General features: G+C 41.0%; 1 protein-coding gene across 10 annotated transcripts; it reads left to right on the top strand.

The window, feature by feature from the left end:
• Window positions 1–9,465: 9,465 nt before the first annotated feature.
• On the top strand, window positions 9,466–85,457 carry DPY19L3 (dpy-19 like C-mannosyltransferase 3). 10 transcript variants are annotated; one of them, XR_006520627.2, is made up of 20 exons: window positions 9,466–9,749; window positions 11,329–11,470; window positions 13,703–13,836; window positions 32,668–32,758; window positions 37,000–37,121; window positions 37,698–37,843; window positions 39,518–39,641; window positions 40,183–40,317; window positions 53,996–54,127; window positions 55,671–55,772; window positions 57,371–57,444; window positions 57,616–57,774; window positions 60,908–61,030; window positions 61,411–61,522; window positions 62,146–62,202; window positions 66,117–66,199; window positions 77,414–77,546; window positions 79,811–79,969; window positions 81,120–81,335; window positions 81,703–82,805. XR_006520627.2 is itself a non-coding variant. In XM_044759957.2 (19 exons), exons 2-19 carry the CDS (start codon window positions 11,368–11,370, stop codon window positions 81,726–81,728), a joined length of 2,070 nt encoding a protein of 689 aa, XP_044615892.2. In that variant the 5' UTR covers window positions 9,466–9,749; window positions 11,329–11,367; the 3' UTR covers window positions 81,729–85,457. The 10 variants fall into 10 exon arrangements, 6 of the variants coding, with proteins under 6 accessions (XP_044615892.2, XP_044615889.2, XP_070354456.1 ...); XM_044759957.2 differs by lacking the exon at window positions 81,120–81,335 and having other exon boundaries at window positions 79,811–80,024; window positions 81,703–85,457; XM_044759954.2 differs by lacking the exon at window positions 81,120–81,335 and having other exon boundaries at window positions 81,703–85,457.
• Window positions 85,458–110,609: the final 25,152 nt, after the last annotated feature.

Consider the following 110,609-nt stretch of genomic DNA (forward strand, 5'->3'; position numbering starts at 1 on the left):
TTTTTTAATGTTAGCTACTAGAAAATTTTAAACTGCCTCGTGGCTCACATTTTGTTTCTGTTGGACAGTGCTGGGAGAGAAGAGGGATCAGTAAACTGCCGCTCTTGCTTCACATCTCGCCTGCCACTCGTCTTTGTAAAGTTGCGGTTGGAACACAGGCACGCCCATTTGTTTACATACTGTGTGTGGGTATTTTCAAGTTACAACAGCGGCACTGAGTAGTTGTGACAGGGACCGTCTGGCCCACAGAGCCCAAATCTGTTTGCTGACCTCTGAACTAGAATAATGGTATGATCTGTGCTTTAAAGCTACTGGAAAGGAAAAAAAAAAAAAACCTTTTCTTAAAGAAAGCTTTTTTATAGCACTGTTTTATAATTAAATTATATTATTTATCCCTCTGCGATTTTTATAGTCTTCCTGTTCTGCAGCCCTTATCCATAATTTATGATTTTAACCTACCTCACCATTTCACCATCTCTGCTATTTTAAAGCCAGGCACAATTTGTTTAAAATAACGACGCACAATTAAATAATAAATAATGCTTCTATAAAAAGTATTCTGTTGACAACCTAAGAGCGTTGCTGGTCCCCTCCCTGCTTTATCCCTTCAGTGCTGTGGGCATTAAAACTGATGATGTGGCCACATCCCCTGCATCTCTAACTGTGGTGCAAGGTAACTGTGGTACTAATCCACTCAACTGGGGTGACAACTGACTGGAATAGTCTAGGATATAAAGAAGAAAGTCTTAGATGCACCTTGTTATCATGAATGAATAGCTTGTCTGAGTCTAAAGCCAAATTCATGGGTTGGGTGGAGGTTGTGGTTGGCTTTGGTGTAGACCTGAGCTAAGAAAAAGTCACAGTACTCTCCTGCATAGATTTCTTCCAAATCAATCAGCAACGATGTAAAATGAACATTTTTGACCCTACAAATTCTTAGAGAAGTTTTCTGTTTTTAATTGTTGCCATAGGATAGGCTTACTTAGGTAAGTATATCTATCTCAGAATCCAAATGACCTTTATATCTCAGTTTTGGTTTATATGGCAGAATCCAAATGACTGGAAGATGCTTGACCCATTTCCAGAGTCCTACCCGTGCAGCACAGTCCAGTTTGTATACTGTGAGGGGGGCTGCAGACCTCGTTATTCTGGTGGTACATTAATAAATATACTGTATTTAGTTAACCACAAAATGTAAGATTATAACATATTTGGGTTTTTTATGTACTGACTTTTAATAATGGGTAATCACTGTTTAAATTGTTTACCTTACAAAAATCTTCCTTTGAATAGAAAAGTTTAATTTTAGGCATCATTAGATAAATTCTTACCATTATATTACAAAATCATCAAATGTTGGTGTCCTTTTGTCTCCTTACTCAACCACATTTACACCAGTTGTGTCGTTTTTCCGGATGGGGAGGGCACCATTCAGTAACAATGTGATTTGTACTCCATGGTAGTCCTGAGGCACAAGGGGCCTTTGTTTGAAAAGGACATTACATGGTAGGTAGATGGAGTTTTATCTACACAAGTCAGAAAATAATGAACCCTTAACCATGAGCTCAGACCCAACTATTTCATCTTTCTGATTTCTCAGCTTTAGCCTTTGTTAAAAAGAATACTTATAATTATCCATGTCATTGCCACTGATATCAGTAATAAAAAAGTTTTTTTAATTATTAATAAAGCATGTCATCTTGAATGTGTACACAATGGGAAATTGTGACCTGAAGAGACCCTTGACAGAATAAAACGAGTGATTCGTTTTTCAGGTTTTTATTAGTACCTAACAGCGGTATTTAAAGGCTAATTGTCATTACAGTGCACATCTCCAGATTTTTGTTTTTTCTACTTGTCATTTTATTAATTTTAGTCTCCATATTTCAGAAATAACATAGCTGCATTTTACTGAAATAGGCACGTCAATCCACATTTTGCTCTTTTTGTTTATATCTGCAGTCCTATTTAAATTCAGTATTTCCAACCACAAAAGGTGTTAGAAAATTCTATTTCAGGCTTATGAGAAAAAGTACAGCAGGATGTGGTTCAAATCTTAAGCTGTATTTATTTCTGATCCTGTACAGCTAACATTCTACAAGAGTGTTAGGCTGAAACAGTTAAATAACCGTAGGGAACCGGTGGTTTCAAGGTTGTCTTCACTTTCTAAGCCCTTCTCCATATGGAGCCTGAACACAGTTGGTGAGGTCATGCCTGTCTGTGGCGATGCTACTGGAGTTCGTGCAAAGTATCACCATATAGGTTAAAACTCTCCAATAAGGCTCTTCACAATCTGCCCAGCTGGAGCAACCCTGTGCTCTCTGTGCACGTGCTGGAAAAGAGGCTCCAGTGTATCGTGGGACAGTGTTTACAACTGACTTTGTAATAGCAGGGGAAAAAATGCATGACTTTTCCTAATGGAGAGCAGTCACAGTCCCATCCGAAGGAGGGAGGATGAGTCTGGTGCACAGCCCGCCACCCACGGAGTGGGTATTGCCTCCTCAGCTGGTTTGGATGGTTTGGCTTAAGTTTTTTAACTTCTTAATAAGTTCAGTTATTTTTTCTATTTTCTTAAATGCAAAATTGACAGTATAACACCTACCTCATAGGGTTACGTGGATTAAATGCCTCGTCGAGTTCTGACACGGTTCTGGAGGGTACCTGGTTCCAAGCCCTGTAACTTGGAGTAAGGCATTCGGTCTGTTTTGAGCCTCAGTTTCTTCATCAGCAAGACAGATGGTAAGACTTAAACTTTACAGGACTGCTATGAAGACTAGCAACCACGTCTACGAGGGGCCTGGCCATCCAGGAGCTCAAACACTGGTTGCTGTTACAGTTTGAGCATTAACTGTGAGGGGGGTAGAATGAAGCTGCCTTTATAAATAATGATATCAGCACTTCTTGTTACCACCTTGGAAAGGAACCTAGAAACCAAGCTGATGTGTATTTTGAGGAAGGATACTCAAAACAAAATATCCTATCCCTTAAAACAACAAAAAAAGACAAACCTGGTTTATCAGTACCTACACTATAGTATATAATCCATGTCACACCTAAAAAGGTAAGAGTCCAGGAGAAAGTGTTAGAACATTACCCTGTTACCATCATGTTAAGTTCATAGAATCATTCTCTTACACCTATAAACTACCATTAAGGACTATTTGAGAATGGCCCTTTCCCTAAATAAGCTGATGAGCTGGCTGCATTGGCAAAACTTAGGCCCAAAGAGAGAATCGTACTTAGGATTGCATGTACTCTGTAATCAGCCGCTAACTATATGGGAGTGAGTGCAATGCACTGGACTATTTGGGAAAGGTGGAAGTTCTCAGAGACACTGAGAAATGGCCTGTCTCAGACTGCAAGGCTCGCACTTGTTAAGGCAGGCTTTTAACCATCACACAAGGACAGTTTGATCTGCAGGACTCTGGTGCAGAGCAGTCCTAATTCTGAAATGTACCTGCAGGCCAGTCACGATGCTCGCCTCCCCAGGTGGGGTGCTCTCCTATGGGCCTGGGATGTAGCTTTCCTAGTTCCTCCACGTGGACTTGTGATCAGGTAGGAAAACGGCAGAAGTGGCATTGGATAAAACCATATCAGCATTTGTGTTTAACCGTATCCACTGATGTCACTTACTCCTAAAAGGTGAAATGGAGCAAGAGAGCTTAGTAGCCATATTTCCAGCTATAAGTTATACCTTACAAAACAAAAATGGATATGCACAGAAGTGAGATGGAAAACAAAACCTTCCCACAGTAAGGCTCCTTTTGTGTAATAGCTGCACCTTGTAATACCTTGTATTAGATAGCCTATGGGTTTGTTTTTGAATTCCAGAAAACACTACATCTTACCTGCATAATAATTTCCATTTATATAGCACCTTTCAGACAATTTACTCAAACATTTAGCAAACATTTACTAATCGAGTTTCTAAATGCCCCCAACCAAGCTCTTCTGGTAAAACCTATCCAGTAAAATTAAATTTCCAGTTTTAAAAAAATCTATATTTTTGGGGCTGGCCCTGTGGCTGAGTGGTTAAGTTCGCGTGCTCCGCTGCAGGCGGCCCAGTGTTTCGTTGGTTCGAATCCTGGGCACAGACATGGCACTGCTCATCGAACCACGCTGAGGCAGCATCCCACATGCCACAACTAGAAGGACCCACAACAAAGAATATACAACTATGTACTGGGGGGCTTTGGGGAGAAAAAGGAAAAAAATAAAATCTTTAAAAAAAAATCTATATTTTGCCATAAAGGTGGCAGTGGTCCTTAAAACTAGGAAATCTGCATTTAGTAGCCAATCAGCTACCTTTTAGATTGATTTTGGACCCTTTACTAATAACTAAATTACTCCAGTTCTGCTTCTCAGTCATAAGGCATTCCCACACACTAGCTTTATATAAGAATTCTTAACATTGCTTGTGCTTACAGAGTTTGTGATCATCAAAGAAACAAGACTAATGGTGTGCATGAAATACACATTCAACCTTAACCCTGAAAAGAAAGCACTTTTCCCATGAGTTGCAACAGACACTGCTAGTTGTCCCCCAACATCTAGTCTTCTCTTCTGTGGTGGTAGAATTTTTAGCTGGGCACCTAAAAGCCAGGCTATTTCCCAGTGTCCCTTAGAGCTGGGCAAGGCCATGTGACCAAATTACGGCTCACGGCATAGGAGTAGAAGTGACATATGAAACTTCTAGGTTGTGCCCTTAAAATTAAGAGGGCTTCCATCCCCTTCCCTTCGTTCTCTTTTCTGCTGTTACATGAATGTGGTGATGAGCCATCACTACAAGAGCCAGTGTGACACCCTGATGACAGCAGAGCAATGAGACAGAAAGACTCTGGGGTCCCTGACACTGGAACTGGACTGCTCACATGGGAGAAAGAAATGTCTGGTTTAAACCAGTTTGGTGAGGTATTGTTTCAGCAGCCCAACCTGTATCTTAATTAATACAGAATCCTCAGCCATTATTTCTAGTCTGCCTCTCCCCTCCTCCATCTTTAGATAGTGAAAATCCATTAAAAGGAAAAGTATATCTCCAGGATTTGGGCAGGGCTCCAACCACCAAAACTTTAATCTAATCAGTGTTTCAACTCTTTTTTCATTATCACCCACCTAAGGAGCATTTTTTAGACCTTTTTTCCCCTAATCAGCCCCTCCCCATGAAATTTGCATACCTTAGATATACTGTATATCTGTGCTTTACATACATAAAAAGAGTAAGATTTTTTCTTCAATCCCCAATTTTCTCCCTCTTGGGGATATCACCATGGAGAATGCATGCTCTTATATAGATGAACTGATTAATGATAGTTGTGGGGAGAGAGAGATACTCTGAACTTCATTTCCTGGTATCTTAACTGAAAATTCAAAGGGTCATCAAGAGATTGTGATTACAAACTTCTCAGAGGTGGCTGCATTTGTTCCTCTGTCATGTGGGGATCACTAAACTATGGAATCCACCCAGTACAGTCCACACAGAGTTGGTGGGGTCTTTTGAGTCCTAGCAGCTTTCAGGCCTGGAGAGTTGCGATCAAACCCCTGAATTCTTATGCATAAGGAGGCCCTCAGGCTAGCTTATCAATATTCAGGGTGGACTCAGGAAGCTTTGGGGGGAGGGGGGAGCACTTCACAAGTGTTCGTGAAAATGCAGCCCAGTGCTAGATTACCCATAATTTGAGGCATGATAAAATATCTGGATTTGAGAGTGTTAGAAACACATACATTTCTGGCTGAAAGGCCTACTTCTTCCTACAGGAAAAAAAAAAAAAAAAAAAAAATCCCAAGCCAGACAATATGCTTTGGCATCTGTTGATAGGAAAAGGCTACTTCTAGGATTTTTAGACACCTGTTGTGTAAATGCCTGTTTTGCAGAGAATGACATCACAGCAGTCCAAAGGAACAAACTGGAAAGACCAGCCAAGGCCACTGGATCATGGACTAGAACAACCAACATCTAGGAATCATCACATTCGGCAAAGAGCTTATGTGATAAAGGATCATCATCTGATTTAATTGAATAACCTGACTCTTCCATGTCGTCATTCAAAAATATACAACAGTTGTTCTAACCATGGAAATGAAAAAGCAAGGTGTAGGTGGGGTGAGCAGCCAAGTAGAGGCAAGAAGACTAGCAGGTGTTAAGGAGGAAAATGAAACAAAGTTGATAATGTTTAAATACTTTGTTAACTTTATTTAATACAGTCCTTGACTAATTGTGTGCCAATGCTAATATGCCTGTAAATTTCACTATTCTAAAACACTACAAATCTAGTTAATAAAAAGTTGATCAAAGGAAGAGAAAAAATACAGTATTTCATAATGCCTTTTGTTAAGAATCTCACCGGGAAGGAGCCATATGTTGACAAATATTTTTAAAGAGGGAAAGAGGACCCCAGTGTAATGTCAGTCCCTGTGCAACTCTGGAGTGACCTGTGAGCACTGAGGAAGCTGATCCCTAGGACTCGACATGGGTTCCTTGAGACCAACCATGCCAACCCAGGTTTGGAAGAAGGCCATATACACACCCTATGTCTGTGGTCTCTGACATGGGTCATACACGGGAGTGCATAAAACAAGCCAGTGGGATGCAGGCAGAACATATTAGGATTTCCATTTGTATTTACTTTACCTAAATATATGTATGTGTATGGTCAAAAAGTTTGGAGACCACTGCTCTGACTTTCATCAAGACATTTGAAAAGACAACCCTTGTGGACAAGGTGGCAAGTACTGTTGGAAAAATATACATAGTGGGCCAAACTGTCTTCAACTGAATATATGTTCCTGTAAGAGAATCCTCAGCATTGTAAAGATCTCATTTCCCCCAAAGATTTCTATACACTTTATACAATTGTAGTAAAAAAGTCTCCATGGATTCTTTTTTGGAAACTGGCAAATGATTATAAAGTTTATCTGAGCAAATAAAGATGAGAAACCTGCCAAGACGTGTTTAAAAGAAGTATAATGAAGGGGCAATTGCTCTCCCAAATATCAAAGCATTCTAGAAAGAAACATTAATTAAAAATATGTCAAAGTGTTGCATACTATTCTTTTTTAAAATCATTTAAACATAATAGTGAGTTTACAAATAGGCCATATACATACAGGAATTAGTATGTGATACAGGTAATTCAAATCAGTAGGGTAAGAATGATCGTGAAAAAACTGTCCAATAGAAAAAAATTAATTATGTCAGAACTCTATCTCATCCCATATTAAAAAGATGCAATATTTTTAAAAACTGGAGGAAAGTATTTTAAAATTTTTACAATCTTGGCATGGGAAAAGTTTTCCTAAGTGATAGAAAAACCCAGAAGCTACAAAGGAATGATAATGTAAGAATGGAAAATCGCTGCATAGCGAAAGCCACCATATGAGGTACACAATAATGAGAAAATATCTGCAAGGTATATGACAAAAAGTTAAATCCGTAATCTATAAATAATCTCTTCACATCAAGATTAAATCAATGACTGGCCAAAGAACACAAAAATAAACCATAGAAAAAGAAATACGAACAGCCAATAACCCCTGATATAACTGCCTCCACCTCACTAATATGTTTAAAATAATCTGTCACTTGTCACCTGACTGGCCAAGATTAAAAATATCCATTGTTGGCAAGGACATGCAGATATAAGCACCATGATACATGTTGGTGGAAGTGTAAAGTAATAGATTTTTAACCTTTTTGGAATGGAGTTTGCCATTGTTTATCATAAATTAAAATATGAGTTCTAGCAATTCTATTTCTAGAAATATATCCTAAAGAATTGCATGAATATAAGGATATTCTCTACAGCATTGCTTTCAATAGGATAAAACTAGAAACAACCTAAATGTCCAATTAGAGGGGAATAGTTAAATAAATTATGATACATGCATACAGAGGGTTATTACTGTATTGATTACCTATCATTGTATAACAAAATTACCCCAAAACTGAGTGGCTTAAAACAACCATAAACATTTATTATCCTTATTCTTTCTGTGTGTCACACAGTCGGGAGTGCAGATGGGCAGTTCTGACTCAGGATCTCTCCTGAGGTTGCAGTCATCTGAAGGCAGACTTAGAGTTGGCAGATCTTCCTCCGAAGTGGCTCACCCACATGGCTGGCAAGGTAGTGCTGGTTGTAAGAGTGTTCATACCACTAAGCCAAGCAATTTAAAACTGAACAAACATTGTACATCAGATAGGCAAAAGCCAACAGAATAGGAAAGCCCTCTCCTCCCTTGGTCCCAAGGCAAGATACTTTCATGGGAAGGATGCAAACAGCGTTAATGACTTCTGTGTAGTGCTTCTCAAAGTGCGATGTGCACACAGATAACCTGGACATCTGCATTAAAGTTCTATCTTGCCTAGTAAAGCCACTTTATGATAAAACAAACAAGCAGCTGCTAATGAGTACCATTTCCTTTACTCAAGGGATGCACGTCTCACAACCGACACATTTTCCCCCAGAGTGAGACAATTTAAGAAAAAAACCCTATACAATAAAAGGGGAGAAGTTCTATTTCAGGAAGAATAAATTCACATATGTATTTACTAAGCACACAGATGTATTTTATGTAAGGCATCTTCACATGAAAGAGAGATTATATACAGTCTCTGCTCTCAGGTCTGTAACATAGAAAGAAGACACCAACAGTCATGCCGAAACACGACAAATGCTATCTGAAAAAGCAGCTAACATTTATTTTTATTAAAGTCACCCAGCAGATACCTCAATCCATTGGCACAAAATATGTGCTTGTTCCTAATAGCAACAGACACCCAGAGGAGAAGAAATATATCCAACAGGAGCGACTAGGAAAGGCTTCCTGGAATTAGACGGAGGGGCAGTCTTTCCACAGGTGCAGGGCCCAGAAGACCCTTCCTGAAGAGAAATCAGTTCACACGTGGTTTGTGTATCTGCTGACAAAAGGCTTTATCTACTGCTCTTGGCAGTGTGCTTTATATCCAGGTATACCTGCCCTCAAAAAAGGCCTCGCCCTAGTTGGGAGGAGACTAAGACGAAACAGGAGCATATTCTTTAAGACAAAACTGGGAAGAAAACAGAGCCCCCCAGGCCAACGCTAGAGGGGTCTGCAGATGCCGAAGTACCTCGTGGGTACTCCCCGGGCATGAGGAAGAGTCCGAGCGCAGACAAGCGGAACTGGAGCCCACGCATGCCCAGACCGAGCGGGGCGCGCCAGGCCTGGCCACGCGGGAGGCTGGGAGACGTCCAGCGGCCGGACCGCTTCCGTCCGTCTTGCCCTTAGGGCCCCCGCACCCACCAGCCCTGGGGGCTGCTGCTCCCGCCGCCCCTCTCTGGGCTGGGCCCCCGCCCCGGGGCCGCACCTCTCGCTCTGGCCGGGCCGAAGCCGCTGTCAGCGCCCAGGAGCTCCACTCTCGGGCACTGAGCGGCAGGGCGCGGGGGCGGGGCCGGGGCCGGCCCGACGAGCGGAAGTGCGCCGCTTCCTTCCGGCCGGCGCCGCACGAGACGGGGCGGGGGCTCGCGCTGACGGACGGCTCTCGGGACCTATGGGCGCGGCCGCCGCGGCCCGGCCTCCCCGGCGCGCCCCTTCCCGGGGGCCGCTGACGCCCCCAACCCCCCATTTCCAGGGTGTCGCCCGCAGCCCTGCGCGGTCGGGCCTGGCTGTCTCAGCGGCTGGTTGCGGGCGGGAGCGCGGCCGCGGCCCTCGGCGACCCTGCGCGGCCGGCCTCCGTCCGCGCCCGGAACCGCGCTCGAGGACGGCTGAGGCCGCAGGTCTGTGGCTGCGTGTCGGGCCCCGGCGGGCGGCGCGGGCGCCGGGCTTCGGCGGCGGCCTCCGAGTGGGCGCCTGCCGCGGAGTCCGCCGCGACCCCTGAAAGCCCGCGGCGGGGGCGCTGCTCCTGCGGCGCCTCGGGGGCCCGGGGTGGGACGGGGCGCACGCCCGTCGGCCCGAAATGCGGCGTCCGGGGCGGCGAGGCGGGAGCGAGCCAGCTTGCGGCGGGCGCGCGGGCAGGGCCTGGCTGCTCTCGGCCTCCGCGGCCGCGCGGCCCGCTGTGCAGGCGGCGCCGGCTCCGAACTTCCCGGGCCGTCGGCGTCTGCGGGGCCAGCGGCGGGGGCGCGGGGTGCGGGGACGTGCCGGCCCCCAGTCATGGAGAAGAAAGTGTCGCGTTCGTCGTCCTCGACAAACGTTTAAGGCGGCCTTCCTTTTAATGTGTGGGGAAACTTTGTTTCGTGGTTTGTGCGGTGATCACAGTGCCTGACGCGTAGTTGGCGCTTAAATTTGCTGCCCTGTGTCTTGCCGCGTTCGCGTTTCCCGTGGCGGGCTTTTTACAGCTCCTCTCCGAGCCCTTAGAGAGCTTGCCTCGAGGATGAGGTAATCTGGGGATAAACCGTCTCTGGCGGTACGGCTTCGCCGACTCTCCTCTCTCTCGCTGCTCCACATTCTGCATTTTCGGTGCTGGTGCTTGTCTGTTGTGCTTTTCACGTTTTTTTGGAATGAATGAATGAATGAATGAATGGACTGTATAATGTTGGTCGGTCGGTGGGTTGGTTCTTTTCTATAGAGCAAGTTGTTTACCTTTAGGAATTAATAAACTGCCCAAACAGGTGCCCTGCAACTGGTCATATTTAAGAAAGAGTTAGTAAGACCTGTTCGTTGTTCAGAGGAGCGAAGCAAGATGTTCCAGGGGACCGGAGCCAGCTTGCTCAGCGCCGCCGCTCCCCCGCCTCCCACTTGCTGCTTCCAAACCCGGCTCCCGCTCCCCGCCGCTCCTCCCACTGCTGCTCCCGGAGAGCAGCTGCCACCCTCGCCGCCGCCGAGGCATGGGCCCGGAGCTGCCAGTGTGAACTGTTTTAAAAGAGCACAGGTATTAAAATTCAGATACCTGAGCCAAAACGGTATTTCAGTTTTTCAAAATCAGGCTATCAACAGATTTATTACTGAATACCTCTCACATGGTAGGAAAATAATAGAAAGCTGTGTAATCGTGTGACAGGTTGCATGGCACCTGCTATGGGTCAGGAAGGGGAAGGAACAGCAGGGGCTGGTGCGTCACGGAAAGAAGGCCTGGGAGAAGGGCAGGGGCTTGTCTGGGATGCTCACCTGTATCCCTGACTCCTGGCAGTGCTGGCCATAGAGCAGGCACTTCACAGACGTGATTGTGTTACGTAAGTGTTTGTGCTGTGTCTTGAGAGTAACTTTGGAGGCTGGTTTAGAGTTGATGGGGAAATGGGAGGGCATGTTCTGCAACGGAGGAAGGCTCAAGTCAAGTCACCTAACGCAGATGAGCACGGGGTGTGTTGGGGACAGGGTCCTGGCACGTGGATGGGCACTTTACTTCTGTGTTGTTTGTAGGAGTGGTTGGAAGGACAATGCGTGTAAGTCTTTGACACCATGATATCCATCAGACAAAGAAAAGGAATAAAAACCACAGAAGTTTCTGAGGATTATGCAGCACAAGAGGAAAATGTGAAATTGGAAAATAAATTGCCATCTGGTAGGTGCTTTAAATTTAAGCAGCGTTTTGGGTTGCTTTGTATTAATGTGTCATTGTCTAATAGGATAAAAATTCCATGAGACCTAGCACTTGCGGAAATTTGTTCTGATAGCCTCATGTTTTAGTTGTACGTGACTTGATTGCACTGGTTTTGCAGTCATGATCATGTAGAAGGTGCGAGAGCTCTGATTAGAACCCTTGCTTCTCAGCTGCGTGTACAGTAGCTTACGGTTATGCCCGGCTGGTCCTTTGACTTTCTAGAGTAATGCTTCCCCCACCATTCAGATTTCAGTCTGTTTCTAATTTTTCTGGTTTGCGTATGCTGTTCACACTAGACAGCTTTACCTTGGGTGAGTGTCCCATTTCATTAAAGTACTGAAAGATGAATCAAACTTTTTTTAGTTCTTTATTTTCAGTCAAATTCCTGAAATTTTCTCCTTTGTTTTTTTTTGGTGGGAAAAGTGATCCCATTCGGTAAGTTGTTTATTTAATGCTGAAGACTCTTGCTAAGCCTTACGACAAATGGCATTAATTACCAGCTTCTTGCCTGCAGAGTGCCTTCTTAACCTGGCTTGGTCAAGATTTTTAAAAGTAAGCGTGAAAAATTCCATGTTCAGCAGCCATTTGGGATATCTGACAGAATTTATGTGGATTGAAGCCATGTTAATTCTTATCAGCCAGAGCTAGTAAAGGAATTTTGGGAAACAGTTCTATAAAATAAAAGTAATCCATATTGGGAAGTCATGCCATCCAGCTCATCTACGTATTAGCAATTTTGGACGAGACAGTACTTTCTGAAAACCTTATACTGTGCAAATTCAAGTTTGTTTTTTTAAATTAAGACAACTTTGAGGATTATTCATTTTACCAAAATACTGTTCAGTATTTATTTGTGTCAGAAAAAAACTTGAAAACTAGAGAAAAGCAAAAAAGAAGGAAAAGATATTCCTACATAGCCACCCATTCTGAGGCAATACCCTGGCACTTCATCTTGCTGTCTGAGTGGTGTGCTCTGCATGTGTTTACCTACAGGCATTCATACGTGGTTTTACGAAAGTGGAATCCTACGTGCCCTTTTGTAGCTAACTATATTTCTCTTATTTTGTTATGACCATATCATAAGTCAGTCAATATATTTTAAAAATATTGTCAGTGTATAGTCATTGTGTGGCTATAGCATAGTTTATTTAATTCCTTATTGAATGTTTAGGTAGTTTTTAACCTTTTATCTATATAGAGAGAACTGTGCTAAATATCCTTGTGGTCAAATATTTATTTAAAACGTTAATTATTTCCTTGGAGTATGTGCCTAGAGTTAGAATTGCTAGTCAGATGGTATGCTCATTTTAGTGTCTTTTTCTACCTATTGCCGTGTTGTGTTCCGTGGAGGTACCAGGTTCTTCTTCTGCCGGCAATGTTTGGAAAATGTCTGTTTTTTGTACCTTTACCAAAACAGTATTACCATTTTTAAGCTATCAAATTGGCCAACATTTAAAAAGTTACAGCTCATTGTTTTGATTTGCATTTCTTTAATCCTAATGAATTTGAACATTTTTTCTGTCTATTTAGTTTATTGACCGTTTTTTCTTCTGTGCATTGCCAATCATTTCCTTAGTCCCTGCTGGAATAGTCATCGTTTTTTTGTTATCCTGAAAGTATTTATCCTATATGAAGAATATTTAAGCTTTTTTATTTGTGCTATAAATATTTTTCCTAATTTATATGACCTTTAGCTTGAGTTATGATGGATTTTTTTCCTGTGGATTTTTAAATGTTAAGTTATCAAGTTTTTAGTAGCTATTAGTGAATAAAGTTATAAGTAGATCACACATTGAAAGTAGATCATCTGAAAGACTGTTTATATTCTAGACAGGTAACCCATTTATTCCTCCACTTAACAAACCTCATGGTTAAACTGTAGTTATTAAACTGTGCCAAACACAGCCCTAGATACTAAGATGAACGAGGCAATGTGCTTGTCCTCAGGAAGCTCGCATTCTAGTTGGCAAAACAGACAAGTGAACAGTTAGATAGAGTGGGGTGAAAACTGCAATGAAAGTACGAAAACGGATCTGTGGCATCACAGAAATGAGCCCTCACTGTCTGCTGGGACGGGGAACACTTCACCAGTGACGGCAGCTGGAGCTTAGCATACGTGATAGTCTGCAGTAGAACTATTGAATTCTAAATTCTTTTCTGACTTAGTTATTTGTGTGTTTCATTTTTCTAAAGGTTGTACCAGTGGAAGATTATGGAAGATTCTGTCATTTACAATTGGTGGAACAGTTGCCCTGTGCATTGGACTTCTTACGTCTGTCTACCTGGCCACTTTACATGAAAATGATTTATGGTTTTCTAATATTAAGGTATGGGGTTTCTATCGCCATTGTATGATGTGCTCATTGTGCCTCTAGTAGTTAGCCATATAGATGAATGACCAAGACAACACAGTTTTGCCATAAAGAGTCCAGTCTCTTAAAAGGTTTGGCTATGGAGTAAAGGGACTTTGGGGCTGGCCTGGTTGTGTAGTGGTTAAGTTTGCTTTGGTGGCCTGGGGTTTGCAGGTTCAGATCCTGGGTGCGACCCTACACACCACTCATCAAGCCATGCTGTGGTGGCATCCCACATACAAAATAGAGGAAGATTGGCACAGATGTTAGTTCAGGAACAATCTTCTTCGAGCAAAAAGAAGAAGACTGGCAACAGATGTTAGTTCAGGGCCAATCTTCCTCACCAAAAGAGAGAGAGAGAGAGAGTAAATGGACTTTCGGTTTGTTAGTTAAAACTAACATCAGAATTTTTATAATAAAGTGAGTTCCCCCATTTTCATTAATTTCAATTATGTAGCAGTTACTCTAAACCAGTATTTTTCGAACTGTGGATTGTGAAATTGGTGCAGTAGGTCATGAGTAACATTTTTCTTTGTGAAATCAGATACAAGAGACTACTGTCCCATATACTAGGGTTGAGAATGATTTGTGAAACTTTAATTATGTGTGTGGTATATTCAAACTGGGTCACAATATACATTTCTTTTTCTGTTGGGTACAGTTTAAAAAAAAAAAGAAGGAAAATAGAAAGCCGCTGCTCTAAATCCTGGAGTCTTAATCTGGCTCCATAGAGGACCTCAATGTGTTTATCCCTTTCTAACAGTATATGCAGATGGTTGGGGGCAGCCAGAATTTTTCTGGGGAAAGGAGCCATAAGTTTTATCACATTCTCAAGAGGGTCTGTGACTTTTTAAATACCAGTTTCCTTGTTGTGTTTTTTCTGTCTCTCTTTTTCTCTCGCTCTCTTTTTAAACATTTTTAGTTGTCTTTTAATTAGGCATTCTTTTCAGAACAAGTATATCACACAAGGAAACTTAGACGTTGCGAGTGTTTTTCATCCAAAATGCTGTAGGTTGCAAGTGTTTTTCATCCAAATATCCTTTGGTTTGGTTCCAAAATGTTATGATCTCTGACCTTATTTACTACTGTGGCTTCTAATGACTAGTTGCTTACAAAGGTAAAATTTACCTTGTAAGGTCAAAGATTTATCTATGAGAATATTCAAAAGAATCAATGCAGAATCTAGAGACAGTTTCCAGAGAGAGAGCGTCCCAAAATATTTTGAGCTTTGGTTCCGTTATTGGAATGCATCTCTAAAGGAGACTACTTTGAATGACAAGATTAATTTATATGAATAAGTTCTAGTATGTTTATTTTAAAAACCTGTCATATTGCTTTATAGGTACAGCATGTATCTCTCTCTCTCTCTCTCTCTCTGTGTCTCTCTCTCTCTCTCTCTCTCTCTGTCTCTCTCTCTCTGTCTGTCTCTCTCTCTCTATATGTTACAGAAACTATCATGGCACCAAATAATAATTCTGATCCTTCAGTGACAGTTGTAGTTTTTCCAGTCAAGAAAAATTTTACTCACCTGTATCTCTTTAAAATGGAGTGCTTATAAACAGATTCTCTAGAATTAGGCAATTTAATGCTTGTTGATTAACAGAAGTATCTTGAATAAAGGCTGAAATATCCCTGTGTGGGCAGACAGCCAACGTTAAATGCTGGTACCTGTACAGGAGATGTGATGACAAAGGTCTCATAACTTCATTTTAAGCTATAAGTATAGTTCTTTAATTTCAAGCGGCCTTGCTAGTATCCTTAAATACACGCCATCATCAAGAAACCTGAGCGTCCTTCATTTTTCTCTCTACTCTCACCAGGTTAAATGAGTTGTTATACTTTTACCTAGTATTTACTGAGCACCTGTTCTGTGAGTAGCATTGATTTAAACACTGTGGGGAACATGTAAGGAATGACAGAGACTTCTGAATTTGCCAGCAGATTTTCCAGTATAATAAATCAATGCAGTAAATATAGAACATACTTCTACAGTATCCCAGCAGGCACTGTGCAGTGCCACCAATAAGACGAGGCTCCTGCCTACAAGGAGGCAGACAGTTACAGCGCATCCAAACTCAGCACTTTGATGAGGACAGACGGAGTATTGTGGGAGCACATAGAGGGAGCCTAACCCAGTTTTGGAAGATCAGAGAAGGCTTTCTAGAGGAAGTGATGGTTAAGGAGACCTGAAGGATGAGAAGGGTTAACCATGCAAACTGGGGAGGAAAGGTGAGTGTCGTAGGGAATGGCCACGTACAGGAAATTCGAGAGGCGAGAGTCCAGAGTGTTCCAGGTGTCGGCAGCCATTCAGCCTGGCTGGGGATAGAGGGGGGAGAGGGGATATACTGGGAATGGTAAACAGAGGCCAGATCACGCAGCGACCTGTGAGACGTGGCAGAGCTTTCTCTGAACGTAGGAGTGAGCCCTGTTTTTGATGAGGCAGTGATGTGGTCATACTGGTGTTTTAGAAAGGTGGTTTGGGCTACAGTGTGGAGAATTTGAGGAAGGCTGAAGTGAGGGGAAACCACTGAGATCACTCAATTCGGTGGGTTCAGTAATAGCTGAATATCCAGTTAAGACTTGGAGTAAATGAATATCTTCTGTGTGTGAGACACTGGTCTAGCCCTGAGAATACAACATTTGAATATGACATGGAACCAAATTCTAGTGAGAAGAACTAGGCGCTAACAAGGAATAAGTACTCTAGTGAGAATCAAACAGCGTGATGAGACAGTTATTGGGAGGCTACTTGAGACTGGGAGATAAAGCAGACCGTTTGAGGACAAGGCATCTACCAAGACTTAAATGATGAGACGGGGCAGCCAAGCTGAGGTCTGTGAGAGCATTGTAAGCAGAGAGAACAGGTGAAAAGGCTCCTAGGAAGGAATAAAGGAAAAATCCTTGTCGAGTTGAGGATCAGAGAGAAATCACACGTGTCCGGAATTTTATGAGCACTGAGGAGAATGGTACAAGAGAGGAAAAAGCCAGACCATGTAGGGCTTTGCAGGCTGGACGGGAGTCAGAAGCGGACCGAGTGGAGCTTTCCAGGAGGCAGACTGTGAGGGACATATTGATTCACTGTGTGTGTGGAGGGCGGTTGAGAGGGAAGATTCATCAGTGATGACCTGCTTTCTCCCATTAGCAGGTAAATGGGGGGATAGGCCATTCGTGGTGATAGTGAACCCTGTGGGAGGGAGCATTTCTGGAGAGTACAGTGACTTCTGACACCAACCACCCAGAGGTGAGCCCACTTCACAGGTTAAGGGCACAGACCTCCACAAAATAGCCCCTACTTCAGACACCAGTTGCAAGTTTGGGGTTCCCCAAGCTACCTCACTTCTGACCAACTGGCTACAAATTTGGGGGTATCCACTATCTCCTCATGTTCAGTAATCAACTAGAACACATCACAGAACTCGGCAAAGCGTTGTACTTATGATTCTAGTTTTCTTAATGGCAAAAGAACCAGCCAAAGGCAGAGATGCATCAGGCCAAGTCCTGGGGAGGGTCCCATTGTCCTTTCCCTGTGGCCTCAGGACTCCTTACTGTCCTGGCTCGTTGATGTGCTACAATGTGTAGAGTATTGCCAACCAGGGAAGCTCACCTGAGCTCTGGTGTCCAGAGTTGTTCCGGGGGTTTCATTATGTAGGCACGATTGATTGAGTTGTTGGCCACAAGATTGAACTCAGTCTCCAGTCGCCTGCCGGTGCCCAGAGGTAGCACTGATATCAGCTGGCTCAGAGCCCCAACCCTCTCATCACATGTTGGTCTTTCTGGCTGGGCCAGCCCATGTCCTGAGTCATCCCCTTAGCACAGACTATCAGATGTGGTCCTGAGGAACCCACCATGAGTAACAGAGACACTTACCACTCGGGAAATTCGAGGATTTTATTGTCTACCTCCCAGGAACTGGGGTGAAGGCCGCTAAATGGTTTATTTCACTGGGGGCAGCAAGGCAGGAAATGATCTGTTCAGGTTTGGATACATTGTGAGTCACTTTCAAAACAGTCCAAGTAGAGATATGGAGTAAAGGAAGCTAGATTTATGCATCTGAAGGCAGGGCTTCCATCTGTGTTGGAAATGGACATTTTCATATTACCAGCTTGCAGATGTGTGGGCAGGAGTGTTTGAGGCATGTGTAGAGTGGGAAAGAGACCCTAGGCTAGATTCTGTTTGTGCCTCAGATACCATCTGGGAGAAGCTATAGAACAGGCACGTCCTCCAACAGGTTTCTCCCACCACCACCCCCATCCCCTGAGCTTACATTGAGCTCAGTCTAACTGCAGTTTCTCTCTATTCAAGCAGCAGTTTATAGCACCGACTTTTCTTTTTTCCTTTTGTGTCGCAAGAGGAATGCTCGGATGTTGTAACTATTTCTCAAACCTGATGATACCCCTGCATAAGCATTTGGTTTTTTTTTCATCTTAGGTTATGTAGACCCAGTGCTCTGCAGCGGAACTCTCTGCACTGACGTTGGCGCTGTGCAATCTGGTAGCCACCAGCCTAGTCTCACGATTAAACGCCTGAAACGTGGCCAGTGCAACTGAGCAACTAAATTTTAAATTTTTTAAAATTTTAAGACGTATATACATTTTCTGTGAATATGTGAAAGAAAATTATAGCCATTATTGATCAAAGACATTACTTAGCCGAAGAAAAAGTTCATTTTCAGAGTTTACATGCCTTCATAAATTTACTCTTGTCATTTATACCGTTTTCCTATTGGGGGCTATGGGAGTATTTGAGAAATGTAAATCTGTTTTCCTTCTGTATTTGTTGGTTATAACTTAAACCCCTAGTTTAGGCTAGTTTTTTATGAAAATACTTTGAATTAGTTATAATTATCCAGAGAGTAAAAATATTGCTTATAAAATAGACAAATGATACATTGAGTTTATGCATTCAGAATGATTTTTTAAATGTTCATAGCAGTGTTAGTATTTGAAATGTGGAAACCCTCCAACAGAGCAACTTGAAAGTTGGAGGAGATGTTGCTGTTAACTGGTCGTAGAAAATGTGTATGTAGGAGCCTTTCTCTTAAATTAAAAAACTCTTCTCTTACTGTCTTAGCTGTTGTATTTCCCTTGCTGGTAAATTGAAAGTATAAGAGGTTTTTTTTAATATCCTTTATTGAATGTCTGCTGTGTGCTTGGCAGTGTTCTAGATGCTTTTTACACCTGTTGTATTTATTCTGTCTTCAAAGCCCAAACATTTTAACTCTAACTTGTCCTTTAAATGCAGCCTGCTCTTTTGCTGCCCTTTATGATAAACTAAATGCTCTTCCCTGCTGTGCCCCCCTACCGCTGCCTGGCCCCTCAGCAGCGCTGAGTAAATAGTGGTCTGTTTGGTGCAGAGGTAAGCTCTGGGGCTGAGGGAACTGGTGTAGGCAGGGAGACTGGGAGACAGGGAGGCGACTGGCTGCTATAAAAGATCCGCGCTGGAACCGGAGCAGAAGGACGCAGCTTCAGAGCTCGCTTCCCGGCACAGGACATCGTCAGGCGAGGGGGCAGCCAGTCAGTGCCGCTTTAATGATTTTTGCTTAGTAGATGCTAGGGGAAAAATCTGCATGGTCTTGATTCTTTTTATGTTTTTCAACGTGTATTGTGTTTTTATTGTACAGACTATACTGTGGCAACAACAAACATTTTTAAATGAAAAACATTATTCAGTATTCATTACCCTTAACAAAGACGTTTTAATTTTTCCCTTCCATTCTTCATCCTGTATGTGTATATATTTTACCTATTTATGACTTCAATTTTTTAATAATCAGATAGCTATATCTGGTGTTATATCATATGCTTTTTTCATATATAGTTAAGTATCTTCACAAGCTTTCACAGCTATTATGTAAATAATTATGGTTATATAATTTATATTTTAAAAATTTTTATGCTCTTAGTTATTTCACTGTTTCCATACTTTCCAATTTTGAGTAAGACCCCTAAAATTGCTTGCTTTAACTTCTTGTTTTGAAGTGGCAGGGTAAAGATGTCAGTTCCTTCTTTTTTTAGAATTACCTCAGACCCTTAAGGAAAATGAAAAACAGTCAAATTCCACCTTGGATGAAACTAAGAGAGGTCTGTAATCTGGAACCTCAGTGTACGAGGAAGGGCTGCCAGATCCAGCACGACTCAGAGGAGTGCAGAGAGCTGCTGAGCAAGGACTCTCACGGCTGCACACTTCCGATGGAGCTGCCAAAGCTCACTTCTCCAAAGTCATGGGCATATCCTAAGGAATAAAACTGACAGTCCCCTACATAGGACCATGGACTAGATGGGAGGAGTAATGACAGAAGCATTCCTGGAGACACTTTGGTGTGAAAGAGAAGCAAGCTAGGCAGACTGAAAGGGGTAATCACAGAGACAAGCCATTTTTGTAAAAGTAGAATTTAAGGTGACCAGGATGAAGAGTGAAAACTTGCATTTGAATAGCCCTGAGAGGCTGCCAGTCTCTATTGACTAAAATGAGGAAACAACTAAGGAGCTCAGTCACGTAAACCACCCCATGTCACAAGGAAGATTCCTGCTGGCCTGAGTTACAGCCCTGGCCTCTCCCCCACGTGAACTCCCTGTGAGGAGCTGGTTTGCTAACAACCTACCATATTCACAAATGACTAATAGCCAGAAAGGAACTAGCACGAGATCTGTGCAATGATACTGCAAGAAAAAAGGGAAGAGAAAAACAAGCACAGATGACAGATGAAGAACAGTCACCAGAAAAATTTTACAGCAGAGGCACAAAGATTGTGACTGAACAAACCACATTAAAAAACAAACCAACATAATAGAGCAGTTGCCATTGTAGCAGATGAATTCAGCGCAGGGGTGTAAGAAGGTGCATACCGTCTTCAGGGAGATATAGGAAGATGACAAAGGGAAGTGAAACGTGAACTGGCAGAACTTAGGCAAGAAATAGAATTAAAAGATATGACCATAATAGAAATCATAACCACGTTGGAATCAACTCACAGGAGACCAGAATCTGCAGAAAGCACAGAAATAAAAATGTTGGACAGGGGTGGTGAAAGTAAACAAAATGAAATGAAATTAGTAGAGTATTAGAAAGTGACAGCTAAGGAAGACAACAGCAAACATGCATCATTTTTGTCCCAAAAGAAGAGAACCAAAACAATGAAATAGGAAAAAATGTTTAAAGATACAGTTCAAGAAAACTTTGCAAAAATAAGAGAAGACTTGAATTTACAAGTTGAGAGGGCACAATGGGTCCCAGGAAATTTGACATAGAAAAATCATGAACAGAATATAGTTCTACAAAATTGCTGGACTTAAATAGTAGGAAACCGTTTGACATGGAGACAGAGAGATCAAGGTGCCTATATGAGGGGAGATGAAGGTTAATCTGGCTTCCAGCTTTTCCAGAGTAACATTTAACACTCAAAGACCTTGAATGAGGCCTACAAAGAACTCACATAAGAGAATGTAATTTACATATTTTAGTGCAGTCATTCTATCTTGTATAAAGCACCATACAAACTTTTTGGATTCTGAGAAATATATATTTTTAAGAACACCTGAAGAAATTGGTAGAGGAAAAACTTTATCCAGCCAAGAGATAAAAGGCAAAACAATGACAGAAAAACGTCAGTGACGTTCAAATTTATAGAACTGTAGGACTAAGACTAAATAGTTACAGAACAAAATATGATATAAACAATGTAATAATGTTATAATTATTATGTAATAGCATAATAACAATGTAACAATATAATGACACAGGTTAGAAGAGGAAGAGAAAGAAGGTAAAACATGGAGGGCTCCTGATTTCTGTATCTTTTATAGCTAGAAGTCAAAAGGTTTCATTTAAAAATGATATGTCAAGAAATGAGCATAAAATGTATATATAATATAAATAAAATATAATATATATAATATATAAAAGAATTCCAAGAAAAATAATATCAAGTAAAATTGGGCAGGGGAAAAGTATGAATTTCTTAAGATTGTCATTACTCGTTATGGGAAGTCAGTAGAAACTATCCCGAGAAATAAGAATTTTGAAGTTAAAGATATCAAGGTAATCCCTTGAACAAAAACATAAACCTCCCAAATTAGAAGACACGCATACACAGAAACAAGCAGAGACAGATCCTATAGTAAAGGATTTGTTCTAAAGAGCAGTAAAAAGCATGACACAAAACATATTAACAAACACAGATATGTCCAAATATTTTTGTATAAATAAATGGACTTTACTCATGTAATCAAAACTCTGGATCACAAAGCAAAATCCAGATCACATGCTATGTGCATGATATCCTCCTAGAACAAAGTTCCTTAGAAGGATGAGACCAAAGGTGTGGATAAGGACTTACTGAATAAATGCATAAAGGAAAAAGAAAGTCTCAGACAGAAAATGTTAAATGAGGCAAAGAAGGGCAGGTTTTCAGTGATAAAGGTGCAGACCACAGATTTGACTATCCATGCGTCAAATAACTTAGCATTAATATTCATAGAGCAAAAACCACAGGAAATACAGAAGAAATTCAGGAATACGTTTGTATTGAGTTCTGATTCCTTCTCAGTTCATAAAAAAAGCAGGTGGGCAAAAATAAGTAAGAATATAGAAGACCTGGGGAAAATAATGAATATGATAAATCTGTAAATATCTAAAGACAGAATATATGTTCTCAAAAATCCATAGAACATTCACTAAAACATTGTTAAGCCATAAAGAAAATCTCAGATCCAAAAATATAGGAATTATACGGACCATACTCTAATCAGAATGTGATAGTGCTTTGTCTTGGTTTGTTCTTAACTTTGGGGATAATGGTCATAGACTCAGAGTATCCTCTTTGGTTAATTTACTCGATAATTTAAATAAAAGTTGGAGATAACTAGTTAAAAAGAAAAATCACTTCCTGGAAATTTAAAAATACTTTTTAGATAACTTTTGGGTCACAGGAAATTAAAACTGAATTTATATAATATAAATGAAATCTAGAAAATGATGAAAACCACGTTTCAGGATTATGGAATAATCCCTAAAGAAGTACTCAGAAGAAAACTTGTAGCTTTAAATACTGTATTATGAAAGAACAATGAATAAACATAAATGAATTCATTATTCCACTTACGAAGTCAGAAAGTAAATAAAAATTTAGTGACAGAGCAATAACGATAAAAGGAGAAAGTGATCAACTGGAAAGTAGGAAAACAATTCATAAATGAATGGTGAGTTGGAGGTGAAACTAAAGAAAGATAAAGATGGGGTAGGAAGTACAAATATCCAAAATAAGAAATAACAAATAATTACAGACATTATGAAATACAGTAACAGAGAAATAACTATAGAGACCATGAAATAAGAAAGAGCCACACAGGACTCTTTCATTTGACTCTATGCAAATTAGATGAATGGGTGATATTTTAGAAGAATACAAATTAACCAAAAATGGCCCCAGAAAACAGTTATCTCTGCAGATGTGATAGGGAAAACTTGATAAAAGTTTTCTTTCTACCCATCACATGCCCCCAAAAATACCAGACCCCATTGATTTTATGGAGGAACTTTATCAAACCCTCAAGGAACCAAAATATTCCAATACTATTTGAGCCATTCCAGAACACCGAAGAGGAAGAAAACTTCCAAATTATTTTTATAGATCAGGCATAAGACACCAAACCCAAGGATCAGAATACAAGTATAGTCAGTTTTCCTTATTCCCAGCAGTGATGTTCTATGAAGTCCCTAAGAACACTGAAGGACAGAATACTGAACCATTGCTCCTGCGGAAATACCTACATGTATACAGACACACATGTCACACATAGGTTATAATCTTAAATCCTAAAAACTCCTCCTGGTGAATTCTATTTTATAAATGAGGTTCAGAGGTATAAAGTGACTGGCCTGAGGCCACCCCACTAACAGGTGCCAGAGTTGGGATTCACACACCTGGCCCCCAGCTGGGCTTCTTTCACTGTGCTGCACTCGCCTTAGTGTCCTCATCCTCTGGGACAAACAGGTGGCAGCCCAGCTGGGAACCGTGCGCATTAGGCGACTCAAATTTTTCACTGTTCTGCACATGATTGCAAAAGTGCAGCAAGTATTGATTTTGTCAGTACTGTCGTTACAAGTAAATTTTAGCTAGTAAGCAAATTTGTAAATCCATAAATAATGAGAATCGACTATATAATCTAGATAATACAAAAAAACAAAACTCAAACTAATCCCACTTAAGCATATTGAACCAAAAATCCTAATTAATACTAGCAAAGAGAATCTAGTATCACATTGAAAACATGACACACCATGAAAGAGTCAATTTTATGTCGGGAACGCAAAGGAAATTGTTGGAAAATCTATTAATATACTGGTTCACTACATTAGTACTTCAGAAGATGGAAAGCATTTGGAAAAATTCAACATTTCCTTCTAACATATGTAACTCAAAATAAAAATAGACCAGATGAGCCCACCACATCAATCGAATAAAAGGTACAAATCAGGTGATTATCTCAAAAGACACAGAGAAAGCGTATAACAAAGTTCAACAACCATCCGTGATAAAAAAACACTCAACAAACTAGGAATAGAAGAGAACTTTAGCTTCATAAAGGGCACCTGCCAAAAACCCATAGCTAGACTGAAAGCTTTCCCCCAAGAGCAGGAACACAACAAGGATGTCTGTTCTAGCCACTTGTATTCAACATTGTACTGGAGGTTCTAATCAGGGTAATTAGGCAAGAAAATGAAATGAAAGGCATCCAGATTGAAAGGGAAGAAGTAAAACTCTATTTGTAGACAGTGTGATTTTATATAGAATCCATTTAAAGAAAACTATTAGGACTAATAAATGAGTGTATCAGGGTTGCAGGATACAAGATCAGAATACAAGAACTAATTGTATTTTAATACAGTAGCAGTGAGCAAACCAAAAATGAAATGAAATAACTCCATTTACAATAGCAAGAAAGAATAAAATAGTAATAAATTTAACAAAAAAAAGTATAAAACTTAAACCATGTTCATGATTGAAAGACAATATATTAAGATGGCAGTACTTTCCAAGTTGATCTACAGGTTCAGCATGATGCCTTTCAGAAACCCAAGTGGGTTTTTTTGGCAGAAATTGATTGGATGACCCTAAAATTTATATGGAAACTCAAGAGACTCAGCCAAAATGATTTCGAAAAAGAAGAACAAAGTTGGAAGACTCATACTCCCTGATTTCAAAACTTACTCTAAGGATATAATAATCAGGACAGTGTGGTACTGGCATTAGGATAGATGTATAGATCACTGGGATGGATTTGAGAGTCCAGAAATAAACCCTTAGATTTATGGTCAGTTGATTTTCAACAAAGGTACCAAGACAATTAAATGGAGAAAGAATAATCTTTTCAACAAATGATTTGGGGACAACTGGATATTCATATGCAGAAGAATGAATATGGACCCCTTTCTCATACCATATGCAAAAATTAACTCAAAATGGATCATAGGCCTAAGTGTGAGATTAGCTAAAACTAGGAAAGTTTTAGAAGAAAACATATGAATAAATCTTCATGGCCTTGAGTTAGGCCAAGCCTTCTTAGATAGAATGCCAAAAGTGTGAGTGACTAAAGGGAAAATAGTTAAATTGGACTTCGTCAAAATTAGAAATTTTTGTGCTCCAAAGTACACCATCAAGAAAATGAAAAGATGACACTTAGAATGGGAGAAAATATTTATAAATCTTCTGTCTGATAAGAGACTTGTATCTGGAATATATAAATAACTGTTACTTATATAAGGACAAGCCAATTTTAAAAATGAGCAAAAGACTTGAAAGGCATTTCTCCAAAGATAATGGTACAGATGGCCAAGAAGCACATGAAAAGGAGCTCAACATCAGTAGTTATAACGGAAGTTCAAATCAAAGGCACAGTGAGATAACACTTCACACCCACTAGCAGAGCCATGATTAAAAAAACAGATAATAACAAGTGTCAACAAGGATGTAGAGAAATTGGAACCCTTCTACACCACTGGTAGGAATGTAAAATGATGTGACTGCTTTGAAAACAATCCAGCAGGTTCTCAAACAGTCAAACATGGAGTTATTCTATGATCTTAGCAGTTCTAAATATATGCCCAAGAAAAACGAAAGGATATCCATACAAAAACTTGTACACAAATGTTCATAGCAGCATTTTTCATAATAGCCAAAAAAGAGAAACAACCCAAATGTCTATCATGGATAAATAGATAAATAAAATGTGATATATCCATACAATGGAATATTTTGGCAATTTTGAAATAAATTAATGATAACATGCTGCAACGTGGATGAACCTTGAAAACATGCTAAATGAAAGAAACCTGGCACAAAGGACCAGGTATTGTATTGCATTTACATGAAATGTCCAGGATAGACCAATCTAAAGAGACAGAAAGTAGGTTAATAATTGCCTTGGGGTGGAGGGCATGAGGGATTTTCAGGGTGACAGCTCAGGGGTGCTGTGTTTTTTGGAAGGGATAATGAAAATGTTCTAAAATTGATTGTAGTAATGCATGCGTAACTGTGACTATAGTAAAAGCCGTTGAATTGTACACTCAAATGAGTGAATTGTATGGTATGTGAATTCTGTCTCAGTAAAACTTAAAAGAATAGATACATACTTTTTAAAAAAAAATATAGCCTGCATACATCTCAGACCAAACGGTAAGACCTTCCCCATTAGGGAGACTAGGAGAGTGCTGTCCGGTGGAACTTTCTGTGATGATGCGAAGTTCTTCGTGTGGTACACACACTCTTCCCATTAGCCAAATGTGCTCAGAAGCACATCTTAAGCCAAAGCTATCCGTTACCACTACTATTACTTAACAGTGCTTTGGAGGTACCATCAACATAAACATGTAAAGAAGTAAAAAGTATAAAAATTGGGAAGGAGGAGGTAAAATTTTTTGCAGATGATGTGATTCTATACCTGGAAACCCCAAGAGAATAATCTGAAACATTACAAGCAATAAGAAAATTCAGAAAGTTGCAGAGATTAAAGACGAAATTAAATATACAGAAACCAAAGTATTTTATTTTAAAGTTTGTCAAATTTAAATTGATAGGGAAGGAAGACCCAAATGTGCCCTTTTAAAAAGCACTGCCTGGCAGTGCTATTACCCTTCCTTGTGTCCCCAGCTCCCCTGCGTGACTCTTAACCTTTTATTCCCCAGACCATCCCCCAGTCTTCACTGTCAGCTGATGGCCTTGCTTCCTGTTCACCTCGTTGGGGAGGAAAAAATTCTTTTTTCCTGGTACCTTCCTAAGTTCTCTGGCTGGAATCCTGTAAATTGAACTTACAAAAGACAGATTAACAAGAGAAAAGCATACAAATTTAATTAATATAAGTTTTACATGACACAAGAACCTTCATAAGGAAATGAAGACCTGAAGAAATGGTTAAAGCTGAGCGATTTGATACTAGAGTGGATCAAGAGTGGAAAGTCATGGAAAACAGTAAGACAAAGGGTGTGAGCTGGGGCCCTCGGCAAGGCCTGTCTGTGCGGACTCCTCTCAGCCTCCCTGCATCTTCGAGATAGCGGTGGCCTTTTCCTCCAGGTGTGGGGAAGGCCCTCTCCCCAGAGTCTTAGGACCTGCCTCAGGGCAGAGGGAGAGGTCAGAGTCCGCCCTGCACCTGCCATTTCTCAGCTTCCTTCAGCTTAAAATACTCAGGATGCCAAGGTGCCGTATTTTGGGGTGGTGTATTCTGAACTCTGTCACCTGAGAAAGTAGAAGCAAACTGGAGAGACCTTCCAGATGCCTCCACACCATACCTGCCTGGACCTGCGCCCACAGACGCTGACTTTCCTTCTTGTCACCTGTGCGAGGTCCTATCGCCTCTTCTCCTGAATCTCATCACTCTAGTAGTTGATTCCCTTTTGCTCTTTCTCCCTTCTGGGGGGAGGTCTCTTCGATCCCCACTTTCTCTTCCAGCCAGTGTCCCATTTTTCTGCTCACCTTAGCACCAAAACTCCTTCCAAAGTTTGTCAACCTGTAGTCTCTGTTCCTCTCTCCCTTTGCTCTCTCGCGCTCTCTTGCGCGCCTGCTCCAGTCAGGCTTCAGTCATGGCCCTGCTCTTAAAAAGGTCTGGTTAGACTCACTGATGACCTCCAAGTTGCTGAATTTCGTGGTCATTTCTCCGTCCCTATTTTACTTGACCTGTCAGCATTTTTTCTTGGCTCCTGGACACACATTCTCCTGGATTGACTCCTCCCTCTCTGGCTGAGCCTGTGGCTCCTCCACCGGCTCCTCCTCGGCCTCCTGGCTTCTTACTGGCAGAGAACCCCAGGACTCAGCTCCTGTTTTTTGCTGTCCACCCTCATTTCTGAGAACAGTCGTGTCTATAGCTTTAAATTCCGTCTATATGCTGATGGCCCCCAGATGCCTTTCCCTTGCTCAGACCTCTCCGCTGCACTCCAGACTTGCATGTCCAGCTACCTGCCTGTCTTCTCGACCACCTGCATTCGGATGTCCAATGGGTAGTTCAGAGTTCACAGGGCCAAAATCTAACAGCTGAGCCTCCCTGGCCTCAGGTGTTTCTCCTTAAACCTCCATCAGTGTACATGCACCTTCATCCTTCAGTGGCTCCGTCCTTGAAGAGTCTTGGTTCTCTCAAACCCATATTGAATCCCTCAGGAAGCCCTGTCAGTTGTACTTTGACAGTGTCTGGACTCTGCTCCAGCTCACGCCCTCCGCCCTTCTCTCCTCCTGCATTCTCACAGCAGCCCGCACAGAGGTCCCTGCTCTGCCCTAGCCCCTCTAGTCTAGGCTCAACACGGCAGCTGGGTGAGGCTTTTAAATGTAAAGCAGCTGTGTGTCTGCTCCAAACCCTTTGCATTCAAACTCGGCATGCCTGAAACCAAGCTCCTCACCTCCCCACCTCCCTGCACACACACCCGGCTCACAGCACGAGCCCAGAGTCCTTGTCCTCACCAGGACCAGGTGGTCCCACCACACTACCTCAGGCTCTACTTCTGCTCCTGCCGCCTCCCTGACCTTATTAGCTGACCCTTCCGTGTCCCCTCCACTCAGCCGCGCTGCCTTCCTCACTCTGCTTCAGAGTGTGTGTGGCCTGTCCTGTCTGACCAGCAGCTCTTTTCCACATGGCTCACTGCCTCACCTCTTCAGGTCTCGTTCAGTTGTTACTTCATCCTGAGGCCTTCCCTGCCCACCTTCAGGATCACAGCACCGCCCCCTTCCCCCCTATCACCTTCTCTGCTTTACTTTTTATATTTTAACTGGCTCATTTGTGCTCTTCTCCCTCTACTCCAGATGATAAATTCCATGATGGCAGAGGTTTGTGTCTCTTGTTTTCCACTGAATCTCCCAGTGGAAGAATGCTTCTCACTTTTTATTCAGCGGGTATTTGTTGAATGAATGAATGAATGAGGAAGATAGACTGGAGGAAGAAGAGACCAAGTAGAAGCACAGAATCCACGTGGAGGGACGAGTTTAATAGTTGGAGTAAAAGACTCATTCATTCCTTGTAATTTATACCAGTCTTTCTTTGAACAGTCATTTTCCTTTTTTAAAATGCATTATTCTTTCTCATTGACACGTAAACCCCTTGGGATCAACAACTAAATTCTTATACTTCTTTGTTTCCCCAGCAAATAAGGAATAGGAAAGGTATTTCTCATTTGGCCAAAAGCTCTCAAGTCACTCAGTTTATTTTTTAGTCTTTTTTCCTTGTACTAACAATTTGCACTATTACTCTCTTATTTGTTTTTACATAGTTTGCATATCTTCCCATTGAGTACTCTTGCAAAGCAGCTAGTCTTTAGAATAAATAGAGTTAATCTGCAAAGTGGTGACTACAGTAGTACCAAGATTAATGATTGCTTCAGAGTGAGCCCAGTGAAAGTACTGTCACGCCAGCTGTGGCCTGACCTCCTCACAAACACTGCTTGGCAACTATCAATGTCACAACTTTAATCAACTCCAGGGCAAGAATCGTAAGAATCATTCCACTCTGACAGATGGACATGAATTTAACCAGACAGTAAACCATGTATGTGCCATAAATATTCTTGCCGAGGGCATGATTCCCAGCACAGAACTTTAAGAACAGCTGTCTCATCCTGAGCTACTATTTCTTGGTGAGATAATTTGTTAACCTAATTCTGAAACAGATTACATTTATAAAGTTAATCTTTCAATAGCTTCCCCACTACCAGCAGCCTTGTTATTTTGGGGGCAATCTTTACATGAGATTTTTAAAGACTAATGACATGTTTCCTCTGCAGAGATGATGTCATTTGTCTAAAAGGGCTTGTTATCTTTTGCGTTTTGCCAGGGGGCACAAACATTAACTCTGAGCAGTCATTGGTTTTTTCTTGATGCTTTTTCCTTTTAGTTCTTCTGTTAAATTACTATATAAACTACTACTTAAATGCTTTCAGCTGTACCTTTCTTTAAAAAATACAATTCTTTTGTCCTTCCACTTCTTTCTGTCCTTATCTTCAGAGATGTTTTCATTCTCTCAGCATTGCTTTCCCTGTGGAACCTCTGCAAATTAAAATATGAAGTATTTGTTCGTTTTGCATTCTTCGGAGGGTAACTTCTACTGGTGTACATTTTCATTGGCACAATCCACCAGACAAAGTGTAAGTTGCTGTAAAACTGGAAAAGTGTTTGAATGAGTAAAGCAGATGTTCTCTTCACATGAAGCAGATGTAAAACTTGCAAGTGTCTGTCTAATAAAGTATAGCATTTGGTTCTCTACAGCTGGTGCTGAGATTACCAATTAATCATGTTTGAATGCATTTTTACTAATTAGGTCCCCCTCTGTTCTTTACACATTCTGAGTATATTAAAGAGAAGGATGAGGCACAAAAGCTTTCTACTTTTAGTACTTTGAGTAGTGCTTTTTTTTCTTTTTCCCCATCTTTATGAAATCAGTCTTCTTTTATTCTTAGAACTGTGTCTGTTACGAAGGCCCCACATGCACATGACTGATTTGCCTCTCCAGTTTGATGTGGGGATGCAGGCTTGACGTTAGAATTTTCCATTGAAGGCAGACGTACTTTGAACACTTTAAGGCAGCTGGAGAGAAGAAAAGGAATGTAATTAAACTTATTGGGTTTTTTTTTTTCTTATTTGTGTGGACAAAAGCTAGTATTTGCTCAGTTAACATCAATTTATAGCCTCCGTGGTTACTTGACCAAGGAGGAGCTTGAACATTCTAGAAATGAGTGATACCAGTTTAGTTTCGTTATCGAAAGCAATACAGCAGTTTTTCTGAAAGATGAAAGATGAATAGATTAACATGACTGCTAGGAAGAGTTGCCTTTACTGCTGTGAAAGATACAACACAAATCAGTAGCAAATGGAAAAACTGAAAAGAGCTACATCATTTTCTATGGTCCTTTTTATAAGGCAGGTGTGCTGATGAAGTGAAATTCCAGAATGGAGCCTTCTTTTCCTGTTTGATTTCCTCAGAATAAATTTGTTTTCTATGAAAGGAAGCTCATTTTTAAGAAGGTTTGCTACCTTATCCCTCTTCCCTTTTTTTTTAAAAAAAGAACTAACGATAATAAAACATAATAGTTTGTGTTTCAAGGTCAATAATTGGATCTTTATGCTCTTAGATAATTGAGTATTTCTTCAATGCTTTGTTCATGAATTGATTCATCATATATTTTTTTAAAGGATAGGGGAAATATTTAAAGAAAAATTTAGCGGGCGTAGAAATACATTAAATAATTTACAGGTCTGAAGATAAATGGCATGAGTGGTTGGTTTAATGAAATGTTTATTAGTATTTGAAAAATAGCTGGAGCCAGGGGGAAACAAAGATGTGCTAAAAGCAGCTTATTGGCCAGAAAGCTTAGCAGTCGCTATCTTCCCCCTGGAAAGCTGCATTTGTGGAATATGGATCTGCTGGAATAGGCGCAAATACATTTTAGACAACATATCGCAGATTCTAGAACCTGTTTTTTGAACACTGGTGTAAAAGAATCTATAATGACATAGATTATAATTTTTTGTTCATTTATACTGTTTTATATATGTGTGAAATACAGAATTTAAGAGTATTGTTCCAGAAAGTCTTCCCCATCCTCCTTACTAGTTGCCTCCATATTTTATGTTAATGATTTAAATTTTAAATTTCATGAAAGCATCTTATAACCAAATTGACTAATAGCTATTAATTTAAATTTTTGGTTCTTCTAAAATTTAATACTTAGGTGAAAGCAATTTAATGTTTCTTGTATCCATTTTCCTACATGAACATCTTTCCACCAAGATTACACGTGACAAAGTGAAATTCACGTGGAAAAGTTCTGCCCCATTTCACTAAGAATACCTTATAGTCTTAGAATTAAAGGAAGGTTACTAGTCTTATATAATGTTGTTAGCTTTTAGGCAGGTGTCTAATGCAATTATATCTCTTTTCATTTGGGAGATATTTTATACTGTCTTTTTTTTCTAATTGCATAAGAATGGTGGTGTTTTTTTTTTAAAGTTTTAATTTGTGTGAAATAAAAGAAAAACATTAACTCTGAAACGTCAACTTAAGTGAAACTAGTTGTCTCCATTTTTTAAAATTGCTTGTTATGGAAAATGTTAAACATCCGCAAAAGTAAGGAGAATAGTATAATAAACCCCTATAACATACACCCAGCTTCAACAATCATCAGTCTTCTGTTTTTGTTTGCCAAGATTTCTTAAGACAGTATTTTCAAAGGTTTTTTTTTTCCTTTTAAGTTGTAGTTCTGTATCCTGTTTCTACAGTGACAATAGATATTTAAATAAAACTAGGTCATGTAAACACAGTAGACCTAACTTCATTTCAGGAAGTGGAGCGAGAAATCTCCTTCAGAACAGAATGCGGACTGTATTACTCCTACTACAAGCAAATGCTGCAGGCTCCAACCCTCATGCAAGGTAATTACAACTAATAGTTTTATTTGGGGTCTACTGCACTCGTCTCAAAATTTCAGCCAAAACATACTGTTGCACTAAAGCATTTTAAATGCTTTATAGAACTTGTATTGTTTTTCTTTGAACTTGTGTAGTTTTTCTTTGTTAACATAATCAATCCGTGAAAATGTTTTGCTCTGCAAGAAGTTAAATAATACTTTATGTAACTCTCCTCTCCTTGCTTCTCACCTCTCCTCCATCCCAAAATTAATGTTTGTGATTTCTTGGTTTTGATGCTGATTTTCCTTGTGATCATTTTGGAAAAGGTCTTTGCAGGTGAAAAGCATATTTTCTAAAAACAGGAGGCATTTTAGTAATACAAATAAAAATGACAGTTGTCCCTCTTGTCCCTAATGCCCCTATTCATTCCTTTATTTTGCAATTGCCATTTTCCCCATTTTCCTTGTTTCTAAGTGCTTTAGAGCCCATACTCTTTATTTGTAATGGAAGCCCCAAAAAGGATCTGTCGTGCTCAGTGTATGCTTGACATGCTTAACATGGGTACACGTGACAGAAAATTGCCCTTTTCTAAGCTTTGCTTGGATTCAGATATATCTTTGGCAAGAATTCTTTGTGGTGATGTTTTGTACTTCTAATTTTATCACAATAGGAGACGTGAAATTTTAGTCATCTTTCTTTTTGTGCCATAAAAATGAGTCTGTTGGTTCCTATGTAGGTAGCCAGATTCACCCATAATACGGTTAATTACCCATCAGCCTTTCACTTGATGGTTTTAGGAGCCATTGGTGATAATTGCCTACATCCATTAGTTCAGTGGAGTTACAAAAGTGACCTTCTAATTCTATCATTCCTCCTGTGTTTATTAGCTGGGACTTTGTTATATAGAAAACCTTTTTATCATCAACTATTTGATTACCCTCAGGTACACTTTATATAAGAAAGGCAGAATAAGTGTTGTGTGTTTTCCCTATTCAGCCAATAATCATTATTCTTGGATTCCGTATTTGCAAATTCTCCTACTCACTAGAACCTATTTGTAACCCCAGAGTCAATATTGGTGGCACTTTTGCAGTCGTTCCCGGGCTTGTGCAGGGCAGTGAAAGGTTCTGGTCACCCGACATGCATGTTCCCAGCTGGGGTCAGGCAGGGCAGAGCGCTGCCTTCTTGTTTCAGCTCGCACACTGCAGGGTCCTCACAGTCCATTGAGTGCTGTGTTTTTTGCATTTTTGTGCTTTTTGTTGGGATTTTTCAGTTTAAAATGGCCCCCGAGCATAGTGCTAATGTGCTGTCTGGTGTTCCTGTTGTCTCTGAAGGCAGTGATGAAGGCATGCAGAGACGGTACATGCACTAGATAAGCCTTGTTTAGGCCTGGGTCAGACTGCTGTTGGCCATGAGGTAAATGTTGATGAGTCAACAATATGTACTACAGAAGGTGTCTTTAGACAGAAACACACATAAATCAAGGTCGTGTGTTGATCAGTTGATGAAAATGCCTGACCAGAGGCTCGTAGGAACCTGACCCTGTATTTCCCACTACTTCATGTTTGCAGCTTCGGTCTTCATTGCAACTTGGTAGACTATAACCACTATGAATAATGAGAATCAGCTGTACTCCGCTTCCCAAAACTGAGCTGCTTCTCTAGCATCCTCTAAAGCAGTGGTTCTCACTGAGGGGCATTTGTGTCCCTGGGGGACATCTGGAATGTCCGGAGACATTTTTGATTGTCACAACTGGGGGTGGGGAAAGTGTGCTACGAGGATTTAGTGAGTAGAGGACAGAGATGCTGCTAAGTATCCTACAGTGCACAGAACAGTCCCCACAGCAAAGAATGGTTTACTCCAAATGACAAAATACCAGAAGTGTTGAAGGTGAGAAACTGCCTTAAAGGTGGATAGTGAGCATTTCCTTTTTAAGTATCACTGCCTACTCGGTGGGATTCACAGTCATGTTCCTTTGTTCGCAAGTCAGTGGAAAGGGTTCTCTCTGTCTGACCAAGCCACCAACTTAATAGGTTTATTTTTCTTTGTCTTGCTTTTGGTTTTCAGGGATTGCTGTGTACAAAATTTTATTTAATTATTTTCTACTTATAAAAAAAGTTACATGGTTCCAAAGTCAAACTATAAAACAGGGAGCATTTGGGGAAGTCTGCTTCCATCCCTGTCCCCTCCACCCTCTTTCCTTCCTCACCCTTTATGTAACCATTTTTATTCAGTTTTGGTTTATTCTTTTAATATTTTTAATATGAGCAAATAGTTTATGTATTCATATTTCCCCTTTTATTTCCCAAAAAACCTGCTTCATACACTGTTCTGTATTTTGCTTTTTTTCACTTAACAAAAATCTTGACCACTCTATAGTAGAATATAAAGATATTCCTTATTCCTTTCTGCAGTTGCATAGTACTCCTTTGTATGAATAACCATAGTTTATTCAAGTAGCCTTCTTGACTTCTGTTCGGGCTGCCATAGCAAAATGCCGTGGATTGGATGGCTTAACCAAGAGAAGTTAGTTTTCTCACAGTCTGGAGGCTGGCCGGCTGAGATCAGGGTACCGGCATGGTCGAGTTCTGGTGAGGACTCTGCTTGGCGTGCAGATGGCCCCTCTCTTTGCATCGTCATGTGGAGACAGAGACAGAGCAGGCTCTGTGGTGTCTCTTCTGATAACCCATCATGAGGGCCCCACCTGTGACCTTGTCTCACCCTGATTACTTCCCACAGACCTCATCTCCAAGTACCATCACGTGGGGGTTAGGGCTTCAACACAGGACTTTGGGTGACACGGTCAGTCCATAACACTCCTGTGTTAGCCTGGTAAGACTGCCACAGCCTCAGATACCACGGACTGGGTGACTTAAACAACACAAATTTATTTACTCTCAGTTCTGGAAGCCAGAAGTCCACGATCAAGGTTCCTTCAGGATTGGTTTCTGGTGAATCCTCCCTTCCTGGCCTGTAGGTGGCCAGCTTCTTGCTGTGTTCGCACTAGGCCTCTCTTGTGTGTGTGCAGAGAGAGTGGGAGAGCTCTCGTGTCTGTTCCACTTCTTGTGAGGACACTAGTCCTAGCAGATTAAGGCCGCACCCTTCTGACCTCACTTAACCTTTAGTGCCTCCTTATAGAGCCTATCCAAATACAGCACCTTGGGTTACGGCTTCAGCGTAGGAATGTGGGGGGACAGAATTCAGTCCAAAACACTCCTGCTGACGGACATGTGGGTTGCTTCTGATCTTTTGCTTTTGCAGATGGCACTGCATGAATGACCTCATGCCTAGTTTGTCATTTTGTGTCATTTTGTCTTTTTGCCAGTCTGTCTGTGGAATCAATTCTAGACATGGGCTTCCCGGATCAAAGGGAAAATGCACATGTACTTTTGCTGGGTGTTGCCAAACTCTCCCCCATAGGCATTATGTCCCAACTTTTTTCCCAACTGCGAAAGTTGCACAGTTCCCAAATGCGGTGTGTGAGAGAGCCTACCTCCTTACAGCCTCGCCAGCAGAGCATATTGTCAGACGTCTTGATTTCTTCCAAGGGGGCAAGTGAGAAATGATCTCTCAGTGTAGTTTTAATTTGCGCTTCTAGTAGGAGTAAGGTTGAGCATTTTTTCATATGTGTAAGGACTGTGTGCATGTTTTATTCATACCTTCTATTAATTAGTCAGCTTGGTTACAGTAGCAAATGACCTCAATATAGCAATGGAATTAATTCTGTAACAACAGGGTTGTTTCTCACTCATTATGCAGCCCCTATTTAGAACATGCTGTCACCATGGCAGAGGGAAAGAGCAAGATTGCATTGTCTCTTAAGGATTCTGCTCAGACATGACATGTGTTACATCCACTCACATGCCATTGGTCAGAGCAAGTAACTGGCCAAACCCATCCTGGGGGAGTCAGGGAAGCTGCGTTTACTCTTCCAAAGGAGGTGCTGCAGGTCTCATGACAGCAGGGCAGTGCAGGGGCGTGTCAGATCCTCTCTGTTTCTGTTTCTGTAGAAGAGCCACATGGTTTTCTTTTCATTGTACTCACAAAAGTTATAATTTACCTATGTTTGTGTAAACATTTAAGTAATGTCCCTCTAATATACGGTAAGCTCTTTGAGAGTAGGACTGTGTTTTTTGCTTGCTGTTATAACTCCAATCCCTAGCACATCCTCTGGCACATACTAAAGAATCTATGAGTAGTTTTGAATGAATGAATAATTGTAATTGTAATTATTTTTTCCTGATTTTTTCAAATATCAACCTTAGGTTTTCATGGCTTAATGTATGATAACAAAACCGAATCTATGAGGACAATTAACCTCCTTCAACGAATGAATATTTACCAAGAGGTCTTTCTCAGTATTTTATATAGAGCTCTACCCATACAGGTATGTCGTGTTCCGTGACACTTAATAGTTAATATCAGAGGACAGTCACAATCTGCCATTCCTAAATTGAAAGTTTCACCTGTTATTCTGATTTTCAACTGGCCTGGTATAAAAATAACAGTATCCTAATTTTCTCCATACATAATTGCGACCTTTTTATTTATATTTGATAAGATTTTTTACATAGAGATGCTTCCTGGACAGGGAAGCTAATAAATATTTTTATTTGGAAATATGTAATCTTTCCTCATTTATCTTCGAAGTAAAAAAGAATTGGAAAATTCGCAAATCGCAGTGACTACTTCCCATGTGCATATGATAAAGTGGATGCAGTTAGGTGTGAAACTTTCCTGAAGAATGCAGCCAGAGTCCTCCAGGACTCCCTCCCTCTTCTGCTCTTGGTGGTGAGAAGAAAGGCTGCTGCACACTTTTACTTGGAAAGGGCTGGTGTGGGCTTTTTGCCTAGAATTAGTACTAAGCTTCTGAATATTAAATTTCCACTCTCATATTTTTTAAATGGCAATGAGAAGGATTAGGGCTTCCCTAACAAACATTTTTTATTGTTCCCTTTTACAGAAATATTTAGAGCCAGTTTATTTTTATATTTACACTTTATTTGGACTCCAAGCAATCTATGTCACAGCGCTTTACATAACCAGCTGGCTTCTTAGTGGTACATGGCTGTCAGGACTATTGGCAGCTTTCTGGTATGTCACCAATAGGTGAGTCGGAGTCAGTATCCCTTTCTCCCTTTCTAAAATGTAAGTTAAAGTGAAGTTACTTCATTTCCAGTTCAAAAAAAGTTGTTCTGCCCCATTTGTTTGTCTGGGAGTATTTTCTCTTTGGTTTACGTAGTGGTATTTATTTCTTATTTAGTTAGGTACAAATTCCTAGTTACCTATATTTCCAACTGAGGAACAGAGCGTTGAATTGCAAGTCAAGAAAATCATCCCTAATGATCCTTATTCTTTTACCAGTTTGCTGTGTGATCAATATTTCTCCAGCCACAAATCTCATCTCTTAAAGAGGTTTAATAATATTTTTACTGTCAACCTTAAAAAGGTTGTGTGTGGCACATAATTAGCCAAGTGTAAAGCACTGTATAAATACAAGGAAGTTCTTATGTTATTTAATTAATATCAGTAATTTCTACATACTGGAGCATTATGAAATAGCATTTTTTAAATGTATTGAAGGTATATTGAATTATTGCCTTGATCTACAGTAGCAACACCAATATTCAGTAGGAGTCTTAAAACTTGAAAATGAGTTTTATTTTGATTTTATTTTGAAACCTTAAGCAAATTCCTTTTTTATTTTAACCTTATCAAGTGCTTACTATATGCCAAGCACTTTACAAAATGCTTTCTGTGTATTCTTTTAACAGCCCTGTATTGTAAGGACTATTATTATCATCATTCTAGGGATGAGGAAATTGAAGCTTAAGTTATATATATGTGTGTGTGTATGAGAATATATATATATACAGGCATATATATGTGTATTTAAAGACATATGCACGTGCACACACACACAGAGCTAAGTCTTGGTGAGAATTTAAATGAAGGGTGTAAGACCACTATATTATGCTGCCTCTTTAACTTTTTAATATAACATATTATTCCTGCTAAGAGTAAGTGAAAGTCAAATTTATTGTCTCTATTAATAATAGAGTAAATAAAAGACATTTATGAAATGCCTCGTATGTGTAGGGATGGTTCTTGGTACTGGGTGTACAAAGATGAAAACTTAACAAGACTTGCCCTCTGGAGGTTCACATTTCTAGGTGAGCAAGAAGCTTTTTAAAATTATTACCGAAGACAAATTTAAGACCCAAGTGTAAATCACTAAAGGAATAGGGAGGGGCCAGCCCAGTGGCATAGCTGTTGAGTTCACACACTCCGCTTTGGCGGCCCAGCATTCGTAGGTTCAGATCCTGGGCGCGGATGTAGCACTGCTCCTCAAGCCATGCTGTGGAGCCATCCCACATAAAATAGAGGAAGATTGGCACAGGTGTTAGCTGAGCAACAATCTTCATCACAAAAAAAAAAGACGGAGTGGAAAAATGGAAAACATTGCTGGTGGACACTGATGAAGTTATAGAAATAGAAGTACCAGGCAGTTTGGCATGAACGTTCGTGGGCTTAGGAGTCACTCCAGCATGGGTTTGAACCCCAGTTCTACCACTTAACTAACTGCGTCCCTGTGGACAGGCACTTAAAGTTTCTCAGTGCCAATTTTATGTTACAGGGATGATGACAAGGACAAATTATTATTATTGAGAACCAGTAACCAGGATCTAAGTATACTTAATGTGATAGATCTTTCACTTTGGGAATCTTTGAGGTAATTATAGTAAAATCACCACTTTGGCCATTTGTGTTTTCTTTGTGCAGAATAGACACTACGAGGGTTGAGTTCACCATCCCGTTGAGGGAGAACTGGGCGCTGCCGTTCTTTGCGATTCAGATAGCAGCAATTACGTATTTCCTGAGGCCAAACTTGCAGCCTCTTTCTGAAGTAAGTTTTTATACTGCTTTGTATGTTTTTTAATTCCCCTATTTTATCTAAGAAGCTTAAGAAAATTTGATGTGCATAGTGTCCCAATGCATGTGAATAGTTGTTATTCTGTGACCAACTTTTTTACTTGAGTTAAATTGTTTTCTTTTTCTGAGCCTTTTCCTACTTTGCAAAGAAAATGTTTTCATTTTTGATGTTAAAAATGTGCTCTACATAATCTGCCCTTAAATAGTTGCAGCAAACCCACACACAATTTCTGCAAAGCTGTCAGAATTTTTCAGCCATTGCTCTTGAGATGTGATTTGGTGCATTATCGCCTCCATAATAGCGTGGAGTACACATACCGTATGTGAATATTTACATGCAGAGTGTCACTTTAGGATATTTAGAGCTTAAATAAAAAATGCAAGGGTTTTCAGAGCAACGGTTTATGGTTTTTCTGTTTGGTTTATAGAGATATTGGCTGCTCTTGAGAAAACTTGTCTGCAAGGCTTTTTCTTGCTAGAGACATGTAAATTATACAAAGGTTTTCTTTTCACAGAGGCTGACACTTCTTGCCATTTTCATATCAACTTTTCTCTTTAGTCTGACATGGCAATTTAATCAGTTCATGATGCTGATGCAAGCGTTAGTGCTGTTCATCCTGGACTCCTTGGACATGCTGCCAGCGGTGAAGGTGAGCTTGGCTTTCTCTGCTCACTGGAGATGGTCGTTGTTTAGTGTTTTATATCATACAATGAGCTCAAAATAAGCACACGCTTAACAATAAAGTTGAAGCTGCTTCTAAGCTGTAATAGAAATATGCTGTGGTCAATTGAAGGTGAATAATTCATGCAGCCTCGTTTGCCCATCGTAACTTTTATTCTGTTTACTTTACATTAAAAGATAGATTTGGAGCACAAATGTCTAGATCAATTGCCTTTTATAGAGATGACTTAAATTTTAAAATATAAGATAGCTCTTTTAAAATGTGTTACTGTGTATTACCTTTTCCTTTTCAAGGAAATCAATGGGTATATAACACATTTTCTGTGATAGTTTATAAAATTTTCATAGTGGCATTTAACCAGTATAAGACATAAATCCCTATTGACTGACCAGAGGTCACATATGAAGTATGGCAATTATAAGGAAACCCTTGTTTGTTTCCCAGTGTGTACTACTGTCACTTAATTGCATGGTTTTTTTCATGTGCAGAAATATGTTTTAACGTATCGTTACTATTCATAGTTACTAAAGTAGCAGTAACTTAAGTATTTTCCAGGTATATTAAAATATTATCTCTAGATCTAAGGCAGCAATATAGTCTAATACAGAAGAGTTGCACTTGTTTATTCCATGTCAAAAGAGATGCAACAATCTTTGGAAACTGACTGAATCTGAATTAGGAAACGTTAAAGTCGACCAACACGTGTACACCATCTGTCTACTGAGTTACTGTAATAGGACAGGCGCTACTGAAAAGCCCAGCCTGCGTAAGACACTGTCCTGTCCATAGGGAGTTTGCCGTCTAGCTTGGGAATAAAGATATGGACAACTAGAACAATTAGAGAGGTGTCTGTATTTCTATAGATGTCAATTTTCAGTAAGGATAAGTGCTAGAAGTCTAGAAGAAAGTTCTTTTTAGGCTGGAAAGGTCTCAAAGAAGTGGGAGGCTAGATAGAGCAGGGCCACAAGTGAGGAGACTAGAGTTCGGATAGAGTGTTGGGGGCAGGATGTGAAGGTAAAATACAGTAAAGAAAGCAAGTAGATAAGGCAAAGTTAAAATATGTGTGTGTGTTTATATATATGTATGAATGATAGCAGATGATGATAATAGAGCTCCAGATGCCTCTAAAAGCCATATGTACAAATGAAGCTGAGTCTATTCCTGTCTGTTCATATTTGCTTTTCCTGTCCATGGTGACTTGTAAGCTGAAGGGAAGGAGTGCCTGGTTGCCTTTGTATTTCTCCATGTCATGTGCTCCCAGGCCAGCTGGTCCCCCTTCCTCTCTTTGTACGTAATATCACTTTTTTCTACCTTTCTGTCAAGTACTTTGAAAAGAACTCTGTACATTTTTTTTTTTTTTTTGGAGGAAGATTAGCCCTGAGCTAACTGCTGCCAATCCTCTTCTTTTTGCTGACGAAGGCTGGCCCTGAGCTAACATCCATGCCCATCTTCCTCTACTTAATATGTGGGATGCCTGCCACAGCATGGCATGCCAAGAGGTGCCAGGTCCACACCTGGGATCCGAACCAGCAAACCCTGGGCTGCCAAAGCAGAACGTGCACACTTACTGCTGTGTCACTGAGCCAGCCCCGAACTCTGTACATTTTAAGATAAAAAATGTTATATTGAGCCATTTTGAAAAAATACATAAAATTTTTCTGTAGTGTATAATTTTTCTAAAGTGTAATTTCACAGTATGTGTCAAAAGCCTAAAAATGTGTTTGCGCAAGGAGCCAGCCCTGTGGCTGAGTGGTTAAAGTTCTGCAGACTCCGCCTTGGTAGCCTGGGTTCATGGGTTTAGATCCCAGGTGCAGACCTCCTCCACTCATCAGCCATGCTGTAGAGGCATCCCATGTGCAAAAAATAGAGGAAGATTGGCACAGATGTTAGCTCAGGGCTGATCTTCCTCAAGTGAAAAAAGAGAAGGATTGGCAACAGATGTTAGCTCAGGGCAAATCTTCCTCACCAAAAAACAAAAGTGTTTGCCCTTTCACCAACCCTTCCACCTCTAGAAATTTATCCTAAGGAAATAATCAAATATGTTCATTTTCGCAGTACTGTAATGCTGTAATAATAAACTGAAAACAATAGCAATAGGATATTGTTAGATAAATGTGGCATATCTATATTATAGAGTAGTATATAACCTTTAGTTTCCCCTCTCCCTTTTGAAAAAATAAAACAGAGAGAGAGAATGAGACTTAGGTTCTGGAGAGATAGATGTTAAAGTATTAGCAGTCAGGTATGTGATTGATGTTCTTATATTCTTTTTGTTATAGATCTTTTGAATTTTTCTATAATGGACGTGCATTTCTTTTTTTTCTTTTAAATTAGGAAACAGAATGAAAGGTACTGTTTTGGCACACACACAAAACTAAAGAATAATATAGTTAGTTTATTTCATATTCACTTCTAAACTTCGTTGAATTTTTATATTTGAAACTAGGTTGTTGTTAGAAGAAGTTATAAACATCAGAGTTTAAGAGGGAGTGGTATTATAATGAAAGGAGCCTGAGTTGTAAAATCAAGTTGCTACTATCAGCTCTGACAATAACTGGCTCTTTAAACTTTGGCAAGCAATTTAACTTCTTGAAGCCTTAATTTCTTCACAAATTGGAATCACTGATCTCTAATCATGTCAAGTGGGAAAACATCAGAATCATCGATACAGAAAAAGGTAATAGAAATTCAGAGCTGATAGCATGACAAGAAGCACTATCTTCTTCAGTTGGTGTCATCTTGCCACGTGTGATGGAAAATCTGACCATCAAAAGCTCAAGTTTTCAGGCAGAAATGTGTGCAGGTTCTTACATATAAAGCAGAACAGTAAATGGTATTATTAAGCATATACTTTTGCACCAATAAGACTAAGAATATGGAGGTTAATAAACTTTTATTAGCCCAATGTGAAAACAACGAGACACATTAATGATCCATGCCTAAGAGGTAATTTTAAAGTACTCCATATGGTCCAGACAAGATGGAGTAAGTGCACTTTGCCCTGTTCCTTCCAGTAAGTACCACTGAAAGCACTGGACAGTGTATATAAATCAAATATAAAAAGATTTTGAGAGGTGGAGAGAAAGCAGACTGCCTAGAGACCTAGAGACCAGAGGAAGAACATGGCAGTGAGTTCCTTGGGTTTTCTTTCTGCCTCATATGTCTCAGACTTGTTGCTGGAAAAGTCAGCAACCGGGAAATACCAGTGGACTCAGAAAAAGCCAAAAGGATCAGAAAAGGGGAAGCTTAGCAAGATAGAAAACTTTTGGACGTTAACTACCCTGTTTCAGCCAAACACCACAGAAAAAAACTGCAGCCCCACTCCCATCTCCACAATAAAAGTTCATTGAGTAGTCTCGATCTGCCATCAGCCAGCTGTAACGAGGTGTTCTCCACTTCCTGCCAGGGCTGTCAGAAGAAGTCTAGTGGGGGCCCAAGCTTTCACCATCTCCCACAGGCATCAGTGAAGGCCACGTGAGGAGCAGTAATGAGGTATCCCCTTCCCCTCCCAGTGAAGATAGTGTCAGCAGAAACCTCGTAAGGAGCCTAAACTTTCACCTTCACCCAGCAGGAATGAGACACCTCCTTCCCCTGCCCCACAAAAGTCATTGGTGGTCAGGGGAGCACCCTGGACATCCATCCCCATCTGGAACTAGTGAGGCAGCATCCTTCCCCTACCGACATGGCATGGCCTGGTGTCAGGGGAGGCCTGCTGCCCTGGGAGACTTCAGTAACATCCAGGGTCCCATAGCATAATACAGCACAATCGAAGGTTAGTTATTATACTAAGAACCAGGAAAATCTCTCACATGAAAAGAGACAATGAACAGGTGCCAACATGAAGACACAAGTTGAATTTCTGACAAGGAATTTAAAGCAGCCATCATAAAAAATTTTTATTGAGCAATTACAGACACACTTGAAACAAATGAAAAATAGAAACTCTCTGACTTGGGATCAAGATGGCAAGTTAGGAAGATCCTGGGCTTGCCCTCTCTTATGGACACACCAAAAGTACAACTACATAGGGAGCAGCTATCTCTGAGAGCAACTAAAGACAAGCCGAAAAGATTTTCCACAACTAAGGATGTAAAGGAAAAGCTACATCAAGGTGGGTAGGAGGGGTGGAGATGTGGTCTGGTAGGGACCCACACCCCCAGTGTGGCAACCCACAGGCGGGAGGAATATCACAGCCACAGAGGTCCTTTCTGAGGAGCAAGGGGTCCAAACCCTAAATCAGGCTCCCCAACCATGGAGATCTGCACCAGGAAGATGAACCACCATAACGTCTGCCTTTGAAAACCAGTGAAGCTGACACCTGGAGAGCTGGAGGGCTGTAGGAAACCAAGACTCCACTATTAAAGGGCGCACACAAAAATTTGCTCACTGTGAGTCCTGGCACAGAGGTAGCAGTTTGAAAAGCACCTGGGTCATATGTGAATGAGATTCACTGACCAGGTTTGGGGCATGTGCCAGAGGGGTAGGGATCTGCTGGAACTTTCTCCACAGATAGAGGCACTGGTGGGCACCATTTTGGTTTTTTGCTCACCTTCTACTTAGTTGGCCCGGCACTGGCATGCAGCATTTCTGACTCTCCTCATCTACCTTACTGGCACCACTCACCCCAGCCCAGCATTGTCCTGCTGACCCCCTAGCTGGTGCTCCTCCAGAGCGGCTCCACCCCAGAGGGCCAGCCCAGCACATCAGAGTGCTCACAACAGTTGCGGCCAGCTACACTGGAGGCCTGCCCTACCCACCAGTGTGCCACAGCAATTGCAGTCCAACCACAACAGGAGGGCACATGCCACCCACACAGGGGACACTCCTGGAGCACCTGGCCCTGATGACCAGGGGGACCATGCTGCTGGGTCCCACAAGACATAAGGCCGCTCTTTCAAGACCAGGACATGTAGCTGCACTACCTAATACATAGAAACAAACACAGAGAGTTGGGCAAAAGGAGGAGACAAAGGAGTATGTTCCAAATGAAACAATAAGGCAAAATCTCAGGAAAAGAACTAAACAAAACGGAGATAAGCAATCTGCTAGATAAGTAATGGTCATAAAGATAGTCACTGAACTTGGGAGAAGAATGGATGAAAACAGTGACAATTTCAAAAAAAGGATACAAAATATAAAAAAGAACCAATCAAAGCTGAAGAATACAATAACTGAAATGAAAAATACACTAGAGAGAATCAACAGCAGATTAGATGATGTAGAAGAACAGATGAGTGATCTGGAAGTCAGGGTAGTGGAAATCACCCAATAGGAACAGCAGAAAAAAAAAAGAATTTTAGAAAATGAGGATAGTTTAAGGGACCTCTGGGACAGGATCAGGCATACTAACATTCACATTATAGGGGTCTCAGAACGAAAAAGAGAGAAAGGGACAGAAAACCTATTTGAAGAAATAATGGCTGAAAACTTCTCTAACCTGGTGAAGGAAACAGACATCCAATTTCAGGAAGCACAGAGACTTCCAAATAAGATGAACCCAGAGAAACCCACATCAAGACACATTATGATTAAAATATCAAAAGTTAAATAGAGAAAAACTAGTTACATACAACGGAGCCCGCAAAAGACTTTTCAGCAGAATTTTTACAGGCCAGAAGGGAGTGCCACAGCATATTCAAAGTGGTGAAAGGAGAAAACCTACAACCAGTAATACTCTATCTAGCAAAGTTATCACTTAGAATTAAAGAGTTTCCCAGATAAGCAAAAGCTAAAGGAGTTCATCACCACTAAACCATCCTTACAAGAAATGTTAAAGGGACTTCTCTAACTGAAACAGAAAAGGCCATAGGTAGAAATACAGAAATTAAGAAAGAAAACAATCTCATTGGTAAAGGCCAACATATGTAAAGGTAGTGGATCAGCCACCTAGATAGCTAGAACAAAGGTTAGAGGACAAAAGTAGTAAAGTCATCTATATCTACAAGTAGTTAAGGGATACACACAATAAAAAGATGTGAAATGTGACATCAAGAACAAAATGGGGGGAGGGGAGTAAAATGTAATGCTTTTAGAATGCACCCAAATTTAAGCAACCATCAACTTAAAATAGATTTCTGTGTACATAGGTTTTTATATAAGAACCTCATGGTAACCACAAACCAAACACCAATAATAGATACACAAAAAATAGAGAAAGAAATACAAACTAACACTGAAGGAAGTAATCAAATCACAATGAGAAGAAAGTAAGAGCAGGAGAAAGAAACAGAGAAGAACTGCAAAAACAACCAGAAAACAATTAACAAAATGGCAGTCAGTACATATCCATCAATAATTACTTTAAATGTAAATGCACTAAATGCTCCATCAAAAGACATAGGGTGACTAAATAGATTAAAAAATAAGACCCATATATATGCTGAAGCTGTTGTGTATACACACACACACATGCACGCACACAATGGACTATTACTCAGCCATAAAAAAGAATGAAATCTTGCCGTTTGTGACAACATGGATGGACCTAGAGGGTTTTATGCTAAGTGAAATAAGTCAGACAGAGAAAACAAATACCATATGATTTCACTTATATGTGAACAAACAAAAGAGAAACAGACTCATAGATACAGAGAACAAACTTGTGGTTGCCACAGGGGGCAGGAATAGAGGGTTCTTGTAAAATAGGTGAAGGGGATTAAGAGGTACAAACTTCCAGTTGTAAAATAAATAGTTCACGGGGGTGTAATATACAGCATGGGGAATATAGTCAATAATATTGTAATAGCTTTGTATGGTCACAGATGGTTACTAGATCATGGTGATTATTTTGCAATGTGTAGGAATGTCGAATCACTGTGGTGTACACCTGAAACTAACAATATTACATGTCAACTATACTTCAATAAAAAAGGAAGTAAAAGAAAAATAGAAACTTCTAAGAAAGATATAGAAGATAAAAAGAAGCAGCAAATGGAAATTTTAGAACTGAGAAATTCCAATAATGACAATTTTAAAACTCGATAGATGGGCTCAACAGCAGAATGGAGTGAAGCAGAAGGAAGAATTGGTGAACTTGAAAATAGAACAATTTAGAAATTACCTAATTTGAACAAGAGAAAATAGACTGGAAAAACATGAGCAGAGCCTAGGGACCTGTGGGACTATAATGAAAGATCTAACCTTCATGTAATCAGAATCCCAAAATGAGAGGAAGAGTGTGAGGCTGAAAAAAAGTATTCAAAAAAATGTTTTGAAGGAATAGTTGAAAATTTCCCAGTTGGCAAAAGATGGAAACCTACAGTATCAAGAAGCTAAGCTGATGTCAAATAGGATAAACCCAAATAAATCCATGCCACGATACATCATAATCATACTTCTAAAGATAATGAAAAAAATCTTGAAAGCAGCAGAGAAAAATGATATTTAACCTATAGGGGAGAATCACTTGGAATGACAGTGGGTTTCTCATCAGAAACCATAGTCCTGAAAGTACAGAATGGTAAACCTAGAGTCATATACTCAGCAAAAATATCCTTCAGGAAAGAAGGTGAAATCAAAACATTCTTGGATCAAGGAAGACTAATAGAATTTGTTCCAAACAGACCTACCCTTAAAAAATGGCTAAAGGAAGTTCTTGAAAAAGAAAGGAAATGATAGAAGAAATCTGGGAACATCAGGAAGAAAGAAAAGGCAATGAAAAGAGTAAAAATATGAATAAATATAATAGACTTCTCCTCTTGAGTTTTGTAAATTATGTTTGATGGCTAAAGCAAAAATTATAATATGTGGTTTTTAATGTACACAGAAGAAATATTTAAGACAGTTAAATTGTAAATGAGAAGAGTAAAGGGACTGGGAGGTGAATTTTCTACACTTGGCTCAAACTGCTACATCCACACCAGTAGATTGTAATAAGTTATAAACATATAATGTGATAACCCAGAATAACCACTAAAAAATCTATGCAAAGAGGTACATTCTAAAATACTGTAAATAAATAAGATGGAATTCTAAGAATGTTCAGGTAACCCACAGGAAGGCAGGAAAAAGAAAGCATAAATGAAAAACAGTGAACAAACAGGAAACAATAAAATGGTGTATTTAAGACCTAACATACCAATAATGACGTTAAAGGTAAATGATCTAAATACAACAATTCAAAGAAAGAGATGAGTAAAGAGGATTTAAAAAGCACAACCCAACTGTTGTCTACGAGAAACTCACTTCAAACAGTATAGGTAGATTGAAAGTAAAAGGCTGGTAAAAGATATACCATGCAAACATTAATCAGAATAAAGTAAGATGGCTATATTAATATTAGATAAAGGAGGCATCAGCAAAGAAAATTACTAGGACAGAAAGAGACATTATATAGTGATAAAAGGGTTAACCTACCAAGAAGTCACAGCACTCCAAATATGCATACACCAAACAATAGAGCTGTAAAATATGTGAAGCATGAACTGACAACTGAAAGGAGAAACAGACACATCCACACAGAGAGCTGAGGACTTCAACACCTCTCTCTCAACGATTGATAAAACACCAGACAGAAAATCATTAAGGACGTAGAATTCAACAACAGCGACCAGTAGGATCTAATCAACATTTATAGAACACCCAGCAACAACAGAATACACAATGGATTGAATTAAGGATTCAAACTAGAAATCCTACAGAAACATAAGAAAATTTCCAGTACTTGGGAACTAAGCAGCACACTTCTAAAGAACGTGTTAAAGAGGAAGCCTCGAGGGGCCATTGAACTCAGACACAACAAAAATGCAACATGTCAAACCTTACGTTAGAAAAGAAGACAAATCTGAAATCAGTAATCTAAGTTCCCATCTTAAGAATCTAGAAAAAGAAGAGCAAAATAAACCCAGCTCAAGCAGAAGGAAGAATAATAAAGAGCAAAAATCAATGAAATTGAAAACAAAAGAAATAGAGGAAATCAGTGAGGTAAAAAGCTAGTTCTTTCAGAGATCAGTAAAATTATAACCTCTGGGAAGACTCCATAATTGCCTTGGAGCATTAAAAACTCAACAGACTTTGATACCGAAGTTCTGAGTCTCTATGGCACTAATGTTCTAGCCAGCAGAGCATAGTGGATAAGAACACAGGCTCTAGAGCCAAAATGCCTAGATTTGGGTGAGTTAACATATCTGAGTCATTTAGAACACCACCTGGTGTTTTATGAGTGTTAAACAAATGTTAACCACGGTTAATTATGAATGATGATGAACAGCATGAGCATGATCCACTGAAGAAAACTCTAATTATTCCACGGAAAAAGAACATATTGCTGCCTTGTTTTTAAACTGTACTGGACTAATAGCACCTGAGAAAGAATATCAGATGTACCACCAATAATCCAGGGCTTTCTAATGTACATTACTGCTCAATTTTACATTTCTGGTTGCTCACCAGTAATGTTTCTTTTGAACCTAGAATATCATTACATTTATAAACTATACAATCTTGTTATAACCCAAGCTATTGTTTTTTCCTAGAAGTGTGCCTACTTCATATAAAAAGAACTGCCAGCTACAAAAAACACTATAACCCAAATAAGGGCAAACAAAAAAATGTTTTATTTAAAAAATGTATATTTGTGAATGAGTTGTTATATTTAAGAGTTCCTACAAATCAATGAGGAAAACATTTATACTTCAGTAGAAAAGAGAAAAAGGTAGAAATACTTCCTAGAAGGGAAAGCATCAAAAAGAATAAAAGACTTAGGTATAAGTTGAACAAAAGAAGTACACACTTATACTCTGAAAAGTACAAAACATTGTTGAAAGTTTTAAACACCTACATAAATTGGAAAAGATACCCATCTTCATGGATTGGAAGACTTAGTATTGTTAAGATGGCAGTACTCCCCAAATTGATCTAGAGATTCAGCATGATTTCTCTCAGAATCCCAGGTATATTTTTGGCAGAAATGGACAAACTGATCCTAAAATTCATATGGAAACTTAAGGGACCCAGAATAGCTAAAACAATCATGAAAAAGAATAAAGTTTCCTTCAAAGTTCACACGTTCAAATTTCAAAACTTAGTTCCAAGCTATAGTAATCTAAATGGTGTGATACTAGCAGAAGGACAGACATAAATTGATGGAATAGAATTGAGACCAGGAATAAACCCTCACCAGAAATAAAGTCAATAGAGTTTCAACAAGGTGCCAAGATAATTATGGAAAAAGAGTAATCTTTTCAACAAATGATGCTGGGATAACTGGATATCTGCATGTAAAAGAATAAAGTTGACCCCCTCCTCTCACCATACACAATAATTAACTCAAAATATGTCATAGACCTAATTGTAAGAGCTAAAACCATAAAACATTTAGAAGATAGGAATAATTCTTCATGACCTTGGAGTAGGCCAGGCTTTCTTAGATATAACACCAAAAGCACAAGTGACTAAAAATAAATGAATCAGATTTCATCAAAATAAAAAATTTTGTACTTCAGGGATACAATCAAGAAAGTGAAAGACAACTCAACAAAATGGGAGAGAATATTTGCAAATCATTTATCTGATAAGAGACTTCCAGAGTATATATAAAGAACTCTGACAACTCTTTCAATAATAAAATTTGAGCAAAGGATTGGATTTAGACATTTCTCCAAAGAAGATATATAAATGTCTACTAAGTACATGACTAGATGCTCAACATCACTAGTCATTAGGGAAATGCAAATCAAAACCACAATGACATACCACTTTACACCTACTTGGATGGCTAAAAATTTTTTTAAAAAAATAATATCATATGTTGGCAAGGATATGAACAAATTGGAACTCTCATGTTACTGGTGGGATTGTAAAGTGGAGCAGCCACTTTGGAAAACAGTTTAGCATTTCCTCAGATGTTAAACATAGAGTTATTGTGTCACCCAGCAATTCCACTGCTAGGTAGATACCCAAGAGAAATGAAAACATATCCACATAAAAATTTGTACGTGAATGTTCATGGCAGCATGATTGATAATAGCCACAAAGTGGAAACTACCCAAATGCCCATCAACTGATGAATGGGTAAACAAAGTGTGGTATATCCATACAATGAAATATTGTTCAATAAAAAGAGTGAAATACTGGTACACACTACAGCATGGATGAACCTTGAAAACATTGTGCTAATTAAAAGAAGCCAGACACCAAAAACACATATTGTGTGGTTCTGTTTGTATGAAATGTCTAGAATATGCAAATCTATAGAGGCAGAAAGTAGATTAGTGTTTGACAGGGACCAGGGGAAGGAAATGAGGAGTGAGGGCTAATGGATATGGGGTTTCTGTTGGAGTGATGAGAATATCTTAAAATTAGATTGTAGTGATATTTGCACCACTCTGTTAATAAACTGAAAGTCATGAATTGTATGCTTTAAATGGGTGAATTTTATGATGTATGAATTATATCTCAGTAAAGCTGTTAAAAAGGAAAAACTATTTCTTCTCTACCCAGTAGTTCTGCTTTTAGGAATCTGTTCTAAGGAAGTGCTTTCGTTCATTCATTCCTCCAGTATTTATTGAGCGACACTGCTCTAGTGGGCATTGTTTTAGGTGCTAGGGACACAGCAGTAAACAAAATAAGGAACTAATCAGATATAATGACCTGAGGGATTTTTTAGAAGGAGGTTCGTAATAACACTCATTTCAATAATAATAAAAAGCTAGAAACACTTAAATGATCCAGTGGCAGACAAATTATGGCATATGGTGGAATGTTATGTAGCCATTTAAAATTAAATTTTCACAGAATAGTCATTGATATGAGAAATTATGTGAAATAAATGCTACATGAAATATACACCACTATGAAATCAATATAATTTCTGTAGGTAATAATGTTATATTTTGACTCTAGAGCCCACTTTTCTGTCCATTACCATTGCTTTTTTATGTTTTTCTGAATTTTCTAAATCTCCTACAGTTTTAGTCCTAAGAACTATCAGCACCAATTTCCCCGAGTTTCCTTATCACCCAGCAGAAGCACTGAACTGTTACCGGCCGTGCTTTTAAATGCTTAATGTGGGTTCGCTTCCTTTGAGGTTAAGAAAACCAAACTGTGGGGAAAATCTGATTTGCCACTTGTCTGGCCGGATGCCCAGTTGAGCAAGAGTGGCGGATATGGTGTGGAGAGACGGAAGAAAAGACCTGGAGACGGCGTATGAGACATAGAGGTTTATAGGACTTAGGCATAGGGCATGTCTAGCAGCGGCTGGCTGGACGAGTTATGCACCTGCTACTGTGGGCAGAGAGGGGGTTGATGATATAGGCAGAGGACAGAGGCTGCGTGCTTGCCAAGAGGGACTGTCCTTGTTAGGACCAGCGTTTCCAGGAACAGCAGCTCACATGGAAGGGCTCTGTGTGCCTTCAAGATGTGACATTCTTTGAATGAGAGAAGATCCAGGTTGGCCAGGGCCCCTGATTGTGACAAATCCCAGGTGTTTGGCGTCCTGCCCAGCAGGGGGCCAGAGGACACATGGCTCTTAAAGGGCTCAAAGTTTATTGATGAGCGTGTGAGACCCTACAGTGCTGATAAAAGTAGAATTTTTCATATGCCATTATGAATGTGAAATTATCTAATTCGAAAGACGAGAAAAGGTATCAACTCGTTCTTAGAGGCTGTCTTCTTTTTCTTTGAGATGTTTTTCGTGTTCGGGTTGGTTGAGTTTTGCTTCTTTCAGTGTCAACCTGTCAGCAATTTTTATTACATCAAGAGCTGTTGCTGGTGAGTGCCTGTTAGGTGCTAGGCATTGTAAGACGTTAGCATAGCCGGCCCCCATGCCAGGTCCTTGCAGCACCTTGAGGAAGGTGTCATCGTCCCTCTTTTACAGATGAGCCAATTCCAGCACATTAAGGTCCCACAGCTGGTTTACACCATCAGCACCATGGTCTTGACCGCTGCACTGCGCTGCCTGCTCGGGACCTGTGAGGTCAAAGGGCCTGAGGCCGTGCTCCAGGGGGAGTTCCGTCTAGTGGGGGAGTTAGGCGCAACGCAGACAGATAAGATGAAGCCATGCAGGACACAGTCCTAAAGGGTACAGTCGGGGAAGTTAGGGAATAGTGGGACACGAGAAAATGCTGATTGTTGTCTGCAGACAATAACTGTAAAAGATTTTAGAAGAAAATTGAAGATGCAAACTGCATTTGCCTATTTCCAGAATATTTTTTGCTTGCTTCTGCTACTTCATATTCTCTTTCCTCTTTAATTAACGTTATAAAATTTAAAGTGTTCTTAATTAAAAAGTAAATAAACAGGGGGCTGGCCCCGTGGCCAAGTGGTTAAGTTCACGCGCTCCGCTGCAGGCGGCCCAGTGTTTCGTTGGTTCGAATCCTGGGCGCGGACATGGCACTGCTCATCAGACCACGCTGAGGCAGCGTCCCACATGCCACAACTAGAAGGACCCACAACGAAGAATATACAACTATGTACCGGGGGGCTTTGGGGAGAAAAAGGAAAAAATAAAATCTTTAAAAAAAAAAAAGTAAATAAACAGCTGGTATGTATGCGAGTTAGTTTCCTTTTTCAAATTGTATTACTTGAAGTTAGATGTGTTTTCTGCGTTATTTGTAACTTGAGAGGTATCCAGCCTAGTGACCGACACGTCAGTATGTGGTAGTCTCTCGATAAATCTGTATAACCATGTAATCTTTGCTTGTTGCAGGTGACATGGCTGTATGGTATACAGATAACAGGTTTGCTCCTGGTCTGCGTTCTTCAGTTTCTTAATTCCATGATTCTTGGATCATTGCTTATCAGTTTTAACCTTTCAGTATTAATTGCAAGAAAACTTCAGGTAGGACTTTGTTTGTCCTTAATCACAGTAAACTTTTTTCTTAATTTTGTGATTGATTGGACCTTATTTTCATACGGCATACAAAGGAAAATTTAAGACCAAAGTCCCAGTAAAAAGCACTAGTGGCATTATTTGCCCTTTTTTTGAAGTGCATGGAATATTTCTGTTTTTGAGCTTTCTGATGTGCCATCTCTTTGTTTTGACATTTATTATTTCTTAGAGAATTGGAATCATAATTCAGGGATTAGCCAAAGATGCTTATTTGAATGCCATTGATTTAAAGTTGATATAAAAGACAAAAAAATTTATTTTTTTTCATGTGTGAACTCAAGAGTGAGAACTTCTTGCTTGTGGGAATGTGTTCGTCACAGTCTTTCAAGTTGGTGGACACCTTGTTATTGTTTGATGTAGTAACACTACTCTTTCTCCTATCCTTCCATATCATATTGATTTTTAAGTGAAATAAAATTAACTCTGTTTTGAGAATTCTGAGAATCCAAATAAATAGGGTATCATATTTGAAAATATTGACCTCCTCTTTTGCTTTATTATATAATTAAAGTTTCTGAAATTTACATCAGATTTGAGGGTCAGTTTCTTTCCTTAATAATGTCACAAAGTCTGTTTTCTTTCTCATACTATATCAAGAAGCCATTTTCTTTCCACTTAGAGAGTAGTAACTCCTTTTTCTTATTACTCTTTGAGTGACAGCTGCTATGGACAAACTGTCACAAAGATTTTAAAGAACAAGCTTTTAGAGACCGGCCTGGTGGCATACTAGTTCAGTTCACGTGCTCCACTTCAGAGGCCCTGGTCATGGGCTCCTGTCCTGGGCAAGGGCCTGCACACTGCTCCTCAAGCCATGCTGTGGTGGCATCCCACGTAGAAAATAGAAGAATACTGGCACAGACATTAGCTCAGGGCCAATCTTCCTCACCAAAAAAAACAAAAAGCAGGCTTTTTAGTTGACTGTCAAAAACGCTAGTTTTCATTCATCATTTCAACCTTAATTATAAATAAATGTCACTCATATTTGAACTCTTTAGACATTATTGTATTTGATAATCTGTAAAGTTATCTGAGGGTTATAAGAAAACTCATATATCAAAGAGCACAATTTACTTTTTTTACACCATTCGATATTTTATTTAATTGGGCTATAGTTCTGTCTGTGATATATGAACTAATGGGTAAATGATCAAAAAATTTATTCAGTCACTATATCCTGAGTACCTTCTAAGTGGCAGACCCCATACCCTAATTGCAAAGGTCTTAAAAAAAAAAACAAACTAGCACATTTCCTCATCTTGGAGCTTATTATTAGGGTATTCATGTACTATTAGAAAGTTACAAATGTTAAGACCTTTTGTAAATGGTGTAACCTCATGAAAATCAGTAGGTAATATTTTCCACATATTTTCCCTATATGTTGCAATGTTCTCTGTATGATCCAATGTTTTAAATCCTTAAGTAATCTCATCTTAAATATTTATGAAGTTATATTAAAGTTTAAGAATTAAAACTTAACTCTTTTAATTTCTAGAAAAATCTGAAAACTGGAAGCTTCCTTAATAGACTTGGGAAACTTTTGTTACATTTATTTGTGGTTTTATGTTTGACGCTTTTTCTCAACAACATTGTTAAGGTAGGTTAATAAAATGACGTATTTAATTTAGCTTTAGTGAAGCTTACCAGTTTTACTTTAAACAGGCTCGGTTTTAGCTTTGTCTCAGTAACAGGATTATTTTCTTGATTCTAAAAACTGATTTCACTCCTTGAACTCGTCTTTTGAGTTATTAAACTTTTTTAAAAGCATTAAGTACATATTTCTCTAAATTTAAAAAATTCTACTTTTTAGAGTTAGTTTTCTGCACTGTGGAAAGAAAGATGACGTGATTTTTGTTGGGTTAAGTTAATAAATAAGCTGGCTTTACTCTGAGACAGACAGATTCGTGGAGATGGTTTCACCCCTCCTGGACGGCTGATCTCAGGACAGGAGACCTCTGCCTGTGCAGGACGTGCTCCTTCCCCTCCACAGAGAACGGCAGGCCCTCTTCCTGTCTGTTGACTGTCAGAGGAGAACAGCCTCTTCCCTCAGCCAGCCACGTTACACACCTCCGCTCCCGATCCTTGTCACTGTGTTCGGAAACTCTGTATAGTTCATACTTTTCAAAAGCTCGTCTGAGCAGAACAATCAGCATTTCTGAGAGACTGGCTGAAAGATGTGCGGTTTATCCGTTTGCCCGCTGCAGACGGGCGCTGATCTGGGCCTGGCTTACGCCAGTAGAGAGCTGCCTGCCTGGACCCCCAAAGAATAACGTCTGTTGAGTTGCGCTTGATGTTTCTCCAGCGCCCTACAACGAGAGGAATTGGAAACGCAGTCTGTGAGACTCCTGTTTTTGCTGTACCCATGGGCAAAACTTCTCTTGAGTCTTGGTTCTAGGACTGTTAGGGTCTCTTCTGAGCAGCTAGTTTCTTTTAATCATATGACCCCGTGAGTAACGTAAATGCTTTTGTCTTCCTCTCTGCATTTGTTACTAGCATGCATAAGCCCAGATTAGTGGCTCCTCTCTAGTGACTATATTTTGTGTACTAACCTCAGTTCTGGATTCGTCTTATTTTCTATCTTCATTTTTCTTCTGATAGCGGTTTCTTCACCTATTTATGTTATATGGATTTTTGTAAGCCATAAGTTAAAAATAACAGTATATGAATTAAAATGATAATCAGTAATAATGACTACTGGCCTTTGTTCACCCCTTGAGGGTTTCTGCTGTGTCCTGAGCTGTCTGTCTCTGTGTGAGTGAGTCTTACAGCCGCTGTACCTCCGGACAGAAACCCCAAAGCCAAACAGGCATTACGGGCTGTAGGCCTATATGAGGTTTCAGATCATTGTATCGTTGGTTTTCTGATCTGAATAATCGTCTTCCCTGGGCTTAAGCCGTCTCTCTCTCACTGACCGAAGAAGCTCAGCTTTTATCTACTTTACGTATTGAACTTACGCATAAGATTTTGTTTGAAAAAAATGATTCTGCTAAAAAAAAAAAGAAATGGAGGGAGCTTGCAAGTCCTTCCTTTAGATTTCCTCAGTTCTAAGAACTGTTGTGAACATTTACTCATTTTACACACGCACACGCAGAGTCCTGTGAAACTGGATACTGCGTGTGTGTGTTCAGTGGGATGTTGGCAGGAAAGCGTGCCTAACGCACTAACAGCAGTTTTCATTTTCTCCCTCCCCGATAGAAAATTCTTAACCTGAAGTCAGACGAACACATATTTAAATTTCTGAAGGCAAAATTTGGGTTTGGAGCAACAAGGTATGACTGAATTTAAAGTGTATGTTTGCTTTTTTATATTAAATCATCAGGGACTTTAGAACTTAAATTATCATTGTGCCTTCAACTATTAATTGCAGGCTCATTTCGAGGAAAAGAATTGTAATTTGTCTTGTATTGAATTTAATGCTTTGCTTTCCGTTTGTTCCCTAGAGATTTTGATGCAAATCTGTATCTGTGTGAAGAAGCTTTTGGCCTCCTGCCTTTTAATACATTTGAAAGGCTTTCAGATACTCTGCTCTTTTATGCTTACATATTTGTTCTGTGCATCACAGTGATTGCAGCGTTAGCTGTAGCCTTCCATAATCTCAGGTACGGCGTATTTCAGAAACCGAATGTTGTGCTTTAATGAACTTGTTCTGCGTTGCAGAAAAATTGCTAAGTTGAAAATCAAAATATCAGACACAGAACAGAGTAGTATTGTTCAGCTTAAAGGGAGAACATAGCCGATCTTGAGTGGACTCCACTCTGAGTAGTTACAGGTGTAGTTAAGAGACAGCAAAAACTAGTGGCTGCCATGCACACTGGGCTGGGTTGAAGTCCTGGCTTGCACACTTGGGAACAGTGTGATCCTTGAGCCTGTTTTATAACCTCTCGGTCTTTCCACTTCCCTGTCTGTAGAAAAGGAATAATGAGAGTACTTACTCTGAAGGTTTTTTTGTGAAGTAACTTAAAACAACATAAAGTACTTAAAATAGTGCCTTATGCCTAGAATATTTTGTAGATTTTAGCTATCATTAGTATTATTATTGACTCATAATCTCTATTTTTTCCCCATTATTAGTTTCCTGTGTTTTTCTACCTGTCTTCCTCTTGCTACCTTTTTTATTTCTGGTGAAACATCAAGAGTTTACTATTTATTTATTTTGTTGCATCTTGTTGAAGGGCTTATAAAGTTGTAGTGGACCATAATTATTAGTATCTACTAAAAGTCTTACATAATAATTGATGTTTTTAAAACTTAGCATGTCTACTAATCTACTAAAAGAAAAAGTGAAGGAGAATAAAGATTTTTTAAAAACTTGTAGCATACTTGCCTGTCAAGCTGCTGTAAGTTTTTTGCATTTACTCTCCTTATTAAATTGAAAGAAAATTAAGTGTAAGAAGTTGAAGCTACTGTCATTTGTGAAAACTTAATGAAGCTCAGAAGGAAGCCCATTTCCTGTGTAGTTACCTTGCCAGTTAAGGTGCTGGTGAACTGTGATTCACAGCCCCCAGAGAGCTGTCCTGGGAAAAAGTCGTTAAAATGAGCCTGGATCACTTGAGGTGTTTTATGATTATTAAGAATGAAGCAACATTGAACCATGAAAATATTTCATTGACTATAAACTATTTTAGTATCTTTCAGAAGTGTTCTTTTTTATACCTAGCTCAAGATAAAATTTAGCCCTGTGAAAATAGATGGAAATTATTCTAGACAGCATAATTTAATATTATTCCAGACACACCAGGTGTCGACAGGACTCTAGACTGCATGCAAAGTGGGAAGTGCAGGTGGCCTGCAGTTTGTGAGAATGTCTGCCGTGCTCACTGTGACCTGTGAGCCGTCTCTGGAAGCTGATTGGGTATATGATTATAGATAAAGATTTTAGAGCATCCTCGTCCACCAGGTAGGGACATTAGGACTTTATTAGAGGAAAAGCACTACATTAATGAGAGTAATTTAAAAATTATAGTGTCTTAATATGATTAACTTTTAAGTAATTTGAAGGATATTTTATCAGCGCCAAGTATTTAAAGTACTTCTGCCTCTTTAGTACTAGGAAGGATGATGCTATTTGTGTATCCGACACGCCTGCCGTAGTGTGAAGGGTACAGCTGGAAGGGGCACTCTCTTCTGGATTCGTGGGATTAGTGAGAGTTTTCTAGCTTGGCTGGGAGGACAGTGGAAGTGTCGCAGAATCCTCCCAGGTATCAAGGGAAGATGAGGGCATATGTTCTCCTTGTCTGGAATAGTCTTTTAGTATCAATACAGAAGCCAGAGTTTGGGTTGTAATATATGATATTTAAATAAAGATTACTACCAGTGGTGAAAATTACCTCAGAGTATCATTTTAATTTTCTTATGAATCTAGGGTGGTAAAAAGAGGATTTCTAGGAAATAAGAGTTCTCTAGTTACAGAGAAGCATCATACATATCTAAGTTTATTGAATTTGTGTGAAGGATAAGTGGGGCCTTTATAAAAGTATGATTTTTCTCTTAAACTGGCAGCCCTTACTGTTGTTTCCTTTTCCCCTTGATGACAAATTGTGCAACATCCGAGCCCGCTCATCCGTCTCCACATCGCTAATGCAGAGACGGCAGACAGTCTGCGCTCCCCGGTGTGATGCAGTATAGAGAACATCACAGCCCCATGAAGTGCTCTTGCCAAAATAAATGAACATGACTCTAATAATTAACCTCTAGATCTAATGACAAGTTTATAAGAAACATGGGAATGGAGAAACATATTAAACACCACCACTAGGAGACAATCAGCCAAACCCAGAAGGCGGGAATAGTTATAGGACTGATGGTACATTTTCTTCAGCCAATAAACCTTAAAAAGGTGGGGGGAATACTTTTATTAATTGAAAGATAATTTAAAGAGACATTGATGAAATGCAGTGTGCAAGCTTTGGGTCTTAATAACTACATGGAAAAAGCAATTGCAATAAACAGGAAAAATAGAGCATGAACTGGGTGTATTAGATGATATTAGATGATGTTAATGTTATGGGTGTAGTCATTTTAATGTGGCCATATTTGATAAAAATTGTCTGTTAGATGTACATAATGAGATATTGGTAGGTTAAAAATGTGATCATTGGTTCATAAAGGCACTGAGTTCCAAGGTTATGGATACATTTTTACTTTTTCTTATTTGTTTGAAAAATACTGATAATACATTTTTAAAGATCTCTTGCAATTTCAGTGATTCCAAAAGGATTCTTTTTTGCTGTTCTCTTGTAATTTAAAAGATTGAAACACTTTACATTTTTACCATTTTATTCTAATTATTACTGGTGTTTTTTTTGAGGGATTAGCCCTGAGCTAACATCTGCCAATCCTCCTCTTTTTGCTGAGGAAGACTGGCCCTGAGCTAACGTCCGTGCCCATCTTCCTCTACTTTATATATGGGACGCCTACCACAGCATGGCGTGCCAAGCAGTGCCACGTCCACACCTGGGATCCGAACCGGCGAACCCCAGGCCCCCGAAGAGGAAGACGCGCACTTAACCACTGCACCACGGGGCTGGCCCCTATTAATGTATTTATATTCTGACACTTTCGGCCTCATAAACAAATTCAGAATTGATCCATGCTGATTCATTTTATCTTAGGAAAATAATACATTTCGAAACATATGAAGGCATAAGTTTCTTGTATCTTCTTTAAAAAAGACTTGACTAAATTAACATTATGTGCCCAGCCTTAATTTTGTGTGTTTGCTATTTTATTCAGTGATTCTACAAATCAGCAATCCATGAGCAAAATGGGAACGTGCACAATCGGCCTGAGACCAGAAGCTGCCTACAACTTAATACATACCATTCTGTTCGGATTCTTGGCCTTGAGTACAATGAGGTACTTTTGTCTTATCTGTTTGTTTGATTTCTTTTTTTATCCGACCACTCTTTACCTGATATAATTTAGCAATATAATTTGGAAACTGACAATCATCTTCATTAATAACTATGGTTCCCAAAAAAAGTCCTTGTTTACTGTCTTCTCCCAGTATGAAATATTATTTATAACCAGTTTTTTCCTAATTACCAGCATTCCTCTATTTTTACTTATATGATAGTTGTCAAAAGGTGCTGGACTTAGTGACTAACCCATGGTTCTGCGTCGTTTTAGTAAGACTTTACTGTCACAGACAATTCACCTGCCTTTCCAGCTGCCTCATACTCCAGGTCTCTACGCAGCCAGCACTTGTTGACCTTTGCCTGTTTCTGTTCTTACAGAATGAAATACCTCTGGACGTCACACATGTGTGTGTTTGCGTCATTTGGCTTATGCAGCCCTGAAATATGGGAGTTACTTCTGAAGTTGATCCATCTTTATAACCCAAAGAGGGTCAGTGTTGTCCCCTTTTCCATTTCTTTTTTATGACTGAGTATTCCTCTCATACCAGGTCTTTTTTCAGTAGTTTCCCATACATCAGTATAATAAAATAGATACTAAAACTTGAAGCTAAAACTAGATAATTGATAAATTATGATTTTATAAGGAATTTTTTTTAATAATTTTATTTTTAGTTTTAATTTTATCTTTTTAAATAATTTGTTCCCAGACCATAGGTTAGAAGTGTTCATTATACAGAATTTGGAAATACTGAAAAGCACAAAAAAGAAAAATCGCTAATAATCCCATTACCCAGAGTTATCACTATTATTATCATAATGTATTCTCTTAAAAACAATTATTAATAAGTGTATGGTAATGATTAATAGCCTATAAATGCAGTTTTGAGTTGTTTTGCCCCATAAATTCACTAGGTGGCAATATGGTAGACGCTATAGGAATCTTACAAATGATTGGGACCCTTGCATCGACTCAGTTGGTTTACATATTGGAGACTCATGCTCTATTAAATTATATTTCTGTTGTTTAAAAAACAAAGTCATGTTTACAAAACAAAACTGTAAGGCAGAAAAGGTCAAAATGCTTTTAATCTAAACAATGTCTTTCTTACATAGATCTGTATAATGCGATATTCAGTACCGATATTAATACTCCTGTATCTGTGCTATAAGGTAAGATTGATTTTCCTCGTTCTTGTCATTAATCATTTAGCAGAATAATTGCTTTGACTCAGTGTACTTTGTGTGTTATTGGCAGATAGAGTGCTTTGCAGAGATTATAAATATCTCTTTAGCTTCTTATGGCAATTGGCATTGATAGGAAAACTGATCTGTTTCCCAAATAGTATTTAACAAGTAAAAACATTATGGCAAAAACTACTACAGTTTAACCATTGTAACTAATTATAGTTTTGACCTACTATTCAGCTGACGCAAATTCTGAAAATAAAGATGTTTTTAGACCTATTTCGAGGTGAACAAAGTAGAAAAATTATTTTCCCCTGTTACCTGCTTTATATAGAGTAAGAAATCTTAAAATGCATCATGCTTTAACTTACGTATTTTATTAGATACTTAAGATCACCTTTGTAAGAAGGCTGAGCACCTATAAATAAATAATCTAAAATTAGTCTTGTTATCTGCCCTTCAGTTTCCGTAGGAAGTAATGACATTCTGCATATTCTCAGTCGATGACTAATTTCTGCAGCAGTGTTAGCTGTGCTCGAGTTCTGAGAATCCTCCACAAGAGTCAGTGAGTCGTTGGTCAGGTTGACTCCTTTGTGACTCTTTGGCACATCTTTGAGACTTAGAGGCTTGAACTGTCACCCAGGCAAGTGGCCCAGATTTTTCTATCCAGCTGAGCTCTCACCTTCTCTTTTTAAAAAAATCTTACATATTTTTTAAGTTTAAATTTTTTTCCTTCAAATGTTTTAAGTTAGGACAACAGATTTCAAACTCTCCTGTGTATAGCCCCTGATTGAGGGGAGTGGCTAAATGCGGGGAGGGGGCTCACCCCCAGAGAGGACCGGCTATAGCAGCTCAGCTTTTGGTTTTGTTTGCTTATATTTTCATGTAAGATTTTATTTGAAGCAAAAGCTTTAGACTGAAAAAAAGGTTGATAATCATTATGTTGGATGATTCTATTGTAAATACTTCAAAAAGTCTATTCAATCATGTCCCTTCCTATCAAAACATTTACTGTTGTGGGCAGAGCACCGTGCTATCTCCTAGACAGTGGGAAACAGAAATAGATTTTTTCTGCCACCCTGCCTGTGGGAATCTCATTGCTCTAATGTAAATAAATGACACTTCTTAAAAATACCTGGAAAGCCAACAACTAAGGATAAAAGAGAGTGCACGTTTAATAATGAATGAGGTAACTTTACCTTTCCACATTGATTCTAAGGGATGAACGTCCTCTTCACAGAAGAGAGACATCATTCTTGTCTCACCAAAGATGTACACACACTACAGCAGTCTTTCCCACTGTCTCTGTGTATGTAGAAATATGTCTCAGCTATTTATTTGAAATTTTATTGATTTTTTTAAGCCATTTGAGGACTCAAGTCACTTACTCTTGATAAAATTGAGGAAAGACCTCATAGAAGAAATAAATTAGGCTGTAGAACATTGACTCTCAAAGTGTGGTCCCCAGTCAAGCAACATCAGCATCGCCTGGGAACTTGTTAGAAATACAGATGTTTGGGTCCCACTCCAGACCTACTGAGTCAGAGACTCTGGGAGTGGAGTCCAGAGATTTAACCAGCCCTCCAGGTGGTGCCAGTGCACCATCAAGTTTAAGAAACCCCTGCGTCAAACAGGGTTTCTCAGCATTATTCCCGGCACTATTGACGCTGTGACCAGATAATTCTCTGTCATACAGGGCTGTCCTGTGCATTGTGGGATGTTGAGCAGCATCTCTGCTTTCTACCCACTAGATGCCAATAGCACCTCTCTCCCGTTGTGACCTTCAAAAACATCCCCCTTGGGGTAAGACAAAATCTCTTTCCCCTGCCCCTCGAGAACCACTGCTATAGAAGAACCAGTGAAAAAGCCATCATTTCCAGGAAATCTTTGGAGATAGTCCCTGAGTGAGTGAGTAATTCTAAAGAATGCTTCCAAAGACCATTGACCTAGCCTCTCCTAAAGTCCTGGACTTTAGGAGAAATCCTACTGCATCCAGCTTTCACTGTATAAAATAGTTTATATATTTCAGCTTCTCAAACTTGTGAAATATAAAATCACAAAGAAAATAAAGGTATTATGTATATTAGGAGTTACCTAAATCTGTTTTCCAACTATTGAACAGATTTATCTGTAAGTAATACGAACTCCTATGTTTCAAAGCCTGATTTGAATTTTACTCAGTGATTGTAATGAGGATTTCAGAATTTCCTGTTCATAGTACCAGTTTTGCTTTGTGTCTTTTTAGGATAATCCTGTTTAAAAGTGAAAAGCTTATACTAGTCTCCAGTCTAAAATCAAGAGTTTAGTAAAATTATTACCCTCATGTTGATTAACTAACTTGGGTTGCTGAAATCTCATAAACGACTGCTGGTCATTTAGAAGCAACATTTAGTTAATTCAGCACTTATTTTCACATTATTTAAGGAGTTCACCACTAGACTAGATTTTAACATTTTCAGAATTAACAGCAACTTTCAAACTGGAAAAATATCTAATATTGATTGAATTCACAGCTTTCAAAATATGTTTTATACCAAACGACTTAGAACATATCATTAAAAAGTTGGTAGTTTAGTGATTACCAAAATTAGTAGAGATAATGGATAATTGAAATATTGCAAAGGTATCATTTAATTGCTTGCTTTTATTACATCTCTTCTAAAACCCAGAACCAGTAGCACTGACACCTGATTTTCCATCACAAGCAGTTTTCCTCGTTCACCACCTGGGAGACAAGATGTAAAAGAGCAGCAAAGACAAGATGGCGAGATAGGACAGCGACAAGGCTGAAGCGCAGCTGTAGACTGGCCAGGGGCCATTTTGGTTCCAGTAGTGGTTCTTAAATAAAATTATTATATTTTCAACATCAGTGAAGCATAGATACATTGTCATTGGCCTTCCGTTCCAGTATTGAGATGAATTCTGCAGTGCACGTTAAGATGTAGATGATCAAGTGTGTTCAGCCAATTGTCATTTGATAAAACAATTAACATTTAATTAGTTGTTAAATTAAACAAATTATATTAGGAAAGCAGTAGACTCGGAGTGTCATTTTTACATTATATCTGCATATCCTTAAGTTACTCAAGTTGAGTAAGAAGCACCAGTGGCATAAATAGAGTATTTAAATGTACCACATTTTCCTGGAGAGTCCTACTTTCAAATATTCTTTTATTCCATTGTACCTGTACTTATATTAGTGTATATCAAACGATGTGTCCAGACTTTTAGTACAAAAAATATAATCACCATATTGTGCAATGAAAGCGGGGCTGAATCTAGAGCCAGGTTTCAGGTCGTGGCTTTGCCACTTTATGACCTGGTCACATCAGGTTCTGTCTCTGAGCCAAAGTCTCCGTACTAGTAAAGTGGAAAATAAATACGATAGTGATGATGCCTTCTGCATCATCTTTCTCTGGTCCTTGTGAGGATGGAGTGAGATTTCTCTATTCCAGAGCATTTTTGCAGCTCTAAAGGGCTGCTGTCGTCCACAAGTACACTGTGCATTTAAAGGGGTGTTGCATGGTGTTAGTTACAGTTTTCTCATATGCTGTGAACTTTCTCCTGGTTGCTATTCCTGTCATATCCAAATTAATGGTTTACTAGGTATTGACACCACATACAATAGATTGTTATTAGAGTAAAATAAAAGCTCATCTTAAAAGTTGACGACACCTGTAGTCCTGATTAGCTTCGGATCAAAGTAGTTTTGGAAACTTCTGAGTTCAGATCACTTCTGCCGGGAGGGTCGACTGCAGAGGCTAGGAGGTCCTGTCTTCAGTCACCGTGTTTGTTAGTTCTCGAGTTATGTGCAGTTTCTCCTTCTTTGCTCTAATCTTAGTGCTAGTCGTGGGTGTGGGGTGGATTTTGTTTTTGTTTTGTTTTGTTTTTAATTTCAGTTCTGGCCAGGAATGATGGATGAACTCTCCGAGTTGAGAGAATTCTATGATCCAGATACAGTGGAGCTGATGAACTGGATTAAGTAAGAGGATTTTTTTTAACCTTTGAAATTTAAAGTGCCTTTTAAGAGTCACTGTAGACCTCATTTGGTTTTTGGTTTTGGGGTTTTTTTTTGTTTTTTCTGAATTAATTGTAAAGATACGTTCAGTCTCAAGTTTTTCTTTAAAATGCTATATTGGAAATAATTTCTTTCCATTCAAAAAACACTGTCTCCAACCATAATCCCATGAAGAAGGGAAATAGCCACACGGAGAGGGATGCAGCCTCGGAGGGCACGTTTCTAACCAGTGACGGCAGTGGGAATAAAGCTTTACGCTCTCTTCCAATTTGATCTTTATGATTCTTTCATCAAATTTTCTATTAATACTGACACATACAAGTATTCTTTCCTTGTTAATCATTTAAAAATTATACGGTAAACTGTGGTTAATTAGAGTCATAGTAGCTCAGTGCAGGTTTCTTTTTAACTAATCACATTGCCCACGCCTAGGCCTAGAGAAAATTTAAAATACAAAAATAGAAGTTTTCCTCCTACAAACATCGTGATGCCTGAGCATTATATTGGTTCTTACTTTTGCCTGCACTTTGTTGCTTTGTGTCAGCATTCAGCATCAGAATGAACTTCATATGTTTCAAAGCTTTGGTAATGAACCTGCCTCCCACCAGCAGAAATCAACTTTTCTACCCAGAGCAGCATTCCTGTGCCCCATAATGCTGTGTTTCCTTACTTTACGACCAAAAAGCTGCGGTGTAATTATTCACACGTAAATAGGTGTTGCAAATCTTGTGTGACATGTTCTGAAAGCCTCGACTGTATTATCTCCATCACTTAGAATTGTAGTAGCCTTATTGGCACTTGCTCATGACTGATGCTTACCAACCAGTACAGGTTAGCACCACGCGTGTTAAGAGATGGTAAATGTTTGATAGCTTAGGTCTCTTGAGTGCGATACATGGATTTTATAGAGATTTATGTTTAAAATATGTGTGTGGCTTTGGTCCCAGTGTCGCCCTGGGTTTGAGTAGATGCAGCAAGTAGAATTTTTCATGTATTTTCAGTGCTGAGCATACTAGGCAGTGCTCTGTCTTTGTTTGTTTATTTAACTTTAAATCATGGCAGACAATTGCAGAGTAAATAACTACTTCAGTGTTTATTGTGTATGGGAAAAGAGGGTTATTTATATAAAGAAAAGCTAATTACTTTGCATTAACTATAGTCACCTGGAAATTAGTGGCATGTGCAGCTGAAGGGGAGCCTGAGATCTCTTTCACAGTGACGCCATGGATGTGCATGGTGCAGGGCACTCGCTCTCTGGTGGAATCCTGAGATCTTCCGCATCTACCTGGATCAGCATTGTAAACATCCCAGTTCCACTCCCCAGTCTTTTAGGAATTAATTATAGCATGATTAAAGACTTATTCCAGCGGAGCCCCAAGTAGCCTTTGGCTGTGTTAGCCTGGATGTACTCATTGTCGTGCCTTTCATGCTTTCCTCAGAAGTTGTTTAACGTTCTGGTTCGAGAAACTGTGGATGAGAGATCCTTCCCTGTGTGAGGGAGGCAGTCAGTCTCTTATTGCTTGCGTTTGGGGATGTGTCTTTGTTCCTCACTTCCTCCTTTTACTGACAGTTCCTCTGCCTGTGTGTAGACACACTCTTTTTACTTTTTTTTTAAGTTCTCAGCAGCTGACGGATTTATATTGTTCCAAAAAAATTGGTTCCATTGTGATCTAATCTTTCCTGTTTTCCCTTAAAATTCTTCACATCTAAATTATTGTTTTTGCAAAAATAGCTGCTAGGCATGTTGCGAAATAAGCTTAAGTGATGATGAATGTATGCCAAAATAGAGTCTATTTAGACACAAAATGTATTTGTTTAAATCATTATTTAAATCCACTCTGGTCCGTAGGCTTCATTGCAAACACAAGTGAATGTACTCAGTGTTCTTCTAACCTGCCCTCACTTCTGTTTCTGAAACAGAGAGTAGGACCTTCAACTTTCACCTCACTGCTTTCATTAGTCACGCAGCGTTCGTGATATTAGTAGGTCTGAGCTGTGCTGGAGAAGGCTGTGGCCTAAGGATACGTGGAGCATATCTGACAGTCTGTTGGACACTGTCTGAAGGCAGGTGCCAGACCTCTGGTGGGGACCCAGCCCTCTCTGAGGGACACCTCCTTCCCTCCATCCCGTCTGCTTCTATTCTCAAATGGCCAGAGTGGAAACACTCATGTCTGTCCTTTGTCAAGGCAGTCATGACAGCATCTTTTAGCATGGGGACACGGCTTCCATTACAGGGTGGCTGCCCTCGGGATAAGTCAGGATGAGAAACGATGACCTGCAGAAACCGTAGGGGCCCCCTGAAGTGACCCTCCATTGTGGCACAGGGCAGCTCTTAGGGGAAGCGTTGAGAAGAAGTGTACCTGCCATCTCCTGGTCTCTGCTTCACGGACTCGAAGCTGGGACAAACCACACACTGCCTCAGCATCGCTCTTGTGCTCTGAGGCCCCTGAGCTTCACGTGGAGATTCGCTCTTTCCAAGTAGTCACTGAGGGCTTCTCCACATGGAGGGTGCGTTGAAAGACTCCCTCAGCTCAGCAGGACTGAGTTATTTTCTTTTCTTTTTGAGGGGCTCAGTTATGACCTTTGATAGGCTAAGCAGACAGCCTCGAGGGAACATAAAGCACATTCCTTTAGGGTAACACTTATCCATATGAGAGGGGTCATGCCGAAGGGATTAGGTTTCTGTGAAGGCATTGAAAGCCTTAATATAGAAAGTTATTTCATGTCTGAGGTATACTCATTAATATAATTTAACAGGTATTTATTGAGCACCAACTGCATACATACAGGACACTGCATTACATGTGTACACATGGGGTGACAGTTGATTTTCACTGCTTCACTGGAGTAAACATCGAACCTCCTCTCAGCACAGTTGTCTTCATTCTTTTCTTCCACATTCTTATTGTTGATTCCACTTGAAGACTTTTAGAGACTTAACAGCTGTTTGTGGAAATTTTTTGAGTTCTAATTTTTAGTAAGAGAAAATGATGTTTAATGCTTTCCTATCTTTAGTTCCTTAGAGATTTAAATTTCAGTATAAAACCAAGACTGCTTCAGGATTAGGTTTCTTAGTAACCTGCACGGTCATTTTGTCGAAATCAAGCCCCAGAGTGACCCTGTGAGGACTAGAGGTCGGCTGTCCCGCGCCCTCACGGCCCAGCCTGTGTGCTCCCCTGCTGCCTGCCCTCTGGTCACACTGAGGGCCGCACACCGTTTCCCGCAGATTTCACTGCCTATGTTTATATTTAGCCCTTTTTGCTGATAATGTTTCCTGCTTACAAAGATTAAAAGCCAGTCGTTTGTTTGTTTTTCTGGTACTCTTTCAGCAAAACCCAGGTGGTACTTTTATTATGTATGGTTAGAAAGCACATTTACTTCAGCAAGGCCAAATGTCACAGCAGTTGGTGGTTTGTGCCTCATTTCTTTGTGTCCTTAGAGTGTTTCGCTTTTGGTTCCTGAAAGTTTTCCTTTGACATTGTGCAAACAAGATAGACCTGTAGATGTGAATATTTTGAGGTGTGACATTTTAACTACTTGGCTTTAGGAGATTTTCACTAGAAATAATTTCTTTCCCGTGATGAAGCCTGCATGTACAGTATTTTCTCAATGGGACTAAGAAAATGGATCAAACCTCCTACACATTTAATCAAAGCAGAAAGAGTTACTGTGTATTTTAAATATGATGTAGGTTAAGTTCAGACCTTAAATGCCTATAAGCCTCTTTTATATCTAAGGAATGATTTTGTAGTACTTGCATAATTCTATAAATTTTTAAAGTAGATAAACGACATGTTCACTCATTATAATGCTCAGTTTACCCATTAGTTCAACAGTAATTAACTTGTTGAAGTTTAGAGCTTCAAAAATAAATAAGATTATTTGTTCAAAATGCATCAGGTCTTCCCAGAATGACATTTAAATTATATAATGTAAATCCGTTTGACCTGTGAGTCCTTGTCATTATTTAGTGATGTTTCTTACAGAATAAATTGTTTGCAGGTTGGGCAGCCTGCTATGGAACTTGACAGAGAGCTATAAAAACAAATTATCCTTTCATTTTATACATCATTTGTTCAAACATTGGTAAAAACTGCTTTGTTTCTCTGTAATAGAGAAGTGTCACTCAGTGGTGAAAAGTGCCTTAGCCATCTTGGCCACAGACCGCAGACTGTCGGCACAGTGTCCATACGGGAGGGGTGCCCAGCATGGCGTGTCACGGTGCACAGTGTGCGCTGAGGACAGAGGCCCTGCTTCCGCTGCCTCCTCAGTTTACCACAGAAAACATAGGATACAGGGAACCAGGTGTCTGAAGCCTCAAAAACGTGTGCTTATGTTTCCTTTTGTTCCACTTTGCTTGTTTGTTTTACTTCTGCACGTGCTTTACGGGTAAGCTTACATATGTAAAGTAGCAGTGAAATGTCCCAGGTTTACCATGGGGCTAGCATAGAAGGCCAAGTCAAGGAGAGTGAAGTGAGCGAACGTGGTCTCCGCTGTGCTCCGAAGTCAGTAGTTTTCAGAGATGTATTATTGCTAGTTCGTTTCATAGGCGTTAAGTGCTTGTATTTTGCTACTTTAATATAAAACCAGCGACCTTAATGGAAGACTGTGAACAATTCAGAGGATTGTTGCAGCAGCAGTTGAAACAGATTACATTTCTTTGACACTTTCTGACTCTTTACTAATGAGGCCAAACATTAAAACATGTCACAAATAAATGAGCTTTCTTCCATGTTTTTGTCAACTCCTCTAAGGAGTCATTTGACAGGTCGCCGTGCTCTGCCTGGTGATGGCGGCAGCCGCCCTGGGGACTCACTCGCTGGGGGCAGGGGGCACTCATGTGCTCTCCTAGCATGCCGAGGAGAGAGGCCGTGTTTGCCGTGTCCTACCTTGTCTGATGTGTTTCGTCTCCAGCACTGCTGAAGGCCCACAGGACACGGTAGTGAAGATGTGAAGGATGACTTACTGGTTTATTCTGAAGCGTCCACCTGTAACAGGAGCTGAGCCTGGCTCTGTTAGCTAGTAAGCTTCTTTAAGATGGCTTAGCCTACCAGGTTTGCCAGCCTAGCACGTAGTAACCCCTCAGTAATATTTTTTTGACCAAACAGAGAATAACTTTATCACTCCCCATCGAGCAGTTTGGGACTTCTGACATTTTTAAGCCTTTGTGAACTATGTAGTTCTTCAAAGTACTGTGATCATAGTCCAGCAAGGAGGAGGAAACTGTGGTTGTTACCCATGAATAGATAATGAGCCAGTCATCCATCTCTGCCCACTTATCACATATGCGCTGCAAACAGCTGTGTATCGCCCTGATACTGATCCTGTTACATGTTCAAAATGGTGAGGCTACGACAGCCTTACGATTTGAGGGGATCTTACCTGCTCAGCTGCTGGGTTTGTCTTCAGAGTAGAAAGTTTGGCACTCTTTAGGCAGTAGGACTGCACAGACCAGGATACTTCATCCCCCTTAGCACTCGCCTCCACCTCATGCACTGCCAGACATGGAGACCAGACTCGTTTTCTTCCTGTATTCCAAGTCTGTTCACTTCGTAGGATACACAGACAGCCACTTTTTGGCATTAATATGTGATGTTATTATATCATTTATTGGAGTGGAGTGGTTTATGCCAGTTAAGAGTATACAAAAGGAAGACTGGCTTGGAAAAATGATGGCATTTTCTTTAATTAATGTTCGTCCCTATTTATTCTCTTTAGCAATTACGGTGCACTTGTAAGTGAGGGCAGCATAGCATACATATATATGGCACAGACTAAGTGTTTAGTAAGTATTGATTGAGTTAAACTGGATTTTTGAAAACTTTTCACTAAGGAACACTGCACCTTCACAGTCTCCATTTAATCCTCCTCTTCCCCAGCCACGTAGGACAAATGTCAAGAATTCCTTGTAAATTGCTGGTTTGGGGGGAAAGAGCAAACATCAGTTTGTTCTTGTGTTCCTGGATCTGGTTGTCAGAATGGTGACAACCTGACAAGCACAGCCAAACTCACGTGAACTTTTCCCTGTTGTCATCCCTGTCTGGGCTCTGACCTGAGTAAGGCAGGATGTGGATGATGTCTCATTCCCTCTGTACTCGCTGTGATTCCATCCACTTGTTTTCATCACTTAAGAAAGCTCATTGGAATTCAGGGGAATGAGAGTGTCCTTGTCAGAAAATCTTGAATGTTTCAAAAGTAAATTATTCTTAAATGTTACAACTTGAACTGTAGAATGTCTTGCTCATAGACATCCCACGGCCTTTGTTGGATGGCATTCATACTGTAGTCTTAGCATTAAATAGGAATAAATAGAACCCCCTCAGGGGGGCTATGTGAATATGATGGGGCGTCTCTTAGAAACTTTAGCACCAGAGCAAATTTCATGCCGTGATCTCCAAAAACATTGAGGAGAATGTCTGCTCTAGCTTTCTCTGCAGAGTATTTTGAATTTTAATCATTTCAGTCATTTTGTGGCCTAATATGTAATCTGCCCTGGAGAATGTTCTGTGTGCATTGGAGAAGAATGTGTATTTTGTGGATTTTGGATGGAATGTTCTGTATATATCTACCAAGTCCATCTGGTCTAATGTGTCATTTAAGGCCAATGCTTCCTTATTGATCTTCTGTGTGGATTATCTATCCATTGGTGTAAGTGGAGTGGTAAAGCCTCATACTATTATTGTGTTGCTATCTATTTCTCCTTTTATGTCTGTTAATAATTGCTTTACATATTTAGGTGCTCCTATGTTGGATGCATAGATATTTACAAGTGTTATATCCTCTTGTTGGGTTGTTCCCTTTATCATTGTGTGGTGTTTTTCTTTGTCTCTTGTTACAATTTTTGTTTTAAAGTCTTTCTTGTCTGATATATTCATTGCTACCTCACCTTGGCCATTTGCATGGAGTATCTTTTTCCATCCCTTTAATTCCAGTTTGTGTGTGTCTTTAGGTCTGAAGAGTGTCTCTTGTATGCAGCATATATATGAGTGTTGTTTTTTTAATCCAGTCAGCCACCCTGTGTCTTTTGATTGACATATAGTCCATTGACATTTAAAGTAGCTATTGGTAAGAATGTGCTTACTGCCATTTTGTTACCTTTTTTCTGGGTGTTTTAGTAGTTCTTCTCTTTTTCTTTCTTCCCTTGTTCTCTTCCCCTGTGGTTTGATGGCTTGCTTTAGTAGTATGTTTGTGTTCCTTTCTCTTAATTTTTTGTGTATTTATTATAGGTTTCTGGTTTGTGATTACCATGAGGTTCATATATAATAACTTTTATATATAGCAATCTATATTAAGTTGATGGTCTCTGAAGTTTGACCTCTACTCTTTTACTCCCTTCCTCCCATATTTTATGTTTTGATATACTTAATCTGTTTTTTGTGCATGTGTATTTGTTACTCTCTTATCATGGAAATAGATAATCTTAGTAATACTGTCTTTTGACCTTCATATTGGTTTCATAGGTCATTGATCTGCTACCTTTACTGTATATTTGCCTTTACCAGTGATTTTATTGTTTTGTTATGGGGTTTTTTTGTGATAATTTTCTTATTCCTATTTGTGGTCTTGTCTTTTCCACTTAAATAAGTCCCTTTAGCATTTCTTGTAAGGCTAGTTTATTGGTGATAAACTCCTTTCATTTTTGCTTGTCTGGGAAATTCTTTCTCTCTCCTTCCATTCTGAATGATAACCTTGCTGGGTAGAGTATTCTTGGCTGTAGGTTTTTTCCTTTCAGCACTTTAAATATATCGCGCCAATCCCTTCTAGCCTGTAAGGTTTCTACTGAGAAGCCAGCTGATAGCTTTATGGCGTATCCTTTTATGTAATTTGTTGCCTTTCTCTTGTGGCTTTTAGGATTCTCTCTTTATTTTTAATTGTTGACATTTTAAACATAATGTGTCTTGGTGTGGGCTTCTTTGGGTTCATCTTGTTTGGTGCTCTGTGTGCTTCTTGTACGTGGATGCCTGTTTCCTTCCTTAGGTTAGGCAAGTTTTCAGCTATTATTTCTTCTAAGAGGTTTCCCGCCCCTTTGTCTCTCTCTTCTCCTTCAGGGTCACCTATACTATGGATGTTAGTGAGCTTGATGTTATCTCAGAGGTCCCTTAGACTGTCGTTGTTCTTTTTAATTCTTTTTTCTGTTCAGCTTGTGTGATTTCCTCTAGTCTTTCATCCAGCTCGCTGATCCCTTCTTCTGTGTCATCTACTCTGTTGATTCCTTCTATTGAATTTTTCATTTCCATTACTGTATTCTTCAGTTCTGATTGGTTCTTTTTTATATTTTCCAATTCTTCATTGAAATCCTCACTGAGTTCATCCATTCTTCTCCCAAGATCCATGAGCATCTGTATGACTATTAGTTTGTCCTCTTTATCAGGTAGATTGTTTATCTCTGTTTCGTTTAGTTCTTTTTCTGAGGATTTGTCCTGTTGCCTTATTTGAAACATATTCCTTTGTCTCCTCATTTTGCCTCTTTTTCTGTGCTTATGTGTATGTATTTGGTAAATCAACTATGTCTCCTGAATTTGGAGAAATGGCCTTATGTAAGAGATGCCTTATGAGGCCCAACAGTGTGCTTACCTCTTGTCACCAGTTCCAGATGTTCCAGTAGTGTCCCCTATGTGGGCTCTGTGTGTCCTTCTCTTGTGGTAGGGTTGCTCTTGCTGTGGGTGCATGAGGAAGCTAGGCTGTCCCCTTGGCCAGCTGGTTGTAATGGTCAACTGCCACAGTCCCTTCAGTCACTTTATCAGGCATGGGGAGTCCCAGCACAGTTGGCTGCAAGGTCTAATAGTACATTCATATTGCAGTTTTTCTGTTAAGTGAGTAGGGCCTCAGTGTGACTGGTTGCTAGGCTCAGGGCTTACAATTGGTGTAGGCCTCTGGCCTGCAAGGCTGTTGTTGGGCTCTCTCAGTAGTGCAGCTGGGTGGGGCCAGCCCCAGGCATGGCTGCATACAATTGTTTTAGGCATTGGGAGGTGGGGCTTTCCCTATATGGCTGTTTGAGAAGCACAAGTCTGCTGCAGCTGACAAGCCCCACTGCCCGCAGGCCCACACACCCTATCAGTGCAGTCCTGCCCCATGTGCACCCCTCAGCCCACTGAAGTGGACCCACTCACTCCACTGCAGAGGCCCTACACACCCCAGCTATGCCTGAGGGCTTGCTGTTGGGTGGGGCCTGTCCCTGGGGCAGGCTGCCTGCCCTGGCTAGATTAAATCAGTGCTCTAGTGGGTGGGGCAGACCCCTGCGCTAACAGGCCAGGGGAAGAAATCCAGTGGCATCTGCCAGCGTCTGTGTCAGCACCCTGTACTAGGTCACAATAATGGTTGCTGCCATGTCTCAGTCCCTGAGGAGGTGGTCCCAGCCACCTCCTGCCTTGCTGAGATGCACCCAGAGCCCACCCAGTGAGTCTCTTTCACCAAAGGACTGTGCTCCTTTGTGGTGATTTTAGGTTGCTTTCTGAAATCGGTAAATTTGTGTGTGGGCCCTTGAAGAGCAGGCTTTTTTTTCCCTTATGTCCCATAGCTTTTCTGGGGGGTTTCCCCATTGTTGATAGTCAACAAAGCCAGATATTATGACAGACGTGTCAGATGTACTGAGTTCAAAGCTGCTTATTGTGACGAAGCTCTCCCACTCAGATCCCCTGCTACTCCAGGGAAGGCTTCGTGCCTTAAGATTTCTCCTGGCCATGAAGCACTGTGGCTAGAGTGTGGCTTTTTTCTCTCTAGAAAGGAATTTATGCGTCTTCCACTTCAGTCAACACTGTCCCTTATTGTGGGGCTTCTTTTTATCCAGTTTCCAGTTCCCTCTCAGGGGTAGTTGTTCCCAGAGTAGTTATAAACTTGTGTCCGTGGCAGGAGGTGAGTTCACAGTCCGCCTACACCGCCGTCTTCCAAGCAGTCCTCCAGGAGCTGAGTCTAATGATTTCAGTTAGACTTCTCAAAACTGTCTCCATCATTTTAACTCAGTGCAGCAAGCATAGACTCCTCTTTCTTAACACAAGAAGGAGAAATGTATCTTGTAGTATTCCCAGTGGGCCTCTCTGAGATTCTGCATTGAGGAGAACCCGTAGTCCTGTTACGTTCTGCACAATAAAATGACACCTCATCGATCTGCAGGTGACTCCCAGGTTTCCAAAGAATGGAAGAGGAAAAGGAAAAGTGCTTTCATATAATCAGGGAGTCTTTCCTTGGTCTTTCGTTGTCGTCCCCAACACACCATGGGGAGGTGGAGAGCTGCAGCTTGGTGGTGGCGGGAAAGTGAAATCGTAGTTTACTCTTAGAGTGCCCTGTGTTCCGTGAGGTCACCTTTCATAGTCAGGACTAACAGAAGGGAACGTATTGTATTATTGAGTAATGAGATATTTGCTATTTCAGAGTCTTCTTTTCATGTTCTTTTGTTTTTTACTAATTCCTTTTTTTTTTTTCTGAAAAGTAGTTTATAATGATATCTTTGATCTTTTTTCTTGTTTGAAACAACCACGCTTAGAATTGACTCACCATCAGCCATAGCTCCTGGCTGTATAATCTGTGCTTCTCCTCGAGGCGGCCCTTTAGTCCGTGGTAATACAGGAGCCGTGGCAGTCTCCTGGGCTCTCTGGTAGAATCCGCCCCTGTGGGGCGCGCGAGGAAGGAGTGTGGCATCTAGCCCAGAAGACTCAGATTCAGGAGATGTCCACATCCTGAGACAAGCCGATGTAAGAGGAAACCCATCAAAACAGGAAATTAGAAGCTTCCCAACCATTGCCAAAAACAGATACAGAAGTTTCATAAAATTGTTTGAGCGCAGATCAGAATCTCAGGCAGCGGGGCCGGCCCAGTGGCACAGCGGTTAAGTGCACACATTCTGCTGTTCAGTGGCCCAGGGTTCGCCGGCTCGTATCCCGGGTGTGGACATGGCACTGCTTGGCAAGCCGTGCTGTGGTAGGCATCCCACATATAAAGTAGAGGAAGATGGGCATGGATCAGGGCCAGTCTTCCTCAGCAAAAAGAGGAGGATTGGCAGTAGTTAGCTCAGGGCTAATCTTCCTCAAAAAAAAAAAGAATCTCAGGCAGCCTCCTGTGCTTTTCCCCACTCTGAGCCCTCCCTCACGAAGCCGGGTGGGGCTGAGAGTGTGATATTGTCTTCATTGTTGTCTGTGAGGAAGTCTTAGCAGTGGGGTTAATTCAGACTCAAAAATCTTTTAGCTCTAACACTCCAAGAAAGGCTGTGTTTGCTGGAAGCATGCAGTTGCTGGCCGGAGTGAAGCTGTGCACGGGAAGGACCTTAACCAACCACCCGCACTACGAAGACAACAGCCTGAGAGAGCGGACCAGAGCGGTGAGGCCCGCCTGTGCCTTTCCTCCCTCTTGTGCCCCAGCAGTGCGCTTCCCTTGTTTGGTAAAGTGGGGCTTGTGCTGCTTGTAGCCGATGAGGGACGGCAGAACTTTGAGGCACTGCCTCTCCTGAGTCTAGACTTTGGCCTGTCCCACATCCGTTAAAGGTATGCTGTTCAGGCCGTACGTTCCTCTCGGTCAAAAGAATTACTGAGGAAAAAACACCTTGAGACGTACAGAAAAGGGCATTTGAGAACAAAGCCCTCAGAGCTTTTGAACCGGAGAGAGAAGGAAAAGGAGTAGAGGCATAGTGGCCACATTTGTGTGTGTGTGTGTGTGTGTGTAGGTAATACAGCCAGGTAGTTCAAAGTTCAGAACATACGAAAGGGAACATCCCAGCCCTGTCTCCAGCTGCTGGTGACCCTCCCAGGAGACAAATGTTACCAGTTTCTGGTGTGTGCTTCCATGGGTAGTCTGTGCATATACAACTGTCTATATACACACATATTCCTATCATTTTCCCTCTTTTTTACAAAAGAAGTAACATACTACATCTTGCCCCTTTTTTGGGCTCTTAATATATTTCAGAGATCATTCCCTATCAGTAGATTAATTGCTTCCTTGTTATTTTAAAAGCTGCATGATATTTTGTTATGTGGATATAGCATATTTTATTTGGTTCAATAGTTATTTAGGTTGTTTCCCTGTCTTTTGCAAATATGTAAACAATGCTCCAAATAATGAACTTTTATATGCATCACTCGCGCAGACACAGGTGTGTGTATGTGCATCCGATTCTCACAGGTGGAGTTGCTGGGCCGGGAGGTGTGGGCGTTTGTGACTGAGATGGATAGATACTGTATTACCGAGTCACCCTCCCTGCTGATTATGGCAGTTTACATTCTAGCCAACACTGCGCAAGAGTGCCTGTTTCCCTTAGTCCTCACCAGCAGTAGTTTCAAACTTTTTAATGTTTTCTATCAGTCCTTTCTTAATCCTGGTAGCTGGAAAACTTGTTGAAAAGTCTTGTTTGGGGGTGAGATTTTTAACTAGCTTAAAAGCAAATGATTTTTACTAAATCCCCTATTTTTATGAGAATTGTCTGAACTTAGAATCCTGCTAAAAGGGGAATTTTTCGTTTGGCCCAAGTGTTCCAGATAGCCCCGAGTTCAGCCCGGAGTGGGCTATACTGCTTAGACACAAGAGACGCAGAAAAGACGTGTCAGGCGCATGGGGAGCCCTCAGTGCTCCACCGTCTCCAAGATCCTGTCGCTGTCTAGGTACTGAGTTTTATGCCCTGAAAGCTGACATCTGAAGGGCCTGGTGCTAGACTGCAGGTGGGATGACCTCGCAGTTTTAGCAGTGGAAGCAGCTAGCCTCCCTGGCACTTCACCCGTTTGTGTGGACGCACTGACTTAGCTTCTCGGAACCCAGTCTCTTAGTGAGAAACATCATTAGAAGTCAGTGGGCAGCGAAGGAAGCCGCAGCTCTCTTCAGTACCGCCCCCTGCACGCACACACGCAACGCACATCCTTTTCCCAGTGCCAAGTCCCAGAAGATAGGCCGCTTCCCGTCTGTGTCTTCACTTCGTGTGTGTGACGCTGCTGACAAATGGGAAGGCAGTGCCTCCTGTTGAACTGCCGCTGGGGGCTTCAAGTTGCTCTTCCTCCGGGAGGGATGAGAGAGCGACAAGTGTAGGGTCTCCTTCTGGTCAAGCAGGTGCAGCATAGCAGCGTAAAGCAATGAGTGCTGCCCAGCCTGGGACCAGGGACCCTGTGGGGGTCCTTTTCCCTGACTGCTGTTATCAGAAGCTGGGTCTCCTGACAAGTATGTGTGCCCCCAAACGACCATCACCCCAGTGGACCCTTTTAGCCTAAAGGTGGAGACTGTGTCTTACTTACTCAGCTGTGTGGTTTACCTTGGGGAAGCGGTCGTAGAATTGGCCTCTGCTGAGGAATATACTCGTAACTTGAAGTAAGACATTCTAAATCCACCTCTCTTTGGCGTCTGAGTCCAAGTGCATCAGCAGGACTCCCTCCCCCTCTTCCCAAGGCTGAGGGATACACTGTTCTTTTGGAAATGTCCCCCGCACTCCACAGCTGCAGGGGGGGTGCCTGCAGCAGGGGCCTGCGTGGAAGAGCGAGGGGAGCTGGTGTCGAGGTCTCAGGTTCAACCCCTGTGGGAGGTTACATCCTTAGCTCTTCCTCGGCTCACTTCCTGGCAGTTGACTAGTGTTTTGCCGCATTCCGTTTTTGTCTTATTTCGCAGGTTTATCAGATATACGCGAAGAGGTCTGCAGAGGAAGTGCACGCCCTCCTGAGGTCCTTTGGCACCGACTACGTAATCCTGGAAGACAGCATCTGCTACGAGCGAAGGCACCGCCGGGGCTGCCGTCTGCGGGACCTGCTGGACGTTGCCAATGGACACGTAAGCACGCCATCTCGCCGCGTGCGGGGAGATTCCACTTGGAATCCTAAGCGATGTAAATATTTGTATACTTTATTATAGAGTTATGTTACAAATCAAGGATTCATTTTTCTCTTGCGTTCTGCAGAACTCCCTCCCCAGCACGTTAGTGACTGCTGCGGGCCAGGCGAAGGAAGGTCGACGGGAGCTCTAGGTCTCCCACTCCCTGTCAAACAGCAGCTCTGGCTTTAGCTGGTTTGAATCACGAGGCTCCACATAAAATTTATTTTTTAAGGATTTCGCTGCTAAAATCAAAAGCAAAGCCTCAACCTTTTTTAAATTACAATTTCCTTTTTTTTTTTCTTTTTTTGCAGGGAAAGATTCGCCCTAAGCTAACATCTATTGCCAATCATCCTGGGTTTTTTCCTCCCCAGAGCCCCAGTGCATGGTTGTTTATCCTAGTTGTGAGCCCTTCTAGTTCTTCTATTTGAGCCATGGCTGCAGCGTGGCAACTGACAGACAGGTGGTGTGGTTCCATGACCAAGGAAACGAACCTGGGCCACTGAGGTGGAGCGCACAGAACTTTAACTACTAGGCCGTCAGGGCTGGCTCCAAACCTCAACCTTTTAAGACCACTGCTCCAAAGCACCATTTGGGCTCAGCGTGGACTGCTGTGCTGGCAGTGCCGGTCCCCTCCCGGCCATGGTGGTGGGCTCCTGCTGCTCTGCCATTCCCTCTTGGTGGGTGGCCCCTTTGTCCCCTGGCACACTTCCAGAGATGGCTTTCTGTGACCAAGTATGCTCTCCAGCGCTCTTTCTCCTTTCTCCCTTCCGAGGAAGATGCTCTTGGAGACGTAACAGGTTCTCAGATAGAGCAGACAGGTGGTGCTCACCCTGCAGAGATGGTGTGTGCTGCTCTTGTTGGCATACAAGACGACAGAGAGTTATAAATGAGTTGGAAAAAAGGGTAAACCCAGCCTAAATGTGAAAACACTTGACTATACAGAATTTGAGATTCAGAACACTTACGATGTCCTCTCTTAGCAAATTTCAAGTATATGCTATATGTGTTATGACACTTATTTGCCGTGGACAAAAATCTGGATCTCATATCTTTTTTTCCTGCAGCTTTATTGAGGCATAACTGGCAAATAAAATCGTATACATTTCAGGTATACCACCGACGGTTTCATGTATACATACATGCTGAAATGAGTACCACCACCAAGCTAACTAACACATCTGTGTGGCCAAAGGGACAACACTGCAGTTACAGGGGAATTAGTTCTGGGGACGTATGTACAACGTGGTGACTACCGGTAATAACTGGCTCGAATTCCGAGGAGACGCGAGCCAAAGGCAGCATGCATGTACAGTCTGCTCCACATGTGAGTGTTTCGGACGAGGCCATCTGATGAGTTGGCGAGTCTTCTCTGGTCGTCGTAATCCTTCTCTGTGTTTGATTTCTCTGAGAGAAGTGTAGTGCGTTTCTAAACCCCAGGAGATCTGCGTTCTAGTTGCAGCTTTGCCAATAAGGCCATCACTGTGTGGCATGAACTCCCCCTCAGCCTGGGTTACACTTCTCGGGGGAAGGATAGACTCCCCATCTGCAGGTAGCCATCGACACTGAAATGCTAGAATTTAGGTTCACTAACGCATCGTTCTTAAAAAGCCCTATCCCTTTTCCTACTTCCATTGTCTCTTATATTTGATTTTTTTGCCCCCAAATGGTATTCGGTTCTTTTTTGTCTTTAGATGATGGATGGCCCAGGAGAGAATGATCCTGATTTGAAACTTGCCGGCCACCCTCGCTTCTGTGAAGAGATAAAAAGAAACCTGCCTCCCTACACAGCATACTTCACGAGAGTGTTTCAGAACAAAACGTTCCACGTTTACAGGCTGTCCAGAAGCAAGTGACAGAGCTTTCTGTGCAGTCTCCATTCTGATACCTGAAACTCCATCGTAATGGAACTCAGTAGGTGACATTTTAGCCGTGGTTAGGTGGCTGTACCTTAACGCTGTGATGCAGTGAGTTCTACAGAGGTTTACCCCAGTGTTACTCCCTTGGAAGCAGCTTATACAAGCTAAGTCTTTCTCGTCTTGTCTCATGAATGTTCTTTAGCCTGAATGTTCTCAGCTTTCTAAGAGTGATCTGTGATTTTGTGTTGGGGGGAACAGTAAGTGTTCGTAGGTAGTCTGAACAGCCACGTATCATGTTGAAAATCCAGAGCCTGTTCAGGACTTGAAATACTTTTAATTTTCAGTTGACTTAAGACAGCTATGGTTGAATCTTATTGAGGGGATGCATAATTAAATTATTTAATATTATTTCACTAATGAAGACCATGTGCTGGCTTTTTTAAAAAAAGCTTTTTATTGTCCTGTTTCACCTAAAAATTTTATAATATTTTCCAAGTGTCACTCTTTTAATATTTCAGAAAATCATGTCAGGTCTTTGTATGTATCTAAAACTTTTTGTTGTGCTCTGTCTGAACTGTAACATGTAGTATGTGTCATGTATTGTGTGTGTACATGTGCATGTGCGGGCATGTTTTATTGCTAGACACAGAAAAATGTTACAAGTTCCATACTGTAAGTCCTTAAAGGAACAGAAATGTTATGCAGCCAAGTAGAATTTGTTACTGTTTAGTATTATTTTAAAACCTATTGATACTATTTAACCTACCCTGCAAGTAAGAAAATTTTTCTTTATTTCGTAACTCATTTAAATTTACTGGGTTTGCAGAATTTTGTAAACTTTTTGTTTTTAGCCTTTGTATTTTTTACAGCCTAGAACCTTGTAAAGTCTGAATATTTTTTAAATGTTGTATCTTAACTAATTCACTAATACACTATTTTTGGCAGAGAGCATTTTCATACCAAGTTTGATTTGTGGTCTCCAGTCTTCCTGTGAGGGCCCTGGTGGCGTCATTCTTTTCCTTACTAAACAGTAACCAAGTGCCTCTGGGTCATGCTGATGTGTAAACAACAAAGAAGGTTGTGTGTACCTCCTCAAAAATTTTTGATAATTGCTTTTATAATTAATTTCTAATGATGGGAACATGTAAAAGTTGCTGATAAGAGCATATTGTGCATTTAATTAAATCAAGATGGCTAATGAAATTGACTTCCTCCCCTCTTCTTGCCAGTTGGAAATGATTTAAATGTTTCTCCTTGAAGTTGTATTGAAGTAAATTACCATAGGCATCAAGATGGATATATCACATGTTCAAATGACTTTATATCCAGTTACTACTTAGTAAGCAGTATTCAAAAAGAAATTTTACATTGTCGTGTCATGTTGGACTCAAGGATAGTTGGCTTTTATCAAAACTTATTTGAATGAAAAAATTGACGGTAGCTGGGTTATTAAATTATACAACTGAAACTCCTGAATTATATCTTTCCTGCATCCCTTAATAAGGTTGGAGACCACTGCAGTTTAGGATCGTATAATAATCAGACATTTTAATCAGCACTAGAACTGTAATGAAGCCAGTCCGACGATGCATGCCTGTTGTTGCTGACAGCATGGGTCAGTACGTCCTCAGCCAGTGCCTTACTCCAAAGGAAAGCAAGCACATGTAAGGTACAACCTGTTAGACTGTGTTGTTTCATTTTTAAAATGCCCTGTTACTTTCTCAGATATACTTCAGTTTATTTGAAATGTTCCTATATGCACTAATCTAAGCATTTGGGTATTTGGAGTCTCAATATACAGGGAAGATGTAGTTAAATTTTGATTCTTTTCCTGACCGCATTGATGGGATCCAGTAACCGTTTTTCATGTTTAGGTGCCATTGTTGCCAAAACACTGAGTGTTCAGTCTTTAGTGAAAAATATAAAGTGCCAAAAAAATCTTGCAAGACAGAATCCATGCATACTTTCCAAGACACTGTGACCATGTATAGTAGGCATTTTTATTTCCTAATGACCAAATCTCTCAATGAGTCATGTTAAATATTTTTATTACTCGTCAATATTCTCTCTTATGACCTTCTCATTGGAGTACACGGAAGGAAGGAGGGAAAGCGACTGACTCCTGGCTCTCTACCAAGCCAAAGCAAGGGACTGCGGCCTCGGCTCCCGCCACACAGATCACAGCTCTTGGGGGCTGTGTTGATTCGGTGATAGCCTCAAATTGTGGCTGTTGTTGATGGATAGAATAACCACTTGATTTTGCTTCCGAGCTGGCATTCAGAAGAACCTCGAAGTACAATAAGTGCTCTTAATTACCCTCTGCTTCCGTGACTCCTCAGAGCCCTTGGCGGTCTCCATCCCTCTTGTAAGCTGACTGTCTGCCTAGCACGCTGGGGCTGCTCCCTGCTGTTCTCACAAGCTTCTGCCCCCTCTCGTGAGTGCTGTGCCCCTACCAGATTTCTCTGTGCCAGTTCCACTTCTGACTGTAAGTACACAATTCAACACACACCTAGGAAATGTGGCTGTAAAAAGAAAGGGTTATTTCTGCCAAGATTAACTTGAATGTTTTGGTAAGATTTGATAAAGATCGAGTTGCTAATAAAAATTGCTTTTAATTAGGTGGTGTTGGGGAAATTATAAAATACTAGGAAAACATAAAATTCAGGAAAATTTCTGAGCTTATATTGCTTCATAGATTTATTTAAGTATTCATTCCACCTTTAAAAAATCTAGACTGATCAGAAGGTCTTAAAATGTACCCAAATCATATTATTGGTATGATTTATTCAAGAACAGAACTACAGTCATTGGACCCTTGTGCGAAGGAAAGGCCTTGGCTTTACATCAAAAGATGAGCCAACGAATGTACCTTACGCATTTAAAGGTAAGGTTCCCTACTGTAACCTGCCTACTCCATTAAATGACCAACTGCTGATACTGATCACAGTGGCTAAGAGAGATTCTACTGCAGTTGAAAGGCTCCAGTCTCTTTTATTACAGACTTAAAAAATAGGGCCTCATTTCAGCTGTGCTAGCCAGAAGCGTAGTTGTTATCTAGGGGTTTGTTATCCCCTCGAAGATGATTTTCCTGACCTCTGTGAGATCACCTAGATAAACGTGTGTTGTGTGGGTGGGTGCCCCCAGGTGGCAAGGACATATGTAGATATCTGGTCTGCATTTTTACTTCACAATTAACTAAAAAACGGTTTATTCTGATTCCACATAAACTTTGTCTAATTTTAGTTCATCTTTGGCCAAAACCTACCTGAATTAACATAGAAATGTTCCATTTTTAAAATTTCATTGAAACCTGAGAATTAATAGGAAGACACTGCAATGTTTTCAGATCATGTATCTTGGTTAATATGCTCCCAAATGCTTTACGTATTACAAACTTTTGGCCTAGAAGAAAGTGCTTGTTTGTTCATGGGAAAGAAAACTTAAGACGAAAGAGTGGCTTACTTTCTTGTGGCATTGATTTTCTGTATTTAACATCCTCTGGACTAAAATCTTACAAAGAGCTTTTATAATTTGTTGTCCTGAATTGTGTGGAGATTACCTACTAAATAAAGCTCTCTTAAGTTACACAAGATGAGTGTCTTTCATTTCTTTGACGGTCAGAAATCCAAGGAAGCAGCGTATTGAAGTGTATGAAGTATGTGCCAAATAGAGTGTAGTGTCTGAGGATGGGCGCGGCAGGGTCTTAGTTGTGCTTGCTAATGACGGAGGGGTTCGTCTGTTCCCAGGATTTGGTTTGATAGCTGCTTATCTGCCTCACCTGAATTCAAGGTTGTAGTTTAGATTTCTAAAGAGAAGGCTGCTGTCAGCAGAATTTATCCTCGAAGACATAGATGCTGTTTGCTTTGACCTTTGGAATTGTTTTTACCTCTTGATTAAATTCTCAATCTTTAGTAATTCAGGGAGATGGCTCATAGTCCACATTTTTGATAATAGCATCTAGATAACAGGTGTGCTTCAGTGTTAACATTGTTCAAAGCAGGTACTGAAATTCCAAGTAGGAATGGTCGGGGAGACTGGTACAGCTCCCAGTAGAGAAAAACTGGCCATGGGGTCTCCAGGATCCTGTGCCTGTCAGCACACAGTTAGCTGTACTCGCACTTAAGCTCTTAAGAGCACTCTGCTGGGGGAAGAGTCACAAACAACAGGGACACCTGAGAGATCCGGGGCCTGAGTGAGCTGAGCGTGCGGTGGTCCAACATGGGACACCAGGCACGTGGGGGCGAAAGGCTGTTCCTCTGCCCCTCCTTTGAGGAAAGGTATGAAACTCATCTCAGACCTCAGTTAATTTAATATATAGACGTTGGCCTTATAGCATTGTTTTCCAAAGTGTAGATACTATAGTGTAATATGAAATCAATTTAGTGGGTTGCAGTCAACATTAAAAGATTGAAAGAGACAGAAAAAAGTGGGGATGGGGGAGGGGCAGGGCAGGGAGAGAGCGGACAGCCCATGTGGGAAATGTAAGTATAGTTTTGTGAAATGTTTGTTTCAGTTATACATGTAGGTATTAGTGTGCTGGGTGCAGTATAAAATGTATTTCTTACTGGGAGTTATAGTCAGAGTTTGAAAGCCACGCCCTTAGAGCAGGGAGGCTCTGGAAGGATGGCAGCTTAAACTTGACTGTCCTTGTCCCCTAACTCTACTCTAGCAGAACTCTTTGAACAGTGATGATATTAAAGAATTGATATGCATTTTTAGGTGTGATGTGGACATTGTTATTTTTGAGAGTCCTTATCTTTTAGAAAATAGATGCTGAAATATTCGCAGATGGTATTACATGTACAATAGTCCCCCCTTATGTGCACTTTCACTTTCCTTGGTTTCAGTTACCCACGGTCAGCTACAGTCCAAAAATATTAAATGGAAAATTCTAGAAATAAGCAATTCATAAGTTTTAAATTGTGCAGCACTCTGAGTAGCATGATGAACTCTCTCCTGCTCCATCTCAGCCAGAACATGACTCATCGCTTTGTCCAGTGGATCCACGCTGTGTCCATGCCATTAGTCACTTAGTCGTCGTCTCGGTTGTCACACTGACTGTTGGCGGTATCCTAGTACTTGAGGTCAAGTAACTCTTATTCTACTTAATAGTGACCCTAAAGCACAAGAGTAGTGATGCTGGCAATTTGGATGTGCCAAGGAGAAGACATAAAGTGCTTCCTTCAACTGGAAAGGTGAAAGTTCTCAATAAGGAAAGGAAAAAAATCATATGCTGAGGTTGCTAAGATCTACAGTAGCTTTTATTACAGTATATTGCTAAAATTGTTCTATTTTATTATTGTTAATGTCTTACTGTGCCAAATTTATCAATTAAATTTTATCATAGGTATGTACATATAGGAAAAAACATAGTATATTTATGTAGGGTTCAGTACTATCCATAGTTTCAAGGAAACACTGGGGGTCCTGGAGCATATCCCCCGTGGATAAGGGGGGACCACTGTACAGAGTTTGCATTAAAATAATCTCGTGGGGTGTATAGATGAAACAGGACTGATCATGAGTTGCTATAGTTTAAGCTAGTTTGGAATTCTTTGTAATGAGCAAAGAGAAATTAGAACCAATTAAAATTAACAAATTAAATTAAACCAGAAAACCAGGAAGATTAAAATTTAAAAGATACAAAACTGAAATCAATCAACTAGGGAAATAGTAGGAAGGATAAATAAATCCCCCGAAAACAGCTGGATTTTAAAAGCTGGTTCTTTTTTAAAGGCTAATGAAATAAACACCTGGTAAACCCAATTAAGGAAAAGGGCAAAAATATACAAGATTTTGGAATGTGAAAGACGTAATCCCGGAATCAAGAAAGGTAAGAAAAATTATATGAAATGATGTATACAATTCTGTGGCAAAAGATAAATTGAAACCCTACAGGAAATGGGTGATTTCCTAACAAAATAGGAATTGTCAAAATGACCCAAGGGGCCGGCCCGGTGGCACAGCATTTAAGTGTGTACATTCCGATTCGGCAGCCGGGGGTTCACTGGTTCGGATCCTGGGTGCGGACATGGCACCACTTGGCAAGCCATGCTGTGGCAGGCGTCCCACATATAAAGTAGAGGAAGATGGGCACGGATGTTAGCTCAGGGCTAGTCTTCCTCAGCAAAAAGAGGAGGATTGGCAGCAGATGTTAGCTCAGGGCTAGTCTTCCTCCAAAAAAAAAAACAAAAAACAAAACAAAAAGATGAAAACTTGAAAAGAACCATACAAGATCTGGAAAGAGATTCAGAGGTTGCAAAGGACACTTGAACAACAAAGGCACACAGCCAAATTCTTTCTAACTTTTAGAGAAAGGATGACTCCAAGTTTATTTAATCTGAGCCATAGAAAAATAAGGAAAGTGTCCAAATTTCTTTTAGGAAAATAGTCCAGTTTTATACCAGAACTCAACACAGATAGTGTATTAGTTTTCTAATGCTACATAACAAATTGCCACAAACTAAAGCTTAAAACAACATACATTTCTTATCTCGAAGTTTCCATGGGTCAGGAGTCTGAGCACAGCTTAGCTGGGTCTCACAAACCTTCAATCAAGGTGTCAGCCAGGCTGCTGGCTCCTCTGGAGTTGGAGTCCTCTTCCAAGCTCATACAAGATGGTGGCAGAATTCAGTTAGTTGTGGTTGCAGGACTGAGGCCATTAGCTCCAAAAAGCAACTGACTTGGGACCCGAATTATTTCAACAAAATCCCTTCACCTTTGCCATGTAGCATAACATACTCATGGGAGTGACACTCATCATATTCCCAGGACCTGCCCACACTCAAGGAGAGGATGTGTTCACCAGGGTCAGGAATCTGGGGGACCATCTTAGAATTCTGTTTACCACAGATAGGTTAAAAAGAAAATTAGGGTCTGGCCAAAACAGAGTATTTGGCAGCAACTAACACAGGGCTATAAACTTTGAGAGAAGGGAAGCACAGAAGTTGAGTCCCAATCTCACTCTGGCTTTCTCCCTTAGGGTCTTTTCCAAACCATGGCACAGGGAAATGGAGCTCAAGCAGAGAATGGCTCTTACTGAGGACATGGATTGGAGTTCATGGCTGCTAAGGTGTCTGGGATTTGGTAGGAGTTGCAGGGGCACAGCACAGGAGAGGAGAGAGCTGCAGAAAAGAAAACCTGCAAAGTTCCATTTGAGTCCTTGGTCAATTCCTAACCTGCACATGGGCGGCTTAGCAGAGAACATCTGATAAGTGGCAGAGAACTGAACAGAGATCTCAGAGATTACACAGTGCTGAGGAGACACTAGAATTGGGGTCCAGCTGGTATGAGTGACCATGGTGAATCCCCTCTCCAGCCATTCAGTTAAGACCCCAGAAGAGCAATACCCTATCCTAGGAGTAAAGGCTCTTATCCTAGCTGCCTGTCAAAAGCAAATGTGAATCCACTGTGAAGGATGATAACCTTATCCATGGCCTCAAATTACCTATATTTTTTATACACAATATCTAGCACTCAATCAAAAATAACTAGGAATAATAAAAAGCAGGACTTAAACAGAATTGAAATAGAAACAGAGCTACAGTCCAACCAGATAATGGAGTTTAAAACATAGACTTTAAGGGGCTGGCCCCGTGGCCGAGGGCTTAAGTTTGCGCGCTCCGCTGCAGGCGGCCCAGTGTTTCGTTAGTTCGAATCCTGGGCGCGGACATGGCACTGCTCATCAGACCACGCTGAGGCAGCGTCCCACATGCCACAACTAGAAGAACCCACAACGAAGAATACACAACTATGTACCGGGGGGCTTTGGGGAGAAAAAGGAAAAAATAAAATCTTTAAAATAAAACATAGACTTTAAAATAACTCTGCATGTTATACTTAAGAAGATGGAGAATTTAGGTGAACTGAAAACTATAAAAAAGGACAAAATAGACTAGAACTGAAAAATGTAATAAATTAAGTATTCGATGATGGATTAAATAGCGAGTTAGACACAGCTGAAGAGAGAATTGATCAACTAGATGACAGCCTAGAAGAAAATATCCAGACTAAAACATGGGAGGAGGGAGATGAAAAAGGAAAGAGCATGAGATGCATATTAGAACATTCCACTTTATCCTGTAAGTGGAACTGAAGTCCCACAAGGAGAGGAAGGAGATTAGGCCTATATGACTTTGAGCGAGCTATTTATACTCTCAGCTTCAGTGTGTTTTTTCATAAATGGAGGTGTAATAATAATCTACCTATAGGGTCATTGTGTGGATTAAATGAGGTGACATTTAAAGCACTCGGCGGGGCTGGCCCCGTGGCCGAGTGGTTAAGTTTGCGCGCTCCGCTGCAGGTGGCCCAGTGTTTCGTCGGTTCGAATCCTGGGCGCGGACATGGCACTGCTCGTCAGACCACGCTGAGGCAGCGTCCCACATGCCACAACTAGAGGAACCCACAACGAAGAATACACAACTATGTACCGGGGGGCTTTGGGGAGAAAAAGGAAAAAATAAAAAAATCTTTAAAAAAAAAAAAAATAAATAAATAAAGCACTCGGCCCAATACTTTGCACATGGTAAGGACAATAGGTGGGAACTACAGCGTGTTATCTTCATCATCAGCAGCATTAGAATGTCAAGGAGAAAAGCATGAAGAACAAAGTTATGTGAGTCAGACAGATACTAAAGAGCCCTTAGAGATTTTGTGTGACCTATTTTTGCTGTAGGAAACATCTTGCAAAAAAAAAAACTCTCGGGATTTAGGAGATTAACAAGAGCAGTTTGTAAGAAAACCAACTTCTTGGTAATCTCTGAGGTATGTATTTGCATCACAAGGAGGGGGGTGTGGTGTGTGCGTGTGTGTGCGTGTGTGTGTGTGTGTGTGTGTGTGTGTGTGTGTGTATGGGAGATAGAAACAGCTGTAGACAAAGACAGAGAGGCTGGCTGATTGCTTGTTTTTGGAAGAGGCATCCTCATTGTTGAAGGTTCATGTCAAAGCCCTGCCAAGATGCTCGAATTCCTACAGCAGGTCCAAGTGTCTGCTTGCGTATGAATCCGCTTAAGAGAGGGAAAGGAGTGAAGGAAATGATTTCAGGACTCGAACAGTAATTAGAACAGCAGTGTGCTAATTAAGGTTCATAAATTTAATGAAACTATTAGCATTTTCTCTTACAAGAAAAGGTAGATTTTTTTTCTCAGGAAATGACACCTGTGAACAATTATCTCTCTTATCGTTGCTATTAAGATTATTTACATAAGTGTGCTCATTTAGCGTGCACTGCAGTTAATGAGGCTTTTACAACACCTGATCTCATACTAGATTCTCTGGTGAGGAAAGTACTTTGGGATTATTGATAATTAATGGTGTAGTACAAATAGACAAGACCGTTGTTGGGGACCTACTGGACAGTTATTTTGCTCTTTGTGGGCATTTTTGTTTGTTTAATAGAAGATGTTTCAGGATTTGAGTATCTCTAAGAGCCTGGTGGGTTATGAACAACATGAACACAGCCTTCCCTTTGCCATCATTCAGCTCAAGGATTCTTTCCCTGAGAACTTACTGAACGCCTGCTCTGTGACAGGTGAGACCTGAGGATAGGGAAGGGCCTATGATAGAAACACGAATAAAAAAGACCCTGTTCGTGTACTGAATAAAAATGGTTGTGATGAGGTGCTATAGACACAGCTATAAAAACTCTAAGGGCAAACAAAGGGCGTGCCAGTGAGGAAATTTCGTCCTGGGAGTTACAGAAGACCTAACACAAATTGCTTTAAACCATAAAATAAATTTTTTAGCACATTTAACTGTTTCTTAGGCCTTTAGGAAAGGCTTAATCTAATGTCTTAGTGATTAAATCCATTCAGTTGATATGTATTGGGACCTGTACACATTAGTGTACAAGACAGACAAGGTTGATAGTCCCGTTGAACTTACATTTTAGTGGATGATACAGAGAGCAGATAAGAAAATATAAGAAAACGCCAAATGTTTGAAGAGAATTAAAACAAGGTGCTGTGATAGAGTGTAATTGAGTGGCTGCTTGGTTTTAAGTGCTCAGGTTCTCCAAGGAGATGACATTTAGGCTACAGTTTGACAAGAAGGAAGCCATCAGGCTAAGACTGGAGGCAAGAAGGGTTGCAGTAGGTGGGAGGAGCTTGGTGCAACTGAGGCTCAGAAAGAAGAACACAGGGAAGGGAGAGAGTAGTGGAAGCCTGCAGAAGGCAGACCACTCGCCACAGTAAAGAGCTTGAGTTTCACTCTGTGTGTGATGGAAAACACTGGAGGATTTCGAGCAGGGGAGTGACATTATCTAATTTGTATTTCAAACACAGGTGTCTATGGATGCTCTATTAGTTTTCTATTGCAGCCGTTTGGTAATTCAATAATTACCAAAACTTCTTTGCTGAAAACATTACAGATATATTGTTTCTCAGTTTCGTGGTCGGAAGTCAGCATGGCTCAGCTGCTTCCTCTGCTCAGCGTCTCATGCGGATGAATCTAGGCTCCTTTCTGAGGGCTCTTGGGATGAGTCCATTTCCAGCCTGACTCAGGTTGATGGCAGAATTCAGCGCCATGTGTTTGCAGAACTGAAGTTCTCATTTCTTGGCTGGCTCTTAGCTGAGGACCACCCTTAGGTCCTAGAGGCCTCTCTGTGGTCCTTGCTCATAGCCCCCTACATCTCAGGACCAGGCGACAGGGCGTCGGATCCTCACCCTGCTGCATCTCTTCTACCTCCTCTGCTGCGACCTTATGACTTCAGGTGGGAAATGTTCTCCACTTTTAAGGGCTCGTGGCATTAGATCGGACCCACCAGAAAATATAGGCTAATCTCCCCATCTTGAGGTTGGTAATCACATCTGCTGAGGCCCTTCTGCCAAGTGACAGGACATATTCACAGGCTCTGGAAATGAGGAAGTAAAGATGGAGGGGGCGCATTAGTCAGCGTACCACAGATGCTGTGTGGAAATTAGACTTGAGTGCACAGAGGGTGAGACTGAAGCAGGAGACCAGTATTAAGGATATTTCAGAAGTCAAGTAAAAGGTGCTGGTTTGGGGAACAGAATGGTGGTGGTGGAGAAGGAAGAGAAGTAGGGTTGATAGGACTTGCTGGTGGATTGCGCATCCAGAATAAGGGAAAGAGAGATCAAGGGTAATGCCTAGATTTTTTTTTGACTCAGTCTATGATGGTAGTGCCTTTTCTTGAGGTGGAGAAGATTGGTAGGATAGTCATTATTGGTGTTCAACAAATATTTCTGGTTCTCCCCTTTTCCTGTCCCCCTTTTGGTTGGGTGTGGCCTTGCAACCAGTTCTAGCCAATGGGATGTATCAATTCTGGGTCAGAACATTTAACTTTGAGTGCAAAATCCTTAAGAACTCTCTCTCCCCAATGGTGGCTGCTGCTCCATCAGCCTGGATCCTGGAATAAGTGTGGTGTGGCACAGAGCTGCCTGCCAACTTGTGTTCAATGTGTAGTTTAAGATGTAAACTTTTGTTGTGATTAAGTCGCTGAGATTCAGGGCTGTTTGTTATTGCACCACTGTCTTGCCTATCCTGACCTGACATACTAGGAAGAAGTAGGCCTTTTGCAGAAGCAGGAATAAAGAGTTATGACTTGGCCACGTTAAGTTCAAGAGGCTTAATCAATGGCGCGTCCAGGAAGTTGCCTCTGTGCCCACTTTACTGCTCTACTTCGATTCATATTAACATATTGCCTCCATTCTCATATTTCTGTTCCTGTTTCTAGAACAGCTGCCAGTGCTCTCAAGGTCTATATGCCCATGGTCCAGGTCCAGAAGGAAGAGAGTATACTTCCCAGATAGCTCAAAGGTCCAAGAATGGAGACATTCTGACCTGACATGGTTCATGTGTCCATCTTAGAGCTGGTCACTGAGACTGTGGTGATGGCTTATGTTGACAACTTAGGCCAGTCAGTTTCTCCCTCTGGAACTGAATGTGAGACCAAGCCATGTAAATCATATGGCTAGGAAAACCAAAATATTATTGGGAAGGGAGAAGATGGGAATAGATGCTGGGAATGCATGTCCACTACAAGAGAAAAAAGCATTTTCAAGTTCCTGTTGTAGGTCTGGCATGGTCCTTGGTACTTTGCATACACCATCATATTGGCAATCCCATTGTTCATGGAAGCCATTGTGAGCACTGAAAATCTCAGCTAAAATGGACAGAGATGTCATGTATGTAACCTTCATCCATGCACAGATTTATTTTGACAAACATTTTTCCCATAGAAGTTATGAAAACAATAAGTAACATTTTTTCCATTGCTGCGACTACAATAATTAGCCATGTAGAGAGATGTCTGAAAAACCCATAGTCTGCCCACTTGTGGAATGGGTGTTACCTGCATTGCCCACATTTTCTTCTCAGAGTTTGTCCCCTGAGCCTCGGCTTCACAGGCAGGAGACCACGTTCATGATCCCTGCCCACAGCTGTCTTACCCAAGGTGGGCTATCAGATTCTTCTCTGTGTATTTGGAAAATGACTTAGGGACTCTGATCAGTCTGGGGCAATGTGAATTGTGAAGTCATGGGGCTGGAGCAGCTGTGTGCATGACAAAGCCAGCCTGCAGAAAGAGTGAAGCAGACACAAACAATGAGCAAAAAGAAGCCATGTGGCCCCTCAGCGAGGCAGGGAGAGACATCCTAGGGTTTTTTTCTTCTCCATCTGACAATTTTTTCCTTTTAGTAGGAGTATTTGGTCTCTCTGGATGTTAATGAAATCACTGATAGATACACTGGGATAGACACATTGTGTAGCTACACTGATACTACACAAATGATGTTGTGTCCTTCTCAAGGTATCACACCTAGAGGCACATGATATCCCTTTTCAATGATATTAATTTTGATCACTTAGTTAAGGTGTCCAATTACCCTCTGTATAATTATTAATTATGAAAGGATAAATAGTAAGTGGTGTGGGGAGATATTTTGAAACCAAAAACCCTGTTCATCAATCCTCGTTCCTCCCCTTAGATTTACCACCCATCCCTGACATTATTATTTCAATGATTCCCATTCTTTCAGATGTGGGCAGTGAAAGTCCTTCAAGCTGGCTCTTGTGTGTTGTTGTTTTGTTTTGTTTTTTTACATGCACCATCATTTATCCTAGCCTTTCCTCTCTTCCTGGTACAAGACATTCCATGCTTACTTTGTATGGTCCCTTCCCCAGCCCTGTAATCAACCGTTTCTCCGAGGAGCCCTGGTCATTTTAATGGGAAGTGGTATTTAGAAACCAAAATCTGGATGCTAGGTGTGCTCATTGCTATTGACTATTGTGGCTTCTAGGCTTTTTCGGTGGACTATATGAAGAACTACACACACACACCCCTACACACGCACAAACACAGATAGGCAAGCATGAGAAAATTTACATACATCTATGTGTGTAGACACAAATATATACGTACATGTACACATATAAATACACATGCACATGAATCTGTGCGGATACAGCCAATGCCAATCCAATGCCACAGGGTTCTTCCTTGCCTTCCCTAAATAAAGAAAAAATCCATAATTTATATTTCCCTACTTCCACATTGAGAATGCTGGCTCCCAATATCATTAACCCCAAATCACACACTAGTTTCAGAATTGCTCTCCCTATAAATGTGTGTGAAAATCAAACCTACTCAGAAGAATTCAACATTTGTTTGCAGTTCTTTCTTTTTCTTCAACTGAGAGAATACAAAGTACTGTGTTCAGACGTCATGAATTAATTCTGCACTGCTCTTCATTCTGGTTATTACTCTGTTGAAATACAGTTGGGACCACTGGTTTATGTTTGCATTTAGTTTTAGGGTTCCTCCCATCCATGCTGATCTAACTTTTTTAATATTTAGAACATTAACATGATTCCAAAAGTCAAAACAATCAAAAAGACATTCTCAGGGAGGCGTCAGCCCCTGCATTCTCTCTCCTGTCCCACTGCCCGAGTCTGCCCCCCGGACATAATCCATTCTATTCGTTTCTGATTTATCCTTTCTTTGTTTCTTTTCACAAAAATAAGCAGATGTGTGTATGTTTTCTTATTTTCCATTTTTCCTTACACAAAATGAATGTATATTCTCTTGCACTTTGCTCTTTTTACTTAACAATATATCCTAGAAATTGTTCCATATCTTTTCATAAAAATTTTACTCACTCTTTTTAACAGCTGTTTAGTCAAGTTAAGACCACTAACATTTCCTGATTGATATATTTGGTCTTAATGCTCTCATATTATTTTGTTATAATTACTGTGTGTATTATATTAACTGTGTTTCTTCATGTAACGTGTTGACTTCTCTCTTTCTAAAATTATTTTTTGTGTTTAGGAAAGCTTATATTTTGTTTCACTGGTTACCTTTGAATTTGTACCTTTTATGCTCTCTATTGGGCATAAATGAGAAAAACTCATTGAACTTTTCCTATCTAGTGTTCAGTTTTAAAGGCATCTGCTGATTCTCACCTGTTACCTATTCAGCAATCAATGACCACGCTCCACTTTTCCCTCCCTCCCTCCTCTTCCTTTCAGTTGTAACTTTTGTTGTATTTTTCCTACTTTGTCAGAACACATTCTGTTTACTTTTATTTCTTCACCCATATCTCTGCCTATTGTCAGGTTCTTATATTTTAGCTGAAGTGATACAGTATTATTTGACAGTATCCTGTAATAAAGATGCATACTGTAAACCCTAAAGCAATCCCGCCCTCTCCCTCTCTCCATATATATATATGTATTCTCTCTCTCCCTCTCTCTCTCTATATATATATAATTATGTGTAATATATATAAGATAGAGATCTATATCTGTATATATTCTCAAAGTGTGGTAAATAGCTATATAAAATTATCTAATAAAATTGAATTTATTATCCAAAACCTTTCCAGAGCGCCCACTTCCGTCCATAATGGCAGCATGAGGAATTCTGTAGACCTGCTTCCCGGTGAAACAAGCAGAAGTGGGAAAACTATTTTTAAAAGCCAGCCATTTAAAGTCTCTGGAGATTATTTTAAGGTCATACAGAAAACAAAGAAACATCTATTCAAGGAAATCTATTAAAACTTGGTAAAAACAGTAAGAGTCTGCAGCATTTGAACCACAACCTGTTCCCACCCTCTCTCCCCCCTCCCAGTTCAGCATGACAGAAACTCCACTCCAGGCAGGTGTGGCTGAGAGCGAGAGCGAGGGCTCCCTCTCCGCCAGCTCCCAGCTGATGACTATGGTATCTTTCCAGGAGGGGCAGGTCACCAGCATCTCTCACCTCCCAACCCCAGCGATATGTTGCAGAGACTGAATTCCAGGCAAGTGTGGCCAAGAGGTTTGGGGCTGCGTTGTTCCACCCAGGACCTACAGCGGGTGGAGGCTGTGAAAATTAAGGGGAAAGCTCATTTAAAATGATGTCAGAAGGTCAGAGGGGAGAGCTCCCACACAGTACCACTCAGAGGTCAATTACAGGAAACACCGTCACTTACAGACCCCAAGAGAAAAAAAGCCTTAACAGGAAAATAGTCAATTACAGACTTCAACAGAAAGAAGTCCTCAACAGGAAAGAGTCATTAACTAAAGGAAGAAATGTACATTGCATCCCAAACAGAAATCCCTACCCCAGCAACTCAGCTAATGAGAAAACATCACCACCCTGAACTCTTGCTTTTCTACAACAGACTTTTTGCTCAAAACAACCCCTCCCAAGGTCCTCGTTTTTCCTCTACAAAATAAGCTTCCTCTCCCTGTTTGGTTGTATTTGCCTGTGGCCTGCCATAGCATGCACACCCCGAATCGCAATTCTTTGGCTATTCCTAAATCAACTGGTTTTGCTGGTAAAATAACTGGCTGTTTTATTTTTAAGGTTGGCAAGGCTCCACCTCAGGGATGGAACACTGAAAACACGAAGGGCAGAGGTTTGATGCCACCCGCCCTCCCCCGGGGTTCTGCTCCTAAAGCAGGACTGTCGCCCAGAAGTGCCTTCCTCTCTTTGCCTCCAACTCCTACGACCTAGCTGTCATGCTCCTTGGTATTTACCCAAATGTATTGAAAACTTTTGTCCACACAAAAACCTGCACACGCATGTTTATAACAGCTTTATTCATAATTGCCAAAACCTGGAAGCAACCAAGATGCCCTTCAGGAGGTGAATGGATAAACTATGGGACATCCAGACAATGGAATGTTACTCACTGCTAAAGTGAAATGAGCTATCAAACCTTGAGAAGACGTGGAGGAACCTTAAATGCATATTATTAAGTGGAAGAAGCCAGTCTGAAAAGGCTACATACTGTATGATTCCAACTATATTATATTCTGGGAAAAAGCAAAACTATGGAGATAGTAAGATCAGTGGTTGCCAGAAGCCGGTGGGGAAAAAAGGAGGAAGAGGAAGACAGGATTTTGGGGGAAGTGCTCTGTATGATACCATAATGGTGGATATATGTTGTTATACATTTGTCAAAACCCACAGAACGTACAACACCAAGGATGAGCCCTAATGTGAACTATAGATTTCGGGTGATAATGATGTGTCAGCATAGGTTTCATCGATTGTAGCAAATGTACCACTCTGGTGGGAGATGGTGATAGTGGGGGAAGCTGTATGGGGTAGGGTAGGAGGTATATGGGAAATCTCTGTACGTTCTGCTCAATTTTGCTGTGAACCTAAAACTGCTCTAAAAAATAAAGTTTAATTTTTTAAAATTGATGAAATGAAAATCGGACTTTGCTCCAAACTAACAAAGAAAATAAAATGCAGAGTATTTGAGCCTGCTGTGTAACAGCCACGTTACAAAACATAAAGAACTACTCCATGGTCAGGTGGAGTTTTTCCAGGCTGACGATATTTTGAAGGATTCAGCTTATTAGCAGCTGAGATTTCAACGTAAATCATTAGCCTATTAATATTTCCGTGATGCTTTAGGTTAAGGTACAAACTCCATAAGTGATACTTTAAGCATTCTGACACGAAACAGTGAGTCCTCTGTCAAATCTAAGCAGCTTTCTTTCTGACTACCAAAACCTAACGGTACTTGTTACATTAAGATACTTAAAATGAATTTTCCCTTCACGTATATGATCCACTTCATCCAACTTAGGTTGTAATGCGAACTGTTTACTAACATTTTCTAATGTCCTTCCCAGAGGCTTGGAGGAAGGCAGCACAGTGGCTGGGTTCTGCCCCAGCATCGTCCCTTGCCAGCACTGTGACCTTGGACACGAAACACACGGACTCAGGAAACCGTCTCAGTTTCCTGAACTGTAAATAGATTAAATTGATAGTCTCAGCCCATAAGGTTTTTGAAAGGATTAAATTAGTTAATAATTTAAAGCTCTTAGAACTAGGCATGAAGTAAGCACCGAATAAATATTTATTGCTGTTAACATAATTTTGACACTTCTTAAAAGGGAGTTTGGCTTGCGTAATTATTCCTTTTACCCTATGGTATAAAATGTTTACCCCCCGATGTGACTAGACCTTCTATTAATAGACACTTGCCGCCTTTTTCTACTCCATGACCTTTTGAAACACTTTGTGCCATCAGCAGAAAGCCAGTCTGACTTCCCAGTAGAGAGCACTGGCCCCTACTTGAACATTCCAGGCATGGTCCCATCCCCGGGCGTTTCCAGGGGCCACCTCTCAGCCTGTGCTTCTCTTCCTTCTCAGTTCCACAGGCCTCTCTCCATTCGGCTCTGTTCCAATCGTACCTTCTAAGAGAGGCCCTGCCCCACTCACTCTAACCCTGCTTCCTACCATCCTCCGTTGGCACCCACAATTATATTTCTGCTAGTTCGACTTTCTGTCTCCTCCGCTAGAATGTACGTTTCAGGAAGGCCAGGACCTTGTCTTGTCCACTGCTCTATCTTCTGCTTCCAGGTCCCACTGTAATTGGGTCGCCCTGGGCTCCCTCTGTAAAAAGCAGCCTGCACTCTCTCTCTTATTCTGCTTTCCTGTTCTTTATAGTCTGCGTTGCCATCTTGTTCCTTATTTATTTTTCATGTCCCCCACTAGAACAGTGGAACACCTGTCACCCATTAGATAATAAATAACTGTTAATGAACAAAGAGTGTCTGGCATATAACAGGCCTTCAGCAAATGTGCTGGAGGAATAAATGTCCCTGAAGATGTCATGGAAAGACTAAAGGAGGGCTAGATTTCCCATGGTCCATCAAAACATAGTAGAAATTTCCATTAGAAGAGACTCAATGATAGCCCCATTATATCTGACGTAAGCACGCTGGTTCCACTATTAAGTCAAGAGTGCTAAGCTCAGGGCCCCTCAACACAGCCCAGAAACCCCACTGTGTTGCTGGTGGACTTACCCTCCTTCTCGCTTTCCACAACTATTCCAAATCTTCTCCTGTCTTGAAACCTCTGGCACCCTCCCCATCCTACTCTCAGTAGATAAAACCATGTATTAGTTATCTATTACTGTGTAACAAATTTTCCCAGAACTTAATGGCTTAAAACATGAGAAGCATTGATTATCTCATAGCTTCTGTGGCTCAGGAACCCCAGTGTGGATTAGCTGGCTGCCTCTGGCTCAAGGTCTCTCACTAGGTTCCGGCCACACTGTCAGTGGGGTCTGTGGTGTCCTTGGAAGGCTCAGCTGGGGCAGGACCCTCTTCCAAACTCGCTCCACGGTTGTTGGCAGTATTTTGTTCCTTGCAGGCTGTTGGCTAGAGGCCTCCCTCAGTTCCTCACCTGTGAGCCTTTCCATAGTGTGGCTCACAACATGGCAGCTGGCTTTCCTCAAGTGCCCATGCATGAGAGAGGGGCCAAGACAGGGGCCACTGCCTTTCAGGTTATCTCATATCTGAAATCACATCCATTTCTCTGCCATGTTGTATTTGGTGGGAGCAAGTCACTAGCCCCAGCCCACACTCGAGGGATGACACAAGGGCACGAGCATCAGGAGACATCGCCAGGGGCCGTCTTAGAGGCTGCCTGCCACACCCCACTTCCACTCTGACAGAGAAAATAGAAGCCGTGGCACGAGGATTTTCTCATCTTCTGCTCCTTGCTCTGCCCTGTCCTCTTATCCTTTCCTCCTGGAGCCATAGAGGAGCGGCCCTCCCGCCTGTGGTTTGGTTCCCATTTGGATCCCTCTTCTCAGGATGCTTCCATCATTGACTATCCCTCCCTCATTACAGTCAGTCTCTCGATTCAACTGGATCTTTCCCATCAGCTTCCCAGTGAACTCGTGACTCTTCTCACAGAAACAAACCAACAAAACCACAAACCGAACCAATCTGAAACCTCATTCATCCTCTCTTTCCAACACGTATCTCTCTATTTCTCGCCATTATTATTTTTTTCTTAAAGATTGGCACCTAAGCTAACATCTGTTGCCAATCTTTCTTCTCCTCCTCCTTCCTCTCCTCCTCCCCCCTCACTCCCTCCTCCTCCTCCTCCTTCCCCCACAGCCCCCCAGTACGCAGTTGTATATTCTAGCTGTAGATCCTTCTGGCTGTGCCGTGTGGGGGACGCTGCCTCAGCATAGCTTGATGAGCAGTGCCATGTCCACGCTCAGGATCCAAACCAGCAAAACCCTGGGCCACCTAAGCAGAGCACGTGAACTTAACCACTCGGCCATGGGGCCGGCCCTGTCTCTCCTTTATTTAATAGTCCAAATGCCCTCCCCCTCCCCCAAAAAGCTGCATGTCGTCACTTTTCAATCCACTCCAAGGTAGCTTTTGGCAGGCTTACTTGACGAGCGGAGTTCTCGCCGGTATCACCAATGACTTCATGAGTTCTGGTGCACGTTTTAGTCCTGTGCTCTCTTCCTTTGAAGCATTGGTGACCACGGCATCCTTCCTGCAGCACGCTCTCCCCGTGCCCTTTAAGACAATGCTCTCCTGGTTCAGTTCTTGCTTCCCTGGCCTCCGCTTCTCCAGCTCTTGCACAGGAACATGCCCTACTCCTCACCCTTCTGATGTGGGCGCTCCTCGGGGCTCAGGCCTGGGACTTCCCTCTCACCCTGCATTTTTCTCCTCTTGATGATCTTTCCATGTCCTGGCTTCCGGGGCCACCTGATACCAATGACCCATAAACTGATGGCTCCAGTGCAGACTTGTGGACGTGCTGGCCCATTTGACACGTCTTCCTTGATGTCTCAAAGGCAGTTCAAGCTCAAGATGTCCAAAAGCAAACTCAGTTTTGTCTTCCACCAAACCTGTTCCTTTCTCAGTGTTCTCTGGTGTGTCAGTTTCCCATGGCTGTTGTAACAAGTTCCCACAAACTCAGTGGCTTAAAACTACAGAAATGTGTTCTCTCACAGTTCTGGAGACGCGACTCTGACATCACGCCTCCCTCGGAAGGTCGGTCCCGGGGAGAGTCCCTCCTTGCCTCTCCTGGCTTCTGGTGGCTCCAGGTGTTCTTGGCTTGTGACGGCGTAACTTCAGTCTCTGCCTTTGTCTCCACACGGTCTTCTCCTCTTCTCCTTATGTGCCTCAGATCTCCGTCTGCCTTTATCTTAGAAGGACCTGGAAAAATCCAGACGATCTCATGAAATCCTAACTTAGTTACATCTGCAAAGAAATTTGTATCCAAATAAAGTCACATTTACAGGTTCTGAGGTTCTGAGACATGGCCATCTGAGGAGACCGTAACTCAGCCCACCACATCTAGCTCAGTGCATGGCACCTTCATCCAGCCTGTTGTTCAAGCCGGAAGCCTCATGACTACCCTGTGCCATCTTTTCGCTTGTTCCCAGTGCCCGACACATCCATAAGCCACTTTACTTCCTCTGCATCTCTAGTATCTCTCCACTTCTCCCTCTTTACCACAACCTAATCTAAGTGGTCATCACCTCTCACCTGGAGTCCCATAGCAGCCTTCTGCCTGTTGGCACCTGTGCCCTACCATCCGTTCTCCACACCGTGGACCTGTTCCAAAATGCAAACCTGATCGTGCTGCCCCGCCTCCTCATCGCCCACCTCTCCACTGCTCCTGGGCAATGGACCAATAACAACGGCACAGTCTATGTTAAAAGTCAACATGACAGATGAGGACAAACTTTAAACTGTGAAGCCTTTAAGAAGATGGTACAGCACACGCAAAGAAACATTTTGTAAAACAATGAAGAGGAGTCACTCCAGACATCGATGGCTTTGAACTTGTCCTGTTCTACACCCAACGATTTATTACACTGTGACCTTACTGGGCCCCTTCCTTAGTCTGTAAGAAAACAAAGTCGATAGACACCGGTGTGCTAAAAAGCGTCTGCCCCGCTTCAGCATGCATCGTGGAGTAAACCCTGAGACGGCTGGGTCCCTCCGAGTGTTCCTGAGCAGCATTTACACTCACCGTGTCTGCTTTCTCCAAGCTCCTCTTTCCTTATCATTCCTCTGCCGTAACACCCGAATGTGAGCTGTCCAAATGGTTTCACAATGAAGTGCCTCTAGGTTACCAGCTTTTATATTCTTGTCACTACAAAGCAGTCTACTCCAATTTGTGTTCTGATGGTAGCTTAATGGAGACCTTATAGGCCCAAAAGACGCCAATCTCTAGCGTGAAAAATATGACGTTCACCAATCAATCATGAACCACCTGCTGGGTATCCACGATACAGTCAGTACTGTGCTCATTCCACTCTGGCAAGGGTTTTGGCCCCAAAACAGGGAGATGGAGAGCAAGGTGATTTTACACAATTGAAATATTTCCTTTACAATTTCTGTGTCTTCAGGATAGGCTTGACTGTGCTGCAGAAACAAACAGCCCTAAAATCTCAGTGGCTTAAAGCGATGAAGGCTTGTTTCCCACTCTTGCTTCATACCCAGCAGGTTGAGTGGGGCTTTACGTCAGGCTGTCCCCCTTCCTAGACCAGTTGATGGAGCAGCCTGTCCGGGGTGTTTCTGGTCGCTATGGCAGAGGGAGAGATGGCTTTTGGGGGTCTTGCATGGGTAATTAAATGCCCTGACCTGGAAGTGATACAGGTCTCTTCTGCTCAATACTCACTGGCCAGAATAGTATTATGGCCCCACTCAACCACCAGGGGCTTCACAGTGCCCCCTATGGTGTGCCTGGAAAGGGAGAGAAGTGGAAATCCTGGCAAACCACACGAAAGATTATCACAGTCTCTCTTTCTTATCGCTAAATATTTAGCTCACCCTTCTTCTCAACAAGCAATATATACTTACACACCTCCCCCCAGGGGAAATAACCCCAAAGTTCCATCCAATCGTGGCATCTGGCTTAAAGGACCTATGAGTGATGCACAGGAATCTCTAAATCGGGTCAAAGGAGGCACTGTCTCCATCCAGAGAGTTAAGAACTAAACGCCAGGTTACCTACCCACTTCCAAAGTTATTGCCCCCCTCCCAATGTACAAAAATGGAGTAGTCATAGTGTTACAGCCTCTCAGTTGGTTACAGGCCCTGATATTGGTTCCCCTACATTGAACCCAGCAGATATGGGGTGAAAACCAAAAGCACTCACCCCTGTTCCCTGCTCCTTCAGTTACAATCGTGTGTAAATATCTGTCTCTTTAACCTTTGATCCCTGAGCTTTACAACCAAACGGAAGTTACAAGTTGTTCAAGCCCAGGTGGCCTCACACTCACACGAAAACTATGGCTCATCGCAGGTCCTTAAAGTTTATTACAGGCAAACGTGTCCAGAGAACATGAAGAAACCCAAGCTTCACAGGCCCAAATCCTCGGCTTCCTGGCGCCAGAGTCCACCACGGAGACAGACAGCCAAGGACACGGCCTGCGGAATCCCTTATCTCCCTGCGGGCTGCAGGCAGCCAAAGGCTGATGGGAAAACGCCGACCAGACCAGCGAGGTTACAGGCTTCCCCCTCCCCACATCCCTTGCAAACCTTTAGAACCCTTCACCCCTTGCTTGAGAGAGAGCTAGCACTTCTTAAGGCGCTAGCCATTGCTTTGCTCCCTCTGCCTGGCAAAGACAGTAAAGTTGTTTTTTCTCTTCACCCAAGACTCTGGTCTCATTATTTGGATTGGCACTGGGATTAGAGACTGAACTCTCAGTTACAATAGGCTAACCACAGCCAACAAAGCCTTCAGCGAGGGGAAGAAGGGAAAGCTCCCAGACACTCAACCACTTCCCCTTCTCTGGTGTATTTGTTGCACTTAGTGTTTACATAGCACCATTTCTCTGCCAGGAATCCATGTAAGTGCTGTATCAATTGAGTTACTGCTCACTAAAAGCCTATGAGAAAGTATGATTATAACCCCATTTTCAGGTGAGAAAATTCAAGCAATTCATTTGTTCAAGGTCACCCAACTAGTACACGCTGGAGCTGGGGTTCTAACTCAAACACCTGGCTCCAGAGTCTGCTCCTAACCATTAGGCTATGCTGCCTTTGCAGAATATCTTCATCTTTAGAGATTCATTTACAGGTAAAATTCTCAGTTAAACTTGCAACCTAAAAGTGGGGTAATGCTTATTATGAGTCATACGTTTTAGTCTTGGAGGGAACAGATTTGGTATTGGAATTGCCCGTGCCTGCTGCTCCTTCATGCTGCTGTTTTCACCCAGGACGAGCTGGCCAGACGTTCGCACCTCTCATAGGTGGGTCTCACTGTGAGATGGAGCGCACATGGAGCTCTCCCTGCTCTGTTGGTGGAGCTTCTGGATCCAAAGCAGGAGGTATTTTTTAAGACTGCCTTGATTGCTGGCTGTGGATGCGTGAACCCAGTGCCACCTGAGACCATGTTCTCCTCCAAGGGAAGGAAGCCCAGGAGAAGATGGAGCCAGCGTGCAGAGGCAGAGGTGCGTGAGAGAACCTTAGCAGGATTCGCATCCCAGGTTCCAGTCCTTCCTGGGGATCCTCGCAGGGTGGTAGGCCCTTTCCTTCTTCTCTTGAACAGTTTGTTCAAACTGGAATTTTGTCCCTTGCAATCAAAATGGTAGATTTACCATAATTTATTTAACCAATCTCCTACTGATGCCTTTGAACTTTTCTAATGCTTTTGTTAATGCAAATAATGCTTGAAAAACTTTCTTGTTCTTTGAGCCTGATTGAGTATGTCAAGAGGATGATCCTAAAAGTAGAATTGCTCTCTACTTTTGAAAAGTTATTGATGCTGTTAAAATGTATCAATACTTTATTTATTAATTTTTTTTAGGAAGATTAGCCCTGAGCTAACTGCTGCTAATCCTCCTCTGTTCGCTGAGGAAGACTGGCCCTGAGCTAACATCCGTGCCCATCTTCCTCTACTTTATATATGGGGCACCTACCACAGCATGGCATGCCAAGTGGTGCCATGTCCGCACCTGGGATCCGAACTGGCAAACCCCAGCCTGCCAAAGCGGAACGTGTGAACTTAAGCGCTGCGCCACTGGGCCGGCCTCCTGCATCAATACTTTTAAAAATGTACAGATATTGTTAACCCTAATGCAGAGTGCCAATGCGCAAACTCTTCAGTAGTAAACGAGGAGCCCAATTCCTCATGTCCTCACCAGCACTTGCTATAATCAGTCTTTTTATTTCTTGACAATTGGTTGCAAATAAGTAATCTCTTTGCTTTAATTTGAATTTCTCTAACTTGTACAATTAAACATCCTTTCATATTTATTGATCATTTGTCACTGCTTTTTACATTCAATTTTTTTTATCTATCTGAGATTTATTTAGATGTAAGGAATAAGGTGAGGGTCCAGCTTATTTTTCTAAACACATAGTGGCTTTTTGACACTACACTGCTCTGAAAATCTACCTTTATCACAAAATTAATTTCCTTATATACTGGGGTCCACTTATGAACTTTCCTTTCTATACTATTAATTTGTCCCTCTGGTCTTACTGATTCTTATGATAAATGAAAATGGAATAAAATAATCTGTCATGTGAAACAGATTCTAAAATGGGTGCAAAAATGAAATCCGGCTCTATGCTGTTTACACGAGACATACCTGAAGCAAAAGAACACCACAGATTTCAAAATTAAAGGACACACAAAAATATACTGTACAAAGCAGATGCAAACCAAAGAAAGCATGGGTAGCAATATTATCATCAAATATAGAAATCATGGGCAAAAAGCATTAAATGAGTCAGAGGATCATTTTATAATAATAAAGGTTACAGTCCTCAGTGAAGATAAACATTATGTACTTTTATGCACCAAATAACACAGCATTGGGAATGTATGAAAAAAAAACTATAGGGAATACACGGAGAGAGAGACGAGCACAGAAGTAGAGTGAGACATACCACTCTCAAAACCTGTCAGGCTGGGGCTGGCCCAGTAGTGGAGTGGTTAAGTTCGTGCACTCCACTTCAGTGGCCCAGGTTTCTCAGGTTAAAGATCCTGGGCATGGACCTATGCACCCCTCATGAAGCCATGCTGTGGTGGTGTCCCACTTACAAAATAGAGGAAGATGGGCACAGATGTTAGCTCAGGGACAATCTTCCTCAAGCAAAAAGAGGAAGATTGGTAACAGATGTTAGCTCAGGGCCAATCTTCCTCACCAAAACAAAAACAAAAACAAAAACAAAAACAAAAACCTGTCAGGTCAACTACATATATCTATGAAGATAGAGAAGTGATTTAGTTATAATATTTATACATACATAGAATGAATTTTTTAAGTTTGTGATTATCTAAAATTAGAGGTTGGTCTGAAAAGGTCAAAATATATTTATTAGCTTTAAAATTAAAATATTATCTCTTGGTTCCCTGCTATGGTACGAATGTTTGTGCCCCCCAAAATTCATATGTTGTAATCCTAAGCCCCAAAGGTGACAATGTTAGTAGATGAGACGTTTGGGAGGTGATCAGGTCATGAAGGCGGAGCCCTCAGGATTCCTAGAAGGAGATCCCTCAGAGCTTCCTAGCCTCTTCCCCCATGTGAGTACACAGCAAGAAGTCTGCAACTCGGAAGAGACCTTCACCCAACCACGCTGGCACCCTCATCTCAGACTTCCAGCCTCCAGAACTGTGAGCAATAAATGTCTATTGTTTATAAGCCACCCAGTTTGTGGTATTCTGTTATAGCAGCCCAAACAGATTAAGACATTCCTCTCATAGAAAGAATGAAGAGCCAAGATTCTTTCCATCCTCTCCTCTTCCATCACTCCTGCTGCCACTGGCGTGATTTTTGTGACCCCTTACATTTCTTGCATAAGCTGCCTAATGTAAAAATAATAACATCTTAATAAGTAAATGCTGATTTATGGCCACAATTGCTGGTCATTTTAACCTAATAATTTTGTTTACTTAGATTCAAGGCTCACCACAAACTTTATTCTTCATATTCATAAGTTCTTTATTTTGATTCTTCTTTTAATGTGTGTTCCATCAACTAATGCATATCATTTAAGAAGCATTTGTGAGTTCCTAGCTCAAAGGCTTTCTTCCACCATACTCTGCAAATAATTGTTCCATTGTCTTTTGGCATCTTGAGTTTTTGGAGGAAAGTCTGAAGCCAACGTGAAATTTCCCATGATAAGCAGACCTTATCCTGCCCTGATGCTTGTAGAATTTGCATGCATCCTGATGGCTTTGTACCAATTTGTCTTGTTACAGTAAGAGAATCCTTTTAGTATACAAATTACAGGCACCCTTCTATTTTATCTGGAAATTTGATTTTGTTTCATGTGTTCTGTTCTTTTCAGGAAAATCCACTGTGTGTTGCATCTTTACTGTTGGCTTCCATATCCATCATCCAATCACATTTCTCCTCCACCTTTGCCTCTTGCACTTGATGGGTTCTCCCCTCAGACCTCATCTCCATGGCAACTGTACAGAATTGATTCCAAGGTACTTCTGAGGTGGTTTTCATTTTATAAAGCTTTTCCCCTCAACTCATTCTCCAGGAGGCACTTTCCCCCTCCTTCTGTTGTTTAGTGCTCTTGTCTTTGACCTCTTGCCCCTCCTGTTTGAACTCTTGCCTCATTGGCTTGCTTTAATTTCTTTGATGGTTTGGAGAAGTTTTCTGTAAATGTTTCTCAATTGCGTGATCTAATTCTTGTTCAAGAATGTATTTTTAATCGGCTCTGCCTGCCCCCATTTTTGTAATATCTAGGCCTAAGTCCCACGTTGGTTCTTTTCTGGGCATCATTTCATGGCAGTGGCTCTATCTCAGCCTGCCTGAGAATTGCCTGATGCCATCACCCTTCTTTCCTGATAATCTGGGCATTGTTTGAATTCTTCCTTTAGAAAGAGAGGTGAAGAACCAGTTATTGACTGTTTATAATGAAATATCTGCTCACTCCTTCAGCTGCTGGAGAATGGGTGAGAGGAGCGAGAAGTGAGCTGGAGTAAGTCTGCCTTGACTTGGGGATGTTGCCTGCAAAGTTTTTGCACGGTTCTCTTCTGCTATTTCAGGCACTTCTCTCTTTAGGGAAGCAAAGCGACATGGCAGCAGACCCCAGATCAAGGTAAAGACCTACAGCTCTGGACTGCTTGTCTGTTGTGACCTTACAAACCACCCCAATACCTAACAACAGAAAGCAGCAATTTATTATTCTATCCTACAGTGCTGTGGGTTGACCGGGCTCTGCTGTTCTCAAGGCTCATGCTGTTGCATGCCGATGGCACGTAGTGCTAGAATCATCTGAGGGCTTCTTCATTCACACGTCTGGCACCTGGGCCAGACTAGCTAGAATGGCTGGAGCCAGTGGGACATCTGTCTCTCCATGTGGCCTCTCCAAATGGCTAACTTGGGCTTTCTCACAGTGTGGTGGGCTGAGTGTAGCTGGACTTCTTACACGGCAACAAGCTACCCCTATGCAAGAGTTCTAAAAAGCACAAGTTGGCCTTTAGACAGAGCAACCAGAGAGCTCCTGTCCTTAGCATGCCTGTGACCCAAATCGGGGTGGCAGAGATTGGAGGAATAGACAGCTGACTACGGGGACAGAACCACTCTCGCTCTGTCTTAGGGTTGCAAAAAAGGAGTGGGGTGCTCTGAGCACGTGGGTCAAGGTAAACCTGTGCTTCTCAAACTTTGAAGTGCACGGAAACCAGCCAGTGGGTTTTGATAAATGCATAGTGGCCTGTATCCACCGCTACCATTACAGTGTCATACGGAAGAGTTCACTGTCCTAGAAAATCCCTTGTGCTTCACCTGCTCAAACCGCTACTCAAACCCCTGGAAATCACTGATCTGCTTACCATTTTTATAGTTTTACCTTTTTCAGAAGTTATATAACTGGGATCATACAGTACACAGCCTTCTCAGACTATCTTCTTTCATTTAGCAATGTGCATTTAAGATTCATCCATATCTTTGTGTGGCTTTATATTACATTCCTTTTTATTGATGAATAGAAAGTATTCCATTTGGGTTGCTTCCAGTTTTGGGAGATTGTGATTACAACTGCTATAAATATTAGTATGCAAGTTTTGCGTGGACATAAGTTTTCAAATCAGTTGGGTGAATACCCAGGAGCATGATTGCTGGGTCATGTGGTAAGACTGTTTATCTTCATAAGAAACCATCAAGCAGTCTTCCAAAATGGTTGAACCATTTTGCATTCCCACCAGCAATGAATAAGAGTTCCTCTTGCTCTGCATCCTTGCCAACAATTGGCATTATCAATTTTTTGCATTTCAGCCATTCTAATAAGTGTATAGTGGTATTTTATTGTTGTTTTAACTTCCATTTCCCTAATGACAAATGATGTTGAGTATCTTTTCTTATGTTTATTTGCATCTCTAAATCTTGTTTGATGAAGTTTTTGCTCAGATCTTTTGTCCATTTTTTAATTTGGTTGTTTGTTTTCTTATCATTGAATTTTAAAAATTCTTTGTATATTTTGGATGCGAGTCCTTTATCAGATATGTGTTAATAATATTTTCTCCCACACTGTGGCTTGCCTGTTCATTT

Source organism: Equus asinus, chromosome 26 (assembly GCF_041296235.1).
Source record: "Equus asinus isolate D_3611 breed Donkey chromosome 26, EquAss-T2T_v2, whole genome shotgun sequence".
In the NCBI taxonomy this organism is placed as follows: Eukaryota; Metazoa; Chordata; class Mammalia; order Perissodactyla; family Equidae; genus Equus; species Equus asinus.

Excerpts from the sequence above, each read along its gene's own strand:
- DPY19L3 (XM_044759954.2), top strand. The coding sequence starts at position 11,368 with ATGATATCCATCAGACAAAGAAAAGGAATAAAAACCACAGAAGTTTCT. Across the intron at positions 39,642-40,182 it reads ACTTGCAGCCTCTTTCTGAA|AGGCTGACACTTCTTGCCAT; the intron begins GTAAGTTTTTAT and ends TTCTTTTCACAG. Across the intron at positions 54,128-55,670 it reads TAATTGCAAGAAAACTTCAG|AAAAATCTGAAAACTGGAAG; the intron begins GTAGGACTTTGT and ends TTTAATTTCTAG.